At 42.1% G+C, this 144179-nt stretch overlaps 5 protein-coding genes, 1 non-coding gene and 4 pseudogenes across 9 annotated transcripts; 5 read left to right on the plus strand and 5 right to left on the minus strand.

Annotated features, from left to right (window-relative positions):
• Window positions 1-21622: 21622 nt before the first annotated feature.
• LOC123807120 lies at window positions 21623-22289 on the minus strand (annotated as a pseudogene).
• A 14568-nt stretch (window positions 22290-36857) lies between these two features.
• ZNF75A (zinc finger protein 75a) lies at window positions 36858-48809 on the minus strand. 3 transcript variants are annotated; one of them, XM_045820912.1, is made up of 9 exons: window positions 48671-48809; window positions 46809-47319; window positions 45346-45541; window positions 44641-44732; window positions 44223-44349; window positions 43072-43163; window positions 42657-42783; window positions 40398-40508; window positions 36858-39997 (listed from the first exon to the last, which is right to left on the minus strand). In XM_045820912.1, exons 2-9 carry the CDS (start codon window positions 47217-47219, stop codon window positions 39321-39323), a joined length of 1833 nt encoding a protein of 610 aa, XP_045676868.1. In that variant the 5' UTR covers window positions 47220-47319; window positions 48671-48809; the 3' UTR covers window positions 36858-39320. The 3 variants fall into 3 exon arrangements, 2 of the variants coding, with proteins under 2 accessions (XP_045676868.1, XP_045676869.1); XR_006783605.1 differs by lacking the exon at window positions 42657-42783 and having other exon boundaries at window positions 39866-39997; XM_045820913.1 differs by lacking the exons at window positions 42657-42783; window positions 43072-43163.
• Window positions 48810-59753: 10944 nt separating this feature from the next.
• On the minus strand, window positions 59754-67591 carry ZNF263 (zinc finger protein 263). Of its 2 annotated transcripts, XM_045820910.1 has the most exons (6): window positions 66314-67591; window positions 64939-65119; window positions 64412-64482; window positions 63999-64125; window positions 62329-62445; window positions 59754-61793 (listed from the first exon to the last, which is right to left on the minus strand). In XM_045820910.1, exons 1-6 carry the CDS (start codon window positions 66698-66700, stop codon window positions 60625-60627), a joined length of 2052 nt encoding a protein of 683 aa, XP_045676866.1. In that variant the 5' UTR covers window positions 66701-67591; the 3' UTR covers window positions 59754-60624. The 2 variants fall into 2 exon arrangements, with proteins under 2 accessions (XP_045676866.1, XP_045676867.1); XM_045820911.1 differs by lacking the exons at window positions 64412-64482; window positions 64939-65119.
• A 19678-nt stretch (window positions 67592-87269) lies between these two features.
• MEFV (MEFV innate immuity regulator, pyrin) lies at window positions 87270-100150 on the plus strand. The gene is given in 10 exon segments (XM_045820860.1): window positions 87270-87546; window positions 90619-91437; window positions 93114-93493; window positions 93872-93967; window positions 96305-96535; window positions 96934-96956; window positions 98722-98837; window positions 99014-99046; window positions 99405-99455; window positions 99597-100150. Coding segments are annotated over 10 exon segments (2580 nt in total).
• Window positions 89871-90061, minus strand: LOC123807275. The gene has a single exon (XR_006783616.1). It is a non-coding gene; the product is annotated as a U2 spliceosomal RNA (small nuclear RNA).
• A 7438-nt stretch (window positions 100151-107588) lies between the features above and the next one.
• ZNF200 (zinc finger protein 200) lies at window positions 107589-120353 on the plus strand. Its single transcript, XM_045820926.1, has 5 exons — window positions 107589-107727; window positions 108446-108770; window positions 109396-109487; window positions 109823-109946; window positions 119102-120353. Exons 2-5 carry the CDS (start codon window positions 108524-108526, stop codon window positions 119827-119829), a joined length of 1191 nt encoding a protein of 396 aa, XP_045676882.1. The 5' UTR covers window positions 107589-107727; window positions 108446-108523; the 3' UTR covers window positions 119830-120353.
• Window positions 116331-116994, plus strand: LOC123807107 (annotated as a pseudogene).
• A 9841-nt stretch (window positions 120354-130194) lies between the features above and the next one.
• On the minus strand, window positions 130195-131109 carry LOC123807258 (olfactory receptor 1F1). Its single transcript, XM_045820937.1, is given in 3 exon segments — window positions 130195-130862; window positions 130865-131049; window positions 131051-131109. Coding segments are annotated over 3 exon segments (912 nt in total).
• Window positions 131110-142330: 11221 nt separating this feature from the next.
• Window positions 142331-144179, plus strand: part of LOC123807203 — a 2763-nt pseudogene continuing 914 nt past the window's right edge.
• LOC123807108 lies at window positions 142962-143478 on the plus strand (annotated as a pseudogene).

The following is a 144179-nucleotide window of genomic DNA, read 5'->3' on the forward strand; positions in this document are numbered from 1 at the left end:
AGTGTGCTCAGTGTGGGAAAAGCTTCAATGACAGATCCATCTGGACTGGCCCCCAGAAAATCCACACTGGAGAAAAGCCATACAAGTGCCTTCAGCATGAGAGAAGCTTCACTAAGATTTCTGCCCTCACCTGCCGTTGGGGTACATATCAGGAAGGAAGAGACATGCTGAGTTAGTAGAAAACCAGACACACTGGATATTTCAAGCCAAGATGGAGAGTAGGTAGACACACTTGGCTTCCTCACACAACCAAAAGGACAGCAAAAATTAAAAAACAAAAAAACAACCAAAACTGCCAGGAAATCAAACTGTATGGAAGTCTGACAACCAAAGAGTTAAAGAAGAAATATTCATCCAGACAGTTAGGTGGGGCAGAGATGGATAACTGGGGTGGAGATGTCAAGCAGCAATGTGGCGGCTGGGTCACTGGGATTTTTACATTCGCATGCAGGTAAACTGGGAGGAACAACTGGGGTGTGAGATTGACTGCGCACCCCAGAGTACCAACTTGGGAAAAGAAAGCCTCAGAAACTCTGACTGTAAAACCTTTGGGGGTGACAGTGGGAGAAACTCCCAGCCTCACAGTAGAGTTTGTTGAAGAGACCCAAGGGGTTGTAGAACATACAAAACCCCACCCACCCAGGAATAAGCACCAAAAGGGCCCAATTTGCCTGTTTGTGGCAAAATCCCACAAATGAAAACCAGCCAACATCCAAACAAGTGCCATTGTTCCTTCTCAGACCCCTCCCCCACATACAGTGTCACCATGCATTGATGTGGGTCACCCTGCACTGGTGAATACCTAGGGCTCTGCCCCTTACTACGTACCAGGTACTCCCAAGACAAAAAAAAAATGCATGGCCCAAATGAAAGAACAGATCAAACTCCAGAAAAAATATAAGTAAGTGATGAAGAAATAGCCAACCTATCAGATGCACAGTTCAAAACACATGTAATCAGGATGCTCACAGAAATGGTTGAATATGGTCACAAAATAGAGGAAAAAGTGAAGGCTATGCAAAGTGAAATAAAGGCAAATGTACAGGGAACCAACAGTGAAGGGAAGGAAACCAGGACTCATATCAATTATTTGAAACAGAAGGAAGAAATAAATATTCAACCAGAACAGAATGAGAAAACAAGAATTCAAAACAATGAGGCTTAGGAACCTCTGAGACAACTTTCAGTGCTCCAACATCTAAATCACAGGGGTGCCAGAAGGAGAAGCGAAAGAGCAAAAAATTGAAAAATTATTTGAAAAACTAATGAAGGAGACCTTTTCCAATTTGGCAAAGGAAAAAGACTTCCAGGAAGTCCAAGAAGCTCAGAGTCCCCAAAAAGCTGGACCGAAGGCAGGCCATAATTACATCATCAAAGATTAAAGATAAAGAATCTTAAAAGCAGTAAGAGAAAGGAAACAGTTACCTACAAAGGAGTGCCCATCAGACTATCAGCTGATTTCTCAAAAGAAACCTTGCAGTCAAGAAGAGGCTAGAAAGAAGTATTCAAAGTGGCAAGGACCTACATCCAATATTACTCCATCCAGCAAAGCTATCATTTAGAATGGAAGGGCAGATAAAGTACTTCCAAGAAAGGTCAAGTTAAAGGAGTTCATCATCACCAAGCCCTTATTATATGAAATGTTAAAGGGACTTATCTAAGAATTTGAAGAAGATAAAAAACTATGAACAGTAAAATGACAACAAACTCACAACTATTAACAACTGAACCTAAAACAAAAACAAAAACTAAGCAAACAACTAGGACAGGAACACAATCACAGAAATGTAGATCACATGGAGGGTATCAGTGAGGTGGGGAAGGGAGAGAAAGGTGGGAAAAAGTACAGGGAATAAGTAGCGTAAATGATGGGTGGAAGATAGACAAGGGGAGGTTAAGAATAGTATAGGAAATGTAGAAGCCAAAGAACTTACATGTATGACCCATGGACATGAACTAAAGGGGGCAGAGGGAATGTGGGTGGGAGAGGGTGTGCAGGGCTGAGGGGAATAAAGGGGGGAAATGGGACAACTATAATAGCATAATCAATAAAATATATTTTTAAAAAAGAAGACATAAGGCATTGAAATGCTATTTCGAAGGACAAGGATTAAAAGTGATTTTTTCTAAAGATGGTTATTTCTGAATGGATGAGAAAGTTTGTGAAAGTTGCAGAAAGTCTTGAGAAGGTTGTGAAAGTATGTAGAAGTTTTAAATTTGTGAAGAAAGATTACTTAGAGGAAATCTCTTTTAACTGGAAGGAGGCTCTACCAATTTTCTTACTCTGGACTAGAGTAGCCCCCAAGGCTCAGCTAATATTCAGCCCCTTTGAGGACTTATAGGACCGACCCTTTTTATATTCAGAACCCCTACTAGTCAGAGACTTTCTCCCTAGAAGCCTTTGTGCAAATGATAAATCAGTTTCAAACTACCCTTCAGGAATTTGGTCTGTGGCAAAAACCTGGCCAGGACTCAGGTACCCCATTGTATTCTCTGGGAGCCCAGGTTTTCATCAAAGTTTGGAAAGATGATTCCCCCAGTTGTCAATTACAAACCTCATGGGAAGAAACCCTCTCTGTTTTTGTGTCTTCCCCAAGAGTCATCAAGGTACCTGGCATCTCCAGCTGGATACATCACTCTCAAGACAAACTGTGAAAGGAAGCAACTAAACCTTCAGGACTTCCAAAACAGCAGAACAATGCTACTTACTCCTCTGAGCCAGTGGAGGACCTCAAGCTCCTTTTTCAGAGGACTACTCTTGAGTAAACAGACACCTGTTATTCTCTTCTGCAATTCTGAAGTAGCTATACACTTTGGGTCCAGAAGAGGTTCTATCTACTGAATTCATAAACAATGTTCAATTTTACAACCCTGACATAGGCCCTCTAGTAGCAGCTCCTTTAGCAGTCCAAGGGATCCAGTGGTGGGGAACCAAAGAGACAAATACCTGACAGTTAGTGAATGGCAAATATATCAATGAGGGCCTGCCTGTCAAACTCGTTGATATCTCCCTGGCAGCAGAACTACCCCCTTTAACAGGGGCATACTGAATTTGTGGGTTTAAGGCATACTGGACCCTCCTTCCACAATGAAGAGGAATCTCTTCCCTCTGGTTTATTTTTCCTGATGTGTCCATAGCATGGGAAAATGCCACCCTCCTCTTCCCATTTTGAGTACAAGGACATCTTTTCAAAACAACCAATCCTTTCATTCTTCTAATATCACCTATGGTATTCTATTTGCTATAGGAACAGCACTAGAGGGTGCTTCTTTAGGAATTCACCACCACTTATCACAGGAAATGGCTGAATCATTAACTTAAATATGGGAAACATTTGTGCTACTCCAAGAGCAACTGGATTCATTAGCTGGGGTCACCCTCCAAAACCGAGGGCATTAGACCTTCTTAGCCTCAGAAGGAGGAACATGTCTACATCTTAAGGAACAGTGTTGCTTCTATGTTAACAAATAAGGACAAATCCAACAGAACATCCAGAGCATCCATGAATCTACATCTAGAATCAAAACTTCAACCTCTTTCTGGGATTCAAAATCATAGCTTCTGTCTTTACTTCTTCCCTTTATAGCTCCATTACCAGTCATACTAATGTTGTTACTATTTGGACTAATGATAATCAACTTACTAACTAGAATTATTCCTTCTAGAATACAGGCTATAAAGCTACAAATGACCATCATGAGTGACTATAGGCTCTTGGGACCCCAAGTTATGGACACCTATCATGGGCCAATGGATGGACACTTCCCTCCGCTTCCTCCCATAGTTAGTAAGCAAACAAAACCCAAAGAAGTCTCAACTTCCCTCTATAGCAGGAAGGAGCCAGAGTGGTTGTCACCCAAAGTTCCCAAAGATTTAGGTTCCTAATGAGGAGGGGGAAATGTTAGGCAGAAGTTAGAAAATATGTAAGGAGGAGGGTGGGAGTTTGCCCATTGTTCTTAAAGAAGAAAAAGCTCAAAATAACTTTGACTAACTGCTTCTGGTTCAGTGGTCGTTTCATAACAAATGACCAGATGTTGTCTGGAGCAGAAGATGAGGACCTTGGGAACAGACCCCTACCCATGCCTATGTTTAGGTGGTCATGTCCTTCATGGGAAAGCATACATGGTCAGTGCCACCATTGTTTGCCAGTCAACATGTAACTCCCATCTCCTAATATCATACCAGCTTTCACCCAACCCCTCATGATGCAGACACCGGCCCACAGTGTCTGTGGCATCATGGATGAGACATGAGACATTCACATGGACTACCGAGTCCTGTGTGGAGGTAAAAGGACACCCTAGCTACCCTCTCAAGGGGAGGGTGCCTCAGAGCAGCCTGGCCACTCTCTCAAAGAACAGTGCCCCAATCCTTCCCTTCACAGGGTTTTTATTGGGTTTCAATTTGCACAGGAATACAGGTAAAGTTCATGAATCATTGTCAGGCAGTAAGGATCAAACAATAGATAATGTTCAAAGAACTAAGAAGGGCTCCCACTGAGCTGGGGTCTTATTACCTAAAAAACTACAGAACTTGAGGAGCTAAATTCATTTCCTGCCTGGGAAGGCCAGTTCATAATCTAACTAAGAGCATCCTCAGCAAGCAGGTTTCATGGGGTTTTACATATTCCTTTTTCAGGTCTGATCATCCCGGGAAGTCCGCTGTCCCTAGTGTGGATTGCACCACCCCTTGTTATTGTTACAGGCTTGAGTCGGGCAGAGGAGACAAAGGCAGCCAGGAGATTTGGATTTCTCACAGCCAGAACAAGGACTCAGGCTTTCATCAAAGCCAAGTGGTGAGGTTCAATCACCCCCTTTTTCCACAGCCCCCCAAATCTTCTCTGGGGCCTCCACGTGATCATGCCTGTCTTAGGTGATTCCCCCCTTGGGGAATCTTACCTGCCACTGGCTAACTGATCAAGCATTAGGGGCCAGGCAAGGAGCAGAAGCAGCACTCCTGCCAGGAAGATAAGCTTGTCTCCTTAGTGTCTCCTGATCCGGAGGTCTCCCACTCAGCCTTACCCATGGGGGGTTACAGCTTCCTGAGACCAGGCAGGGTGGACCCCAACACCTGCATATTGTATTTAAGTCCACAGGACAAGGGACCTGACACCTGTGCCTCTCTTGCCATCCCAGCAAGGCCCATTCTCTTCCTTGAGACTTACTAATATATTCTGCTTGCATACTAATTAATTTGCTGATCTGTAAATCTTTACCACGTTGGCAAGAAATGAGCTTCTGACAGCACCTGCATAGTATCCTTGAGCATGGCCCTTATGACAAGCTATGCAGGCCAGTTCCCAGAGTCATTTACTTACCTCTGCTCTACAGAAAGGCAAAAATAAACATCTTTCAAAATGCTGGGCAAACACAAAGTTGGGCTTGAATGTGACCTGTTTGTGACAACCTGACTTCACTGGAGATTTATGGTTTGGAAGAAGGAGAGAGCTCAGTCTGGACTGATTACTGAAGACAAAGAAATTGGAACTGATGTTTTATTACAGTTCTCCCAGTTTTTCCCCATTGCTCTCCACTGCCCTGTCCACTGCCCACTCCCACAGTCAATCTTCATCATGTTGTTCATGTCCATGGGTCATCCGTACATGTTCCTTGACTAGACACTTCCCCTTATTTTCTCCCTTCTCCCCTCTGGTCAGTGTCAGTCTGTTCCTTATTTCCATGCCTCTGGTCCTATTTTGCTCATTTGTTTGTTTTGTTCATTAGGTCCCTGTTATAGGTGAGATCATATGGTATTTGCCTTTTGCCACCTGGCTTATTTCACTTAGCGTAATACTCTCCAGTTCCATTCATGCTATAATGAAATGCAGGAGCTTCTTCTTTCTTTCTGCTGTGTAGTATTCCATTGTGTAAATGTACCACAGTTTTTTGATCCACTCATTTACTGATGGGCACTCAGGCTGTTTCCAGCACTACTTTAAAAAAAAGAAATTGATTAATGAGGAGAGCCAGTCAAAGTCAAGCAAAATGCTAAGGAAGTGATGATACTGAAGTAGCAAGCTCCTTACATTCCTAGGTCTAGTGTGGCCTGCGAAACAGTGATGTAATTTTTAGGTTGTTACCACCCTCCAAATTGCTTTTTCCTTTAGTCTGCTGAGCAGAAAAAGGAACACAGAGTACTAGAGCTCCCAAAAAATAACTGACTCTCCTGTCAGCTACTCCAGATGGTCTGTAGACGACAGGTAAGAACAGCAGATACATTTATTTATCCATTCAAGGAGCATTCAATTGTCTATAATGGGTCAGGTACTGTAGTAAGAAGCAGATATAAATCAGTGAATGAAGAAGACATTGTATCTTCTAGAATCAATCTCATTGGATGCCTCAGATATATGAGCACTAGTCAGGTAGGACCACCTAGCCACTAACCTCCAAGATCTGAGTCCCAGATCTGCAGGGCCTCCCTTCTGAGCATCCAAGTTCTGATAAACCCAAACTTTTCCTTATGTTTTCTCAACGACACATATGGTAGTTGCTTCCTACAATTACCATCTCTGTTACATTAGTATCTACCCCCCTGTTGCCTAACACAGTCTTATACTGTACCACCCACTTTAGAATGAATTTGAAGTAGGTTGCACAAAAGGCAACACCCACAAACCTACAGTTTTCCTTAGATGTGTAACATTACCCTCTTGGTTTGGTTTAGCTTTTCAGATGTTCATTAAAAAAGCCAGGTTTCCCTCTGTACATTAACTACTAATTCCCTTCATATAGTTTCTATGCCTCCTTCCCTTACTGAAACATTTCAACTAATTAATACAATTTTTCTATTGACACTATTCCTTTTTTCCAAGGATTTCTAACCACTTTTCACAGACTGGATCAAATATCCTCAATACTACCCAGAGGAGTAGGCCAAAGCCTATGGACTGTCACCTTTTTCACACACTTATTGAGGTTCCTCATTCTAAGGTGGTAGACAGGTTGTCACAGCCAAAGCAAGAGCTAGCTATGCCCTTAAAACCTCCTTACTTCATTTTCCTTTCCCTGCCACCTCTTCTATATCAGCCAGTATGGGAACCCAGAACTTCTGGGATCCTGGGCTAGAGTGCCCATTTCATCTCTGACTTAATCACGGGTGAATGCTCACTTTTACCAACATCAGCTCCAGTTTCCTTGCAGTCCTGATCATTTTTGGCTTGACTTTTGTGTAGAGACAAAGAGAAGGACTGAACATTTTTTTGTGGAGAACATAAGACTCTAGCCAGTGACCTTACCACTCCCTGTCGTAAGGTAGTTAGCCTGAAGAATTTTGAACTTGGTGCCAACCTGCTCTGGCACTTGGATGTTGCTGTGTTCTGAAACTGTGTAAGCACTTCCCATACACTTGGCTATTTTAGTGGCACTAAATAGTTTTTCATAAATTTGGGATTATTGAGAATTACAAGTAAAGTCTAGATTTCCTTGTAGCTCCAGGGCATATCTACTATCATAGCGTGACTTACATAGTGACTAGAGTAAAAGAACTGGATTTTGAACATGGTGAAATCAATTTGAAAACTTTTGATTACCTCTATTTCATTCTTACTGGCTAACACTCTTTCTGGCTAACACTCTTTCTGGGTAACAGTTTCTCTGAAACTTCTGAACACAATCCCTATACTACATGTCAAGTACTGTCAAGTCCTTCAACATTATAAATACCAAAAGAGACTGATCTCTGGATCAGATGTTTCTAACACTGTCTCTGGTCCATTTCCACTACTATTGCTCTAGGGTAGGATTTCTTGACTTTGGCACTACTGACATTTTCAGCTGGACTGGTCTCGTACATGTGGGTGGGTGGGTGTCCTGTGCATTGTAGGACATTTATCTGCATCTCTGGACTCCACTCACTAGATGTCATTAACTCCCCCACACACCCCGAATGGTGACAACGTAATTGACTCCAGACATTGCCAAAGGTTTTTAGGGTGAAAAATTACCCCCTGTCTAGGGACATATTAAACCAAGTTGGTATAAGTCTTCCATCTGTTCACCTGGTCTTCCTGCAGAGCAGATATTGCCTTCTTGATTTTCCACAAACCTAATCCAGTGGTACAACTACTCTGCTCAGAAGTCTTAAGACTTCCTATTGCCACTAAAATAAGCAAAGATCTCAAGCCTGAAAGGCTTTCCCTGGCATTCAAGGCCCACCCTACCCCTCAGACTCATTGCCCACAATCCTAGATACATCCTACAATCCAACTCAAGTGAACTGGACCCAGGTCCTGGAACAGGTTTATTCAGCCTCTGGAACAGGTTCTTTCAGCCTCTGGAATGAATAAATCATTCAGCACTCAGGAGAGTGCTTTCCAGCCTCTCCAGTCTTAGTTCCTTTGCCCACTAAACTTTTCCTTCCTAGAATACTCTTTCTCCAAGACCGGTTCATTCTTTCTATTTACACTGAACACAAGGGGCTTCCAATCTGCATCCCTCCCAACCAGGAAAGGAAGGGCACCTGAGCTTAAGCATTAGAAATGTAGAAGCAAGGAAACTTTTAAAAAAAAATACACTTCATTGTTTATACTATAACACTTGTCCCATTTTTTTTCTCTCCTTTATTCCCTCCACCCTGCACGACCCCTCCCACCAGCATTCTGCCACCTTAGTTCATGTCCTTGGGTCATACATATAAGTTCTTTGGCTTCTCCAGTCCCTATACTATTCGGAACCTCCCCCTGTCTATTTTGTACCTACCATTTATGCTTCTTTTTCACTGTACCTTTTCCCTCATTCTCCCTTCTCCCCATCCCATTTGAAAAACCTCCATGTGATCTCTATTTCTATGAATCTGTTCCTCTTCTAGTTGTTTGCTTAGCTCGTTTTTGTTTTTTCAGGTTCAGTTGTTGATAGTTGTGAGTTTGTTATCATTTTACTGTTCATAGTTTTTTATCTTTTTCTTAGGTAAGCCCCTTTAACATTTCATATAATAAGGGCTTGGTGAGGATGAACTCCTTTAACTTGACCTTGTCTGGGAAGCACTTTTTCTGCCCTTCCATTCTAAATTATAGCTTTGCTGGACAGAGTAATCTTGGATGTAGGTCCTTGCCTTTTATGACTTCAAATACTTCTTTCCAGTCCCTTCTTGCCTGCAAGGTTTCTTTTGAGAAATCAGCTGATAGTCTGATGGGAACTCTTTTGTAGGTAACTCTACTTTTTTCTTGCTGCTTTTAAGATTCTTTATCTTTAATCTTGGGTAACTTAACAATGATGTGCCTTGCTGTGTTCTTCCTTGGGTCCAACTTTTTTTGGACTCTGAGCTTCCTGGACTGCCTAGAAATCTATTTCCTTTGCCATATTGAGGAAGTTCTCCTTCATTACTTTTTCAAGATTATATTTATTTATTTTTTAGAGAGGGGAAGCGAGTGAGAAACAGAGGAAGAGAAACATCAATGTATGGTTGCCTCTTGCACACCCCCTACTGGGGACCTGGCCTGCAACCCAGGCATGTGCCCTAGAGTGGAAGTTGAACCAGTGACCCTTTGATTTGCAGGCCAGCACTCAACCACTGAGCCACACCAGTCAGGGCTCCTTCAGTATTTTTTCATATACGTTTTCAATTTCTTGCTCTACCTCTTCTCCTTCGGGCACCCCTATGATTCAGCTGTTTGAAGGTTTAAAGTTGTCTCAAGGGTTCCTAAGCCTCTCCTTAATTTTTTGAATTCTTGTTTCTTCATTCTGTTCTGGTTGAATGTTTCTTTTTTCCTTCTGGTCCAAACTGTTGAATTGAGCCCTGGTTTCCTTCCCATCACTGTTGGTTCCCTGTACATTTTCCTTTATTTCACTTTTCACAGCCTTTACTTTTTCCTCTATTTTGCAACCATGCTCAACCATTTCTGTGAGCATCCCAATTACTAGTGTTTTGAACTGTGCATCTGATAGGTTGGCTATTTCTTCATCACTTACTTATATTTTTTCTGGAGCTTTGATCTGTTCTTTCATTTGGGCCATATATATTTTTTGTCTTGGAGTGCCTGTTATGTAGTAAGGGGCAGAGCCTTAGTATTCACCAGGACGGGGTGACCCACATCAATGCATGGTGGCACTGTGTATGGGTGAGGGGTCTGGGAGAGAATAATGCCACATGCTCAGCTCTCAGCCAGCTTTTAGTCACTTCCTCCCCTACCCACAAGCAAACTGGGCCCTTCTGGTGCTGATTCTCCATGGGTAGTTTTGTGTACATTTTAGAACCCTGTGTACCTCTCCAACAAACTCTCCTGTGAGGCTAGGAGTTTCTCCTCCCAGCTCAACCCCCACAGGATTTTACAGTCAGAGGTTTTGAGGCTTTATTTCCCTGTGCTGGAACCCTGGGTTGTGCAGTTAGTCTCACTTTCCAGTTGTTCTTCCCGGTTTATCTGCACACAAATGTGGGACTGCCTGGTACTCCAGCCACTGCCTTGCTAAGAGTCCTCCACCCTGGCTGCCAGTCTCTGCCCTTTCTACTGGTTTAGATGAACCAAAGTTTCTTCTTTAACTCCTTGATTGTTCGACTTCCATACAGTTTGGTTTTCTGGCAGTTCTGGTTGTTTTTTGTTTTTAAATTTGTTGTTGTCCTTCTTTTGGTTGTGCAAGGAGGTGAAGTGTCTCTACCTATGCCTCCATCTTGGCTGGAAGTCGCTAGAAACAAGGAAACTTTTATTTCCTCAGGGAGTGCACCATCACAGGCAAGAAACCCACAGGGTGAGGACTAGTACCACCACTACCACTTCTTGAAGCCTCCTAATGCTTTGAACTCCACGGCCCTGTGTGTAACTCTCTTTCATGGTGCCTCATCTTACTCCACCTAATACCAGAATGTGTCTTTGGTGGATTTATCTATTCCACCATCTGGGGAGCTGAGGGCAAGGGATGTTCCTGGATTGTCTTTGTGTTCCCACAGACCAGCACAAGAGAACACAAGGATGCAATAGTGCCTCAGTGAACAAGTGTTTTACTACTATACATCTCAAGGGCAAGAGGCTCTAGAAGAGACCATAGGTAGAAAATCTCAGATATTTCACAAAGCAATATTTTCACCAATAAAAAATCACAAAAGGACTTCTGGCCAAGATGGAGGCGTAGGTAGACACACTGTGCCTCCTCGCACAACCAAGATAAGGACAACAACAATTTAGAAATAAAATAACAACCAGAACTGACAGAAAATTGAACTGTATGAAAGTTGGACAACCAAGGAGTTAAAATAGACACGTTCATCCAGATCAGTAGAAGGGGAGGAGTTGGGCAGCTGGGTGGAGAGGGGAAGCTGGGCGGAGATGGGTAGCAGAACAAAGAGTGTTGGGACTGGCATAAGGCATCCTGGGCACGCAAGACTGCAATGGGCGGACCCTGGGTGCACAAGTGGTGGCTGGCAGACCCCGGCTGAGGGGTGGCAACTGGCAGACCCAGAGAAGCGGCGATTATGAAGCAAGGCACTGTGTGCATGGTGGCTGGCTGACCAGGCAGTCCCAGGGTCCCAGCACCAGGAAATAGAGCACTGGGGCACTGATTGAAAACACCTGTGGGAGTTGAGGTGCAGGGAGAGACTCCCAACCTCACAGGAGGGGTCATTGGAAAGACCCATGGGGTGCACAACCCCACCCACATGGGAATTAGCACCAGAAAGGCCCAGTTTGCTTGGGGGAAGCAGCGGAAGAGACTGAAGTCTGACGGAGAGTGGAGCAAGCGCCATTGTTCTCTCTCAGACCCTGCCCCCCCATATAGCGTCACAACCCAGCATTGTGAGTTGCCCCGCCCTGGTGAATACCTAAGGCTCTGCACCTCATACACAACAGGCACGACAAGACAAAAAAAAAAAAAAAAGATGGCTCAAACAGAAGAACAAATGAAACCTTCACAACCAATGCTTTTAAGTGACCGAGAGCTAGCCAACCTATCAGATGCACAGTTCAAAACACTGGTGATCAGGATGCTCACAGAATTGGTTGACTTTGGTTGCTTTGGTTGCAAATTAGATGAAAAAATGAAGGCTACAATAAGTGAAATGAAGAAAAATGCACAGGGAACCAATAATGAAGGAAAGAAAGCTGGGTCTCACATCAATGGAGTGGACCAGAAGGAAGAAAACAACATACAATCAGAAAAGAATGAAGAAATAAGAATTCAAAAAATGAGGACAGGCTTAGGAACCTCCAGGACATCTTTCAATGTTCCAACATCTGAATTATAGGGGTACCAGAAGGAGAAGAGGAAGAGCAACAAGTGGGAAAGTTATTTGAACAAATAATAAAGGAGAACTTCCCCCATCTGGAAAAGAAAATAGACTTCCAGGAAGCTCAGAGAGTCCCAAAGAAGTTGGAACCAAGGAGGAACACACCAAGGCACATCATAATTACATTAGCCAAGGTAAAAATGAAGGATAGAATCCTAGAAGCAGCAAGAGATAAGGAGACAGTAACCTACAAAGGAGTTCCCATGAGACTTTCAGCTGATTTCTCAAGAGAGACCTTACGGGCAAGAAGGGGTTGAAAAGAAGTATTCCAAGTCATGAAAGGCAAGGACCTATGTCCAAGATTGCTCTATTCAGCAAAGCTTTCATTTAGAATGGAAGGGCAGATAAAATGCTTCCCAGATAAGGTCAAGTTAAAGGAGTTCATCATCACCAAGCCCTTATTTTATGAAATGTTAAAGGGACTTATCTAAGAAAAAGAAGATAAGAAAAAGAAGATAAAAAACATGTATAGTAAAATGACAGCAAAGTCACAATTATTAACAACCACACCTAAAACAAAAACAAAAACAAACTAAGCAAACAACTAGAATAGAAACAGAACCACAGAAATGGAGAACACATGGAGGGTTAGCAACAGGGGAGTGGGAGGAGGAGAGATGGGGGAAAGGTATGGAGAATAAGTAACATAGATGGTAGGTAGAAAATAGGGAGAGGGCAAGAATAGTATGGGAAATGTAGAAGCTAAAGAACTAATGACACATAGACATGGACTAAAGGGGGAGAATGTGGGTGGGAGAGGGTGTGCAGGGTGGAGGGGAATGAAGAGAGTGTAATGGGACAACTGTAATAGCATAATCAATAAAATATATTTTAAAAAAATATATATTTTCACCAATATATCCCCTAGAGCAAAGGACATAAAGGAAAGAATAAACAAATGGGATCTCATCAAAATAGAAAGCTTCTGCATGACCGAAGAAAACAGCATTAAAATGAAAAGAGGACCAACCATAACAGAAAACATATTTGCCAATGATATTTTGGACAAGGGTTTGTTCTCCAAAATATATAAAGAACTCACATGACTCCATTCCAGGAAGACAAACAACCTGATTAAAAAATGGGCAAAAAACAGCAATCCAAAAGAACCTTTGCACCCCAATGTTCATAGCAGCACAATTTACAATAGCTAAGTGCTGGAAGCAACCTAGATGCCCATCAGTAAATGAATGGATCAAAAAACTATGGTACATTTTCACAATGGAATTCTATGCAGCAGAAAGAAAGGAGCTCCTACCCTTTGCAATAGCATGGATGGAACTGGAAAGCATTATGCTAAGCTAAATAAGCCAGGCAGTGAAAGACAAATACCATATGATCTCACCTTTAACAGGAACCTAAACAACAAAACAAAGAAACAAGCAAAATATAGTCAAAGACACTGAAATGGAGGACAGGCTGACAGTGACCAGAGGGGAGAGAAGAGGGAATTTCAGGGGAGAATGGGAAGGGTTTACAGGAACAAATATGAAGAACACATGGACAAAAACTAAGGGGGAGTGGTAATGGGGGGGAGGTGAGGAGGGATGGTGGGTGGGCTGGAATGGGAGTAAAAGGCAGAAAACTGTACTTGAACAATGATTAAAATTTTTGAAAAACTGGGCAAAGGACTTGAAGAGACACTTCTCCAAGAAGGACATACGAAGGGCCCAGAGACATGAAAAGATGCTCACCATCACTAGCCATCAGAGAGATGCAAATTAAAAACCACAGTGAGATACTTCACACCAGTAGAATGTACATCATAAACAAATCAACAAATCAACGAACAACAAGCATTGGAGAGGATGTGGAGGAATGGGAACCCTAGTGCACTGTTGTTGAGAATGCAGGTTGGTGCAGCCACTGTGGAAAACAGCATGGAATTTCCTCAGAAAACTAAAAATGGAACTGCCTTTCAACCTGGAGATTCCACTACTGGAATTATACCCTAACAATCCTGAAACACCAATTCAAAAGACCTATGCACCCCAATGTTCATAGCAGCACAATTTACAATAGCCAAGTGCTGGAAGCAACCTAAGTGCCCATCAGTTAAGGAATGGATCAAAAATCTATGGGACATTTACACGATGGAATACTATGCAACAGAAAGAAAGAAGAAGCTCCTACCCTTTGCAACAGCATGGATGGATCTGGAGAGCATTATGCTAAGTGAAATAAGCCAGGTGGTGAAAGACAAATACTACACGACCTCACCTATAAGTGGAACATAATCAACAAGACAAGCAAGCAAAATATAGCCAGAGACAGTGAAATTAAGAACAAGCTGACAGTAAGCAGAGGGGAAGTGGGAGAGGATAATGGGGGAGAGGGGGAGGGTTTTTCAGGAACATGTATAAAGGACACATGGACAAAACCAAAGGAGGTTATGATTGAGGGTGGGGATGGATGGGGTGGGGTGGAGTGGTGGGGGGAAATGGAGACAAGTGTAACTGAACAATAATAAATGACTATAAATAAAAATAAAGATAAAAAAGAGGCTCTGAGCCTTTCAAAGAAGTCGTCACCTGGAAACTGAACTGGTGGGAGCCCCCAAGGGTGCCAGGGCCCGCATGTCACATTATCCTAGTTCCCACGTCTCCCCAGACAGAAGGAGGAGGTCCAGGCTTAATGACACCAGGAGTGGTGAAAAAAAAAACAACAACGCTGCAACATAGAGGGCAGAGTCCAGGGCTTAGGTCCTGCCCCAACGGTCAAACCGTATCTCACTCTGGCTGCTCAGCTACTACATCCAACTTTCTCAACACACCAAACCAGAAGCAGTCCTGAGGCAAGCCGGGACTTCCGGAAGCCCAGACTCCTGAGCAAGGGGTAACGAAGAAGAGCTGTGGGGTGGGGCGGGGCGTTGGGAGGGGGGTGGTCACGCAAGTTCTACACTGTCAAGGACCGCCTTCTCTACCTGCTTTCCATCCTGTGCTAATCTACAGCAGTCTTTGCCAATCAGTGAGCAGGATCATTTCTCCCTCATATCTTGGGCCAATGAAGTTCTTTGAGAACTAGAGGCCCTGGATTTTGGGCATTTGCTAATACCCCCTATTAGTTTATTACTGTTCTGTTTGCAAAGTCCTTTTACTTCTGTTACAGGATGGGTCTTTGTACCATCCCTGGCTAGGTTCACATCCTATTTTACAGATGTCCAATGACAGTAAAGAAAGGTGTCTTTGGCCACGTGTACAGTTCATTAAAGAATAGTCCCTGATAGCCGAGATTGGCATTCCTAGTTAGAGCACATACAAGAATCACCCAACTAATGCATAAAGTGGGACCAAAAAATTGATGTTTCTTTCTCCCCCAACCACCTTCTTCTCTCTCTTAAAAAGAATTCTTAAAAAAAGAAAAAGAAAAAAACAACATTTGATGTGTGCTTGGCACAATTCTAAACACGTACCTACCAAACCATCTTCACACCAATCCTATGAAGTCAATATTATTACTGTTTTCATCCGACAGAGGAGGAAACTGAGAGATTTACTGACAAATACCAGAAGCAGAACCTCAAGTAGCTTCTTAACCAGTATTTTCCCACTCTGTTCTTTTTTTAAGTTTAGATTGTGGGAAGCATATGTTATCTTATTTCTTTCTTTTTAAGATTTTATTTATTTATTAGAAGAGGTGGAGTGAGGGAGAGAGATGTAAATGTGTGGTTGCTTCTCACTCGCCCCTACTGGGGACCTGGTCTGCAACCTGGGCATGTGCCCTAGACTGGGAATCGAACCTGTGACACTCTGATTCGCAGGCCAGCACTCAATCCACTGAACCACACAAGCCAGGGCACTGTTTTTATTTTTTAATAGTCTCTAAGCACCACAAACCATTCCCACTGATAAATGAAGCCTCTCCACCTTTTATCTCCCAAATTACTCTCCCTCTTCAGAGGAAATGACTGTAGTGTGGACTTCAATTTGTGATTTTGACCCTTTCCTACATTTCCAAGTTTTTCTGTTTTACTATACCAACCTCGTTTTTTAAATTTAAAAACTGCATTTATACGTGTACAATAATATATTCAATCTTCAATCATTTTCTTTTGATAGTCAGATACTTTCCTAATTTCCACGTGTGTGTGCCTGTCTTATTCTGGATTGGGATATTCTGTATATATTTTCAAGAGGGAAGTAATGGGTTGGGGTGTGCAATGTGAGGAAAAGACTAGAGGAGGTTTCTACATGGTCTCTTTGGCTTTAGTTTATTCCCCCTCTCCCCTTTTATCCATCCAACATTTATGAAGACTCTGGTTGCACAATGAAGGCATAATACTACATCAAGATATAAATGAGGGAGGTGAAATGTGAAATAGAATGATAAACCTCTTTATGGAAGGTATTCCATCTTTGATTATGTATAACACTGAGCAGTTTTCCCTATACCCTCCGACATGTATTATCTACTTTGATCCTTACAACATTCCTGCCAGCCAATATTCATTCCTGCCAATATTCATTTTACAGATGGTGAAACAGAGTGCTAGAGTAATCCACTGACTACCATAGATAATTAGTTGCAGAGTACAACAAAATGCTCAAGTGTCTTGGCTCCTAGTGTCATGAACTATCTAGGGTATCTTACTGTCTCCATTCAGAGGTCAGGGTAACTAGATGGATACATTGACAGGAAAGAGTGTGATTATGAAAAGGAGTAGAACAGTCCTTCTCACAATCATTAACCCTGGTTATGTATCTCCTTAGCCACCTAGAAACTTCTTCAGTGCACCCTTAACGCCTTAGTTCCTCAGCTTGTGTGGAGAGTCTGAGTGTGGGTGTAATTATAAGAATAGGATAAAGATAAGAACTTGATCTGGTCAAGAAAGTAGCTGTTTTAGGCTAGATTTAGTCAGAGGTGACTATCCTAAAGAGTAATTCACCACCACCAGGTGAGAATTTCAGGTTCCAAAGCCTTTGCTCCTTTTTGTCCTTGGCTGAGATCCTTGTCCACCTTGGTAATGTAGGTGACAAGGACGAAGCCCATGAGAGTAGTAGGAAGATTATTGTGGCCAATAAGACCTTAAAATAATAATAAAAAAGTGTATCTCCACACAGGAACTTTTTTTCAAATTGGTCATCTCATATAGAACATAGTCAACTTCTATGCTGCTCATAGAGGGACAGCTTTAGCATGACAGGTGTTTGAACTAGGAAGTTGTGAAAAGCGGTCTGCAAGGCCAGGGATGCCAACCATAGTCAGAGGCACCACTACTTAATGGTCATGGCTATCACTGGCAGCGTATGCTCTCAGTGGACTTGAGGGCCAGGACAAAAAAAGAGAAAGAAAAGAAAAATCACCTGTAATTTCATCACTTGTCCTCAACTTTTTAGCTTTCTGGGATGATTCTTTTACTCTCTACATAATAATAGAATTGAACTTCTTGCATGGCTGTAGGAAGTTTTTTGTTTTGCATTTTTTGAAACTCTTTTTTCACTGGTTGTTACATTTGTGACAAACAACAAAGTTGATACACATAGCTGCAGTTTATTTATTTTTATTGCTGTATAGTATGACTACCACAAACACTTTACTCTATAGTACTGTTGGTGGACATTTGAATTGTTTCTGTCTTTTGCTTATAATAAACAGTGCTTCTGTGAATCTTTTGTATGTGTTACCTGGTGTACTTGTGAAAGACTCTCTAGGGCATGCCATAGAGAAATAAGTCATAGGTATTCACACCTTTAACCACTAAATAATGCCAAAGTGATTATACCAGTTTCCACTTTACCCCCAGCAGTATATAAGAGTTCCTGTTACACCATAGCACTGTTAGCACTTGGTATTCTCAAACTTTTAAATTTCTGCCAATCAGGGAAAATAAAAAGATATTTCATTGTGGCTTTAATTTTAATTTCCCTGATTTCTCATGAGACTGGGTGTATTTTTGTATATGATTGACCAATTATGTTTCCTACTATAAGAAAGTGAGATTTTTGCCCTGGCTAGTGTGGCTTAGTAGATTGAGCGCTGGCCTGTGAACTGAAAGGTTGCTGGTTCGATTCCCAGTCAGGGCACATGCCTGGGTAGTGGGCCAGGTCCTCAGTTGGGGGCATGCCAGAGGCAACTGAGCAATGCCTTTCTCACACAAGTATTGCTGAGATTCCCTGAGGAATACTTTCACTTTCATGGCTGTCACTCATCATCTCATTGACTGCACCATTCAAAGTCTACTATTTGTATTTGGCCCTTCATTAACAGTTTCTCCATACTGTGTCCACTCTTTCTTGTTTCATCTTCCCTATATGTTAAGCTTGGGCACAGTACTCTTTATTTTTCAAAACACAGTTCATATAAGGCTTCACGGATGCTTCAGAATAATACAGTGTCACTACAATGCAAAAAAAAGTAAAAGCCAAACATCAGAGAATATGGAACTTCTGACTATTGTCCATGCCTTTTACAAGGTCATTTTGTAAATGATTATCTCTTTTTCTAGCTTTTGCCTGACGTCATGTTTATGGAGTCTGCATATATCCTTTAATAAAAATATCCCTTTTATTTTTATTTTTAAATTACTATTTACATTCAGTATTATTTTGTAGTAGTTACAGATATATAGCACAGTGGTTAGACATTTATATAACTTAAGAATTGATCCCCCCAATAAGTATAGTACCTACCTGTATATTACAATATTTATTTACTATATTCCCTATGCTGTACATTACATCTCAGTACTATTTTGTAACCACCAATGTGTAGTTCTTAATTCCTTTACATTTGTCACCTAGGCCCATAACCCCGTCTCCCCTCTGCCAACCATCAGTCTGTTCTCTGTATCTATGAGTCTGTTTCAATTTTGTTTATTTTGTTCTTTAGATTCCACATATAAGTAAAATCATATAGTATTTTTCTTTCTTTGACTGACTTATTTAATTTAGCATAATACCTTCTAGGTCCATTCGTGCTGTCTCATGTGGTAAGATTTCATTCTTTTTATGGCAGAGTAGTATTCCATTGTATATATGTACCACAACTTTTTTATCTATTTGTCTATTGATAGGCACTTAGGTTGCTTCCATATCTTAGCTATTGTAAATAACACTCAGTGAACACAGGGGTGTTTCTTTGAATATATAGCCAGAAGTGGAATTTCTGGGTCATAAGGTAGTTCCATTTTTAATTTTTTTGAAGAACCTCCATACTGTTTTCTATGTGGCTACATTAATCTGAATTCCCACCAAAAGTGCCAAAGGATTCTTTTTTCTCCACATCCTTACCAACACTTGTTGTTTGTTGATTTATTGATGATAGCCATTCTGACAGATGTGAGGTGACATCTCACTGTGGTTTTAATTTGCATTTTTCTGATGATTAGTGACATTTAACATCTTTTATTTCCTTCCTTCCTTCCTTCCTTCCTTCCTTCCTTCCTTCCTTCCTTCTCCCTCTCTCTCTCTCCCTCTCTCTCTCTCTCTCCCTCCCTCCCTCCCTCCCCCTCCCTCTCTTTCTCTCTCTGTCCCCCCCTCTTTCTTTTTCTAGGTGGTTCAGTTCTTGAAGGAAGACAGAGTGACAGGGAGAGAGACAGAGATAGCTAACATCTTTTCAAATGTAAGGGCATCCCTTGTAATGTAATGTCTTTGTGTTCCTTCTCTCTACTCCTTACTGATCCCAACCAAAAAATAAAGAAAAGAAAGTAAGCCAATATTATATTATGTTTGGATGCATCTTACCTTCCCCCAACACAAAAATTGATTGGAGATATATCTATATATCTGTATCTGTCTATATTTTTACTATTAGGACAGTTTTATTTTCTCAGTAAAGCCTGGGAGTTTTGGTTACATACGTCCTTTCTGAAATTAATTTCCAGGTTTTTATTTTATTTTTGTTTCTCTTGTAAGTAAGATCTTCATTCTAACTGGTTATTTCTAGTACAGGAAAACTTTTAAAAATGTATATTGATTGAATCCCTAATAGAATATAGCTCTAGGACAAGTACAATGGCAACAAACCTGTTGCACATGTATTGTGGAATGTCAGAAATATATATCGTATATATAACTGATATATATTTAAAACATATATTTATATAACTGTCAACACTTGGTATTGACAGACTTTCACATTTCAATAAATAAATAAATATCTGTTTCTATGCCTGTATTTATATTTGTATGTATCTATTTATTTATCTATCTATCTATCTATCTATCTATCTATCTATCTCTTTGTATTCTACCTGTGTCTAGAGAGATGAACTGGGAGCGGCTCACCCCAATAGTAATTAGGACACTCAGTGCCCAGAAATTGACTTCTAAATACCATTTTCCACCAAAATAACCATGTACCCTTGGAGAAACGGCTGGGCTGGGCAGGGTTAATAAAAGATAAGCATAGAATATCTTGTAGTACCGGAAAACAAAGAAATGGTCAAAAAAATAGGGACAAGTGAAAAAAACACAAAAGACAATTTGAATGAGCTCAAACTGATCAAAGAAGGGACAACGATATAATTATAGTAACAAGTGTTGAAGTTTATAAACCATTGAATAAAATAGGAAAACTTTATTCCATAAGATGTAGATAAATAAATGGATAAATTGAGTTGATTAATAACTAGATGTTTATGTAGTTTTAAAGAACTTTCTCACAAAATATTTTTTATGTTTTTAACTATATGTTTATTTGGTTTATTTTTACAATATAGAAATTCTAAAAATATATCAAGACTGTCCGATAATCACTCTGTACACCCTCCAGTTCTGCTACCATTCCTGTGACACTTCCTGATAACAATGAGATCACAGGAGTGGGGGTGGTATTCTGAAACAAGCTCAACAGGAAGGGACCACAGGGCAGTGAATCCAGTGACATTGAGAACTGAGTCACGGGACAATCTGTCTGCCACTGCTGTCTTCCCTCATATTTAAGTTATTTTTCATTCCTGCCCCCGAAGCCTTTCCTCCGTCTCTAGTTCCAGTGTAAGACCTCATCCTAAACTCAATTAACTTCTCCAGAAGAAAAATCAAAACATGATCAAAGATAAGTTTACCAAATTTAAATGTTAGCACTCTAAACACGTAAGTGATTTACTCATTGGTGGCCCAAAAGCATTCTTTGTTTCTCTCCCAAGATGATGATGATGATTCTTCACACATTTCTTCTTTCTGCATGAGCACCTTGGCTTTCCAAGTATTGATGGCAGAGCTCACGGCCTGGAGGGATGCAGCCCTGTGAGCTGAGGACACAGCAATGATGATGCTTCCAACATAGGTGCTAAGCCGAGTCAGTGGAACACTGCTGTGTTTGACTAGCCATTTCTGCCTGATGTCCCTATAGATCCTTCAGGCTTCATTTTCTGCCATCAGTATATAAGCTTCGTGTTTTAAGCTAATGACTTTTTTACCTTCAAAGTTACTTCTTGTGGTCCCTACAAACAGGGATATTGCACTACGGCATGGAAAAGTCACCAACAGCGAGGCTCCATCTACAGAAAGTTTTTCAGTGGTGAATTTTATTATATCTGTAGATGTCTCTTCAACTTCATTCATATCTTTCTCAGGGTGTTCCAGAACACTATCCTCCATTGTTGTGGGAAGGGGGGATGATGGCAACTTCATCTCCTGACTGAAGCAGGAGGAGCTGTTCCCCCAGCTCGACCAACATATTCTTGACTGTCAGCCAGGATCACCAGGTTTCTGACATCTGCCAACCCCGGATATTGAGCTTCTATTTCATTCCACAGTTACAATGCTTTTATTTCCTGTGACACAGAAATGGTCTCTGAACGAATTCCTGTTATTTCAGCATTCTTTGCAAAATACAACACTTCAAGCTGGCACTGCAGCACTATCCTGCTGAGCTCCCAGTCCAGGATCCTCACTGTGGAAGTGGAGACTCAGGTCCGCTGACCACACAGGCACACCTGAGGCTCTGCCCACCTGCATGAAGCATTCACAAAATACTTATTAATTACAAAGTGGAAAGTAATGGAAAAAGCTAACAGACACCACCTTCATTTAGTTATCCAAGTACCATCATGAGTAATGGGACAAATTGAAATATATACCACCTGTCTTAGCCTGTTCAAGCTACCACACCAAAATACCATAGACTGGGCCATTTCCTCAGCCACACCAGCCACTTCAAGGGATGTGGACCCACAGCCAGCACCGTGTCATGACTGCAGATGGCCATGGCCTTGATCATCGGAGTCTTTGCCCAGAATGCGGGCGCAGACAGCAATGCGCAGAGCTTGAGCTGGGGAAGATGAAGGTGCTCCTGGAGAAGGCACTTCCAGACTTCCTGCAGAGCAGAAGGGACATGGAGGTCGTGGACAAACTGCTCAATGACCTGGACGCTAGTGGAGATGCCACGGAGGACTTCAATGAGTTCATAGTGTTTGTGGTGCCATCACGTCTGCCTGTCACTTGTACTTCCAGCAGAAGGGACTCAACTGAGGTGCTGCAGACCCAGATTCCTGAAGGGGGCCTAGGAAGCAGGCCTCTGGCTCCCAAAAAGCTCTGGGCAGCAATTATTTCTCTGGGATGAGCAAGCTGAATAACAAAATGCTTGTGAAATGGGAAAAAATACCAAAGACTGGGTGACTTAAACACGAGAAAATACTTTTCTCAGTTATGGAGACTGGAAAGTCTGAGATCAAGGTTCTGGCAGGATTCAGTTTCTGATGAGGTCTCTTTCCTGCTTTGCACATAACCACTGTATCCACACTAGGCATTTTCTCTGAATGTATGTCAAGAAAGATATCTCTCTCCTTCTTCCTTGTCTTAAAAGGTCAAAAATCTTGTTGGATTAGGGGCCCACCCCTATGATGCCACTTAACTCTGATTACCTTCTAAAGGCCCTATTTCCAAATATGATCACATTGGGAGTCAGCCAAATGAAAATGATATAAATATTATACAAATTGTTTATCTGACCAATGTAATGCCTTAAAAATGCCCTCTTTGCCCTGGCTGGATGAGGCTCAGTTCATTGGAACATCGTCCTGTAGTTGAAGGGTTGAGGGTTTAATTTCAGTCAGAGAACATGCCTCGGTTGCAGGTTCGATCCCTAGCCTGGGTGGTTGTGATCCCCAGTCTGGGCACATATGGAAGGCAACCGATCAATGCTTCTCTCTTGCATCAATGTTTCTCTTTCTCCCTTCCTCTCTCTCTAAAAGCAATGAAAAAAAGATGCCTTTGCATGATGATAAATTTTTAATATATTTTATTGATTATGCTATTATAGTTGTCCCATTACACCCCCTTCATTCCCCTCCACCCTGCACACCCTCTCCCACCCACATTCCCCCTTTTAGTTCATGTCCATGTGTCATAAGTTCTTTAGCTTCTACATTTCCCATACTACTCTTGCCCTCTCCCTGTCTATTTTCTATCTACCATCTATGCTACTTATTCTCCATACCTTTCCCCCATCTCTCCTCCTCCCACTCCCCTGTTGCTAACCCTCCATGTGTTCTCCATTTCTGTGGTTCTGTTTCTGTTCTAGTTGATTGCTTAGTTTGTTTTTGTTTTTGTTTTTGTTTTAGGTGTGGTTGTTAATAATTGTGACTTTGCTGTCATTTTACTATACATGTTTTTTATCTTCTTTTTCTTATCTTCTTTTTCTTAGATAAGTCCCTTTAACATTTCATAAAATAAGAGCTTGGTGATGATGAACTCCTTTAACTTGACCTCATCTGAGAAGCAATTTATCTGCCCTTCCATTCTAAATGAAAGCTTTGCTAAATAGAGCAATCTTGGACATAGGTCCTTGCCTTTCATGACTTGGAATACTTTCCAACCCCTTCTTGCCTGTAAGGTCTCTTTTGAGAAATCAGCTGAAAGTCTCATGGGAACTCCTTTGTAGGTTACTGTCTCCTTATCTCTTGCTGTTCCTAGGATTCTTTCCTTCATTTTTTCCTTGGCTAATGTAATTATGATGTGCCTTGGTGTGTTCCTCCTTGGTTCCAACTTCTTTGGGACTCTCTGAGCTTCCTGGACTTCCTGGAACTCTATTTCCTTTGCCAGATTGGGGAAATTCTCCTTTATTATTTGTTCAAATAACTTTCCCACTTGTTGCTCTTCCTCTTCTCCTTCTGGTACCCCTATAATTCAGATGTTGGAACATTGAAAGATGTCCTGGAGGTTCCTAAGCCTGTCCTCAATTTTTTGAATTCTTATTTCTTCATTCTTTTCTGATTGTATGTTGTTTTCTTCCTTCTGGTCCACTCCATTGATGTGAGACCCAGCTTTCTTTCCTTCATTATTGGTTCCCTGTGCATTTTTCTTCATTTCACTTATTGTAGCCTTCATTTTTGCATCTAATTTGCAACCAAAGTCAACCAATTCTGTGAGCATCCTGATCATCAGTGTTTTGAACTGTGCATCTGATAGGTTGGCTAGCTCTCGGTCACTTAAAAGTATTGGTTGTGAGGCTTTCATTTGTTCTTCTGTTTGAGCCATCTTCCCTGCCCCCCTTTGGTCTGGTCACACCTGTTACATATTAGGGGCAGAGCCTTAGTTGTTCACTAGGGCAGGGCAACCCAGTTGTTGGCACTATATGTGGGGGTGGGGTCCGAGAGGGAACAAGGTGCTTGCTCCACTCTCCGTCGGACTTCAGTCCCTTCCACTGCTTCCTCCAAGCAAACTGGGCCTTTCTGGTGCTAATTCCCATGTGGGTGGGGTTGTGCACCCTGTGGGTCTTTCCAACCACCTCTCCTGTGAGGCTGGGAGTCTCTCCTTGCCCCTCAAGCTCCACAGGTGTTTTCAGTCAGTGCCCCGAGGTTCTATTTCCCAGTGCTGGGACCCTAGGACTGCCCGGTCAGCCAGCCACCTTGCACGCAGTGTCTTGCTTCACAATCGCTGCCTTGCTGGGTCTGCCAGTTGCCACCCCTAAGCTGGGGTCTGCCAGCCACCCCTTGTGCACCCAGGGTCTGCCTGCTGCGGTCTTGCACTCCCAGGATGCCTTACACTTTTCCCAATGCTCTTTGTTCCAAGACCCGTCTCTGTGCTCAGCTGCCCAACTCCGCCCCTCCTACTGGTCTGTATGAACAGGTTTATTTTAACTTCTTGGTTGTCTGACTTCCATACAGTTCAATTTTCTGTCAGTTCTGGTTGTTATTCTGTTTCTAAATTGTTGTTGTCCCTATCTTGGTTGTGCGTGGAGGCACAGTGTATCTACTTATGCCTACATCTTGGCCGGGAGTCAGGATAAAAAAATTTTTAAGCCCTCTTTATGTCAATCCAGAATTTTTAGAAGCAAAAAAGATAAAAACAAAATTGTTGTAAGCATAAAATTCCAGCACCTAAAACAATGCCTGTCATATAGAAGGTGATCAATAAACATTAATACAATGTTGAATGAACATATGCAGTGCATATCTATCCAAAAGTTTTAGGGAGCAAACATCCTCAAGCAGAGATAAGGATAGAACCAGTCTGTGGCAGCAGGTTAATTGAAATGTCAACCTGGGAATTGAAGGTGATAAACAGTAGCTTATAACACCAGGAATACTAGTTGCAAATAATATTTGTTTGGCTAAATTGGTTTTTATAAATAATAAGGTATAGCAAGTACTAATTAATCATAAACTGTGATAGGCAATTAGACAGACAAAGACAAAGAGCAGAGCAAGGACAATGGGCCAGGTACAGAAGGTCACCAGGGCAGAAAGCTCCAGGTGCCTCACAATGAGAAAAACTGGGAAATCAAGGATCTTGCCCCAGGGTGACCTTTCCTCCCCTAGCATATCACTGGTAATGTGGTTTAAACCCCCTGAACTTTCTTATTTCTGGTTGTTGGGACCCTCTACTTGACCTTTCACATCACTGGTATGTGGTTCAGACCCTCCCCTAACCTTTCTTCCCTAGCATATTGCTAATCATGTGGTTTTATAACCCTTTAGGGGAGGAACAAGGAGCTGGAGAATAGCCTAGAATCTCCTAGAAGATAACATAGGAAAAAACCTAGATGACCTTGGATTTGGTGATAACTTTTCAGATACAACATTAAAGACACAATCCATGAAAGAAACAATTAGATTTCACTAAAATGAGATTTTAATGAAGTTAATTAAAATGAAAAACTCCTGCTCTGCCAAAGCCACTGTCAAAAAAATAAGAAGACAAGCCACAGTTTGGGAGAAAATATTTACAAAAGATATCTGATAAAGAACTATTATACAAATTAGGCAAGGAACTCTTAAAACTCAACAGTAAATAAATGGACAATCTGATTTGAAAATAGGCAAAAGATCTGAACAGACACCTTGCCAAACAAGGTACATAGATGATAAATAAGCACATGAAAGGAGGCTCCACATCATGTTAATGGGGAATTGCAAATCAAAATGAAATACCACTTATACAACTATCAGAATGGTGAAAATCCAATAACACTTACAGCAAATACTGACAAGGATGTATAGCAACAGGAACTCTTATTCATTGCTGATTGGAATCCAACACTGAACAACTTTTTCCTATAACTCTCCCGCAAGTCCCAGACCCCTTTAATCCTGAGAATGATTACAGAATGGACTGTTTCTAGGTCCCAGACTGTGTACAGGGACTAGAAATGATTTTGGAGGGCATAGCACCCTGTTAACTCTAAGGAGTTATCTGGAGGATAAATGGGGTTACTTCTGAGAACAAGAGATCATTCCTAAGAAGGGATTTCTGGTCCTTGGGGAGAGAATTGAGAGATTAAGATTTAGTTCAGAGTGATGGTACTTCCTGAGATGTCTGCTCTGGTCTCTCCTCCTTCTGAGACGGCAAGGGTTAATCTGAGTGGTCAGAATGGTGGGGCAATGGAACCCTGGAAGTCTGTTGCCAAGACCTGAAGGGGAACAACGGGTAATGAATCAAATGGGAGCCCTGACTCCTACACCCTGTTCCACAACTGAATGGACAAAAATTTTCTTTCTTCCTGGAGCTCTCATATTCTAAACACCTTATTGTATCTGAACTAGGAAGCAGGAAACCTCAATTCTCTCCATCTTCTCCAATACATCTTGGTTTTGGGGTTGTTGGGTTTTTGGGTTTTTTTTTTCAGTTTTTTTTCCTGCATATTTTTTCTCCTTTTTATTGAATTTATTGTGATGACATTGGTTAACATTCAGGTTTCAGGTACACAATTCTACAACACATCATCTGTGCACTGTATTGTCCAATACATCTTAAGGCCATCACTTCCTACCCTTTGCCTGTGTACTCAATATCTGAAATGGGACTAATTATCTCTGTTCTTCACCACTCCTGGGGAGAAGGATAGATGAGATTCTGTAAAATGAGCTTTGAAGTAGAAAGTTATACAAGGTTGGCAGCTTTGTAAAAGTGAAATTCCAGTTTCCAAACCTATATGCAATGTACTCTTTGCCATGGCAAATATTGAAAGCTATTGAAACTGTTATTGCTAAAACACTTGGATCTTGTGCTAAGTATAGAAGATGCCAAACAATTGCTTGTATTGACCTTGAGAAGTAAATCCTCCTGCTGGGCCCTTGCAAAACAGAAGCCTCCAAGTCATCTCCTAGAAGGATGCACGAGTCCTAGTTCTACTCTGTCTGCAATATCTAGCCATGGAATCTGAAGCTTCAACTTTCTTTTTTTTTAAGTATTTTTTATTGATTATGCTGTGACAGTTTTCCGAATTTTCCCTCTTTATTCCCCTTACACCCTGCACCCTCCAGCCCTCCAGCATCCACCTGCCTTAGTTCATGTCCATGGGTTATACATATAAGTTCTTTGATATCTCTTTTTCCTATACAATTTTTGACCTCTCCCCATCTATTTTATGGCTACCAATGATGCTTCTTCTTCCCTGTACCTTCCCCCTTCATTCTTCCCCTTCCCCTCCCCCTTGCAAACCCTCCATATGATATCCGTTGCTCTAATTCTGTTCCTGTTCTAGTTTGCTTAGTTTTTGTTTTCATTGTTTTTCTTTCTTTTATTTTTTTAGGTTCATTTCTTGTAAGTTTGTTGTCATTTTACTGTTCATAGTTTTGATATTCCTTTTCTTAGATAAGTCCCTTTAACATTTCATATAATAAGGGCTTGGTGAGGATGAACTCCTTTAACTTGACCTTATCTGGGAAGCACTTTATCTGCCCTTCCATTCTAAATGGTAGCTTTGCTGGATAGAGTAATCTTGGATGTAGGTTCTTGCCTTTCATGACTTCAAACACTTCTTTCCAGTCTCTTCTTGCCTGTACGGTTTCTTTTGAGAAATCAGCTGACAGTCTCATGGGAACTCCTTTGTAGGTAACTCTTTCCTTCCCTCTTGTTGTTTTTAAGATTGTCTCTTTGTCTTTAATCTTGGGTAACTTAATGATGATGTGCCTTGGTGTGTTCCTCTTTGGGTCCAACTTCTTTGGGACTCTCTGGGCTTCCTGGACATCCTGGAAATCTATTTCCTTTGCCAGATTGGGGAAGTTTTCCTTCATCATTTGTTCAAGTAAGTTTTTAATTTCTTGCTCGTGTTCTTCTCCATCTGGCACCCCTATAATTCATATATTGACATGTTTCAGGTTGTCCCAGAGATTCCTCAGCCTCTCTTCATTTTTTTTTTATTCTTATTTCTTCATTCTGTTCCAGTTGGGTGTTTATTTCTTCCTTTTGTTCCAAATCATTGCTTTGAGTCCTGGTTTCCTTTCTGTCACTGTTGGTTCCCTGAATATTTTGCTTTATTTCCATTTTGGGTCTCTTTAATTTGTTCTTTCATTTTTCAACCAAGCTCAAACAGTTCTGTGAACTCTGTGATTACCAGGGCTTTAAATTCTCCATCGGATAGGTTGGCTATCTCCTCATCACTTAGCTCTCCTTCTGAGGTTTTGCTCTGTTCTTTTGCTCTGTTCTATTTCTTTGCTTGGGGTTTCTGATAAGTTGTAAGGAGGTAGGGCCTTTGGTATTCACCCAGGCAGGGAAAACCTCCTTGCTACATTGCAGCACTGCCTGTGGGGGAGGGGCCAGAGAGGGAATAACACAGCTTGTCTGCTCATCTCTAGTGCCCTTTTCACTGAACTCTCATGTGAGACTGGGAGTTTGTTTCTCCTACTGCAGCAACTGCCATAGTCCACAGCCACCTCTGAGTCTCAGTTTTCCCTTAAGTCATCTCCTCCCGAGCAGCCTGCCGCCACACCACAGCCAGCCCTGCCCCCATGGTCTACCACCTCACCACAGTTTCTCTCCATTCACTGCCTTACCATGCTGGTTGTTCTCTTTGACTGTTTCTTTAATTCCGTGGTTGTCAGAGTTCCATGCAGTTTGAATTTCTGGCACTTCTGGTTGTTTATTGATTTTAGATTGGTTGTTTTTCTCCTTTTGGTTGTGTGAGGAAGTGAAGGGTTTCTACCTACACCTCCATCTTGGCCGAAACTCCCAGAGCTAGATTTCTAAGGCCCCTTCCAGATTCTTCTTTACACCTCAGTGTCGAAAGAGTCAGCAGGAGAGATGCCAAGTGTTTGCAATACCTGTAGGACTGTACAGGCATTCAGACCCTTGCCACTAGCAAGTCCTGGAGAGCAGACATTGTGGGGTGAGTACCTGGAGAGGCTACCTGAATGAAGATGTTTTTCCTAGGGTGCACATTGAATCCTGTCTTCATATTCTGGGGTGAAGCTTCTTGAGCTCTGGGCTTAAACATTCATGCAGAGAGAATGATAGCTTCAGACATCCATATGTGTCACCAACATATAAATTATATGTGTGCTCTGTTAGAGAACCTATATGCTCTTCTCTTCCATCTCTCCTAATAAAGAACAAGAGCAGGACTCATGGCCATCACACATCTCAATACCTGAAGAAGGGAAATCAATGAGCCAGGGGATGACCTGAGTAACCACAGCTAATGTTCAGGTGGCTATGGCACGTTTTTCTATTTGATGTATTTTCATTCTTGTATTTATTACACATTATGACTTGTCAGTCTTGTGCTTGACACTGAAGATTCAAGGCTGCATCAGACAGACACAGACCCTGCCCTACAGTTGCTCACATTCTAATGGGGGAAGACAGATAAAAACAAGTGAACAAACCAAATAACTCTTAATTTGTGATACATGTTATGAAGGGAATCAACACAGTGCTCAGAGTGATAAGAGTATATATAACTGACTTGTACATACGTGAAGGTCAAGGAAAGAAAGAGCTGTTGGACAAGTTAGGATTTTAACATGTAGGAGCTTTGCAAAAACCAAAGAGGAGAATATTGTAGGAGTGCCTCTTCACTCAAAGAAGAAAAAGGTTGGAAATATGAGGTTCTCCTTTTAGAAGGATAAATAATTTTAATGCTGGGTAATGCTTACTCACCATAGTTGAAGAATGAAGAAACATTAAAAAAAAAACATTTTCTTAACTCCTCTGCATAAGAAACTATTATGCCTTAAGCTAACTTTTTTAACTTAAGATTTTTCTAAAGTTAAAAGTACTTAATTTTTCATTTCCCTTACTGAATGTTAAAGATTCTTCACTTTTTGGTTTTTTTGAATGCTGTGAAACTGTTCAGTTGTTAGTACAAATCATGGACAAATGCTTAGTGTGAAAACTATGATGTTGGTAATATACCCACTGATTTAAAAAAATTCAACTGTAAGCTTTCTTACTTTTTCCTTAAATGTGCAGTGTATCCAAATACTACAAAGCTTAATCTTTTCTGTTAGTGCTAAAAGTGGTGCAATATTCATCATCCTACTGTGGTAGAAATGAGAAGCAATTCTGACAATTTTCCTAAATCTGGAACTCAGTGCAAGGCAAGAGCTTGTTTGCTTAATTCTTCTCACAATAGGTAGATGGAAGAACTGTTGTAAGTACAGGCATTATCAAATACAGGTGCACGACCCAGGAAGAAAGCACTTCAGTGTGGCACAATATTATTGCCCATTGCAGAATTCACAAAGGAAGGAAACCCTATACATAAACCAAGGTCAGTAGATGCTTTAAACGGTCCTCAGAGCTTCTTCTCCACTGAAACCTCACAAGAAAGAAACTACAAAAGGGACAAATGTGGAAAAAATTCAGTAACAATATGCTTATGTACTTGTTTGGAAAGAACCTTAGTGTGGGTAAAGCTTCAAAATTTCCTCCTTAATCAAAATTACAACTAAGCTTGAGAACAACAGTCATTCTGAAGTGTCATAATTCGAGCTGAATGGAAGTCCTACAACTATGGAATTAAAGAAGAAATCAACCACAGAATTAAAGAAGAAACCACACTGAGACCAGTAGGAGAGGCAGAGACACGGAATGGGCTGGTCCCACACCCACCTGTGGTAGTTAAAAATCAGGAGGACAAAGGGTCGCCAGTTCAATTCCCTATTAGGGCATATGCCTGGGTTGTGGGCCAGGTCCCCAGTAGGGGCCGTGTGAGAGGCAACCACACATTGATATTTCCCTCTCTTTCTCCTTCCCTTCCCCTCTCTCTAAAAATAAGTTAATAAAATCTTTTTTAAAAAAATCAGGAGGAATATCCAGAGCGAAGAGTCTCAGCTCCACACCAGGACCACAGCCCAGGGCCTCCAGTATCAAAAAAAGAAGTTCCCATAATTTTCAGCTGTAAAAACCAGCAGGGATTGAGGTGGTGGATGACAGAAACTTCTGAGTCTCAGGCAGTTCCTCTTAAAGGGCCATGCACAGACTTACTTGGACTCATTCCCTCTGAGTTCCAGCATAGAAGCAGCAGATTAGAAGGCATCAGAGACATACAAGGAGGAACTGAATTGTCCAGCATCAGGGTCAGAGCTGGGGGAGACAGCTTTCTCACAAACAGAAGTGCTAGCATAGGCTATTTTTCCTTTTCTGCCCCTGCCCCACAGAGTTACAAATCCAGCAGGTGGGCAGCATATTTGAGATTCCATCAACCTGGCTCATACCAGCTGCCCCACCCTAGTGATTCTCTGAGGCCCTGACCCACCCAACTTTTGGGCACATCCAACCTGTTTCCAGTGGCTTTTCCATATGAATGACTTGTCTTGGCCCACGCTTCAGATTCTTCCAAATTCTCTCAAACAAGCAGCATCTAGCTTTAGCAAGCCCTGTACCTCTCACTAACTTGCCTCAGACCCAGCACTAGCAGCAGCCAGCCTTGTTTCACAGCGTGGCCTCCTGTGGGCACCTCCAAGCCCAGCACAAGTAGCAGCCATCTGCATATCACTTTGTAGCTTTGCTGTGTGACCCCAGGAAGAACACAGTCAGTATCTTACACTGGATGTGTCAATAGCAATCAAGGCTCAACTACAACAGGAGGGTGTAAACAGCCTCCATGGTGGGTGAACCTTGAGTGCCCTGCGGAGGCTGTGCCACTGGACCCTAGAGGACACCTACTACATTAGGCCACTCTACCAAGCCTGGAAGACATCGCAGTTCCACCTAATACATAGGAAAAAAAAAAAAAACACAGGGAAGCTGCCAAAATGAGGAGACAAAGAAATATGGCCCAAATGAAGAAAACAGATCAAAACTCCAGAAAAAGAACAAAACAAAATAAAGACAAGCAATCTATCTGATGCAGAGTTCAAAACACTGGTAATCAGGATGCTCACAGAACTGATTGAACTCAGTTGCAAAATGAAGGCTACCCAAAGTGAAATAAAGCAAAATATATAGGGAACCAACAGTGAAGAGAAGGAAACCAGGACTCAAATCAACAGTTTAGAGCAGAAGGAGGAAATAAACATTCAACCAGAACAGAATGAAGAAACAAGAATTCAAAAAAAAAAAATGAGGAGAGTCTTAGGAATATATGGGACAACTTTAAGCACTCTAACATCCAAATCACAGAAGTGCCAGAAGGAGAAGGAGAAGAAGAGCAAGAAATTGAAAACTTATTTGAAAAATAATGAAGAAAAACATCCCCAATCTGGCAAAGGAAATAGACTTCCAAGAAGCCCAAAGAATCCCAAAGAAATTGGACCCAAGGAGGAACACACCAAAGCACATCATCATCAAGTTACCCAAGGTTAAAGATAAGATGAGAATCTTAAAAGCAGCAAGAGAAAAGGAGACAGATACCTACAAAGGAGTGCCCATAGGCTATCAGCTGATTTCTCAAAAGAAACCTTAGAGGCAAGAAGGGACTGGAATGATCTGAAGTCATGAAAGGCAAGGACCTACATCCAAGATTACTCTATTCAGCAAAGCTATCGTTTAGAATGGAAGGGCAGATACAGTGCTTCCCAGATAGGGTCAAGTTAAAGGAGTTCATCCTCACCAAGCCTTTATTATATGAAATGTTAGAGGGACTTATCTAAGAAATAGAAGATGATCACAAACTATGAACAGTAAAATGACAACTCATAACTATCAGCAACTGAAACTAAAAAAAGACAAAAACAAAAACTAAGCAAAGACCTAGAACACGAAGAGAACCAGAGAAATGGAGATCACATGGAGGGTTTTTAGTGGGGAGGGGGAGAGGAAGGATGAGGAGGGAAAGGTACAAGGAATAAGAAACATAATTGGTAGGCATAAAATAGATGGGGAGAAATTAAGAACAGTGTAAGAAATGAAGCCAAAGAATGTATATGTACAACCCATGCACATGAACTAATGGGCGGAGAATGCTGGAGGATGGGGGGCGGGGTGCAGCGCAGAATGAGAATAAAGGGGAGAAAAAAATTGGGAAAACTATATCAGCATAATCAATAAAATATACTTAAAATATTTTTTAAAAGAACAATTTATAGGGAATCAACAGTAGAGTGGATGAAGATAAGAATCAAATCAGTGATTTGGACTACAAGGAAGTAAAAAAACAACCAATCAGAACAGCAAGAAAATAGAATCCCCAAAAATGAGGATAGTGTAAGGAGACTCTGGTACAACTTCAAGCAAGCCAACATTCACATCATGGGTGCATTGGAAAGAGAAAAAAGAGAGTAAGAAATTGAAATGTTATTTGGGGGGAAAAAAAGACAGAAAACTTCCCTAACTTGGTGAAAAAAATAAACATGCAAGTCCAGGAAGCACAGAAAGTCCCAAACAAGATGGTTGCAAAGAGGCCCACTCCAAGATACACCATAATTAGAATACCAAAAGTTAAAGATAAAGAGAGAATCTTAAAAGCAGAAAGAGAAAATAAGTTAATTGCCTACCAAGGAACTCCTATAAGACTGAGCTGATTTCTCAAAAGAAACTCTGCAGGCCAAAATGGATTGGCAAGAAATGTTCAAAGTGATAAAAAGCAAGTACCTACAACCACATTATTCTATCCAGCAAAACTATCATTTGGAATTGAAGGACAAATAAAGAGCTTCCCAAACAAGAAAAAGCTAAAGAAGCTCATCATCACTAACCAGTATTATATGAAATATCAGAGTCTTCAAGAAAATTGAAAATATGAACAATAAATTGGCAATAAATACATATCTCCCAACAATTGAATCTAAAAAACAAAATAAACAAATAAGCAGAACAGAAACAGGAGCATAGATACAGAGAACTGTTTTGATGGTTGCCAGAGGGGAGTAGGGGTGGGTGGGAAAAAGGTGACGGGATTAAGAAACACACATTGGTAGTTACAGAATAGTCATGGGGATGTAAACTACAGCATAGGGAATAGACAAAAAAGATATAAGCATGACCCATGGACATGGACAATGGCATGAGGACTGCCTGAGGGAGTGAGGGGGCTGGGTAGAGGGGAACAAAGGGGAAAAAACTGGGACAACTGTAATAGCATAAATAAAATATAACTTTAAAAACTTTCCTTTTTGAGGGCACTTCAGAGATTCTATATGAGAGAGAACCCACAGAAAGTAAGAACTTCAGCAAACAATTGACTCTAAGCTCTAAAGGGAAAGCCTGCAAGAGAAAAGTTAATAGATAGCCTTGATCCAATACACATGAGAGGGGAAACTGAAGGTGCTCAGTAAGCACTTGTTAGTGGAGTAACTCAAGTGAATGCTTAAAAAATTTCTTACGGCCCTGGCTGGCGTAGCTCAGTGGATTGAGCGTGGGCTGCAAACCAGGTATCATAGGTTTGATCCCCAGTCAGGGCACATGCCTAGGTGGCAAGCCACGATCCCCAGCAACTGCACATTGATGTCTCTCTCTCTCTCTCTCTCTCCCCTTCCCTCCCTATAAATAAATAAAATCTTTTAAAAATTAAAAAAAAATCTTTTATGGAGTTCAAATATTTTGTTACCCCAGCTGTCCAGGTAGATGGAAAAAGCTGCTTAACATCCTCCCTCTCAAGCTCTCTATGGGAATTAAACTGTTCTCAATGTTCCAAAAACTGATAAAAATTCCAGCAGTCTTAGTTTCAGTTTGATTCCATGTTCTCCTCCTGTCATTCCCCTCGTTAAAAAATAGCTGAGGTTCTTATGATCAATATGGGGTTCCAGAGTCCACTTAATAGTGGACAGAACTCTGAGTCTGGGATGTTCTCAGCACTTTTGCTACTTAGACCAGGGCAGAGAAGGGGTTGAAGTTTTGAGGGCTAGCGTGGGTCAATGATGCAGTGCTCAGAACCAACCTTGGAACCACTGTAAGACTGTTACCTAAATTAAAAAAGCACCCTCTGCCCTGGCTGGTGTGGCTCACTGGATTGAGTGCCAGCCTGAAAACCAAAAGGTCACCTGTTTCATTCTGTCAGGGTACAAGCCTAGGTTGTGGGCCAAGTCCCCAGTTGGTGGTAAAGAGGCAACCAACTGATGTTTCTCTCCCTCTCCTTCTCCCTCCCTTCTCTCTCTGAAAATAAATAAAATGTTTAAAAAATAAAAAGCAACTCCTAGTTTGTCCTAGAAATTATCTGGGTATGGAGGAGATATTTGTGAGAAATTTAATACTAATATTAGAGACTGAACCTATGGTTTTGTCTGATTTCATGTTTAAAACAAGCCCCAACAGATTTTGCTTTTAGGTTTGTTTTTTTGTTTTGTTTTGTTTTTTGTTTTGTTTTTTAAGTAATCTGCTCTTATCCTTATAATAAGGCTGTGTAAGTTCCTTTTTCCACCTCCGGTATATCCACCCCAAATTCCAAGCAAACAGTTGAGACATTGTGCAGCTGGCTATTGGCTAAACTAGGACATACCCACTGGAGGGTTCTTGCTCCCCAGCTGAGGTGTCCTACTCCTGCTTTCCTACCCGAGCTTCTTCTCAACTGTCATCCCTTAGCTTAGGAAGTGTAGCCAACTTCCTTTATACATCAATATGGGTGTAGAACTTGCTGTATGTCCCAGTTTTTGAGGCATAAACCACAGGTTTCACAGGATTAGTTACCAAACCATTCCTTGAAATCTATTGTACTCACATGAGGAATGAAAAGCAACTCCTACTCTCTGCCTAGCCCACGGATCAACTGAAACACATCTTGTGCACATGGGGCAGTGGTGCAAAAAACAAAGAACAAGAACAGAGTAATAAGGCCATGAAGTAAGGCTGCCTCGTCCACTTGAATAACTAATCTCCCCAGGATATGTTCTCTGACTAGCAATGAGTCTTTCCTTAATATCACTGACAGTCTTCTTTTTTATTTCCTTTATTTTGGTTTTCACCTACAGTCTTATAAGCTCCTAAGTGTTCCCATCAATGTTACTTCAATTCAGGGGAGCATCTAGAGGAAACTAGATCTCTCCTGAGGGCCAAAGGTCAAGTGGAATGAAAAAAAAGTTGCACAGCTCTAGTAGAAGAGCCACCTCTATTAAAACAGGCCAGATTATACTGCAGAAACACACAGCACACAATATCCCAGTGGTTAAACACAAAAGTTTATTTCTTGTTCCCATAAAGTCCAAAAGTCCCTTATAGGTCTAGGAGACTAATGAGAAGAACTGACCTGCCATGTGAAGAACTCAGCATTCTAAACTAGTTTCATCTCATGGTTCCTGTCTCTGTATGTGCTTCCATGATTTGGGCAAGAAAGGAGAGCACCAGTTTCAGCCCAGAAGTGAGAATTCTGCTCACAACCCAATGACCAAAATGGCTGAGGGCCCTGTCTAACTGCAAGAAGCAGAAAAGCATAACCTTTCTCCTTTTTATTGTTTACTAGAATATAAACTCCATGAGGGTATGAATTTTTTCTTTTGTGCATGCCTATATCCTTGGTCTATAACATTGCCTGGATGCATAAAAGGCCACCATTAACTTAAATAAATCAATGTACTGCCAACAAGAAATCCACATGTACCTTATTGGGAGGAAAGACAGAATCCCAGGGGTCTAAGGCTGAAGGTGTTGGGTAAGAGCTACTCAGACCAAAGCTTCAGTGTTGGCATGCATAAGAAATATTTGGTGTAGTTCGCCTTAGGGAAGAAAATTAACTATCACTGAAGGCGCCAGACCAAGGTTCAGGTGACTTACAACAAAAAATACTGACGCTACAAACCAAATCAGTGTAACCAGTGCTTAGCTCCTAAAAGGAGCTGTAAGAACCACAAATGCATCTGTTCCTTTAAAGTAGTCAGTCTGCCGAACGTATTTGGGGAGCAGGGGAAAGAGAAAGAAGCACACATTGAGCATCTACTGTTGGTAAGGCTGGTACGTGCTTCTCTTTCCTCAATCCCTGTAATCCCCAAATGACCCTGAGGTTAAGTGTTTTCACTATTTCATAGAGAAAATGGAGACTTAAGAGTGTTTTAGTAACCAATCAAGAAACAGAAATGTTTCGCAAGTTAGAAATAGATACAATACAATGTCATCTAGGCTGGCTCTGTAGAAATAAATTCCTAGTAATCCTGCCTTCAGGTCTCACTGATGAAGCTAAGTGACAGCTAAACAGAAGTTTGTGCTTTAATTTTCTCATTTATCAAATAGATTTGAAGAGATAATTTAATCCCTGAAAGCTCTAACAAGAATACATCTGAGTCAAAAGTAGAAATAAAGGGTGAGTTATAAGAATGTCCACAGTCTATAGGTTTTCAGCAGTGTGTCGAACATCACTCAAGACTACTAACTAAATGCTGCTCTGAAGAGAATACAGGCAGACCCTGCCTAATAGTTTACAGTGTAAGACAACCCATATGGATGTGAACTGATTCATTTTTGCCAACCACTCTGCATCAGTTCCCAAAACTGCCCTTTTGGAAATCTGGTTTCCTGCTGAATGGATTCCCTGGTCACCATACACAGCAAACCACAGAATGCTGTCTACAGCACACACTCTACTTCACAGATACATAAGTCTCTCCTGATTCTTAATAACAAAAACTAAATGAAAAAGCAAACAAACAAATTCCTGAGAAGTTAAACCTAGACTCCCATTAAATTTCTTTTAGGCCTCAGGAAAGTGCTAATTTTTATGGCTATTTTATCCTATTGATATTGTGAGGGAAGGAAAGTCATTTCTTTTATTGCAGAAAATTCTTCTTTACATCTAATATATTATTCCATGGCTAAAAATTCCAACATGTTTCCATATAATCTCATTAGAAATGTTTTCTTTTCCAAAAAAAAAAAAAAAAAAACCCACCAATGAAAGGAAAGATAGTGCATTATTAATTATCAGGCAAATTCTCTAGTGGTGAAGTAAACATGATTTCCTTAAAGTAAAATTTGTGCTACTATGACTTAAGAGCTCAAGTTGCTAAAAAGTTCAAGAAAAAACTTACACAATGGCAAGTGACAAGAAAGGGGGAAAATCCAATTTGGTTCTTAGCAAACTTTACATTAGAATTCATTTCTATCTCATGAGACTATTGAAACTGTTAATCTTGCTACCTTAGAGACAATGGTATACAATTAAATGAGCATATTATTGCTTTTTGTTTTGGAAGATGATGCTACAAATGTTTCTGTTGCTTGTGTTTAAGAGTGGCTGGGTAGATCAATGCAAAACCAACACTGTTTACCTCTGTAACCACAGAAGACTGATTCATAGCTTTATCTGCTACTTGAAGCTGAATTTGATATTTTGGCAGGTACAATCCCAAAACAGCTTTTTCCATTTTCAGAATGTTCCTAGAACACTAATCTTGCTAAGGAATTCTCTATAGGTTATAAGTAAAAACAGTAAGTAGTACAGTATGCATTAAGTAGTTTAATGCATCCCCTGCAGAGTCAAATTTGATTCCTTTCTGTGCAACATGGTGCTGATTGCCCCAAATATTCCACTGATAAAAAATTCATGCTTCATAATTTTGTATTTTTCCACAAACTTTAGCATCAAACTCCACTTGGTGAATTTGTTCAGACTGATGACATTGGACAAGTTTCCCCCTTCATTGGTGGAGTTTCTGGTGCCTAAGAAGGCTCGACCGTCTGCTGAAGTTTCTTCTGCATATGTTACAGGAGTAAGGCTGCTCACCTGTGTGGGTTCTCCGATGTTTAATAAGATGGGAGTTCTGACTGAATTTTTTTCCACATTCATGACACGTAAAGGGCTTCTCTCCAGTGTGAGTTCTTTGGTGTGTGTGGAGATTTGTATTTTGACTGAAGCTTTTCCCACACCATGAGCATTTATATGGTTTTATTCCTTGGTGTGTTGTTAAGTGCTTATTACGATCTGAACTCCATCTAAACCTCTTATCACACTGTGGGCATTTATACGGTTTCTCTTCAGTGTGAATTCTTTGGTGCTTAATAAGGTCAGAGCTAACTCTGAAGCTTTTCCCGCATTCCTGGCATTTAAAAGGCTTCTCTGCTGCACGTTCTTTCTTGTGACGATCCATAAGTTTCAGCAGCTCTTGTTTCCAGGTTGAAAGCTTCTTTTTTTTCTTTACTGTTAAATCTTGGTGCCATTTCCCCACTCTGTGCATTTCACCATGATTTTCTTTGACTGTTGTTTTCTGGGGAACTTTTACTCTGGTCTTTTTTGATATGTCTCTGGGTGCTTCTACTTCTAAGCCAGAAAGACAAATAGGCTGATGACTTTCAGTGTCATTTTTGAGCTTTAACCCTGTTGGAATTAATATGACAATGAGCCAACTGAGTAGCAGAATAAGAAAACCACAGCAATGGAGAGAGAAAATCAAAGATCACTGATTTTTTAAAAACAGGTAAGTAGAATCTTAAAAGAAGTTAAATCCTTGGCTCTGGCCAAGTAGCTCTGTGGGTCAGAGCATCATCCTGATACCCCAGGGTTGCAAGTTGGATCTCTGGTCAGGGCACATAAAGGAATCAACCAATGAATGCATAAATAGGTGGATCAACAAATATGTTTCTCTCTTACTCCCCCTACCTCTTCCCCTCTAAAGTCAATAAATAAAAATCTAAAAAAACATTTCTCTAAAAAAATGTTAAGTCCTTGCAAAGGTTCTTATTAAGGCATATTTCTTTTCTTCCCACAGTATATTTACCTATAGGCAGCTCTCCAGGACTTTCCATGAACTCCGTGGATCCTTGAACCCATGGCTCTTTCCCTTGTTCTAGACAGGAGATCACTTTAGGTTTGGGGAGCACAAATAAGGCTGTGAATGGAAAAACTGAGGTCAAAAACTGGTACCCTGCCCTGATTGTGGCTCAGACGGTTGAGTATCATCCAGCAAACCAAAAGTGCTAGTTCGATTCCCAGTCAAGGCACATGCCTGGGTAGAGGGTTCAGGCCCTAGAAGGAGCACATATGAGAGGCAACAGAACAATTTTTCTCTCATTGGTGTTTCTTTCCCTTTCTTTCTCCCTCCCGTAGCCTCTCTCTAAAAAATAAATAAAATCTTAAACAAGACAATCTGGGCCCTGGCTGGTGTGGCTCAGTGGATTAAGTGCCAGCCTACAAACCAAAGGGTTGCTGGTTTGATTCCCAGTCAGGGTATATGCCTGGGTTGCAGGCCAGGTCCCCAGTAGGGGGCATGTGTGGGGCAACCATACACTGATGTTTCTCTCCCTGTCTGTCTCCTTCCCTTCTAAAAAAATAATAAATCTTTAAAAAAAAAAGACAACCTGGTACCTTAACAATGATTCACTAATTCCAAACTATTTTAGTAAGAGTAAAGAACACTTATAATTTGTTATGCCTAAATGGTTAAATGATTAGACATTCATATCAGGTATCAGTTATACTACACTGCATTTTTGGGTGGATATGCAAAGTGGAAATTGACAAATAAACCTAGCGTGATCAATGGAAAGGACATACGTCATGGGAATCTTGTACATGTTCCTCCTCTTCTACCACCAATAAATAACCCCACGCTTGACCAAGTTGAAATAAAACTCCAGAGGTTGCAGGGAATACAGGCTGGTCTTATTAACTCTTTAGGACTCACCCTAAATAAGACCTGGTCTAGCAGAGTCAATGTGAAGGTCAGTGGGTTGGGGATCATATGCACAAGTGTCATAATTATATTTTGCATTTTGCTCTTAAGCACCAGAAACTGAAACAGGAAAAGTTTCTACCACTCCTATAGCTCAGTGGTTCATATGCAGTTGGACAAAACATATCAATATCATTTAGTGACAAATGTTTTAAAAGAAACTAAAGCAGGGTAAAAGAGCATCTAAGATTCTGCTTCTGTGAAGCTAATTTGAGATATGGCTATGTGGAAGGCCTCTTTGAGAAAATAATATTTGAGATCTAAAAGTGGAAGTTTCGCCATATAGCAGAAAAGTATGCTAGGTAGAGAAAAGGAGAAAGTAGGAACGAGCATGGCAAGTTTAAAAAAAACAAGCTCTGGCCGGATACTAGGTAGCTCAATTGCTTAGGGCATCATCCTGATATGCCAAGGCTGTGGGTTCGGTCTCCAGTCAAGGCATACAGTCAATGAATGAATGTACAAATAAGTGGAACAAGAAATTGATGTTTCTCTCTCCCCTCACCTGTGCTTCCTCTCTCTCTTTAAAAAATCAAATAAATAAATAAATAAAACCCAGCAAGAAGACCAGTGTAGCTAAAGAGAACTGAACAAAGGCACAGTGGTACAAGATGAAGACAGAAAGGGGAGGAGACTCCAGATCTTGAAATGTCTTGAGAACCTTGGTAAGGAAAAGTCTATATTTTATTCTCAATGTGGTGAGAAGTCATCATAAGGTTTTGAACCAGGAAAATGTCATAATTTGATCAGGTTTTAACAGACTGGCCGCTGCATAGAAAACAGATCCTATGGGAGGGCAAGAGTGTTGGGAGAAGGAGCCAGTTAAAAAGCTACTAAGGCAGACCTGGTTTGAGGTACCACTGGCCTAGACCAGAATGCTAACAAGGCAAGAAGACGAGACATAGCTGGACTCAGGCTACACTGTGAAGACAGAGCAAAGGTGGAGCCAAGAGAATAGTGATGCATTAGTAGTAGGGTATGACGACAAAATAACGGGAAAGAATAACTATGCTTCTTGGTCTGAGCAACTAAGTCAATAGAACTGTTCTTTACTGAGATGAGAAAGATATGAGAAGGGAAGGTTTGGAGAAAAGAAAGGAAAGAGACCTAGAATTCTACATAGGACAAGAAATGTGTACTTGGATAAAGCTCCCAGGTGACCTGGATACACCTTTCTTCTACAAACGCCATCAAGCTGGGAACCAACCAGCTACTGGAATAGATTCTTTCACAGGGGAGTATTCACATTAAGTCAAGAACATGATAGATTACTCAACTTCTATACAAAGGGAAGGGGAGAATCTTTACCTAGAGAGATGACAGTTTCATAGTTTTCATGCATTACATCATTGTATAAGGCCTTCTGACCAGGATCCAGTAACTCCCATTCTTCCCTTGAAAAATACACGGCCACTTCTTCAAGTGTCAATAAGGTCTAAAGAAAAGAATGCGCTTCAGCTCAGTACTTGCAACTCCAAAAGCAGCTGTAACATTTGGCCCATTAACTGAATAGTAGGCCAGGCACTGAGGAATTAACAGCACATGATGTTTTAAAAGTGAGAAGACAGAAAGGAAGGAGGCAAGGGATCAGTAAACAGCCTGGGAGGTGTTCAGTTCCCCAGGGAGAACATCTGGGCTAACACGCCTGTGAGCACCTGCTGGGCAATGTGGTTCATGGGCAGCAGGGAAATGTAGCCCTAAACAACTGGAAAGCACAGCTCACCTGGGACTCAGGCAAGAAGAGCTCAGACGCCACCGTCCAATCTTTGGTGTTTGTCTGCTCAGGAAAGGCTAGGGTCTGGTGAACAGGCACAGCTGTGGGTGGAAAAGAGCCATCGGAAATTTCTCTTGCATCTATGAACATTTTATGAACATTTCTAAAATATACAAGATCCTGTTTCTTTCAGTAGAGTACTCCTTTACAAGTGTTATATGGTACCTAGAAGTGGCTATCGGTTCTTACAACCAGTTTCCACATTGACTGTCCTCAGTTTTCATGACTGAAGTCAGTAAAAGGAAATCTCATTATTTTTCTTATTATTACATAAATTAATCTGAGGGGGGCAAAAATTAGAGGTATCTGAAAATGCAGTACTCAGAGAGTCCAGTATGCTAGGTAAAGAAAATGGGAAGGTAAAAATAAGCATGGAAAGTTCAAGAGACAGCAAGAAGACTAGTGTGGCTAAACAGGATGGAGTCAGGGCATGAATGGCAGGGAGATGAGTAGGAGTCAGATCTTGGAGGGGCCTACACACCTTGTATGGAGTTTAGATTTTATTCTGAATGTGTGAAAAGTTATTGTAAGGTTTTGAAGCAGAGAAATGTCATTATCTCAACAGATTTTTAAAAGACTCTAACTGCTTCATGGAAAACAGACTGTTGGAGGGCAAGAGTGGTAGCTGGGGCATCAATTGCAAAGCTGGTTAGAGAAGCCACTGGCTTAGCCCAGAATGCTAACACAGCAAGAGAATAAGACATGGTTGGACTCAGGCTATGATGTTAAGGTGGAGCCAAGAGGTCCAGTGATGCATTAGTAGTGGGATATGATGGCAAGATCAGAATAAAGGAAGACCCAGGTTTTTGGCCAGAAGTATTGGGTAAACAGTGATATCATTTATGGAATTGGAAAGATAATTATAAGAGAAGATTTGTAGGGGAGAGTGCAAGGAGAGATCAAGAAATTTAGGATAAGGAATGAACATATGAACTTCAAAAAAGCTCCAGGTAATCTGCATATATCTTCCCCTACCCACACCATCAAGTTGAGAACTAGCTAGCTACTGGAACAGACTTTCACACAGGGGTGCATTTCCAGTAAGCTAATAACATTACAGACTACTCAACTTGTAAGCATAGGGAAGGGAGAATCTTTACCTAAAGAGATGACAGTTTCATAGTTTTCCTTCATTACATCACTGTAGAGAGCCTTCTGACTAGGATCCAGTAACTCCCATTCTTCCCGTGAAAAATATACAGCCACTTCTTCAAATGTCAATAAGCTCTAGAAAAGAGAATGGGCTTCAATACCTGCAACACAGAAGCAGCCCTAGTATCAGGCCCATGAACTGCATTGTAGGCTACACAATGAGGAATTAACAGCACATAATTTTTTCAAAGTGAAAAGGCAGAAAAGGAAGGAGGCAAGAGAGAGATGAGCAAACAGCCTGGGAAGTATTCAGTTCCCCAGAGAGAACATCTAGGCTAACATGCCTGTGAGCACCTGCTGGGCAGTGTGCATGGGTCATAGGCAGCAAGGAAAGGTAGCCCTAAACAGCTTGAAAGCATAGCTCACCTGGGACTCAGGAAAGATGAGCTCAGGCGCCACTGTCCAATGTTTGTTCTTTAACTGCTCAGGAAAATCTAGGATTTGGTGAGCAGGTACAGCTGTGGGTGGAAAAGAGCCATCGAAAATTTCTCTTGCTTCTATGCATATCCTGAGCTCATCTCTAAAATACAGACCTTGATTTGTTCAGTAGATGGGAAACCTTTACAAGTGTGTGTGGGGTGCATAAATGGCCTTATCATTGTTAATAAGATCCAAGTATCTATCTCCTCCCAGAAAAGGTTTCCCAGTTTTCATGAGCAAAGTTAGTAACAATAGGAGATGTATTGTTTATCATTTATTTTTTTCCTAGTATACAACTGTGTTCACATACTACCACTGACAGCCCATTTGTGATCCCAATTCCTTGTGTTTTGAGGATGGGGTAGCCCAAATCCTTTCCACTGTTCTAAGGACCAGAGTTCACGGTGTAATTACCATGGTTCTATGGTTTGGATATTTCTGTACTTTAGGCCAACCCCCACCTTCACCCACAGCTGGTCTATTCTAGGGCCATTTGTATGGCAGGGAAGGGGAATGAAAGGAGGATTATAATTGCTAACATGGCTGTACTTGCATATCCACAGAGCTGAGCACCCAAAAAATGGTCATAATGTTCTGGCTGAACAAATTACTATCACAGGTCCCAGCAGAGATGATCATGAAGCTCCTTACCCCTCTCACACACAGGCTCAGTTTCTTTAAGAGTATTCCTGCTCAGCTGTTGTTGTAGATCCTCATATGCATTCCAAATTTCTTCATCCTGGGACCTGCCCACCGGCTGGGCCTCTGCTGGCTTCAGTTTGAAGCCTGAGGTCTCTGCTGTTTCTCCCAAGAGCACTGCCTCCTTTCCCAGCACATGGACTGCAACCTAGGAATAATTCCCAACCTTGTTACCAGAACTTACTTTAGGCTTGAGGGCTTGTGGCAGTGGAAGGAAAAATATAAGAGTCCATATTATGGGAAGTGGGAGACACTAAAAGAAATCACAAAGAGACTTAAAGAGGTAATAGGCCACCCATTTTCCACAAAGAACCATCCACAAAATCTGGGAAATTTAGGATAAAAGAAAAAAAAGATGTGGATACTGCTAGCCCTTTAACACAGCAGCCTCCACCCATCTGCTTACAGCTTGGCTGTAACCACTAGCAGGATGGTACAGGGCACCTGGTTTCATGTTGCCTTGACAGCCTTTCTTTCTTGCCTAAGACCCTACCTTAGTGGTTTCCTGTCTTCTAGTGTTCTCAAAAGATTGAGAAATTGAATTTAAAAAGTTACTCTGTTAACCAGATTTTTTCTATGGCCAGGAAAGATTTCCACAGAGAAGGGATGAAATGGAGAAGGGACAGGAAGATTCTAGCTCTAACCTCCCTCCACATGATTTTGACACCAAACATATGCCCTGTTCTGTATTCTTTATGGTAGGCCTGCAACCAATTGCCGTGCTGCCACCTGTCCAAGGGCATAACCTGGATACCCATTTACCACCAGAGCTAAGGAACAACCACTAAGGGAGGGCAGGTGAAGGCTCTTGTCTATGGTACAAAGGATACTACCCCTCAGTGTCTTTCTTCTTTCAGCCACTCTTGGGATTTCCAAATCTTCGTTTCCACCTTGTTTTGTTCTCCTTTCTTCCTCTGCAGTATTGCTTAGTTTTTTTGTTTCTCTTTCTCTTTACTATCCTCTCTCTTTTTGTCTCTACATGTTCTCCCTTTTTTGGGTCTGCCCCTTCCTCTCCAACTCCCTATTACTCTTTGTTTCTTTGAACTTAAGACCCATCTCCTAATAGAAAAACATATCTTTCTCAATTGCATTAAAATCATAAAAAACAATAACAACAAAAAACAACACACTCATTTCCCATGCCAAGTCAGACTAGGCTTATTACTCTCAACACATTCTGGCTTCAATGATGGAAAAATGCAACTCTCTAAGACCAGGGAAGTCTTTTTCAGAATCTCCAAAACTTGTGGAATGACTATTGCTGAGGGTCTGTGGTTTCAGGTCCTGCCTTAGATGGCCTAAAGCAACAACAGATCATTAATCCAATTCACCTTATTTCCCAATTAACAGCCCCAACCCCCATATATCCACTTTCATCCTATTTCATTGTATGTATCAGGAATCATTCTTCTCACCCCATTCCTTGTTTGAACAGATTCACTCTGCAAGTGGTCTACCAAGGTCACAGCTTCCTCAATGCTCTGTAGGTGGTGCTTCTTTATCCGGGTCTGGGTGTCCCTGGGCAGAATGGTCAGGAACTGCTCTAGCACCAGCAGATCCAAGATCTGTTCTTTTGAGTGTATGTCTGGCCTTAGCCACTGACGGCATAATTCCTGAAGCTGACCAACAGCCACACGGGGTCCAGCTGCTTCATGATAATGGAAACTCCGGAAGTGTTGGCGAGAGCTCTCAGGACTGAGACTGTCCATTTGTGTGGTATACTTCTTACTCTGAGTGGAGCCCACTGTTACAGGCCCCTTGGTCTCCCATAGAGCCCTGATCTGTGAGTTCAAATATTCAGTCACCTTCAGATCTACTGTCATCATTCTGCCCAGAACAGTTGTTCTTATGTTGGGCCCACCTTTGACAACTGAGGCTCAGTGTGGTCTGGAATAAAATCAATAAAAGGATCTTCTTCCTAAGGCACTGAGGGCAGGAAAAAAAGTGCAGGTCAATAAGAAAGTCACATGAACTTTACTACTTGCTACTCATTATGAGAAAATGAAGAAAAAACATACTGCCTTGCCTTGTCTTTAAAGTCAACTGTCAGGCCCTTTGCTTCTCTCCTTTTCTTTTTATTATTCAGTTGATCTATAGCACAGATCGTTGAAGACAAATGTCAATTAATGACTGCTTCTACGAATCAGGGAAGGTTGGTGGGTGAGAGAATTGGCACCCACTGGCTCCAAAGAGGGGGATTATCCAAAGAGTTCATTCATGTGCTTTCTATCGCATCTTCCCCATCTCAAAGAAGATTAGGAAAACGTTCTAAGTTTCTCTTACATTTTAAAATATCATCCTAGTATTCTGCTTTTAATAAGGGTACAACTTCTATGACTCTTAATCCTCTTGTGATGATGGAAGCCTTCAATTCATGGAACATTTGAAACTTTCCTTTTCTTGTATAAATACTGGAATGAGAGCTGGGACACTGAGAACAGGGTAGAAGGAAAGCAATTAGAGAAAAAAATAGCCTTTTTCTTCTCAGAAAACATCCCACAATTAAGTAACTAGATGCTCAAATTCTTCTTTGGTACTTCTTTGCAAGATGTATAAAGAGAACTACTTAGAATATTTATACCCGTATTTTTAAATTTCTGTTTACTTGACCTAGGAAAAATGACAGCCGACTTTTCTTTACAAAATGCTTGTCCAAATATCAAGTCATAAAAAGGGGGGAGAATGGCAGTTGGTGATGATTAGGGTGACCCTTCTGCTGCCTTTACGTTTCAAGGGTCTTTTAGACTTCTAAGGGAGGCTGAATAGAGACTTTTGAGTCTCACTCTCCTTGATGCAGCAGAACCGGCACTAAGATTCTGTCCAGGATGCCACGTTATTCACAAATGCCGGCTCCTTGCTGCCCACCCTGGCTCAGGAGGCCACGGGGCCTTTTGCATCTGACGCTGAACTGCGGTTCTCTGGAGGTTAACAACAGCCCCAGAAAAGAAAAAAAAAGAAAAAAAAAAACCAACACGCCAGCAGAGGCGGGAACGTGAACATTCCTGAAGGACAATCGGGCTTCATGAGCACTGTGCAAGCGGACAGTGTACGAGCGTGCCCCCGCCGCGGGCCCAGACCTATCTGCGCAAAAGGCGAAAAGACTGGCCTCCAGGGCCTGACGGCCGCCCTCGCCCAAGACAGTCTGCCGCAGGGTCCGGCCGCTCGGCCACGAGATATGACCATCTCGCCTCCAGCCACCTTGCAACGGCCCCTAGCGCGGCCGGCAGCTCTCCGGGCATCCGCAGCCTACGCCGAAGGGGAACTGATTCTTGGTTACCTCAGACAAGCGCTTCACCGACGCCGCTGCCTCTTCCGCTCAACCTCAAGTCGCCCCACTTCCGGCCGTCACTCAAAAGCCGCAGATCTCTGCCTCTCGACGTTCACAAGAGGCCCACAAAACAGAGACGCGCGTGCCCTACAGCGCAGGCCGCAAAGATCCACTGGACGCCTCGGCACCCTGGGGCCTTTTCTACGCTACGGTCTAAACCGCCCCGCCCCCGCGGTCCCACCGGAAGCGGAAGTGCAACACTTCCGGGATGGCTCTGCTCCCCAGCTGTGTTTGCGAGTGCTGCGGCTTCTAGCTCAGCGGAAGGAGCCAGCTTCCTGCCGGATTCTCTCTGGTGCCCAGAAGAGTTAACGCCGGTCTCCCTGCTGCAAATCCTAAAGGCTCTGCGTACGGCTCTGTCTGTGGGTCTCGCCGTCCCGCGGCCTGGTTCTGTGAGGCGTTACGCGTCTCGGTAGCTCCAGAGGCGCCTTCGGCCGGCCAGAGGCCGGCTAATGCGGAGTTCCGCCGCGTAAGGGTTGCCGCCATCTGCGCCCGCAGGAATTTTGGCCTACTGGCACAGCCAGCCGAGCCCGACCTGTAGTCGAGAGGCTCACTGCTGCCTCTCCGGAGGAGGCCTTTTTGTTCCGACAGAATCAAGGGCCCTGAGGGTTCTGTACCCTGTTTTGGGCTGTGCATCTCTAATAATTGTTTTTTCTTGTGAGGTATGTGAAATAGGTTACATTTATAGTTCTTAATGACAGAGAAATTAAGAGCTAAGAAGTGACTTGCCAGTGTCACAATACCATTGGAAGCCCCTAGCCTGGAATTTAGGTGCCCTGCTGTACTTTTTCACTACATGGTTCCTGTAGAAGAACTTTCTTCTCATCTTGTATTTCCTGCAGTGTCTGGCCGAATTACCTGAGTAAGATAGGCATTCCACATATATTTACTGAATCATATTTAAAGGAAAAGGGAGGTCATAAGCTGAACACTGCAGAAATTCCTAAGAATGGAAGTTGATTTTTGGTTGAGGAAAATCATAAAAGACATTGAGGGATTTGTATGCAGATGTAAGAGGGCAAGAGACTAATTAAGGCAGTGATTTTCAACCAGTGTGCTGCAAGAATTTTAAAACATGCGATACGTGAGTAGTCAGGGTCACTGACCTCTTTTCCCTTAGATTGTCAAATTTAAAAAATGAGGGCCAAAACAACAGCTTGTGAGAATGAATCAAAATTGTATCTTTTTGGTTTTGGTCAGATTGGCAAAAAATATCATACATTTCTTGGTGTGCTGCAGAATTTTCATAATTACTTTATGTGTGCCATGCTATGAAAAAGGTTGAAAGTCACTGGGGTAAGGTAAACGCATAGCTTTGAAAAGCTGGAAGGATTAAAGTGTGATATCTTTAGTATTTTTACTAAATGTAATTGGCCTACATTTAGGGAAAGAAAGTTAGAAAATAAATTTGTGTAGATTTATGTGCTTTGAATGGGAGTGAAGAAAATGCATTGTATATATCCAAACATCATTTGAAGGTTTTTGAGGGAGCTTCTTTCCAGGACAGTTCATCTAGAGGTATGTAGGTGGGAATGAAAATGAGAGAGTATATTAACTGGGCCTTTACACTGTTTTTGCTTCTAGGTGGAATCATGTTACAGTCCTCTGAGGGATAGATCTTGAGAGAAAAGGATTAAATAGAGGTGATAATTATAAACATCCGCCTGAGTTGTATGTTTCAAAGCAGGTTGATTTCCTTAGAATCTGTCAGGTTGAGGCTTCATTTCCTTAAAAGTCATTATTGTTTCCAGTATCTCAGAACCAGTGGATATTGATGCTCTTAGCATTCAGATCCTCATCAGCAGGCCCAAAGCTGGGCATATGATTAGATCTTATTGAATTAGTAAGTGAAGTTCTGCTAGCAGTGATTCTGGATATCATTGGCAGGCCTGATTCATAGTATGGGTAGGGAGTTGGTCAGGGAAGATGGGGAGAAGGAAGTGGGAGAAGAGACCCCGTGAAAGAGCGGAAACAAGGCACAAAATGGTTAACAGTGAATGAGAGCCACTGATGATTTTCATTGGTTGAAGTTTAATGCCATAGTTGCTTACTCTTGCTGTGGAGCCCATAAAAGTTCTCTTGAATCTTTTCTTTTGATTTCACCTTGTCCTGCCTGAGCATGGTTTCAGAAATGATAAATGCACAGGTGGGAAGCAATGAAAACAAATACATGGAATTTATTCTGAGATACCATACAACTGCCATAGTAGGTTGAATGTTTTTGCTGGAGTTAATGGTGATACTATTGGCTGACAAACTTTTTTCTCTGTTCCATTTGTAATAGTTGTTACTTGGTATTGCCTTAATTATAGCTGCCTCTTTTACAGGGTTGTTTGATCTTAACATGTCACTACCTCCCCACTGTATTAACTATGATATCCTTTCATGATCTTAGTTGGCACTTCTTGCAACAAATATTACAGGAAAACTAACAGTGTAGTTGGCACTTCTTGCAACACACCAGTTGGCACTTCTTGCAACACACCAGTTGGCACTTCTTGCAACAAATGTTACAGGAAAACTAACAGTGTAGACTCTTCTGGGCTCCTAGATAAGAGGCTTGTGAGAATCCTGTGTAGTTGAGGAATGACTGAAAGCCAGTCAGGATCTTCCCCAGAGGAGAGGGAAAATAACTGAAATACCAAGCATTTTTCTCATTTCTCTGACATACTTTTTTTTTCTTCATAGCACCTGGAATGGGAAAAAAGTGCCAGTTTTTATTACTTCCCATGAGTTTCTATATCTGGAATGAAAACCATGAAGTTAATCTAGAGTAAGACATTTGTAAGAAATAAATGGAATTTGGCGGCACCAGAACCTGAAAGGAATACTTGAGGGAGCTGAGCTCCAGAAGATGTAGCCAACAGAAGGACTGATGGGAAACAATTGACTAGAAATACTACACAGAAACTTTTTAAATTTCGTCAAGCAGTGGAAAAATTGAGCCTTGTTTCAAATTAAACAAAATCTACAATGAAGAGAAACCAAATATAAAAAGTGTGTTATTTAAAACCTTAATGTAAATTTAGGAAAACAAAAGGATTTTTTTTCAATTTTTAGAAACAATTATGGTAAAAATATTTGTAAAACTGTTAGACTCACTTCCAAGAATTGCCATGATTCTGAAACATGCTAATAACCCACATATGGACCAGTTTCAGTGAAAAATAATTCTTGAATACACCACATACACACCATGAAGACCTAAGAGTGGCACTAACAAATTATTTACCTACTTACAAATTACCTTTTTAAATATCAGTCTTTAAGAATGCTATATTGTATGTATTAAAAGTTGGACTTCATTTATATGGACAACAGAAGCTACCAACTTTCTTCACTTAAAGATACAGCTGTTACTGGGTTCTAGCTCTCCAGAAATCCCAATGCCAGGGTAAGTTTGGGGTCTTTATCCAGGTGGGTGGACTGCTGCCCAGTGAACACTACATACAGAGCAATAAGAGTACCATTTTCTTTTCTGGCAGTAAGGTAAAATCAGCTACTTTTGGAAGAGGAGAGGCCTTGGTGCATTTCTGCTACCCAAGATTACTGTCTTTGCCTTTGAGTCTTCCACATTCCCATCTTCTCAAGCACCACTTTTTATTGAGACTTAGCTCATCTGCACTTCATATAAGCACATCCTGCCTCCTCTTGTTCTTTTGTATCTTTTCCTGTGTTGACTTAAAGAGTATGTAGGTATTCCTGTTCTTCCTGACTGGTTCTGCTATATCTGTCAAGGGAGAGGAAGAGCAGGGCATTCTGAAAACTGATCATCTATGTCTTGCAAGAGCAACAACTAGAGAGGACTTTGGCGGTGGCAGCCTTCTGAATTCATAATACTTTCACCTCACTAGACTAACACTTCAATCATAAGCCCTTATCCCTTTTAGCCCATTAACCTTCGGTACAAATGCTTGTGCCTTATAGGGCATTGAGCTAGTTTGGGGGTTTTTTGCTGTGCTTTAAAATATTTTTTCCAGTTCATTAAAGCTTTTTCCTTTTATTCTCCTGTTGGTTGTTTAAAACCAAATTCAGTATGAATAAGAGAGGGAAATATACAATATTGAATTTGGAGGAGAAAATGAAGGTTCTAAGTAGGATTGAAGCTGGACAATCTCATAAAAATGTAATGGATGAAATTGGGATCAGTAAATCAACATTTTATGACATTAAAAATAAAAAATTGATTTTGGACTTTGTACTGAAACAAGACATACCATTCGTTGGGGCTGAGAAGAGAAAGAGGACAACAGGAGCCAAGTATGGTGATGTAGACAATGAAGTCTACATGTGGTATCAACAGAAATGCTCAGCTGGTATCCCTGTTAGAAGTGTGGAGCTTCAAGCTGCTGCAGAGAGATTTGCACAGTGTTTTGGGCGAACAAACTTCAAAGCTAGTACTGGTTGGCTTTTTCGATTTCGAAATAGGCATGCGATTGGGAACCGAAAAGTATGTGTGGAACAAGTCCTAAGTTCAGTTTCAGAAAATGTTGAGCCATTTCGAGAAAAACTGTACATGCTTATCAAAGATGAGAAACTGCTTCTAGCTCAACTATACAGTGGGGATGAGACTGACCTCTTTTGGAAATCAATGTCAAAAAACACTCAGGCAAGTAGAAAAGATCTACCTTCCTGAAAGGAAAATAAACAAAGAACAGTTATCTGCTCTTTTATGTGAAAATGCAGATGGAACTCATAAGTTAAAATCTATCATTATTGCAAAATCAAAGCTGCCCAAAAGTGTGAAAGAGGACACAAGTAGATTACCTGTTATATATAAACCTAGTAAAAATGGGAATTCACGGTTGGTTCACCAGGGAATTGTTTTCAGAATGGTTCTTTCAAAATTTTGTTCCTGAGGTGAGGCATTTTCAACTTAATGTTCTAAGATTCCATGAAGAGGATGTCAGAGCCTTGTTACTCCTAGACAATTCCCCTGTTCACCCTTCTGCTGAATCACTAACTAGTGAGGATGGTCGAATAAAATGCATGTTTTTTCCCCACAACACTTCAACCTTGATTCAACCAATGAATCAAAGTGTGATCTTAAGCTGCAAACAACTTTATATGTGGAAACAACTTGAAAAGAGTCTTGTAATTTTTGAAGAAAGTGATGATGAGCAAGATAAAGGAGGAAAAGGAGTTTCCCAGATTAAAGTCTACAACATAAAAAGTGCAGTTTTTAATTGGGCGAAGAGTTGGAATGAAGTGAAACAATCATAGTAAATGCGTGGGAAAATCTTTACAAAAAGGAACCTGAGTGTGATAGTCAAGGATTAGAAGATGGGGATTATAGACAAACTCTTAAGAAATGTGGGGAGTTGGAAACCAAGATGGATGATGATAGCGGGTGGTTAAATGGGGAGGATGAAGAGAAGGGTAGTCCCCCCAAATCAAAAGGTGGGATTACAAAAGTTGTTCAGAAAGGAAGAGGAGCTCAAGAGCAGATTGCTGAATTTAAGTTATCCACCGTAAGAATTTGGACTACCTTCTTGACTTTGTTGATGCTACACCTGAGTTTCAAAGATTCCATTTCACATTGAAAGAGTTGCAACAAGAAATAATCAAGAAACAGTTCCAGAGTAGAGTCTATTCTAGAACTGGTAGTTGTTTTTTAAAAAACTATGCCTCATGATATTAAGGATTCTTCCAGTATTCCTTCAACTTCTCACTCTAGTAATTAGATTTTTGTGTTTAGAGATTTCTGCAGTTATGTGATAATATATGACATAGACCTATTGTGAATTGTCAGTTTTTATCAACTGACCTCATTTTGCATACAGTGCCCATTTGTATATTGTTTATAAAATAATACAATTTTAAAATATTAAATGTTTAATATATATTCATTAATCTGTATCTTTTTTATTTTAGACAAGGATCTGAATAATGAGGAATTATTATTCCAGGTTATTTAAAATAGAATGAATGTGGGAAAAGCATTAAATGCTACCTTAAATGTGTTCAGAGCATACACCAAAGCTATATCCTGCCTAGTTTTAGTTATCTTTAAGAAGATAAGGATAGCCCTGGCTGGTGTGGCTCAGTGGATTGAGCGCAGCCCTGCAAACTGAAGGGTCCCCAAGCCAAAGGGTCTCCAGTTGGATTCTGGGTCAAGGCACATACCTAAGTTGTGGGCCAGGTTCCCGGTTGGGCGGTGTATGAGAGGCAACAAATCGATGTTTTTCACATCAATGTTTCTCTCCCTCCCCCTCTCTCTAAAAATAATTAAAAAGGGATAGATTCATGTTTCAATTTAATGGTATAATATGCTGTTTTTAAAATCTGTTGCCGCCTATTTAGTGTTTGTTTTCCTCTTGATGCAGAAGTAATATGATGGTAGAAGATATATTAAAAAGCACTCAACACTTTGGTGTGTTTCATGTATTTTTAAAATGGCAGATTACATTGTAAATACAATTTTATCTTATTGTCTTAACATTTTAGGTTTTGTTATTAATGAGAAGTTAGCATTTTTTGAGAACACCTTTCAAGCCTGGGGTAGAATGGGTTGTAGAATAGGTCATGGAAGATGCCGTGGGAATATCAGATGAGCATACTGGACAGCTGTCTAGTTCCTTTTGAGTCATTGCATCAAATACCCTTTTCCCCTCAATGGTAGTAATTCCAGAGTAAATGGCAGGTAGTCACACCCTTTTCAAAGGTATCTATTTATCCTGGAAACCTCACATTGACCTAGGCACTGTGCATGGCATTGGGCATTTAGACATGAATTACAAAGAGAACGAATACAAAACACTGTTGGATGTGTAAGAGCTAAGATGGGTATGGAGAAGGCTTTGAGAGTGCAGGGGAAATCTGAGAGGGTCAAGGGTGACTTTTGAGTTGGACTTTAAAATTTAGTAGGGGGGAGGGGAAGGGCAGTCTGGGCAAAAGGGGAGCTTGAGTGTGAGCTCGTTGGTGTGAGAGTGCATCTCCTTGCGAAGCTGCAAGGTCCCTGGATATTTGCTGTAGGAGCAGCTGACAGGAAAGACAGGTCAGGGCCAGAATTTCAGTACTCTTGGAGGTCATCCTAAAATTTTAGACTTTGATCTGGGTCCACGTAAAGTCCTGTTGGTTCTACCTCCTGAATATCTCATCTCTTGTCTTCACTTCTCCCATCTCACTGTTCAAGTCCAGATTCAGGCTGCCATCACACCCTGCCTTGGAGACTGCACTTGTCCCCTTAGTCTCTCTACCCTTTCTGGTCTTCTCCCAATCCTTTCCCGACCCTACAGCCTTGCCGAGAGCCTCTCCTGCTTAAGACCCTCCATGGACTTCCCATTACATTCAAATAACCACCTGCAGAGGGCAGCCTGCAGGCCTGCCCCGCCCACCCTTTGCTCTCCCGCCTGAGGCCCCTTTCGGACTGCCCCTTCTCACCCAGTTTGGCGCTGGCCTCCTGTGGGAAGGAGAGAGCCAGCCCAGCCTTGCTGTCGGCCTTGGGTTGGCACACAGGCACGAGCGACAGGACATTTAGGGGTGGTGCACAGAAATCTGAGCGACTGGACATTTAGGGGAACCGCCAATATCCCCTCCGGTGTAGAGAGGGAAGTCTTGGAGCATAGTGGACCCGCTCAGCCCTGGAAGTCGAAGTCTGCAGGGAGAGCATGGTTGACACAACCAGAGAATAGCCATAAAGTGCCTGTCGAGCCACAGTGGCTGGGGCTGCAGGGGAAAGCCCAAGCAGGCTCAGCCATAGGGCGCCCAGGCGCGGATATGGACGCGCTTGTATTCCCTGGCTTCGGTCCCCAATCCTGAAGGGCTGTGGTTGGAGGGCAGAGGTTAAAGGTTTGTGGGAATGCCACCAACGCCCTGTCAGCCCTTGCTCCTCCTGGGTCCGCTTGGGAAATGTCCTCGATGGGACATCCGGTGGGACAGGTGGGAGGTTCTAGGGAAGCAGCGCCCCGTCCTCCATGTCCATGGAAAGCTAAGCTGTGGGAACAACAAATTCATTTGCTTTGACCCAATCTAAAAAAGGGAAAGGACTGCATTCTGGTTCTGGAAACCATCCTGAAGACTAGACCTCCTCCAAGAAACCCAAGCACTTCCTGTTCCAATAGCAGCGGCAGGATTCCTGAATGTAAGCTGGACCCCTCCTAGGAGAGCGGTGAGCCCCCTCAATGGCAGCCACACCTTTGGAGTGGGGAACCACACCCAGGTTCTAGTGTTTTCCTGCCTCGAGGGGAAGTGGGGATGAAGGGGCAAACAGTTGCTCATTGTGTCTAAAACATAATTCTGCATCTCAGAAATAAACTATTTTCTTTCCCCACCCTTTCCTCATGGGGAAATCTTACTGTTTCTCTAGAGCAAGTTTGGATCCTGGTGAGTCATCAGTTTTGATTTGCCTAAAGCTTCTGAGACATTCAAGTTGTTTCAGTGATAAACTGGCATCATCAACTAGATCCGTCAGAATTTTACTTGTGGTCTGAGCCACTTTTTATCAACCATTTTGTCATTGAATTTACACAGACCATTCCCACTGCCTCCTAACTCAGGCAAGACTTAGATCCATTTAGTAAAATGTAATGAGAAATTGTATCAGTCTCCTTTTTTTTCTTTTTTTAAAGAGTTTATTTTTTTAATTTATTTTTAGAGAGAGGGGAAGGGAGGAAGAGAGGGATACATGCAAGTGTGGTTGCCTCTTATGCACCTCCTGGTGGGGACATGGCTGGCAACCCCAGGCATGTGCCCTGACTGGGAATGGAACCAGTGACCCTTTGGTTCGCAAGCCAGCACCCAATCCACTTGGGCCACATCACCCAGGGCCAATTCCCTTTCGAGAACAGAAATTTAAGTTTTAATCAGAAGTGCTTGCAAGCTAGATTGAAACCTTTAAAAAATGCTTCTAATAAATGCACTTTTGCTTTTAATTCATCTTGTTATTCTTGATCTACTGACACCTAACAAAGGAAGCCCCCTGGTGCTAATTTGCTAGCTGGTTTTCTGTAACTTACATTAAGACTTTTAACCTGACTTAGTTGTTTCAAATGCCTGTGAAACATTTACAAAAATTACAAGTCTTAAAGCAGTGGTGGCAATTTTGCCTATTCCAATATTATTAATTCAATAATTATCAATAGCAAATTTCAGATTATAATGTTGACAGCCATAAATTCTCTCATTCATACAGTAAAAATTCTTTAAATTTCTGACAGGATTTTCTGGGGAGAAAAAAGCAATTTAGTGCTTGTTTAACACTTCTAGTCTCTGACACTATAGGCTTTGTCCTCATTGCTGTCTGGCCTGGCTCTGCTAGGTGTTTGCACATTGCTTAAATGTATTACCAATTCTCCACCAAGAAGCCTTTCTGCTGGTCTCCTGTGCTACATTTGCTATGTGTGACTGTTAAGATCAGGCCATATCTCCCAGGTCTCCTGTGTACCCATTTCAACTGAGGGGGCAGGGGTCTCTACTGCATCATTCTCCCTTTGAATAAATGCCAGTTGGAATCTATTCTGCTTTCTTTTATAAGAGGACTAGCAAATGAAAGTATGTCAACAGTATGTGTGTCATATGAAAGTATGAATGTGAAAAAGCATACCCTTGGCCATCCCTTGCAGTGAAGGGCCTGCTCTTTCAGCCATTGGAGTTTGAAGAAAGTGTTGCAAGTATTATCTGCCCACAGAAGGCACAAATAGATACTTTCTATGTGCCAGGCACTGTGCTAAGTGTTTTACATGCAATAATTTGTGACATTATTTCATTAAAACAAGGCTGAGAACAGCTATGCATCTGAAATTTGCAAAAAAGGAGCTACACTGTTGGAAAGTACAGGCTCCTATTGGAAAGCCTTTTTAGTGCAAAAGCAAATATGCAGGGGTCCTTGTTGCTATAAGCCTGAAGTTGCAATGCTTCAAGTGGGAACGCAACCAGTTGGACACATCATAAAATCAACATGGGTGATATTATTGGGAGGGAGGAAGTGACAGGAGGGAGAGTGAAGGGGGAGGGGTATTTTCCAATCTTATAAGATTTACAATGCAGTTTGCCATCTTAGCCAAAGAGAACCTTTAGTACCTTCAACTTGACACCACCCACTCATTTCATGGCATCAGCAGCTATATCTGATCCCTGGCCCACTCCTACCACGGTGGATCCTACATCTCTCAAATCCTCAACCCTTCACCCTCTGTACCACCACTGCCTTCTTGTGGATAAGAGAAAGGCAGGGAAGTGAGAAACAGTAAGTTTTTAAAAATTGACTCAGAAAACCAAGGAAAACCCTCACTAAACTGAGGCAGGGCTGAGAGAAGACTGATGTCCTACTCCTAGAATACTTCTTGGTATTCTATCTCTTTCCCATAGACACATGCTCCTAAAATTATATTCCTAATTACCTATTCTAAAATATAATGCTTTTTGTCCTGGCTGGTGTGGCTCAGTGGATTGAGTGCTGGCTTGCAAACCAAAGGGTTCCCAGTTCGATTCCCAGTCAGGGTATATGGGTGGGTTGCAGGCCAGGTCCTCAGTAGGGGGTATACAAGAGGCAAACATACATTGATGTTTCTCTCCCTCTTTCCTTTCACCTCTAAAAATGAAACATTTAAAAATAAAATAAGATATAGTGCTTTCATCTAATAATCTGCCCTCCCCATATACCTTCTCTCCAATAGTGGGCAGTAACTGTTATATCAGAATCATCTTTTCCTGGGAATCATTTTTAAGACCAAAATAAAATACCCTGTCTCCGAAGAGCCCAACCCCAACCTTCCTTCAGTTAACTTCCCCCCAAAAAATTCTAAAAAATTCAGACACTGATGGACACCAAAGGAAAGAAAACCTTGAAGACCATTATGACATCACCCCAAGCAGCCACTGAGATTGACCCTTTGTTACTGAAGTGTAGCAGTCCCAGCTTGGAGTTGGTGAAGGCTACAATCCTTCATCCTGTCTGCTGCCATGTTTGTGGGACCCTTCACAACCAATCCAGCAAGACTATGAACAGCAAGTCCTCCAACCAAAGCAGATGGGAGACAGATCAACGCTGGAGGCCAGAACAAAAGCTCTCAATAAAGAGTCACACACTTTCATGTTTCCTGAAGATATTTATTACCATTGAAACATTTCCAACAAGAAAAGGCATGATTCCTAATTTTCCTATTATCCACATTTTCAAAGTCTTCTAGGGAACCCATCTTATATGGAGCCCCTTGAAGACTCTGGAGCTCTGTATATCTTTCTCTGACAAAGGTGGAGGAACTCTTGATCTCTGCAAAGGGTAGACTAATTTGGACTCCAGCACCCTTTGCCAATTCCTAGGCTGACCTGCAAATTACTTCTTACTATCTTCCTTAGGTTTCCAGGTCCATTTTTTCTGAGGTGACACTGATATGCATGGCCTGCCAATGGGCCCTCCTGTCAGGCCACTGAGGGGCACTATGGCTTGCTTACCCATCAGGGCCTTTGGGAAAGGTACAACTTACCATCAGTCTTTCCTTGCCCTCAAGCTGGTTTCTCATGAGACTCACCCCCTCTTCTTTGGTCTCAAGGGCCTCAGGAGCTCAAATGCTCCTACTGAATGTCCCAAGTGAGGAAGCAGTAACAAAGTCACATGGATTCCCAAAGTTGCTGGGAAGACACTGAACACAGACACAGTAAGGCATCCAAATCACAACTTGGCTAAATATATGAAGTGGGTAGGTACACTATGAGACAAAATGGACTTCACAGAGAATTCTGCCCTGAGCAGGTCACCTCAAAGACCTGTCACCCTCACTAGTCCAAACAGAATTCCTTTTTAGTTTTATGCAAATCCTTTGCTGTCTCTGCACCTCCCTCATATAGACCACCACACACACTCATCCCTGTTACTCTTTATGTCAGCAGGGAAAGAAATACCAACTCTTAACAGGATCCTCTGAATATGCCACCTTACCTGGGGCAAAATGAAACCCCATGGTTTTTTATCCAGTGTGAGTTCTCTGATGACTCATAAGGCGTGAACTCCGAGAAAAGCTTTCTCCACACTCAGAACATTTATAGGGTCTCTCTCCTGTATGGGTTCTTAGATGACGAATTCGATTGGAGCTGTGAGAGAAACTGTCTCCACATTCATGACAGGTATAGGGTTTCTCTCCCGTGTGAATTCTCTGGTGCCTGATTAAGTTGGATCTATGAGAAAAGTTTTCTCCACAAAGGGTACACTTATATGGTTTCTCTCCTGTGTGCGTTCTCTGATGTCTGGTGAGATGCATGCCCTGTCGGAAGCTTTTCCCACAAGTCAAACATTCAAAGAGTTTCTTCTCTGCCTTGTGAGTTCCATGATTTGTAAGAAAGGGGCTGCTGTCATTCACTGCTTCACCACACTCAGAGAAGGGGTAAAGCCTCTCTTTCTCATGAGTTCTTTCATGTATGACAAGGTGGGAACTGCGAGAAAAACTTTTTCCACACTCAGCACACTTATAGGGTCTCTCTCCCGTGTGAATTCTCTGGTGCCTAAGGAGATTGGAACTGTGAGCAAAGATCTCCCCACACTCAGGGCACTTATAGGGCTTTTCACCAGTGTGTGTTCTCTGGTGTCTGTGGAGGTTGGAGTTGCAAGAGAAGCTTTTTCCACATACATTACATTGATAGGGCTTCTCACCTGTGTGGGTGCGTTGATGGCGAGTCAGGTGGGTATTCTGACTGAAGCTTTTTCCACATTCAAGGCACTTATGGGCTTCCTCTCCCAAGTGTGCTCTGTGTAGTGATAAAAAGTGGGGGCTCCCACCAAAGATTTCACTGCACTCCACACCCATACACAGCCTTTCTGCTGCATGTATTCTCTGGTGCCTAATCAGGTTTGAGTTGTTAGAGAAATTTTTGCCACATAAGGGACATAAGTGGAGCTTCTTCCGCTGCAGTTCCTTTGGTTGTCCCACTTCTCTGCAACTTGTGGCCCCCACTAAGGACTGCTCCATCCGATCATCTGGGGGAGGCTCCCAATGCCCTTCTGCCCTGTCCCCAGGCCGTCCCTGCTCAGGACTCCAGGGCACCTCCCCTCTGACCTGGCCAGGCAGAAGCACCTGCAGATGGATGCTCTCAGGGGAAATAGACTGAGTACTTTCTTCCCGAATCTCAAATTTCTCTTCCCCTGGGGGAGAGAGGTGGGAGAAGGGGGAAGGGAGAGAGAGAGAGAGAAACCAAACCTCTACATTATTTCTACCCTAGAGAAAAAAATCCCATATGCCTGCTACTAACAGTAGATCAGAAGTCTAGAAAGGTTGCACCTCAGTTTGCCATCTTCCCCATACAGCAAAAGCACTCTGGAGAGGCATCTGGATAAAAGGTGGGGCCATTGCTCAGGCATCAGACCTCAGATCAGTCTTATTCCTTTGTAGGGGTCCCCATATTCATCTTTAACTGAGCCTCTGACTCTGCCCTTCTGAAATGGGAGGGATGGCGCAAAGCTACTGACTAAGATGTGCAAGTAAGCCCATGAGTGAATGCTTCCTTATGTTTTGAACTCTGGGTGCCTCACCTGCCTCACTGGGATGGAAGTAGGCAGTGAGGACACAGCACTCATTGTACCTCCCTGGCAGCCGTGACAGGCTAGCCCCACACCGAAACCCTCAAATCCCTCACTCCCATTGGAGAAACTAGCTAGGGAGGTTGCTCATCTTCCTTACCTGAAGTGGGGCTTCTGGGGTTCAGTCCCTCCTTGCATCTCTGGACACTGGGATCCCAAGGTTTTCTTCCTTGTTCCACCTGAGTGCTCAGGGCCTCCTGATTGGAAACCTGAGATTCTGTTCACAATGAAAGAAATAGATTTCTATGCCACCACTTTCCTCCACCAGGCAGAGCAAACAAAGATAGTCTTATTCCCTGTCCTCAGTGGGTAGATACAGAGGGTGCAGTAAGCCTGACAACAATTACTTGGAATATATACACTAACCTGTTCCCAGTGGCTACCTCTAGAGAAAGAAATTGGGTGAGACTACAGTTTTCTTTTCACACTTTTATAGTACTTGGAGTTTTCTTGCAATGAGAATGTACACTGGTAATTAAACAAACATGGTCAGAGTAGTCAGTTTCTTGAGCTTCAGTTTAACATTGTAAAAGAGGCTTAACTCTTATATATAGATAGAGAATAAAACTTACTTTGGGCAACTTCAGAAGGAGAAAATATAGTATGGATAACCAGAAAAGGACCAGGAGGTTCTGAAAGGACTCTGAGGTCAAAATTCAAAAGTGCCATTCCTGTGCTATGCTAAAAACAAAAACCTCACTCCAACTCCAGCAAACACGGACTTTAAACAGTTTAGTTCTAAGAACTTGTGATGCAAACTTCTCTTTCTATTTGGCACTCACTGAAAGAGCTGTGCTAAACCTAGGGCACCAAACCACAGCACAGTGATGGAAAACATGGAGGAGGTCCTAATGAAGGGAACCAAACAAACCTAGCCGTGACCACTTTGCAGAATTGGTGCAAGTAAACTGATAGCTGTGCTACTCTTTACAAAAACCTAATATATGAAAGCAAAGTCCAGTGTGACTCTTCTACTGTGTGTGTGTAGATGTAGTCATAACCGTAATGGACACATTCCTATCTTAGGTTGTTTTTTAAGACTTTCCCCAACTTTTATTATGAGAATTTTCATACACACATAAAAGTTGGTGGAATTAAACAATAACTGCATATCCTCCATGTAAATCCTATGAGTGTTGTGTACACTCTTCACCGAAAAAACTGTTTTTCTGTCGTATTTCATAGGCCTCATTTTAGATCACTGCATAACAAATCAACACACAGATGCATCTTAATTTATGTTTGATTTATCTAGCTCCACTTTTAGATATATTTATCATTTCCAAATTTCCATAAGGTCTTCCCCACTTCTTGAATTTTTAAGTGCTGGGAGAGCTGCTAAACTGGAATGTTGATGCCACTGACACTGTAATTTGTGTTTTTGGGGAAGGGCTTAGGAATACTAATGAAGCACAGAAAACACAAGTGACATCAGAATAATAATCACCTCAAAATTGCAAGACATTAAGAACTTACAATTTCACAGCATGTGGTCGGGGTGGGTGGGGGGCAGTCACCTGATTTGACTCGTTCTGCCTTGGGAAATCTATCAAGGCTCAGACTCCCTGGCTTCGGTTCTGGCAGCTGGGGCCCGTAAGTGTGCCAAATGTACCACCTGGAAGCGGTTTAATTGATCCTAGTTCTGGGGATTTTAAACAAAGGGAGGTCTTCTGCAAAAATTGGGAACTTATGTCTGGGAGATGAGTGGGTAAGACAGAGGAACCTGGTCAGAAATGGCTCAGTGTTCATTCCTGGAAAAGAAGTCCTTACCCAGTGAGTCCACATTCTCATAACTCTCCTGCACCGTGTCCCTGGAGACAGCCCTCTTACTAGGATCCTGATGCCCCCACTCCTCCTGGGAGATGTACATAGCCACGTCCTCTAAGCTCTCAGGCAACTGAAACAGCACAAGATCTTCTTTAGCCCCAGAGACACCAAGAACAATTCAAGCAGAGTCATGGGTTAAAGGGGCAAAACCCAGAGTGCTGAGGATACATTTCATGGAGAAGAAGGACACAAAGCCTAGGAGTGAGGTAAAGAGGACTCATATAAAGAAAGTGGGGGAGACAGTGGTGAGGGAGAAAGGATCCTCTCCAAGTGGCAAAAGGACCCCACCACCACAAGAGCAACACAGGGCATGGGGGGTGTGTGCTGGGGGAAGACATTGGGAACTTCCACATCACCTGGGGCCCAGTCATCTTGTCTTCCAAGTTTCCTTCGGGAGGAAAGAGAGAAAGCCAGGGAGCAGATAATGCTGAAGGTGATAGAAATCATGATGAGAATGGCATTCCTAATTCTTGGCAACCCAAGGATTATTACAACACAGTATCCATTCCCCAACACCCAGTCTCTGCTCTAAGGATTGAACACTGAACAAAAGAAGGCAAGCAAGGCGTAATGAAGTCATCTCCAAAATGATATCCTAAATGCAGGGTTAAGGGTAAGAATACCAGTATTCTGCAGCTTCAAGTCCTCAATCATTCACCTAGTTCTAATTGTCTCTGTTCTGCATATGAAAGAGCTACGAAATCTCTTTACCTCCTCCCACCTCCAAAAAAACCCAACTAACACTGCTAGGTATTTCACTCCACTCTGGGAACCCTGAGAGCAGAAACTCCCTCTTGCTGTCACAGGTGCTCCATCCTGCTGATGTCAAAGCCAAACCCACAGCCCCTCCTCCCTCCCACCTACCCAGATGACTGTTCCTCACCCCTCTCCTTTATAGCCTGTGGGTCCCTTTTAGGGCTGGGGCCTAGCAGCTCCTGCAGCCGGGGCCCAGGGCTTCGCTCAGTCTCCACTGGCTCCAGCTTGAAGCTCGGTGACTTTCGTTCTGTTTCCAAAGACAAAGGCTCCTCCGAAAGCACTTCTGTTCCCAGCCCATGGTTTGTGACCTGGGAACCAACCCACATTACTCATCATCACAACACGGCCCCACAGGAAAGAAATTAGTACAGAATTCTGAGGGCAAGCTTTCAACAGCGAACCACTGGTGATCCCTTTGGGCCCAGAAAGAGAGAAGGATGGTTTCCACTACAGGCTTTTCTGATCCCAAGTGCATGTGAAAATGGGGGTGCATGGTAGGGGTAGAAAAGTCCACTCCCAGAGAACACCTGCCCCACACAGCTCTTCTGGACACACCTCACTCCTTCCTGCTTTCCCTCACCTTTTCTAGATGCTTCCACCCCTCACTACTGGATAAATTCAAACTTGGGTGACCCTGGGGACACAAGTGCCCTCAGAGCCTCAGTGCCAAACTGGTTTTCTAATAACAAACTGGGAGTCTGCAGTAAACTCCCAACCAGCTCTGCACTGGAGACCAGACTGCTAACTCTAAAATAACAATAGCTAACAGCTATTTAGCACTAACTTTAAGCCAGTAGTGTAATCAAAACTATATGGCCCTGGCCAGGTGGCTCAGTTGGTTGGAGCATAATCTCAATACACCAAGGTGGCAGATTCAGTCCCCAGTCAGTCAGGGCACATACAAATATCAACCAGTGAGTGCATAAATAAGTGAAACAACAAATCGATGTTTCTCAAACTAATTTAAAAACAATGTCTGACTGTAACAACTTGCTTGAGTGCTTTTCACCAAGGAAAATAAAAAAATACTGCTAAAAGCGTGATTCAGAAAGTAACGTGACTGTTTAAAGCAGTGATTTTTAACAGGTGTGCTGCAAGAATTTAGGAAAAACAAAAACTACATGTTGCTCTCCCTCTAACGGTCAAAGCAACACTAGAAAGGAATTTCATCACTCTCATTTTACCAGTGGCGTATCTGAAGCTCAAAAAGATTCAGTAACTTTTCCAAAGTCACAACGCTATTAAGAAACAGAGTAACGGATTTGAGTCCGGGAGGGGCTCACACTAATGCAGGGACACTGACTCCAAATGGAAATAGGGCGCTCTTTACTACTCACTCATTCGGGTAAAATCTGGATGATGTATGTTCCGCACTAAACTACAAAAAGGCTTCTTGCCTATGTAAGGCCCACTCAGGGAAACCAAGTAAATTCGTATGCGGAGCTGGGCCGGCACGCTAATCCCAGTCGGGGCCAAACCCCAAACACAACTCTTTTTCTCACCTGTTGCCTCAATTTTCCAAGCTCTCTCTGCATATCTTCCACAAGGCTCACTGCTTCCTCACCGCTCTCCGGATGTAGCTCCTGCACTCTGCTCTGAATCTCCTGAGGCAGGATGATGAGAAACTGCTCCAGCACCAGCTGCTCTAGGATCTGCTCCTTGGTGCGCATCTCAGGCCGCAGCCACCCATGGCAAAGCTCCTGGAGACGACTGAGGGCTTCCCGGGGCCCAGCGGCCTCTTGGAAGCGAAAACGTCTAAAGCGCAGGTGGGAGGCCTCCGGGCTGGGCCTCGGATCCGGTGGCAGCAGTTCCTGGCTCCAGGCGCAGTCCTCCTCCAATTTCACTATCAGGAGCCCTTCCTGGTCCTGGGAGCCCAAGCCCGACGCCATCGCCCTGCACTCAAAGTGCCTTACCCCGGAAACCAGGTGGGCCCTCCTGCAAAGGAGCCCCCACTTCACACAGCGACGGCCAGCGTCCGCAGGAGCCAGAGGACCCTGGGCTTCAAGTCCCGGTAGCAGAGCCAGCTCCAGCCGGATTGCAGCCGCTTCCGAAGCCTTGGCCTCAGTAGATGCTCGGGACCGCCGCGCCAGCGCCCTGCCAAGGCCTCCCCAGGACCTCCCTAGGGAAAGACCTGAGCGCCACGCTTTTCACAGCGTCGCGGACTCACGCATAACTAAACGTTCGGCGCCCACGCCGGAAGTTTTACCGCGCAAGTTGAGCGTCCACAGCCAAAGGCGTCTGCTCGAGACCAATTTCCAGGTCTCGTTCTGAGAACAATAACGCCCATTGGGTAAGATTTCTCCAGATGCCCTGCTGACCAACCAGAAAGGAAGATTTATCTGCATGACGGGACGAGCGAGCAGCCAATTCGAGACGAGAGGCGGGGCCGCCCGGCGAGCCCCAAGACCCTAGGTTCCTTGGGGCTGGCCGTGGGCGGGATAGGTTTGCTAAATCGATTTGTAAAAAAAAACCTCAAAACTGCTGTGACCGGCAGGCCACCTGGGTCAGAATTCCCCGGAAAGCTTGCTAAGATACAAGTCCTGGAGCCAAGCGAGCTCCAGTGCGTCAGAGTTTCGGGGTGCGCTCGGAAATCCAAATTGTTAACATCCCGTCCCCACCCGAGAAATTCTTCACCCATAGCCTAGTTTGAGAGTCGTTGTCCCGGCCATAACAAATTTAAAGGTGGTCTCCATCCGCTCCAGTACGTTAGGGTCACAGGTGAAAGACCTATCTGCTCCAGCAGCCTGCGAAACTCAGGAGCAGTTGTCGTAGAGCCCGTACGGCTGCTAGGTCGAGGGCGGGAAATGAGCTGCCCCGCCCAGGTCAGCGGCTCTGCGGGGCCTGCTGGGAGATGCAGTCCGTGGTGCCTCAGGCGACTACGCTTGCGCCTGCGCTCCGGGGGTGCGGGAGAGATGTAAAGCGGTAGGGGAGCCTAGCTGCGGACCAGGCCCCCAGCAGAGGTGTGCGAGAGACAACCACACGTTGATGTTTCGCTCCCTCTCTTTCTCCGTTCCCCTCTCTCTAAAAATAAATACAGTCTTTAAAAAATATAAATAAATAAATAAATAAATAAATAAATAAATAAATAAATAAATAAAGAGAGAGAGAAAGAAAGAGGAAGGAAGGAAGGAAAAAAGAGAAATCGTGGATCCCGTGTGGTACTGAGGTCTTCGGGCTCTGTGCTGGTGGCAGACATCTGGCTGGCCAGGGTCCTTTTTATTGGGCATCTAGAGGTCCCCGAAGGGCGCTAGAGACTTGGCCCGGCACCTCCGGCTTCCGATTGATTGATTGATTGATCTATCTATATATTTGTTTGTTTTTGGCTCCGGATTTTAAACTTGCCTGGGACGTGTACTTCATTCTTCTAGCCCTGCGGCCCCGATCTGATTCATCTTCCTCCTAGCTCGGCCCTGAACCTGTGTCGTGAGAAGTAAATGCAAGCAAACCCAGAGGGCTGGTTTCCTGACTGCGCAATTGAGTGCTTTGTGCTGTTGAGGGGTGGGTGGCCCAGCTGTGATGTGGGTGTCCACGGCTAAAGAACGCCCAGTTTCTCCATTCCCTCCATCAAAGACCGGGCCCATCGGCTCACAATACAGAAAAGTCATAGGAGTGAATTGTGACTACCAGCACTGGTTATTGAGTGCCTGCTTACATGCAGCCAGAGCCTCACAACACAAAATTGTAGGAAGTATATGCTATTATCATGCCCATGTTACAGATAACGGTACAAAGTGTCAATAAAGTCACTTGCTCGGGGTCACACAGCTAGTCTGTCACTGAAGTTCAGACTACCATGATAGTAAAGGGTGTTAAGAGAAGACAGAAAAAAAGTTCTGAGTATTTTTTTTTCTTGTTCCACTCCAGGGAAAAAGTTAAGTCTGCAAGCTGTTGTGGCAAATGCAGATCCAGAGGCTTCATAGTGCACTGGCAGGTATAGGTCCATTTCAGAAAACTTTGTGACCTCCAAGTTCTCTAAAACCATTGTCATGTTTCACATATTTATATTTCAGGAGACTAGATACTAATCTTATAACCAGTTCTCTGGCATTTACTATGTCATCTCAGACAATTTATTAAATCTTGTTAAGCCCCAAACCTCAGTACCTTCATCTGTTTTAAAGGACTAATTCTATACCCACTTTATAATGTGGAATGATGATTAAATGAGCTAACATGTAGGATTCTTAGGACAGTACCTAGCACTTAGTGTGAACTCAATAAATATTAGCTGTTATTAATGCACAGCAAATTCCTGAAGCCTGACCCTGTCTCGTAGAAAAGCCTCTTGGATTATTATTGCAGGATGTGTATGGGAATGTTTGCAAAACTACATATACCTTGACATGGGAAGAATGAAGGATGAATCATTTACTATGTAAGTTCGTTTTGATTTTAGGTTATTAATGGGTACTTAGAGCTAGTATCCATTTGAGTAACTGTCACAGTTACTCAAAATTACTGTTAATATTCTACTGCCTTTGAGGCTCATCTATATTCAAACAGAAAATAGCTGGTATTTTGGGGTGGGGTTACAAGCCAGCAGATCTATAGGGGTTTATTTGGGGCAGAAGTTACCTAGCATTCATGAAATTCTAGAGTAGCACTGTCCAATGGAACATACGTAGTGTTGGCTATTGAGCACTTAAAATGAAGCTAGTGTTTCTACGTGTTATCTTGTGGCTACCATATTGGTTAATGAAGTTCTAGAGTCTTTTTATACTTTATGCAAAATTGCACATGTATGTGTGTTTTCTAGGATGCTTTCATCAAATTCTCAAAACTTCCAAAAATATTGCAAGCCGCTACTTCAGGGCTTTGGTGAAAAGTAAGTTAAAGGGATTTGAGTATGCTTTATAACCACTGTTGACCAACTTTCTTATACGTTTTTGTCCTCAGTTGTAGGTGGCTCCTTGACTGTTAACAAATTTGAATCTCAGAGAAAAAAGATTTGAATCTCAGATAAAGAATTCTTATTATTTCTGGTCTTAGTTCTCACAAGTATTAGATTCTGTCACTAGAACGGCTTTGAATCCTTAACCTAGGTCTTATATATTCCCTTGCACTCAGGGGTTTTCAGATTGACATTTGATGACATCTAGTGTTGAGACTTTGAAGTCTATTCTCTTTGGCATAGGAGCAGACAAATGAGCAGCTCCTGTCTTTCTGAAAAGTTGCTCACCTTAGGATATTCTGGCCTCTAGGTTTCTGCCAACCTAAGCCTTTGCTATTTGCTTCTTCTGTCAGTTTTGGTTTCTTCCCAGTTTGACTACAGCTTTCCTGTGATCTTTGGCTAAGGGTTTATTTGTAAGTCTACCACATTATTCTCTGATCCCACTCAGCTTTGAAGTCCAATCATAAACAAAATAGTGACTGTAAGTGGCATTTCATTTGAAATGAATTTTATTTTTATTAATCTGAAATTATTGCCTTTCCTCTATGAAAAAATAAAATAAGACATTTTGCTCTATTTCCTACATTTTGATGTTTTGGAATTTAAATTTTCCTTCACATTAACATTAACCAAACTAACTTGCTAATAGTGTCTGTCAATGTTGATATTTAAACATTTTTCTCTATTTGGATCTTAAATCACTATTTGCAAACCCACATGTTATTTCAGACCACTAAATTTGTCAGAGGAGAGGAGGGAGAAGAAGGGACACATAAAAAGGGTGCAACCTGCCCTGGCTGGTGTTGCTCCGTTGGTTGAAGCATCATCACCTAACCGAAGGGGGTCATGGGTTCAATCCCTGGTTGGAGCATTTACCCAGGTTCTGGGTCAGAGTTCAGTCCCTAGTCTGGGTACATAAGGGAGGGCAACCAATCAGTGTTCTCTCATGACAACAATCTCTCTCTCTCTCCCTCTGAAAAATAAAAAGTCCTCCGGTGAGGATAAAAAGAAAAGAGTGCAAACCATAACTGGTCTCAGTGAGGGAAAGAATAGTAGGACATGGAGGGAAATTCAGCTGGAGAAAATTTTACTAGTTGTTTTAGATTTTTAGAAACAGTGTTAGGTAGTTGTTTTGGTTAATTTCAAGATAATCTACTCCTAGACTTCAGCTAAAAGAAAACATAAAGATGGATTTTGCTGGTCACCAACAAACCCAGTTCAGATACCAATTTTTCTTTGAAAATCTCTTAACTGAAATTAATCCAGGCCATAGTTCCAAAACTCCAACTTTTACCTCTCTCTTCTCTTGGAACTCAATAACCTAACTTGGATAATTCTTTTATCAAAATATTTAAAAATGTGAAACTAATTTATTGCATTACTTTAACATGATTAATTTACTCCTTTTCTATAGGAGGACAAGAGCTTTGAATTGAGCACAAAAGGGACTTTCCCCTCATTTTAGTTTTGTTCTAATATTGAAAAATTACCTGACAGAGGCTCCAGGTGAAATAATCCTGAGAAGGAAATAGAGAGGTTGTCTGCCTCAGAAATCAGCCTGAATTCAGGAAAAACCAGTGGTGGCCCAAGTATCATGCTTCCAGTCTTTCTTATGACCAGGATATCCAGTATCACAGCCTGGCCTGACTTCCCTGTGAAGCATAGAGATAGGACAATGGGTGAAGGGACTGCAGGACTCAAACGAATGAAACAAATATTTGACTTCAAAATAGGTGAGTGTCCATTGAATATGAAGAAAGAAAGAAAACAAAAATTTACCCTTAATTGGAGGAAAATCTTTGGAATCTACATAGGTGTTTCTATCATCCCAGTACTGGTTTAATACAACTCTTTTTTTTTTTCTTCCTTGGAACAAGGTAACATGTTCAGTTTGTATTTCTTCTGTCAAGTTTTGAGATCAGGAGATAAAATAGAAGTAGAAAAAACTGGGAACTCTTCATCCACTCATTGTTCCTTTAGAAGCAACACTCTCCGTGGTTCTGTTTTACCCAAAACAAGCAAACACTAAAAATGTTTTGAAAATCAATGTGGAAATTCCCAGATTTAGCAAATCTAATAGATCATCATAACCACTTTATAGAAAGAGAACAGAGGAAACTCCAAGGACCTTTCAATGTTACACTTACTGAGCACCAGAGGGTTCATTCAGAAAAGGAAACTTTTAAGTGGCCTGGGAAAAGCTTCCTTTTCAGACCTTTAGAGACTTCAATGCCTCCATACAGGAGAGAGACCCTATGAATGCATTACGTTTTATGGAAAGCAATTTGACTGTGTTTAAAGAATCCTAAAATGTTTCTCCTCTTTGATCAAACAGTTCCACCTCTGAAAAACTATTCTAAGGGGAGAAATCAAAGCAAAACAAAATAGCAGCCAAAGATCCTCACACTGCAAGCCCTGAACTGTGGCAACAAGCACTGTGGTTGATTCCTCCCCCGAGCCAAGTCAGAATCACTTTTTTCTGGGCCTCCAGGTGCTTTGTTTAGACCTCATTTTTAGCACTTAACAGTTCACCTTAGCTAGGAGGATTGGTTGCAATCATATGATGACCTGTGGCCACCTCTGCCCTTACAATAGGCATACATCAACATCACACATGATGAGTTTTACAAAGTAGAGAACATTTATCATTGTAACAGGGTGCAGCCAAGAGGGGGGGCCCAAATAGGGATTTGTAATGGGGTCCAAAAGACCTTGGAGATAATTGGCTCCACACCACAGGGCCACACCCGCCCGGAATGCTGGCAGCTGTGGCCAATTGTGGGAGGAGCTTGAATGAAGCTGCAGGAGAAGATTGGTGCTGGGATTTAAATGGAGGGTCGGCAGCCATTTGCTCTCTCTATTTTTGGGACCACGCACCTGTTTAGGATTACACAGCTTTGGTGTCTGGTTGGGACCATGTGGCTTGGGTGAGAGTCAGGACCACCAGGCTTTGGAAGTGCTCCCTTTTGCCACATGGAGGGTTCCAGGAGGACTGTGTGCATTTGTGGAGAACTTTAGTTTGTATTATTTCAAATAAATAATAAATACCTTTCCTTTTCACTGATCTCTGGCATTAAGAGACATCATTCCTCAGGTGGCAGGCAAAATGAACCCAGTAGGTGGAGAGGAACTCCTGGAGAAAAGGGGGGTCTTTTATATCATTCAGCCCCCCATCTGCTCTGTAACATCATTAATATCTTCATTCTTCAAAGTGCCCTGTACATTTTAAGCATTAATAAGTGTTTGTAGCATTGAATCAAGAAATGTAAAATAGCCCTGGCTGGTGTGGCTCAGTGGATTGAGTGCTGGCCTATGAAGCAAGGGGTTACTGGTTCAATTCCCAGTCAAGGCACATACCTGGGCTGCAGGCCGGGTCCCCAGTGAGGGGGGGGGGGTTCCCAGGAGACAGCCATGCATTCATGTTTCTCTCCCTCTCGTACTCCCTCCCTTCCCCTCTATTAATACATAAATAAAATATTTTTTAAAAAGAAATGTAAACCAGCTCTTGGAAACTAAGGACATAAAACATTGCAAAGGATATGCCTAGTTAGACCGAGTATTTTGGAAAGATACTCAGTCTTTTACAAGCAAAAGAAAAAAAAGTGCTCCCTTCCTAAGTATTATAAAGATTAAGTGAAATATGTTTAAATACAGGTTCTATACAAAATAAACTTTCAATAAACATCAGTGTATTTTATTTCTAGTATTTCTTTTTAAATGATAAAAGCATTTGAGGCTATGAGATTTCCTGTAAGTACAGCTTTGATTATATTCCCTAATTTTTATATAGAATAGTTTTTAAGTATATTTTATTGATTATGCCATGACAGTTGTCCCATTATTTTCTCCCCTTTATTCCCCTCCATGCTGCACCTCCACTCCCAGCAGTTTCCCTTCCCATTAGTTCATGTCCATGGGTCATACATATAAGTTCTTTAAGTACTTTATATGTTTTGAAACATCCTTCATGCTTGTGTGAAAAGGAAGTAAAATAGAGGAGTTTGGTTTGCTTCCCATTCTGCCTCCCTGGGCTTTATCTTTACTTCCTCTTATCTGTTAAAAGTTTTAGAAAAACTATTCTATGGATTTTATAAAGCAGTTGTTAATACCTGCTTAGCTATTAATGCTGGCAGTAAAATAGTAGGTTAGAGGACCTAGGAGAGAACTGATCCCTTTCTCTAGCTTAGATAGTCCTCTCTAAGATGCCACAGTTTGTCTTCTTGAAAGCAGAGAAACCTGCAGGGGTCACATTAAGATTTCTGCAATTGTGATCTTAAGAATAGTATAGGAAGCAGAGAAGCCAAAGAGCTTGTATGTACAATTCATGGGCTTGTGTCCATGGATTGAACTAAGTGTGGGCAGGGGTATGCTGGAGAGTGGGGCTGGGGGTGCAGGGCAGAGGATGGATAAAGGGGAGGAAAAAATTGGGAAAACTGTAATAGCATAATCAATAAAATATACTTTAAAAATATTTTTGCAGTTGTGATCTTTCATAATCTCCATGGATTCGGGGGGTTTTTTATCCTCACTCAGGGACATTTTTTTTCATTGCTTTTTAGAGAAAGAGGAAGGGAGAGAGAGAAACTACGATGCAAGAGAGAAACATTGATTGGTTGCCTTTTCTATGCACCCAGATGGAGGATCAAACCCACAACCTAGGTATGTGCCCAGACCAGGAATCGAACCCAGAACTCTTTGGTGACAGGATGATGTTCCAACCAAATAAGCCACACTAGCCAGGGCTCCATGGATTCTTTAACAGCGTGGTGAGGATGTTGTCTAGACTGAAATCAGAGAACAGACTGGTGAATCTCATCCTAAGGGGCTCACAGTATGGTGGGGATTGAGAGACTTTATGCTTTTCCCTCCTGCACCTGCAGTAACCTTCACATTCTTGAAAAACCATCCTAAGCATTGTTCAGGAAATTTTATGATCTTTAATTATGAAAGGAGGGCCTGTCCTGAAATCCACTCTCATTTGTACCCTAGTGATCTGGGCTGAATAATCTCAAAAGTGATTAATGCTTGGTCTTAAGCTTCCTAGCCTGACTCCCTGCTTACTCTCTCAAGTTCCCCGTAAAGACGTGGAATGGGGTGGGAAGGAGAGCTTACCTCTTGGCATTTCCTTAGCACTTACAGTTAATTTATTGGCCCTAAAATCTGATTGTTTTAACAACTGAGATGGTTTTTTTTTCTCCCTATAAGGAAAACTATAGAGCTAGAGCAGTTTACTCAACAAACTAAACCATTGGTCCTCAGCCTTGTGCACACTGGAATCACCTCAGGAGCTTAAAAATATGCTGACACCTAGTATCTTAGTCTATTAGGGCTGCTATAACAAAACACCACAGCCTTAGTAGCTTAGAAACAACAAATATTTGTTTTTGCACAGTTCTGGTTATTAGAATTCCAAGATCAGAGTGCCAGTATGGTTAGAAAAGTGCCCTCTTACAGGAGGATGGAGACTGCCTATCTCTGTGTCCTTGCACAGTGGAAAGGTCTAGGGAGCTCTGTGGGGTCTCTTATAGGAGGATTAATATCACTAATGAGAGCTCCACCCTCATGACAAAGAAATTCTCAAAGTCTCCACCTCCTAATACCACCACTTCAGGAATCAATATTTCAACCTATGAATTTTGAGGGGATATAAACATCCAGACCACAGCACCTCGGTACCACCCTCCAGAGATTCTGATGCATTTGGTCTGGGCATCAGGATTTTCCAAAGCTCCTCAGATGTTTCTAATGTGCAACCAAAATTGAGAACCACTGATCTAGACATTAATCTGAGGAACAGAATAAGAAACTTGGAAGCAACAGGCCTGGTAGAGAATTTCAAAAAGGTTGTACATTTGTAACAACTGGTGAAAGCAATGAAAAGATGGTGTGCTTTGTTTCAGTGAAGGTTACTATAAAAAATAGGTCAGGCTGAATTTCCTTTTTAAAAATCTTTATGTTTAGTATCTGAGTGTGGCTTATATAATGTTGAAAATGGCTACAATGCCTTCATTACTTCTTTTATTGAGAGGGGGTGTCCGATCCTCTTCCCCTGGATGTAGGCTGGCCATTGACACCTGCTTAGGCACTAGAATGAACTGGAAGTAACTTTCTAGGACTTCATAGGAAGTCTAGAAGCTTCCACCTGGGCCTCTTGGAATGCTAGCTCTCGGAACACCAGCCACCACTTAAAAAGTATGATTACCTTGAGTCTGCTGTGCTGTGAGGAAGCCGAAACTATGCATGTAGAGAAACATGCTCAGTCATCTCCAGCTGTTCCAGCCATCCCAGCCCAGACACCAGACATACTCGTGGAGAAGCTGTTTTGGACATTCCAGTTCTAGCAGACCCAAAGGGAAGAAGAACCAAGGAATCACCAGCATACAGCCAGTACTGAGGCCCCAGACACACAACCCCAGTTGAATGTAGACATTCCAGTGATCTCCAGACACTTGAGCCATCCCCAGCTGAATCTCCACTCATGGGGAAAACATAAGTTGTCCCTGTTGTAAATTGCTCAAAATCCTGAGCATACTAAATAGATTGTTTTTACATGACTGAATTTTGGGGCGTTTGTTATGCACCAATAGATAACCAGAACAATAGTAATACATGAATAAATAGTCATTGCACAAGATTCGAAGAATATAGAGGCACACAAAGAAAAGGAGGAAACTTTTCCATCACTCCCTCACTGAATTCACTTCTACTCTTTTTTATGGGTAAGAGTTGGCTGTCCATCCTACCAGTGTCCTTCTGATATATGTTTACACACATATATATATATTCATTATATGTATACATCATGCTATGTATATACATCATTTCCCAGGGTTTTTAATGTTTAATTTTTTATTGCTTTTAGAGAGAGAAGAAGCAAGAGAGATAAACACTGATGTAAGAGAGAAACATCAACTGATCACCTCTTGTTCGCACCTGGACCAGGGATCGTATGCACACAGACTAAACTCACAACCCAGGCATGTGCTTCTGACCAGGAATTGAACCTGCAACCTTTCAGCTATGTTATGATGCTCCAACCAACTGAGCCACAGAGACCAGGGCCTTTTTTTTAAATAACTAAACAGTGCGCTATTGAAACCTATCTGAATCAAGATCATTGGTGTTTCTTTCTCCTAACAGCTGCACACTATGCCATAGTATGCGTGTACCAGAACAGTACTTACTATCTCTTCTGTTGATGACATCAAGGCTGTTTCCAACTCTTGCTTTAACAATTCTGCAGTGAACATCTAATGCAATTTTATGTATAATCAATAATTTCTTTAAACTAGAGTCCTAGAAATAGAATAAATGAAGCAAAATGACATGAATTTTTAAAGTTTTTGATAGATAGTAAAATCTGCACAAAATTTACCATTTTAGTGCATTCACATCACCACCATTCACTCCAGAATTTTTTTAGAGAGGGTGAAGGGAGGGAGAAAAAGAGGGAGAGAAACATTGATGTGAGAGAAACATCAATCGGTTGTCTCTCACACATGCCCCAACCAGAGACCAAACCTGCAACCTAGACATGTGCTCTGACTGAGAATTGAACTGGTGACCCTTTGCTTTCTGGGACAATGCTCAACCAACTAAGCCACACTGGTCAGAGCATACCTTTTTCTTTATTTCTTTTCTTTTTAATTTTATTTGATTTTTAGAGAGAAAGGAAGGGAAAAAGAAAAACATCAGTTTGTTATTCCAGTTATTTATGTATTCATTGGTTGATTCTTGTATGTGCCTTGACTGGGGATCGAACTCACATTCTTGTTGTATCAGGACAATACTCTAACCACCTGAACTACCTGGCCAGGGCTCCAGAACTTCTTCATCATCCCAAACTGAAACTCTACCCATTAGATAATAACTCACCATTACCCTCTCCTACCAGCCACTAATAATAACTATTTCACTTTCTGTCTCTATCAATTTGACTATTTGGGGTATCTCATAAGTGGGATCATACAACATTTGTCCTTTTGTGCCTGGCTTATTTCACTTAGCATAATGTTTTCAGGATTTATCTATTTACTTGTGTTGTAGCATGTATTAGAATTTTCTTCTTTTTGAAGGCCAAATAAGTGGGTCAGTACATCACATGCTAGTGTCATACAGCTGGTCAACTATAGGGACAGTATTCTCACACAGGCAGTCTGACCCAAGAGCCTGTGCTAGGAAGGCATATAATGGCACATTATTCACATGATACTTGGTAAATATATTCAATATTTGTTAGCTTCAGTGAGAATTGCCATTGCCATCCATTCTAGTTTCAAAGCTGTGACTTTTGGTATTTTGATACCTCAACTAATACATCAGCCTTGGAAATTTTTTTCTGTGGTCTTTTATGTCCAATTGCAGCTTTGACTAATATAATCTCTTTTTCCTACTTTCTGCAGCAGTTAAGAATGGTTTTCCACCCTGGCCATGTGGCTCAGTTGGTTGGAACTTCCTCTGGTACACCAAAAGTCTGCCACTTTGATTCCAGGGCAGGGCATATGCCTAAATTGTGGGGTCAGTCCCTGGTTGTGGTGCATATGAAGGCAACAGTCGATGTCTCTCTCCCACATCAATGCTTCTCTCTCCCGTCCTCTCTTTCTAAAAATCAATGGGAATGTGTCTTCAGGTGAGGATTTTTAAAAAATTGTTCCCACCAGCTCACTTCTGCAGAGTATCATCCTTGGGGCTGGGGATGGATGTGGGGGTGTTCATTGTGCTTCCAGCTGCAGCCTTAGAGACCAAGTGCAAGGGCACCCTCTACAGGATACCAGGAGAAATGCAACACCCGAGTTTGGCTCAGATGCAAGGATTGGTAAAGTACTGTGGATGAAGATACTGTCCAAAAAACAAGGCTTTCCTAGGCAAATAGCCTTTCCGTCATTTCAGCTTATCTCACTCATATTTTTAATTTTTTAGCTTCCATTTTGTAGCTCCAAGGTATTCAAAGCGTGAGACCTTATGCTCTTGTTAGAGTCTATGTATACATTAATTTGATGCCTGCAGTGTTGGAGGTGGGAGTGGGTGTGTCTGTGTATCTATGTTTGTGTTTACTTTGGGAGTACGTCTGTGCTGTGCTTCCTTCAGTATTGGCAAAACCTCACATATTGTTAGGAAACCTGACATATTTGTTTCTCTATGAGTACAATCTGCTTTTCAAAAGCTATTTTCCTAATCCTCTGCACACCAGTAAAAACATATTCTACTCAATGAGGTTTTATTTATGTTTTTTATAAAAATAGTGAGCAAAACATTAAAGTCTTCCTCTAACATTTAGCTTGCTATATTTTCTGTTTTGCCTTATTACTTTACTCTGAGAACATATTCATGGACTATGTTTCATGTGCCATAAAATATTTAAATACTCATTGAAAAATAAAAATATAGAGAGGACATAGAGTGTAAAGCACAACCCCTACCCCCAAGTCCACTCTCTATTTCTTGAGTCTCCCTTCAGATACTCAATTTTTTAAATATATTTCTATTATTTACAAACATGAGATTATACTATTGTACTGTAAACATGTCTTCATTTAATGTGCTTTAACAGTCTTTGCACATTAGCAAATGGAAAACCATCACATTGTTTTCAACAGATGTAGTGCAATCCGTGGGACAGATTCACCAAAATGTACTAAGAGAGTATCCTGTTGATAGCCATTTGTTTACAGTTGCTGACTAATGGACAAGTGTGGCAGGCAAGGGAATGCTCCAGATGGAACACAAAGATTTAAGGAAGAAGGTGGCACACACATTACCATGCAGGTGAATACAGTCTAGTTATGTTGATCTGAGATTAGAAAGTAGTCTTGATGGTGATGCCAGGCAGTACCAGGGGAGGCCAAGGGAGGCCTCAACCCAATCCAGGTTCACCCCATCCAGGTTCTTGTCATGGAATGAGAAAGGACTCAAGAGCTTGACAATAGGATTTAGCAAAGCATAGTAAATTTATTAAAGTGATAGTGTACACTCGAGAAGTGAGAGCGGGCCACCTCAGAGAACGAGACATGCAGATGGGGTCTGGGTGGAAGGTTTTTATTAAATGTGGGCAAGGGGAGGGGGACAGGGTGGTCTTCTGCTTCCGACACTGGTGGGGTGACTGACTTGGTTTGTTCTGGTCTCTCTTCTCCAGATAGCAATTTCCTTTGGTCCTCTCAATTACAGGAAATTGGAGAGGGGAAACAGGTGATCAGTGAAGGTCACAGCTGTGATGTTCCAGCCAAGACAGTAAAGGGGAGGGGTGGAGCTTGAGGCCTTTGTTCCCTATTCTAATTTTCCTGCTTCAATGGGAAGCACTAAAACAGAATGTTGTAACTGGAAATACAGACAGACCATCTAGCCCGGTGGTCCACCACCCTTGCCCCACACCCAGTACACTTCAATCAAAGAAAACCTTACTTGAAGATGAGATACACAAAACAGTGAAAAAGTAGGGGCTGCTCTGGCTGATGTGGGGGTCTATTCCTAGAGTTCCCCCTGCTAGGTTCCCCCAGGTGGACTTTAGGACTTCCATGAATATCCTTAAATGATAAACAAAACTGTAAGTGCATATACTCTTTTCCACCATTATCCTTATGGAACATAGCATTTTACTAGATTTTCCTAAAGGAATCACGATTCAGAAAAGTTTAAGAATCTGTACTCTAGGGTTCCTAGGGGCAGTGTTTGAAAACTGAGAAGATGGCAGAGCTGGTGTTGGTATGAAGCAGGGGTGCCCAGCCCCTGGGGCCACAGACTAGTATCAGTCCGTGGCCTGTTAGGAACCCAGTCACATAGCCAGAGGTGAACAACCTGCACAACCCGCAAGCGAGCGAAGCCTCATCTGTAGAGATAGCCGCTCCCCATCACTGGCATTACTGCCTGAGCTCCACCTTCTGTCGAATCAGCGGCAGCATTAGGTTCTCGTAGGAACACAAACCCTACTGTGAACTGCACATGTGAGGGATGTACCGTTGCTGCTCCTAATGAGGACCTAATGCCTGATGATGGAGCTGAGGCGGTGATGCTAGCACTGGGGAACAACTGCAAATACAGATTACCATTTAGCAGAGAGATGTGACTGCACAGAGACCGTAATAAATCAATTGCTTGCAGACTCATGTCAAAACCCTATCAGTGAGTACCAAGTGACAAGCCATATCTATCTGGTGCCAGGCTTTAAGTCAGAATCTGACACTTAGTTTAGTCTGAGATGGCTCACCGATTATTTTATTTACCACTTCGGTGGGCGCCTCTTTCCCGCCCACTTGTCTCAGTCACAGTTTTGGTAAGCCCAGTGCTAAGCCTAGCATGTTATGGGTTGTGTAATTATTTCATTATACATTACAACATAATAATAATAGAAATAAAATGCACAATAAATGTAATGCACTTGACTCATCCCGAAACCATAGCCTTCCCCCACCCCGAAAAATTGTCTTCCACGAAACCAGTCCCTGGTGCCAAAAAATGTTAGGACTGCTGGAATAAAGGACCCATTTCTTTCACAGCTCTTATCATGACTTGAAATTATCATCATTTACTCCCCTCTCTCCTGAGATGAGCCCCTTGGGGCAGTAATCTTACTTGAAGTGACCACCCTCACCCCTAGCACAGTGGTAAGCGGTTACATGCTATGCCCTCAGTAAAGGAGCCTACAGGTTCATAAAGGTCGGATGGATCTGCGGATCACCGCCTCAGCGCAGGTCTGAGCACCAAGGACCAGCCGGATCCACTCCCCGGGGTTGTTCTGGATACCAGCTGCAATGACCACCCCTCCTTCGCGCCCAGAGCGAGGCCCCTCCGACGACGAGAAACCGAGCTAAATTGTTGCGACTGCCAAACCCATCCACAAGGAGGCGGCCCAGCGCCCTCTAGGCCCTCTAGGAGACGCAGGCCAGAGTGAGCCCACCCTCCGGCCCTCCGCTTTGTTCCGTGTACCCCCTGGGCCCCTTGGGAGTCGCTGGAGCATCTGTATTCGCCTTGTGGAGGACCGAAACAGAGGCAAGGCGCAGCTGACCTCCGGAAGGGGGGGAGGGGTCCCGCCTAGCACCCTACCTCGAGCCGACGCCGCAGGGCCAAGTAGAGGAAGTGCGCCGGGCGAGCCTCGGCTCCAGTGCCTGCCTGCCTCTTGGGGCTCTATGCTGACACTTCCCCTTTTATCTTCGGGCCGCTCTTCCCGTAAGCAACGCCCCTCTTACCTCACCACTTCCCCTCCGAGCTGTGGCCCTAGGAAGGTGCTGCTGAGCTTGACAACCGCCTAAATGGCGACCTCCTGTCCCCACGCCGCAAACCGGTTGTGCAGAGGGCGTCCTGGAGGTGACAGTGTACTGGGGCGGGGATCTCCTGTCCACCTTCACGGACACAGCCCACGATGTGCCAGGCACTGGAACACCAAAGAATGAAGCTGACACTTACCCCACGGTGCCAGGCACTTTTGCACACATTATCTCATTAAATTCCTGACACAACTCATTTGACAGGAAACGAACTCAGGGAAGTCCAGTAACTTGCCAGGTCACACAGGTCCTAGATCTTGGAGTCCTGTATTTCCCCACTACTTCGTGAAGCTTCCAAACTCATTAACAGTTTCAATATAAGGTGGTGAGCGGGAATGACAGAAGCACCAGGCAAGAGGGATCAGCTCTGCCCGCTGTGACAGGATGGCTAGGTGAGTGGGGACAGATTATGTAAACCGTGTGGCAAAGGGTGCGGCAAACGGAGACCTTCTGGGTGACTGTGTTGTCCTCCTTCACTGACCTGTAAGCTTTTTTCATTCAAGGACTGGATGCCCAAAGCCAGACTCCTAGCAGGGTCCTTATAGTGGTAGAGAAATTTTTTTTCAATTTTTAAAATAATAAATTGTTTTCTAGGTACATAGAAAAATTTAAAGACTTAAATGAACACCCATTGACCATCTAGATTTAACAATCAGAATAAGTAATGTGTGTAACACATCATAGTTTATAAAGCCTCTTGCTTAAGTTACCAAATTGCAAATGAAGCTCTCATTGGTGAGCTGGTAGAAGACCTATTCAGATCCCATTACTGCACCACCTCGACAGGTCACGGTCACCCACTGAACCCCACTTTGGGAAGCTGGCCTCCTCTCCCTTGGTTTCCGTCCTGCTCAGGAGTTTGTAGGTTGCCCCAGAAATCAGTTTACCCTCAAGCACTGTTACAAGTATGTTTCTCAGTGGTAGATTCTTTGCCTGAAATTCACTTGGAACTTGAATGCTTAGCCCCTCAAAGTCTCAGATATCTTCCTTAAAATTCAATATACTGGGGGCAACGGAGAGTTCATGTCACAATGGGATCCATTATTCTCAACTCCAGATTAACACAGGAACTATCCCATGATCTTCCCAGCGGTTGTTTCCATTTCCTCAATAGCAGATATGTATCATATTTAAATACTTCACAAACATCCTTTATCATGATGGTTGGGGGAATAGGATTGATAGTACCTTAGAGGCCAAGGTAATTATAAAATACTTTTTTAAATTATATTTTTCTTTTTATAAAAAATACATATTGATTTAAGAATCACAAAATTATGCAAAAAAATGAATGTAGTAGTCTTAGTGGACAGGGTGTGGGCCAGCAGAAGGTCTACCTTGGACTGCCAGTAGTGTATGGGTTCTTCACTTTGTGTAGGAAAGATTTCACGACACGAATCCAGGTGGTTTTGAAGGTATGTTTATTAAAGCCAGGGACAATGAAACAAAGGAAGAGCTTAAGGTAGAAGCAGCAGCAGGACAGCCTAGACAGGGCTGCTTTGGCTCACTGAGAAGTAAAAGTCATAGTGACAGAAGTGAGCCCCCTGGGAAGTCAGAGACAAAGAGTGCCTTGCAGACAGGTTCAATGGGGTAAGCTCAGGACGAGCTGCTGCTGCCTGCTGCTCCTCTGATTGCAAGTCTCGTGGGGGCCCTTAGAGTTTAGGAGGAAAACAGCAGAGATACAAGGCATGGGTGAGAGAGCAGGCACACCGTGTGTCTTTTGTCTTGAGATTTACCTTCTTTGGCTGGCTGGAATCCTAGGGTCTTAACAGAATATTCATTAGGTTTTCAGGTGTATCCTTCAATATATTAATTCATCAAAATGTGCATATAGAGGGGTCAGGGGTAATTTTCCAGTTAGTTTCATTTTTAAAGAACATTATCAAGAACAACACTGAAGAGGGACTTGGGACCTAGGCTATTCTGTCCCAGAAAAGTCTGGAATGTGTAAAATATTTGCTCCTAAGTGTCCTTGGTTAGGGAACTTACAATCTTGTGATTCATTAGCTGGCTGTAAATTGCTCAAATCCTCTGGACTTGTTTAATTATTTTGTCTGTTTTCCTTATTCCATTTGTCAAGAAATTTCCCTGGCTTCTCACTATCCTGCCCCAGTAGAAAGCGAAACTACTGATGACCAGGAATGGAGTAAGGCTAGGATATCTCAGCTGTGCATTACTTAGGAATAAGAGCAGAGTTTGCACCCTTTGCAGCAGCTGCATTGGATGTAGATTTGTCATGTTGCCCCTAAAAAGGGCACACACAAGTCCCAGAGGTACAAGAAATAAGAGTTCAACACTCCATTCTAATTGGTAAATCAAAGATTTAAAATGCACCCCAAGAACTATAATCCTATTTTCACATTTCTTCGTTGTAAAAACTCACTGGAGCCTAAAAAAATGAAAGCTTCATGAGCCTCTCTTTACCTTTCTCTTACCAGTCTCTCTTTACATTTCTAAATGCCTGTGACATCAGAACATCACTTTTCAATAAGTCCCTTCCTCAGAATTGCCCATTGCAGAAGATGTCATTGCAATTGCAAAAGAGGCTGGAAAGCCCAGCTTCCTATCGGATATCCAGTCTGTCATAGGTGATTTAGTCTCAGTTTAGAAGAGCTTCCTGGCCAGTCAAGACCCAAGAAACACAAAGGATTCTGCAATCATCACATAATTTCATCATTCTGCGTCAGCAGTGGGAGGTTGCTGTTTTCCAAAATCTTGTACTGGTCCTGGTCCCAGAAATACCCCAGTCAACACCCTGCTGACCAACCTGACAATTTCACAATCTGACATTTGCATCACAAATGTGCATTTTAGGGAAAATGTTGGGTTGGTGGTTATTTTTTCAGCAGGATCCAGAGAAAAGAATGTTGTCAGCTGTCAAACCAAAAGCACTGGTTACTCTGTAAAATACAAAGCATGTAAGCCAATTGAACAGTAAGATAAATTCAATCAACCAGAACTCATTGAAGCCTTGATCTCAGGCTGGTCACACACAGGGTTGTTTATTCAGCCAGGCATCAGAATGTTGTCACTGGGAATGGTCAATAAGGCCCATTTTGCGCTTCAGTGGTCAGCTAAAAAAGGTGACATTTAAAGATGCATAGTAAAATTATCATACAGGCAGACAGTGTTGCAAAGTGACTAATAGAGTGGGTTTGAATCCCGGCTGAAGGCAAGTTACTAAGCCACTAATTCTGTCTGTAAATGGGGTGATGAATCCTGCCATGAAGAGGAGCTACAGAAATTCTGGGAGAGAATGGATATAAAACAAGCTGTGCTTTATAGAGTGAGCACTGTTAGAAAGTACCTACATTACCAATGAAACATCTGTAAACCAAAAATGTCATAAGAAAGACAAAGGTTAAACCAAAATATGGATTGTAAGTCATAATCTAAGTGGTAGAAATATCACCATTTTGCAACCACCACTTTAGCAAATGATTTAGGAAAGGATCATCAATGAATACTAAAACTATGGGATGAAAAATGGTGGGAGAACCAGACATTTCTGCACAGATTACTACTTAATTACAAAGAAAAATGTCCCTTTACAATGGAGAGATCTCAAGGATGCCCGAATGGACCCTGACTCTAATAATGAGGAAACAATTACACAAATCTAAACTGAGAAACATTCTGCTTCAGATAGAACTTTTTAAAAACATTAATGTTTTGAAAGAATCAAAAAGAATAGGGCCCTGGCTGGTGTGGCTCAGTGGAGTGAGTGCCAGCCTGCAAACAAAATGGTTGCCGGTTTGATTCCCAGTCAGGGCACATGCCTGGGTTGTGGGCCAGGTCCCCAGTAGGGGGAGTGACAGTCAACCATACACTGATGTTTCCTTCTCTTTCCCTCTCTGTGGAAATAAATAGATAAAAACTTAAAAAAAAGGAGCAGGCAAGTGTGAAAGTGTTCTAGATGAAAGGAGACCACAGGGACATGACGATTGAAAGCAGTGCATGATGTCCGACTGGGCCCTAGGCTGAAGGAAAAAGTCATCAAGGACATTATCAAGACAACTGGGGGAATTTGATTTAACAATGTTATATTTCCTGAGTGTAATGACTGTATTCTGATTATTTGAAATAATAGACTTGCATCCCTGTTCATAGTATTTAGGATATCTGGAGTACTTGGAGTGATATCTGATAATGTTTTTAATTTATTATCAAATGGTTCAAAAAAAAGAAGTGGTGCATGAATATGAGAGAGAGAGAGAAAGAGAGAGAAAAGAGAGCATCACCAAATACTATAAAACGTTAACAGTTTGTGAATCCAAGTAAAGAATTTGTGTGAGTTCATTGTACTTATGCTCTCAACTTTTCTGTAGGTTTGAAAATTTTCAAAACAAAAAGCTGGGGATAAAAATCACATTATGCAGAAAGACAGAAGCAGTTAACTAAGGAAGAGGTCAGTTCACCCCTCATACAGCTGCCATGAGCCTCCCTGGGGCAATGGGCTGTGAGTTCCAAAGGACACCTATGCCTTTTTTCACCTTGTTTCTCCGGCATCCTGACATGGTGTTCAGAATATGCATTCTGTGAATATGCATAGATGGGTGTTCTCTCTCATGGGTATGCTCCCAGGAAGCCAGAGCAGAGTCAGCCCTGGGAACAAACAAATGAAGACGGCGGTCTCAAGCATGGCACTATGAGGACCTCATGTTGCTGGTGGTACCAAACAATTGGAATTACATTAACAGGGGTGACACCAGGGCTTGCCTCCTGGCAGTGCCCTCTGGCCTTGCCTGCCTTCTTGGGCAGAGAACCAAAAAGCTTGCAGGATTGTATGTACTGCTCCCTATTCCCCCAACTATTGGCTCTGGACGGTCAATAAAACCGGAGTCTAGAGGAGAATAGTTGGCCAGAAGGGCTGACCCTCATCATGGTTGTTTTCAGCATGGGACCAGGGACTCTGTTCCCACCCCCGAATCCTGAAAGTAGGAAAGAGGGAAGCATCTGAGTGCCTGCCCCAAGATCAAGAGGCTGGAATCCAATTCCAGACCCTCCCTCACAGACTTTCCCACAGCCCGACAGTCTAGCCCTTGGAGATGAGAGCTGGGGCACTGGAAGACCACATGTTGGGCAGGCATCAAGTCCTCCCAGCTGGAAAAATGTCTGAATATGGGAGAAAGAGAACACAAGCCACCACGGACCTCTTACAGTCTCAGTTCCCACCAAAGCACAAAGCATTTCCTGTGCCTTTCCGTTATTTCACAAGTTCTTCTCACTTACACCCTGGACTGCAGGACAGAGGACCTTTTCTCCTCCAAGAAGCCAGACAGCTGGCTCTAAACTCTCCTGGTCAACACCATGGCCAAGACCCCTAGTGACCATCTGTTGTACTCCCTGGAGGAGCTGGTGCCCTATGACTTTGAAAAGTTCAAGTTCAAGCTGAAAAACACCAGCCTGGAGAAGGAGCATCCTCGGATACCCCGAGGCCAGCTCCAGACAGCTAGGCCAGTGAGGCTGGCCACTCTGATGCTCACCCACTATGGGGAGAAGTGTGCTGTGCGGCTGACACTGCAGGTCCTGAGGGCCATCAACCAGCACCTCCTGGCAGAGGAGCTCCACAGGGCGATTGGTCCAGGTAAGCAGACCCCATGTCCCCTCCTCTATTAGCTCTTCTTGAGGTGGGGTGGAAGATGCAAGAACTAGCACTCTAACTTAGGGGCTAGGAGTCCCAGGTCCACCATGATGCTAGTGACTGCCAAGAAAGGCCCTTTCTCTGCTCTAGTCTTTGGAGCTGGATTAGTAAAACTAAGGCTCCTAATGGCTTAAAAAGGGCAGGGGTGGGGAGTGGGCAGCTAGAGATTCTGACTCAGGGAAGGATCAGGAGAGGCAGGAGCTAGACACCAGATCTCAAAGAATTCCTCATGTCGTTCGTGATCATCTGTGCACAACTATCTGGGTGAACAAAAATGGCTTGCTAACTGATCATATTAATAAGGTTTATAGGTGATCTTTCCATTGTTAACCATCTAATTTCAGTTTTGAGATCTTCTTTCACATGTTTTACAAAGGCCATTTTAAAATTGTCAAAAGGACTTTCTCCTTTTCCTTTTCTTTCTTCCTTGTTTCTTCCTTCCATCCCTGCCTTCCTTTCTCTTTTTTCTCCTCTCTCTCTTCTCTTCCTTCTCCTTCCTCTGCTACCCTTTTGCTGTACTTTCTGATTCTGTTATATTGTAATCAAATAATGTGGTCTATTTGATTTCTGCTTTCAAAGACATTTTAAAGATTTGGGGGAGGCTAACACATGGTCAGTTTTTAAGAATATTCTTTGGTGTTTTAATTTTTCTTCAATTTCTACACTTTAAGAATACATTAGAAATGCTTTTAATGTGTTTCTTTGTGGTAGAACAGTTTAAGTAACTTAAAAATTCTCTGCTCTTTGAACTAATGACAGAACTAAACCGACTGTAATCTGAATCTGGATTAATTTGATGAACAGAATTTTTAAATTACCTTTTCATGTTTTAAAATCTGGTTATTAGCAAGTTCAGGGTTTCTCACCAGTTCTTAAGCCAGCTTTGGTAACTTATGTTTTCCTACACAACAGCAAAGTGTTTTAAACAATTGTAAAATAACTTTAATAAGAGTTTCCTCAAACTAAACACTAAGGTGCTAATTACAGGTTATCTTCCTTACTTTGTTAGAGTAGTAGTTTTCAAGTTATATCCCAGGATGGAAATTCAGGGATTATTTAGAATATTAGCAAATACTTGATTCAAACTTTCTTAATTTTTAACCTAAAAAAAACTAACAAATTCATATTAAAATGTATCAGTAACCAAATTTTCAAATGCCGAAGGCTACCAGTGTGATAGCTGATACTATAACTTGAACTCCTCTTTGAGTAAATCTTGGAACTAAGCCTTTCCCATTATTTCTTTTTTATTAAACAGTATCCTGATATTTCAAGGCAAGGTGGGTTTTTTTCTAATTGCCATTTACACTCACTTATCTGTGGGAGTTAGAATTTTCTTCACCTCATGAAACCAGAGGGAAAAACAGATATAAATTACTTTCTCAAGTTTTAACTGTCTTTCATAACCTCATTTCAAATTTTTATGCCAAACACCTTAATAATTCTTTTTATCAAGTTTTATTGAGGAAAAATGGACATATATACTGTTTAAGGCATACATACAGCATGATGGTCTGATTTACATATGTTGTGAAATGATTACCACATAGTTTCAGCTAACACCCATCTTCTCATATAGGAAATGAGAACTTTTAGGATTTACTCTCTTAACAACTTTCCAATATATCATTCAGCAGTGTGGAAATTCTGCTCATGCTAATTGTCTAGCAGCAATGCCACCTAGCACCCTTTTCAAATGAAATTACTCTCTTGAGGTTTTTCGGACTACATGAACAATGTGAACTGGAGCAGAGGCCTAAAAGAGAGCACTTGTGTTTACAAATTTTCAGGAGAGATTTTCTTTCTCTACTGTATCTAATGTCAAGATCTATAGGTACACATTCATGCTGCCCTCTTCTGTGTGGAAGGTTTTCTTTTTTTCCTTTAAAACTTTTAAATATAGATTTTCAAACATACTCAGGGGTAGAGGGTACTATGATGAAGCATCTTTTTACCTATCACCCACTTCAATGATTACCACTATTTGGCCATTCTGAATACAGCTGTTCTTCCCTTGCTTACTATTGTAATTGAGTTTTGTTTTTCTGAGAATTTATTTATTTATTTATTTATAACTAGTAGCATTGGTTGATAATATTATATGTTTCAAGTGTGCATTATAATTCAATATCTGTATGCACTACAGCAATGCTCACCACCAAAAGTCTAGTTTACACCTGTTAATTCTTTTTTTTACATTTCCAGAAAACTTATTTGTATGTCCACCTAGATCAACCTTACTTTGAAAGACTGAAAATTTCCCCCAGAGAGGGTGCACCATTCCTAGAAGTATTGCAATACCAGGCAGATGCATGGAGTAGAGGGAGCAAGCCCCTATCCAACCTCCTAATTCCAAAAATCCATTTAATATATTGTCCTTGGGTAGAAAATGTATCAGATATTAAACTGAAAGGAACAGATGCTACACTTGATCTTAGCCAAAAGGCCAAGAAGCAATATACCTATTGATTCATTGATTTTATAAGTGAATTCTTTATTTGTTGATTTTATAATCACATACAAATTCATACCAATAACTAGGTTTTATTTATGTATGAAGAATTCTGTTTTTGGAATTCTCATATTGGAAATAAATTCTCCTGCCTAAAAAGTTTCCAATAATATGTATATTTGAAAAATATATAGCAAATAGTATGTTTTCATTTAATGGTAACTGACTATTGTCTAGAATATTCAGAACTTTTCTTTTTTTTAAGATTTTATTTATTTTTAGACAGAGGGAAAGAGTGGAAGAGAGGGAGAGAAACATTAATGTGTGGTTGCCTCTTGCACACCGCCTACCGGGGACGTGGCCCGCAAACCAGGCATGTGCCCTGACTGGTAATCGAACCAGCGACCCTTTGGTTTGCAGGCTGGCACTCAATCCACTGAGCCACACCAGCCAGGGCCAGAACTTTTCCAATTTCTGTGTGGATTCTTTCTTCTCTCTCTTCCCCCAGCCCTTAGCCTGAGCACTCAACATTTTCATGTCTTTGCATCACCTTGTCTTTTCAGAATATCCAATACAAGAAAGTGGCACTGACTGTTTGGCAATGTCTTGTTTATCTGGGGAGAATAAGCCTAAAAGCCTAAGGATACCAGATGGCCTGGAAGGTGACAGGCAGCAGCAAAGTGGTGATGGGGCAACCAGCCAGCCTGAGGCCGGAAAGGGGCCCCAGAAGAAACCTCCGGGTAAACGGAGAGATCAGAAGGGCTCAGAGGGCCTGGATGTTCAGGGCAAGCCAGGCCCCAGGAGTGTGACTCAGTCATCCAAAAAAAGTCCATTCCCAGGCAAGCCACAAGGGGAGAAGGGGAGCAATTCGAGTGTCAGGCTACGCCGGAATGCCAGCTCTGCAGGAAGACTCCAAGGACTTTCCAGTGGGTCATTTGCTGGGTCCCCGGGCAGGAAAGAATGCAAGATATGTGAAACATGTGTACCTTCAAAAAAGAATCGACCCAAAAGTCTTGAATTTACCATTTCTTCAGGAGAGAGAGAACTGCCCAATCTAGGAACTCTTCTGCCTCAAGAGAAAATCAGACGTGAGAATCCCGACTCAGCAGCTATCCTCCGCAAAGTGGCCACTCTGGATGTAGGGGCTACCATAGCTCTGGAGAAATGCTCCAGAAATCCAGAACATTTTGTGACAATGGATGGGGAAGCATTCAGGAATATGCTTTCCAATATGTCATTGGCTGGAGAGGAGAAGACCTGGGAGCATCCAGAATCCACAACACCTTCGGAGAAAAATAAAAATGAGGAACCAGAGACCCCTGGGACCTCAGGGGAGGCAATAGGCAGTGAGCTTTTAAATCCAGGAGTCCCTCCATCTTCAGGTAAGAAAGGACCCCAAAATCCAGGTAACCTGGTATCCTTAGGGATGGTGACGTGTGCAGATATTCCTCCACAAACCTTCTTTTATCCCCATTGTATGAATGTTACTGGATCCCTGGGTGCCCCCTTGAGGTCCACAACCCTTTGAGAATCTGTTGGAGGCTGTGAATCCTGAAAAGAAAACTGTAAATGCACATCTTCACAAAACGATGCCTTAAATTTCAGTTAGTTATTTCTTACACACTCTGAAGTCCTGCTTTAGAATTCCAAGGACTTCATGGATTCCAGGTTGAACACCTGGGAAAGACTGGGTAAAAATATCCCCTTTTCTCAATAGCCCTATGGCCATATGGCATGGAACCAAGAATCCACCATTTGCCTCTCAGAGAGGAGAGCTGTTGGCCAAAACCCCAGGTCTCTTTTATACTAATGAGGCAGAAATTAGGATTATGCTGGGTTTTGAATGACAGAAACACCATAATAACAGTAACTGAAGCAAGACAGGTTTGTTCCTCCTTCACACAAATGGCACACAGGTGGTCCAGGGCAGATGTGGTACTCCATGGGCCAGGAATCCTAGCTCACGCTGCTCTGCTGCTCATCAAATTTGCTTTCAAGCTCATGGTCTCCAATGAGCTTGGTCTCCAATGAGCTCATCCTCATTCCAGGGAGCAAGATAGAGACAAAGGAGAATAGTAGCGCTTAGGGAAAGTTTCCAGAAGTTTCTAGAAGCTGGTCATGACACTTACATTTACATCCCTTTAGCCACAATTGGTCAAATGGCCACAACTAACTGCAAAGGAAACTGAGAAATGTAGATCTATTTGGGGTGGGGTTGAGTCAGGAGAGCAGCCATATGGACAGCAGTCAATTTTACCACAAGGGAAGGAGGGGAGAATGGTTATTATGTGGCCTCTTGCAGTCTCACAGACATTTTATAAATTTAATGTTTTATAAATGTCTGGGACCCTGTGAGAGGAGGAGGTGGGAGGGCATTAATGTGTTGTGTTTCTATTTCTTCTTGGAGCTCCTGTCATTTCTGCTTCGTGAAGTTGTGCTATGGTCTCAGGGCAGAACTAATCACAGCTGTATGTCATCATGGCGGGTTACACCCTCTAGCCTTATAGAGTCCCCTTCTTTACTTTCATTTAATACTTCCTGAACCTGGGTGTGAAAGGTGGTCCATTTGTTTCTTCATTCAACACACACTTCCCAAAGGCTGACCATGTCCCAGGGACACTGCCAGGAGGTGGAGGTCTGACTATGAGCCAGTCAGTGTCCCCCAGGCGTACCCACTCAAGTCATGAGTAGCTGGGTGGTTTTAAGTGGTAAAGCAAACACTTGTCAAAATATCTTGCTGTCTTTATATTACCTGTTAGATCAGTATACGTGTGGGAAGAAGGCATAGAATTTACAGCAAAAGGCCTTTCTTTAGGATAAGTACCCAAGAATTCCAGGTCTCAGGACTGTCATGAGATCTAGCCCTGAGCTCTCAGTACCACGGACTTGTCTGTTGCCTTGCTGGAGGGAAATCGGAGGAGGACAAGCTAGGAAGTAGCCACAGTCTAACAGAGCTCGTGTGTCTTAGGCGTGGGCTCCTTCTTTCCTATGCTTTTGCATTACCACTTTGTAACATCTTGGGTTTGTTACTCAGATTTTTCCACTGCTGTGTCCCTAGGGAGGCCGCAGGATGAAGCTGTGTGTCCCCTTTGCCGTGCCCAGGAAGGAGACCCAGTTGGTGGCACTCGTGTGCACAATTCTTGCAGCTGCTCCATTGCTTCTAGGGATCCCAAGACCTCGGGGGGTTGCTTGCCCAGCTGCCCCAGGTACCAGGCCTCGCTTCCAACGGAGAGCTCTGGAGGCTTTGAGCGGCAGGAGGGCCTGCTGATGACCTGCCTGAGCCCTAAGCCCCTGCCGCAATGTGAGCGTCACAGGAAGCAGGCCCAGTTGCTCTTCTGCGAGGACCATGGGGAACCTATCTGCCTCGTCTGCAGCCTGAGTCAGGAGCACCGAGGCCACTGGGTACGCCCCATCGAGGAAGCTGCCCTGGAATACAAGGTAGGACTTCCTGCCTGGGGGCCCTTCTCTGCTGAGCACTTGGTGAGCATGTCACCATTCTTGAGCTGTAAATGGCAAAAACACAATACAAACCAGGAGAGCAAAGAGAGAATTTACCACTTCATGTAGCTCAGAGGTCCAAGGGCCTCACTTCAGGTATGGCTGAATCCAGGTGCTCACAAGGTCATTGGGAATTTCTTTTTCTTCTTTCTGCTTTCCTTGGTGTGATGGATTCATTTTTTTCTGGGCACCCCTCCACTTACTCTTGGCTGCACACTCTCAGCTTTATTCCCCAAAGCAGATTTTCCCCTCTAGAGTTAGTACCAACTAAACATAGCAAGAGACAAGTTTAAGCTTTAACAAGTGCTCTTTGTCCAGGAGCAAATTCAGAAGCAGCTGGAGCATCTGAAGGAGCTGAGAAAATCTGGAGAGGAGCAGAGATCTCAGGGGGATAAGAACATAGTGAACTACCTGGTAAGGCCAAGGGTGTTTCTATGGCCAGTCTTCACCTGGGTTCACCCGTGCAGAAGGAGGGAGGGGACAGAGCATAAATAGGGGTCCCCGAGGTTCTGTTCTGGTTCATAGGGAAGCAGAGCTGATCACATGTTTAGAATTACCTGCGGGACAGCGGGCAGGAAGGTAACGGGTGTCCAAGGATGAGCTCATTGCTGCAGCGGGGGACCAACCACCACAGGGAAGGGCATCTCCAAGGACGCTGTTACACTTTCTCATACTCATCACGAAATGTTTCAGAGAAACTAATACCAACGGCTGTGGCTGAAGGATGGGACTAACAAAAAGGAAGAACTTTTCAACCTGAATACTCTTCTTTATTGCTTTTATCATGGTTGTCTTCTATTTTAATTTTTTACAAAAACAATGTTGATTTTTAAAACTCAAATGGTTAAAGTACACATTTTCTTTAAAACCATGGTTTTGCAATGCCACAAACTATTGGCCTTCCTCTGTGGTGCTGACGTGCAGCCTTTTGGATATGCAAATTGCTTCCATTTTACCTGCAAGGCACCTATCCACAGAGCCTTGATCTGTCCACCTCATTTCTGTTGGCTGGATCCCATCTCCTCCTCTGGGTTCCAAACTTCTGTTGGGACCCATCACATCTCAATGGGAAACAGGCAAAGAGGTCACAGTGACATGGGCCACTGTGGAAACAAGATGCTTCTTTCAGAACTTTTTTCAATAATCAAAAAAATTTTTTACTCATAAGAAAGAGGAAGGGAAAGCTCTTCTTTATAGCATCATGCCAGCTAAAACAAGTATAGGAGAATAACTGAATTAGAAATTTTCATTATACAACCACCAATATAAAAATTGACACCAACAGGAATCCTCAATGAATGCTGAAATTTTTAGATCATTAAACTACAGGATATTTACATACTCTCAAAGTATATTCCCCAAATTACTTAATAACTATAAAGGAAATAATGTCTATTACAGTGGAGAGATAGACACTTCCTTAATCAAGTGACTAATCCTAGTATTGCAATAATGGTAACAGACAAACTAAAAAGTCTTTGCCTCCCCATGAGATGTGTTAGGAAGACCACAGCATTAAATATGTGGTACTTTGGCCCACAGTGCTTAACCTGAATGTAATCATAAGCAAAATTATCAGACAATTTTAGGATATAGGCCACTAAACAAGACAACTGACCTGTCCTTTAAAAAAAGGTCAATGTTACTGCCAACAACAACATCAAAAAGTGAGGAGGTGTTTGGGGTTCAAAAGAACTGGAGTTAGTCCTGTCCTCTTGAGCCAATAATGAGGAGACTTCTTAAGTACGGTCTTAGTGGATCTGAAGGGCCCTTGCCCTTCTTGGGAGAAGGAAAAGGTGCTCTAGAGCCACTTCACCTCTCCACAGAAGCTTCCTACTGATGATGAGAAACAAGGCAATAGAGCTACTGGTTGATCAGTGTGCAATGGTAGTGGAAGTCAAGTTCACATACATTCAAATAAATGGACTGAAAACCCCATTCAGAGCCATAATGAGAACCTTCTACATGCCATCACTTGGGGTAGGGGACAGGGAGTGAAGTTTCCCTTCTGGAGAGCTTGGTGGTAATAATCTTGTCCATTTATGACCCCAAGTATATGCCATCCTCACACTAGCTTTTCAGGAAGGAAGAAGGTGACATCAGGTATCTGTGTTCTGTGGCTGCTGTAACAAAATACCACCAACTGGGTGGCTTAAACCACAGAAATTTATTCTCTGGCAGTTCTGGAGGCAAAAGTCTGAAATGAAGATCTTGGCAGGGCTGGTTCCTTCTCAGGGCCCTGAGGGAAGGACATATTCCAGGCCTCTCTCCTCAACTTGTAGATGTCTGTCTTTTCCCTGTGTCTCTTCACATGGTGTTCTCCGTGTGTGTGTGTGTGTGTGTGTGTGTGTGTGTGTGCTGTGTGTGTGTGTCCAAATTTCCCCATTCCAGTGGACTACCCCACTCTAGTGTGCCCTCATCTTAACTAATTACATCTGCAAAAACCTTGCTTCCAAATAAGATTATATTCTCAGGTACTAGGAGTTAGAAATTTAATATATGAATTTTAGAGAAAACCTAATTTAACCTATAATAGGTTTTAGGGCATTTTCCAAGAGCCAGTCCCTTTCACTCTCAGTCTGTTGTGAAAGGTTCTGGTCCATTTTGCCTCCTGCTCTGGAATGCAAGCCTCTAAGAGGCTGAGGGAGTCTGCCTCTTATCCACCTCCAGGAGGTGGGCTTCTGGGGATTCCCTGGGCACACATCCATCCTACAGCACAGACACCTACACCTCCCTGTTTCCTGTTCCCAGAAACAAACTGAAATCCAGAAGCAGAAAGTTAGGTACCAGTTGGAGAAGTTGCACCGCTTTCTGGAGCAGCAAGAGCAGCTCTTTGTGGCCTGGCTAGAGGAACTGGGCCAGACCATTGGCCAGGTCAGGGAGACATATGACACCCAAGTATCCAGGGATATTGCCCCTCTCAGCAAGATGATCGAGGAGCTGGAAGCCAAGCAGTGCCAACCAGAATGGGAGCTTATGCAAGTGAGTATGACTGGACCTGGCCTTGACCTGTACACTGTGCCCAGTAGGATGACATGGACACCCAGCACTGACATCAGCTCTGTCCAGGTCCTTGGGGCCAATGGTGGGACTTGGTCTTGGTGACCTGCAACGCCTCTTATGCCCAGACCCATTTCACAAGCTCTCAGGATCCCAGAGTAGCCCAGAATCCAGGGTTCTCCTGGCACCTCCCAGAGGAGATCAGCAGAGCTTGGGTGCAGTTATGTTGTAGGCCACAGCTAGGCTGCCATCTTGGGGAATTAGAAGTAGAATTGGGAGAGGTACCCCAGTTTTGATGATGTCCTGGGGCCAGAGAGGCTAGCAGTCAGTGCATCCCATAGGAGTGTGGTAATGGAGAGCTTCCCTCTTTTCTCTCCTAGGACATCGGAGTCACCCTGAACAGGTATCAAGAGGTCCCCTGGTGATTTGCTGGGTGTCCTGCAGGAAGCATCTGGTGAGGCAGTCCTAGAATGGAGATGTTCCCAACCCTGTGTTTGGGACTCCTCCCCAGGCTCCTCGCATTTCCTGCAGCTACCTAAGGCCTTTCTGGATTTGTGTAGGGAAAACAAGAGTGTGATCAGGAGGGAGAACATGAGCTCAAAGACTGGAAAAAATGATCACAGCTTGCCACACTAATGGTGGCTACCTAAGAAACTTTCCTAATAGATTGTGTCCTATGCAATTCACTTCATAAAAACTGTTCCTGCAAAGTGCCTGTGGCCTCAGAGAGGGAACCTTTCCAGGAGTAGAGCTGCCAAGCCCAGCAGGCAGGGGAGGAGATCAGAGGGAGGAGGCTGGACATTACAATCACCCCAGAAGTCTTACAAAATCCTGACATCCAGGCCCTGGCAGATGAGTTAAAGCTGAATCTCCAGGAGTGCAACCCAGGAATCCATTTTTTAATCTTTTTTGTTTAGTGGTAAAATATACATAACATAAAATTCACCATCTTAACCATTTTTAAATGTATGCTCAGTGGCATTAAATACATTCACATTATTATACAACCAACACCACCATCCATCTCCAGAACATTTTCATCTTCCCAAATGGAAATTCCACACCATTAACCCCTCCCACCCTGAACCCCCAGCAACCCCACTCTACTTTCTATCTTTGTGAATTTGACTACTCTAATGACCTCATATAAGTAGAATCATAAAATATTTGTACTTTCATATTTGGCTTATTTCATTTAGCATAACGTTTTCAAGGTTAATCCATGCTGTAGCATGTGTCAGAATTTCATTCCTTTTTAAAACTAATAACCTACTGTATGTATATACCAAATTTTGTTTAACCACCCTTCCATCAAGGGACAATTAGATTGTTTCCACCTTTTGGCTATTGTGAATAATGCTGCTATGGATACTGGTACAGATATATGTGTTTGAGTCTCTGCTTTCAATTCTTTTGAGTATATACCCAGAAGTGGAATTTTTCTATCATGTGCTAATTATATGTTTAGTTCTTTTTTTTTTAGGAAGCATCATAATATTTCCCACAGTATCTGTACCATTTTACAGTCCACAGCAATGCATAAGGGTTCAAATCTCTCTACATTCTTGCTAACACTCATTTTTTTTAAATTTTTATTTGATTGATTTTAGAGAAAGAGGAAGGAAAGAGAGAAAGAAAGGGAAACATTGATTTGTTGTTCCACTTATTTATGCATTCACTGATTGACTCTTGTACGCACCCTGACTGGGGATCGAACCCACAACCTTGCGGTATTGGGATGATGAGCTACATGACCAGGTCTATTTTTTTCTTAACAATAGCCATCCCAATGGGTGTGGAGTAGTATATCATTGTGTTCTTTCCTCATCAATTATCATTTTATTTCAATAGAAAGAAAAAGACTAGGGAAGTATAATTTGACATAAATAATTCTGGGCTGAGTATTTCAGATCAGAAGCATTTTAAGGTCATTCTTAAAAATTACTGTGAAGTTAATATCAGTGGTTTTTAAAACTCCCCAGGTGATGCAAATCCATGGCCAAAGTTGAGGACCATCTTTTAGAACTTGAAGTCCAGGGAGGACTTTCTTTGCAAAGCCTGGGCTGGGTTGGGTATAGCCTGTAGAGGTTGCACCTCCCCTCCATTTTATGAGAGCTTGGGCCACTCCCATGCTCCAGCCCTCTCTGGACAACAGTTTTTGTTTCTAGAGCCAAGACACTGACTGTCCCTGAGCCATGGACCACTCCTCTAGAGGTAAAAGAAAAGATCCACCTCCTTCACCAGAAATCAGAGTTTATGGAGAAGAGCATAAAGCATTTCTTGGGTAGGTGGGCTTGTGGGAAAATAGGAGGTACCTGCTCACTTCCTCCCTGAGATCCATGTATCCAAGGGCCCCTGGGTATCCCTTTTCTACCTCTCACAGCCTTCTGACTCTGCCTTCAGCCTCCCCCAATCTGTCCCTAGTTGGCAAACTTAATTCTGGCTCCCTTTCTCCTTTAGAAACCCTACGTTCAGGAATGGAACCCTTCAGTGGTAAGTATGGTGGTGGTAATATATGCTGAGCAAGAGTAATTGTGATATTCCCTTATACTGTTTATTTCTGGGCATTATTTAGAAGAGAGAAAAGCACCTGTAACAAAGGCAAGAGAAGGGTCACAACAGGCTCTGTGTAAGATTCCTTTAGAGGGGGGTCAACTCATCAGACCACAAAAGTCTCTGAGGCAGGCCCAGGAGCCTAGAAGGAATGGGGTTATATCCAAGCAGAGGAACCAGGTTCCTGAACATCGGGGTCCTTGTCTTTCCTTGTTGTGAGAACCAAGGTAGATTTAACCCTCAGAATGGGAATACTCAGGATTTCCCCACACCCCCCTCATCTCCTTTTTCTCTGTAGTTCCGGAACTGATTGGTGCTCAGGCACATGCTGGAAAGTGCCCAGATCAAGGTGAGTGGCCTTGGCCTGATGGGTCCCTGTGCTACCCCTGTGTTCCAGAAGAGCAGCCCTGCCATGTTTCCTGGAGGTGGGGAGAACCTGTGGGGATGTTGCCCATGGACCCCTAGCTAAGTATTCTAATTATCTCTGCAGTTAATGTACTTCTGGATGCAGAAACTGCCCACCCAAACCTCATCATCTCTGATGACCTGAAGAGTGTTAGACTTGGAAACAAGTAGAACCGCATGCCTGACAATCCAGAAAGATTTGATAGCTGCGTTATCGCCCTGGGCTCTCCGAGCTTCTTCTCTGGCCACCATCACTGGGAAGTGGAGGTGGGAGACAAGACAGCGTGGGTCCTAGGCATCTGCAAGACATCCATAAGCAGAAAGGGGAGCATGACTCTGTCACCGGAGAATGGCTACTAGGTGGTGATGATGATGAAGCAAAATGAGTACAAGGTGTCCACCCTTCCCCCAATCTGCCTGCAGATGAGGAAGCCCCCCAGGCATGTGGCCATCCTCCTGGACTACTTGGCTCGAGACATTTCCTTTTACAATGTGACAGCCAAATCTCACATCTACACATTCACCAGCTTCTCTTCCTCTGGGCCCCTTCAACTTATCCTCAGCCCTAGGACACATGATGGAGGGAAGAATATGGGTCCTCTCACCATGTGTCCAGTGGATGGCCAGGTGCCTCACTGAATGCCCTATACTTTTCGTCTTTCTTCCAACTCCCAACCTTGTCTCTTGAATTCATACACTCAACAGTTATTATTGTACATATACCGAATTTTGGGTGCTTTGGGAAATACAATAAATCAGAAAATAGTCTGTGGGCCCCAGGAGCTTATGGAGTAGTAGTCGAAGTAAGCTAGGTACTTAAATAGTGGTAAACCAAGGGTGAAAAAAGAAAACACACGCAATGATGACATGCCAAGTTTTCTTCAGAATAGGAAATACATGGCTATTGCTCGATAAATCCTTGTATGTATTAACACCCTAAGAGGTTCCTGAGACAGAGATCCCACTCTCATTTCCCTCAGGACGCCATGGCAAAGGCATGTCCCCTCAGTTTATTCTCCCCTGTTTTGAGGACTTGGAAAGTCTAGATTAAAAAAAAACACAAAACAAGCAGAGTGTCTTGCTATAATTTGTTTTTTTGTACCTGGAATAGTAAAGTATGATTCTTAAACAGCACTGGCTAGGCCTGATAAACTGATTAGAAAATTTTATCATAATTCCATTTGTTGTCACTCAATTGGTCACTGTGAGATTCCACTTCCCTACTGAACACCATGAAAGAGATGGGGCTACTGTGGTGGGAAAACATTTGACATACATTCCAAGTGTCCAGTTATTCTGTCCTGATCTATATCTGGAAATCTGTGAGCCTGTGGAATATTAGGTGCTCTAGTTCACAGATGTCCCCTCTATCATCCCCCATTAGATGTAAAGAGAAAGGATGTAAGAAAAAAATAATCGATGAAGATTAAACTCCAAACTCCTCCTACACCAACTCCTCTTTCTGTATCTTCACACTAGAGTCTAGTTTGGACTCCAATTCTCCATGGTTGTAACCACAGCACAAAACACGTTTTGCTGTCTTCATGGTGCTTTGTTCTATGTGAATGATCCACATGCTGACACAGTTCATGTGCCCTATTTGCTCAGCTGTTCCCTATGGTTGGTCATTTGTTACTTCCAATTATTCCTGCACGTTTCACAATCAGCTTCATGTTTATTTTCCACTACCTCACTATACACTTATTTTTTTCTCCTCTTATTCTTAAAACAGTTCTAGAATGTGAACTGTTTGATAACACTTGCTACAGTGGACATATAATCCTCCAGAAAGATTTAAAATATTTCATGCCCAAAGCAATGTTTGACATTATTTTTTGCTGGTTTAACAGACATATAATGAGGTTTTACCTATGTTTTGTTTCATTACCATTTATGAGGCAGTGAATTTTTCCAAGTGAATTTCTACTTTTTACTTCATTCTGTAGAAATGGTACAGGTCCTTTGACTATTTACTTGTAGAATCTAAATATTCAACTTTTTCGTTGGTAGTATGTTCTTCATAAATATTTTAGATACTAAACATTTGTATCTGTAAGATGAAATCTTCCTGTCTGGTGTTTTTTAATTGTGATATATTTCACATACCATAAGATTCACCCTTTGAAGGTGTATAGGACTTCCAGTCAAGATTGGCAGAGTAGGTGAAGCTGCGCTTGCCTTCTCTCACAATTACATCAAAACTACAACTAAATTACAGAACCACCACCCTTGAGAACCATCTGAAAACTAGCTGAATGAAATTCCTAAACTAAGTATACAAAAAAGAAGCCACACCAAGATTGGTAGGAGGGGCAAAGATGCAAAATGGGCTGTGGAGGTGCCTGCCGAGGAGCCAGGAAATCCAGCCCTATACCGAGCTCCCCAGCCCAGACCACCAGTGCCAGGAAAAAAAATTCTCCAAAACATCTGGCTGTGGAAATGAATGGGGATTCTGTCTGGGTGACATGCAGGGCTGCTGTTGTCTCAGGTGTTCCTCTTCAAAGGCTTGTGCACAGACTTATTCACTGACATACTCAATTTGCTCTGACTCCAGCTCAGGGGCAACAGCTCAAAAAGTGCCAGGGCGAAACAGGGCAAAACTGAATTGTCTGGCTTCAGGGTGAGGACGGGAAGAGCAGCTCTCTCTGGGACCATACTGCTGGCAAGTTTGTTCCTTTGTTGAGCCCTCTCCCCACATAACCAGAAGGAGCAGACTGGTACCAAATCTGTCTCCATCAATATCATCCCACTCTGGTGATTCCCTAAAACCCATCCTACCTAACTCAAACACTAACCCAAACCTCTTTCAGTGGCTATTCCTAACCAGATGTCAATCTTGGCTCATACTGGGAACTTTCCTAAAATCTTTAAGAGGTCCACAAACCCAGACAAGCAGCAGCTGGCCTCAGCATGCCCTCTACCTCTTGCTAAATGGCCCCAGGACTAGTGGCAGTAGGCTTTGGTTTGCACAATAGCCTCTCTCAGGTGCCTCCAAGTCCAGCACAGGCAGCTATCAAATACAGATCAGTTTGTCGCTCCTTACCACTTGTCCGCAGACCAGGCACAGGTAGTAGCTGACCTGGGCCTACACAGAAGCCCCCCACCCAAAAGGTCCTGGAACCAACACATCTGGTGGCTGGCTTCAGATTACACCAGAGCACTACCCAATTAGTTCCACAAGTAACATACCCAAACTGTTGACTTGGCAGGCACCACAATCCCAGTACAGTGAATAACACTCCATGGGGTGAACCTCTGCACTATAGCTCATCCACTATAGTCACATCCAGTTCCCCCAGCCAGTCAGCATGAGGGTCAATCCTACCCACCGACATGCCAGCAACAATAAAGGCTCAACTGCAATAGAATACAAAGAACTGACACCAGGGACACCCTAGGAAACCCACCTCAAATGAGCAGGAAGTCTGTACCACTGGGCCCCATGGGACACCTAATAGATAAGGCTACCCTGCCAAGACTGGGAGATATAGCAGCTCTACCTAATACATAGAAACAAATACAAGGAGGCGGCCAAAATGAGAAGACAAAGAAACATGTCCCAAAGGAAAGGACGGGACAAAACTCCAGAAAAAGAACTAAGTAAAATGAAGGCAATCAATCTACCAAGTATAGAGTTCCAAACACTGGTTATAAGGACACTCAGTGAACTGAGGGGAAAAGTAGATGAACACCGTGAAAATGTACACAAAGAGATAGAAACCATTAAAAGGAACTAGTCATAAATGAAGAATACAATAACTGAAATGAAGAATATATTAGATGAAATCAGCAACAAGTAAGATGAAGCAGAGAATCAGATCAGCAGTTTGGAAGACAAGGTAACAAAAAATACCCAATCAGAACAGCAAAAAGAAAAAAGAATTTTAAAAAATGTGGATAGTTTAAAGGACCTCTAGGACAACTTCAAGCACAACATTGACATCATGTGGTACCTCAAGGAGGAGAGAGAGAGCAGGAGATTGAAAGCCTATCTGAAATAGACCTACAGGTTCAGAAAGCATAGAGAGTCCCAAACAAGATGAACCCCAAAGAAGCTCACGAAAAGACATCATAATTAAAATGCCAAAGGTTAAAGACAGAAAATTAAAAGCAGCAAGAGAAAAGTCATGAATAACCTATAAGGAGCTCCCATAAAACTGTCAGCTGACTTCTCAACAGAAACTTTGCAGGTCTGAAGGGACTGCCATGAAATATTCAAAGTAATGAAAAGCAAGGACTTACAACCAAGATTATTCTATCCAGCAACACTGTCATTTAGAATTGAAGGACATATAAACAGCTTCCCAGACAAGAAAACCCTTAAGGGACTTATCACCACTAAACCACTATTACAAGTAATGTTAAAGGGATTACTTTAAGAAGAACTTTAAAAGATAAAAATATGAATAATAAAATGATAGTAAGTACATACCTATCAATAACTACTTTAAGTGTAAGTGAATTAAATGTTTTAATAAAAAACATAGGTGCCTGATTGGAGAAGTAAACAAGACTTATTCATATGCTGCCTTGAGACCCACTTCAGGTCAAAAGAGATACACAGACTAAAAGTAAAGGGATGGAAAAAGACGTTTCAAGAGAAAGGAAATGAAAATATCTAGAATAGCAATAGTTATATCAGACAAAATAGACTTTAAAACAAAGGCTATAACAAGAGACACAGAACATTTCATATATGGTAGCCATCAACAGATGACTGAATAAAGATGTGGTACATAAATACAATGGAATATTACTTAGCCATAAAAGAGAATGAAATCTTACCATTTGCAAGAATACAGATGGACCTAGAGGGTTTTATGCTAAGTGTCAGAGAAGGACAAACATATGATTTCACTTATATGTAGAATCTAAAGAACAAAATAAATGAACAAAACAGAAACAGACTTGTAGATACAGAGAACAAACTGATGGTTGCCAGATGAAAAGGGGGTTTGGGGACTGGGCAAAAAAGATGAAGGGATATAAACTGGAAATTTATAAAATAGTCACAAGGATGTGAAGTACAACATAGAGAATATAGTCAATAATATTGTAATAAATATGTGTGGTGCCAAGTGGGTATTAGACTTATTGAGGGGATCACTTTGTAAATTATATAAATGTCTCACCACTATACTGTACACTTGAAACTAATATAATATTTAATGTCAACTGTAATTGAAAAAATTTAAATTTAAAATAATGTATACAATTAAGTGGTTTTTAGTACAATTCACAATGTATACAAAAATTACCACTAATTCCAGCACATTTTCATCACCCCCCAAATCAACCCTGCACCCATTATTGGTAACTTGCCATTTGGTCAATCCATGTAGCAGCATGTGTCAGTAATTTATTCCTTTTTATTGCTCAATAATAATCCATTATATAAATAATACTACATCTTGTTTATCCATTTATCAGTCATCAGTTGATAGATATCTGGATAGATATCTGGGATAGATATCTGGGTTGTTTCTACTTTTCAGCCATTATAAATAATGCTGCTATTCATTTACAAGTTATCGTGTGAACACGTTTTCATTTCTCTTGGGTTTATCCTAGGAACAAAATTTCAGGGTCATATGGTAAAATGTGAGTGACTGCCAAACTGTTTCCCAAGTGGCTAAGCAACTTTTCAATCATTAAAGCCAATTAGATTTTTTCCCTCTGTGCAAGGACTTCACAGCCTTTGCCGTCATCTGTTGTCAATTGGTAGGTGTCCTTTGTATGTTGGGAATGTCTGATTCTTTATCTGGCTTTTTACAGTGGTTTTCCAGTCTGTTTCTTGTTTTACTTTATTTTTTTCTGTTTTGATCAGAAAACTTTGTTTTTTCTAAACTTGTCTCCATATTTTTATCATAAAGTAAATCATTTTATCTCGTGTTGAACTTTCAAATTTTACAATAGGATTTACACTGTCAGCTGCTCTATTTTGCAAAATGAACTATGTATTTTGCTGCATGTAATGTGCACTTTTCCCCCCAAATTTTTGAGGAAAAAATAAAGATGTGCAACTAATTTGTTACCGGTAAATAAAATTTTCTTGTACCTGTTCTTGTGTTTTTATAATTATTTGTTACATAAAATTTCTTGTACTGTATGTGCAAAAATAAATGCTAAAATTCTTTTACAAAACAAAAACAAATATCTAAATATAAATAAATAAATAAATTTTAAAAATTAAAACAAAAGATTTTTTCTCCCTGAAAGTTTGGGCCAAAAACATGGGCACATATTATACATGACAAGATGTAGTAAATTCTTTGTTGTTTTTATTGAATTTATTGAAGTGACATTAATTAATAAAATTATATGCTTCAGGTACACAATTCTACAATACATCATCTGTATAGTGCATTGTGTGTTTACCACCCCAAGTCAAGTCTCCTTCCATCACCATTTATCCCTCCTTTACCCTTTTCTACCACCCTCCTAAACACTTCTTTGATTCCGACAACTGGATGAAAATTTTTGAGTGATTTTCATTAATACTGTTTTTAAAGGTCACACTGGTGTATATTTTAAGACATCTCAGTTTCCCATTTTGCTTCAACATTAAACTTAATGTTCTCTTAAGTGTTCTTTCATTTGTTATGAAATTCCATTTTTTGTATGTAGTATAAGGACAGCAGTTTTACTCCCCCCCAAAAAAACAGTTTTTGCTAACACCATCTATTTCACACTAGGTTGAAATGCTGCCCTTTCATATAGGCCCTCATATATTCAGATCAATTTGAGCACTTCCCATTCTTCTCTACTTTTCTATTTACTTACTCTTAGTTCAAACTGTATTGCTTTTTTAAAAAGACTTTATTTATTTTTAAAGAGAGGGGAAGGGAGGGAGAAAGAAGGGGAAAAATCCATGTGCGAGAGATACATCCATTGGTAGCCTCTCACATTCCACCAATTGCGGACCTGGCCAGCAACCTAGGAATGTTGACCTGACTGGGAATCCAACCAGTGACCTTTCAGTTTGCAGACCGGCTCACACCGGGTGTGAGCCACACCAGCCAGGGCTCAAACTATACTGCTTTGATTAAAGGGGCGGGTGGTTGCTGTTGTTTTTTGTTTTGTTTTGTTAGTAATTCTGATGTCTAGAAAGGTATTCTTTATTTAAAAAAAAAAATTTTTTTGGTACCACACAGTTTTGACACTAGTCTCTCTATAATTTATTTTAAACCATGGTTAAGTGAGTCACTTACAGTTAGCGTTAAGAAAAGGCATTCATTTATACTCTGACTTTCATCATCCTGCTGGTAGCTGATGTTACATACAGAAATAAGGCAGTATTTCGGGCTATCCCAATGCAGATCAGTGTATGGGAACCGCCTATGGGTACTATGCAAAGAGAAAAGACGCTGTTAGGCGTCCGTAGGCTGCAATGGAGGATGGAAACAGCAACGGTTCGAGAACGACTGTGATTTCTTAGAAAGTAAGATGGCCACAACAGTGTTGAAGATGGCAGGCGGGAAAAAGGCGGGCCGCCTGGCTCAGACTTACTGGCCGCACCTAACTGAAGTGACAACTGTAACAAGAGCCAGGGCCCGGGGCCCTAAAACACTACCCACTCCCAGGCTCCGTAACTCTTTGACCCGCCCCGGATGCTGGAACAGCACCTGCGGCAGCCTGCGCAGACCTTCCGGTCCCAGAAATAACCCGCTTCCGGTCGAGCGTTTGCTCTACCCAGCCCTAACCGCGGTGCCTAGCGCCCTCCCATTGGCTGTTTGGAGCTGAACTACATTTCCCAGCAGGACCTGGAGTCAGCCCGTACCTGGATAGGTGCCAGCCGGTCGTGGCTGACTGGAGCCAGCCCTCTGCTTCCTGTCTTCCAGGTAGAGCCACAGAGAGAACGGTTGCCTCCAGTCTGGCCTCTCTTTGGTCCTGACAGTTCCGCCGGTCGGTCTCAAGCCTTGCTTCAACTACACACTGCCCGCTCCTAACAGGGAGACCCTGTTATCGCACCGGAAACGAGTCACCGGGTGTGACGTCACAGGCGTCGAGGTGCCGGGCCTCCCAGAAGACACCGCGTCCCTGCCGTCATCCCTAACTGACGGCTAGGCCTACCAATAGTGTCCGGCGGCCTGTGAGGACACTCCCAAGGGCGAGGGGAGGGTTCGGCCTCTCGCGCCTAGTTTCCCGGTCTCTCCCGGAGCCTGGGTCTCTGGGTCGTTCTCCGTGAGCGCCCTGAGTGGCAGAGCCTGAGAAAGGTAAGGTCCTCCGTAAAGGCGGGAACCAGGCATGAGGCGGTCTCTGGGGCCTCTCTGGGGAGAGGAGCGTGGTCCTGTTGTTCGAGGAGCCTGGCCGGATAGGGAGCTGGGAGCAAGCCCCAGGCAACGCCCAGTTTGAGCTCTTCGCTGAAGGTGGCCCTTGACCGGTGGGAGAGGTTCTGAGTGCCAGGACCTGTAGGCCCTACTGGGCTGTCCCCTGCCGCTTTCGCCACAGTTTTCTCAGTGTAAAAGAGTGAGCGGGCCGTGTGTGGACACTTAATACGATCTTGAGTTTGCTCCTTGAGCCATCAACTGTCCCCCGAGGGGACAGATTCAGTGGCTAAGCTGACTAATGCCGTTGGTATTGGTCCCCAAATTTTCTGTCTTTTAGCTCATTGCTCTACCAGCATGAGTTAAACAGGTCTTCCCAGTGGAGTTTGCACTTTGTATTTCCTAGGAGAATGGCCCTTGATCTTTTGCCGGTTGCCTTTGCTCCCTTCCATTTGGTCCTTGCGGTTTGGACAACCTTTGGCTCTCATTCTCAGGATCTTCTTTCAGGCCTTGCTAAGATTATTCATTTCAGTTATGAGTTCCCTACCCCAGCTTATGTTTGCTTTCTGACTTGGAACTCATGTAGTCTAACTAACCAAGCTACATTTTGGTGTGTAGGCATGTCCTGCTTGATTTTGTGGGTAACGCATTATTCTCTTCTCTGCAGCTTTCTGACAGATTTCCTTCAGCAAGAGGTGGCTTTTGAAACTGCAGAAACGAGTGTGGTGTGTGATTTAAAGGCACAATGGCTGCGAAAGTGTTTCCTATGCCCCCAAGGCCAAAGCAGTCTTTTATACTGAGAGTTCCTCCAAACTCCAAGCTAGGCCAAGACCTACTTCGAGATGCTAGTAGTGGGCCCAAGACCATCCACCAGCTGGTTCTGGAGCACTTCCTCACCTTTTTGCCCAAGCCAGGACTAGCCCAGCCCAGTCAGAAAGTCAAAGAGACCTTGGTTATTATGAAGGATGTGAGCTCAGACTTTCAGAACCGAGGTAAGAACACTTTCCAGTTTCATTAGAAGAAGCTGGTACTCGGGGCTGAGATAGGCTTCTGTGCTAGTAACAAATTCCAGTTAGGATGATGGGTATTGGGAAAAGGAGTTGATTCTAGTAAGTAAACATGTTGGGGAGAGAGTACTTTTTTTTTCTCAAGCTGGAGCTTGAGCGGTTTGCTGGGTGTGAGTAAGGCCTTAAAATAAAGAGTGTGTGTCTTTTCTTTAGTGTCAATTTTCCACAGACATTCTGGGGGTAGGGGATATTATTTTAGGATGAATATATGTGGGTGAATTATTGAATTGATCTCAGCTTTTGTGGCATTTTGGAAATGCTGTGCTTGCCGTGGGGATCATCATACTTTTACCTCCCCCCTACCTCCCCTTTAATAATTATGAGAATTTTCAAAGGTACTTAGGGAAACATTCTTTTCGTAGTGAGGAGACCTTATATAGATTCAAGACATTTTGGTTTATGGCTTGATCTCTAACTGGGCTCATAGGAGCAGAAAAAGCCACAAGGTGCCTGCTGAAGGAGTGAGGGCAACCTGGCTTCAGGGTATGGGTAGAGTCTCCATATTAGAGTCACTGATTTTTCCAGTAACTACAGCTTCCTCTTTCCCCAGTGCAACCTCTTCCCTTAGTGAAGCTTCTGACCAGAGAAGGAGTCCGGCAGAAACAGGAGACAGTATCTCTGTGTTTGAAAGCTGAGCCTAAGGTGGGGTTTGGTTTTCCCATTCACTGTTTGAGTGTATCACCTTCTGTGTGCTTGTTGTCCCTCCCTGTTTAGCCAATCTTTGCATAAAATCATACTCTTGGGAATCGGGAAAGAGAGTGGGGCTTGTGCTTCACTGCCTTATTAGATGTTTTTCTTCTGCTTTTCCTCTGAGCTTGGCTTCTATATCATCCTGGCTTTCCTGTCTGGCTGCGTCTGTGTGGGACTTATAGATTCCTTTTACCATTCCTTCCTTCATCTTTGAGTCTCAGTCTTATCAGCAGGGCTGTCAAAGAAATTTTGTTACTAAGAGGAAGAGGGGCCTGTTAATCTTTCAGGAGCTGGTGGTCTTTGAGGATTTGAATATATTTTACTCCCAAGAAGAATGTGTGAGCCTGGATCCTACTCAACAGCCCACTTCAGAGAAGGAAGAAGACAGTGTTGGGGAGATGATGTTAATGGGTAAGGAATTAAGTCTCTTGTGTGTTCAGATTGAAAGTTATGGGAAAAGCATGTTTTACTACTTCATCTCAGACTCTTTTGAGACAACCATTCACAGCTAAGCACATGTTTACACGTTTAATTTTTGTTTTATCCTATATAGCAGAGCCTTCTCCATCTGTGGGTGACCATTTTCCCTGTATCTTGGGGCAGCAAGGGTGGAGGGAATTTCTCTTGGTATGCAAGAACTACGGCCTAATATCAAGCATTCAAACAGATAGAAAATACAGGCAGACTATATCTGAATCCATTTTCTGGATCCAGTACTATTCTCCCAATAGGTATATTTTAAATTAGTGTTTTTATTGGACACATGACAAATTGTCTTTTTTTTCCCTTGATGTTCAATAGCTGTGAAGCCTGCTAGTATAAATGAAAATATATCCAACTATTGATGGACATAACATCTAGCACTTATTAAGCACTTGTATACCATTGTGTGCCAAACACTAAGTCTAAGTACTTTGCATGCATTTATAATCTCATAATTCTCACAATTGTACTTTGGGGTATAGGAGTTGTTACTATTTTATGGATGATGAAACTATAGCAGAGAAAAATTAAGGTATTTGCTAAAGAGCAGGGATTAGGACTCTGGGAATCTAACATCACATCTTATAGTCTTGGCTTAGATTTGTCCTGCCTCCTTGCTGAATTTGTCATAATTTTGTCAGTGAATTTTCTATATGGTTGATGAAGGGAGGAGCCTTCATTTGTACTTATTTCCCAGTATGGTTAACAAGTATCCTCAGTGCTGCGTATGAACTCATCTGGCAGCAGCTTAATCTCAGAGATGCTTCAGCTTTTCTCCAGAAGTACACTGTTACTGTAGAGTTGGGAGCCTTCAGAAATTGTTTTGATGAGTGTCTAATACTTTTTACCTTGGTTGCAAGGCTGTTTGCTTCTGTGGCAGGCTTTGAGGAGAAAGTGGGCTTTGTGAATTGCCTGGGGTGACAAAAATCTATGACTGTTGAACTCTGTAGTTTTCTCACACAGTATGGTGGTCAGGATAGTGCTACTTAATGGGCCAGGTTAATTTCCCACAGTTGTCCTTTATATTTTCTTTATTTTAAAGAAAAGGGTAAAGAGATAAGATTTATTGCACAAGTTTTGCCTGAGTATTGGGCAAAGCTAGATTTATTTTGGGTGACTGGTTAGTGGGTATGTTGCCAGCACCACAAACACTTTGACCATGAATCTTGAGACCTGGAGACCTAAAGCTCACTCTCCCTTTCCTCACTCATACCCTGAAACTGATGAGTTAGAGTCAAACAAGAAATAGCAAAGATATGCGCATGATTTTTAAAAGCACTAAGAGTCATTCACCAATACTTAGTAAAACCACCTCTTTTTCTTATGCAAGGTTGGGTTCTGGTGTTGATTAAAAAGATACATATTGCTCTATTCCTGCCCTCTAGGTGTTTATGGTTTGTTTTGTAAGATAAGTCATTCACATAAAAAGATTAGCAGTGTGAAACTGTTATGAAGATATATGATAAGGTTGAGGCAGGATTTGGACCAAGAATACAAAGTTTGGAAGAAATTGGGTTTTATTTCCATAGCAGGAAGTAAAATGAGATTATCCTCTGGGCACTTGGACATTGAGGATTGGAAGTCAGGTATAAGGACATAGAGATTTGAGAGTCATCAGTATACAGCTGATGCTGAAATAGTAATGCTTGGTCAGTTTGCAAAGGGAAAAATGTAAGTGAATGAACCTCGTGGGGACAGAAATCAAAAAAGAGCTCTTGTTAGAGGACAGAATATGTGTCTCTGTTCAAGAGATGTAGAAATGTAGAACACTTAAATTCTCAATGAGATGGTTCTTATGGTTTTATCTACCTCTGCTGTGGTGAGACAATATATCTTTACAAGATTGATGCACATCAATCATATGCCTTACAACAAAGAAAGACTCAGTGGATTCCAAAGAATAGAAATAATAGAATAGATAGATTTATCTAGTACAGCTAAAAGTTAATAATAAAATGGGGGGGGGGGGCGGGGAGTCCTAACTGGAAAATTTAAAAACAAGTAAGTTTGAGTCAAAGGGGAAATACAAATTAAAATTACACAATTTTTCCAAAAACACTATGTATCACAATCTATGTTATAACCTAAAGTGATACTCAAAGACAGTTTATGGCTGTAAAACATGTATGTTAACATAGAAAAATGAAATTAAGCTTCTAACTCCAAGTTAGGAAAACGAGATAAAGGAAAAGAAAGTATTAATATTAAATTAGAAAAATTAATAAGTTAAAAGAGGAACTAATAAATAGATTTAAAAACAAACCAATTTCTACTGATCAAATTGAAATATTCAAAAACTAGCTCCCCATTCAAGAAAAAGGATCAACCTCAGCTTCACAGAAAATTCTTGTAAATCCTTAAAAACTAGACAATTCAAATGCTGTGAAAAATTTCAGAGTACAAAAATAAAGAACTTCCAAATTGTTTAATGAAATTAGTGTTACAAAGATGCACAACCTGATAAAAATGTGACCAAAGAAGATTTATTCCAGAAATTAAAAATTGATCTAATATTAGAAAATCTGTTAATAAAATCTATTGTATAATAAAAATCAATATCTAAGATCACTTTCATAGTTGCTGAAAAGATATTTGACAAAATACAAACCCCTTCTTCATAAGAACACTGAACAAAACAGTAATTAGAGAATACTTCCTTAATGGGGTACTTATATTTTCAGTCAGCATCATCTTTTTTTTTTCTTTTATCAATTCCAGAGAGAGGGGAAAGGAGGGAGGAGGAGGAAGAAAAACATCAATGTGAGAGAGAAACATCAATTGGTTGCCTCTTGCATGCGCCCTGACTGGGAATTGAACACACAACCTTTCAGTTTGCAGGACGACACCCAACCAGCTGAGGCAAACCAGCCATGGCTGTCACCAGCATCATCAGGGGAAATACTGTGAGGCATTCCCACTAAAATTAGAAGTATAACGATAAAGCCCACTATCATAACTTCAATGTTTAATATTGTATTTTGGGTATTAGCCAGTACAGTTAAATGAAAAATAAATTAGATGTATAAGAATTTAAGAGAAAGGAAAAACTACATCTACTTACATATGACGTAATTGTATAGCTGGAAAAACAAAGAATATCTGGAAACTTACTACAAATAATAAGCATTTAGTATGGCAGTGGGATGTAAAATACTACAGTATATGAGTACTCTGGTTTCTTTTCAGATCATATAAATCTTTCACCTTTTACAGTATACGGAAATAATTAGCTTTCATATATGCAAACAATCATTTAGAATATATAGGAACAAAAAAGATTAAACACCTAGAAATAAACTTAAGAAATGTGCAGAAATTATGAGGAAAACCTTAAAATACTTCTGAAGAACACAGAAGTAGACTTGAATGAATGAAAAGAAACACCATGTTCTTGGCTAGGGAGATTTAAAATAACAAGGTCAGGCCCTGGTTGGTGTAGCTCAGTAGACTGAGCATGGACTGGGAACCAAAGGGTTTCCAGTTTGATTCCCCGTCAGGGCACATGCCTGGGTTGCAGGGCAGGTCCCCAGTAGGGGACATGTGAGAGGCAACCACACATTGATGTTTCTTTTCCTCCATTTCCCTCTCTCTTAAATAAATAAAATGTTTTTTGTTTTTTTTTTTTTAAGTTGGTTCTCACCCTGGCTGGCATAGCTCAGTGGATTGAGCACAGGCTGCAAACCAAAGTGTCACAGGTTCGATTCCCAGTCAAGGTACATGCCTGGGTTGCAGGCCATGACCCCCCAGCAATCACACATTGTTGTTTCTCTCTCTCTCTCTACCTCCCTTCCCTCTCAAAAATAAATAAATAAAATCTTTTTTAAAAATCCTAACCTGAGGACATGTTTAAAAAAAAAAAGTCAGTTCTCCCCAAGTTGATTCATGAATTCAATGTAATCTCTTCAATAATACCAATAGTATTTCCCCCTCCCCCCCCCGAATCAGACAATCTGATACTAAATTTAAATGGAAAAAATAAATACAAGTAACCAGGAAAGTTGAAAAGAAGAGCAGTGAGTTGGGAAGGGTTCTAGCCCTGTCAGGTGTTAAAGCAGCCTCTAAACTTAAACCCTGTGTAATAAAAATAGTATAGTATTGACATTTGACTAGAGAGATGAGTGGAGTGGAATAAAGGGTTCAGAAATATCCTCAAATACACTGGGGATATAGTTTGTGATAAAGGCAGAATCTTCAGACAGCAAGGTAAAGAGGGACTTTTTGATAAAAGGTCGTGGCACAACTTAGTGGTTTGGTGAAGCATACATTACTTTGCACACCAAGAAAAAGTCCAAATAGATAGCAGATACTAAGTGTTTAAAAGAAAACCTTAAAAGCATAATTAGAGAACATGGATGAATTCCTTAAAGATTAATAAATTAAATACATAAATAAATATGTTAAAACAATAAATTGGGGGGTATTTATAACTTACAATAGACAAAAGCCTACTCTTCCTAATGCATAAAGAACTTTTAGAAGAATAGAAAGCCCAAAAGATTTACTTAGAAATACAAATTACTCTTAACAGCATGAAAATATGTCTAGCCCTAATCATAATTAGAAATTCAAATTAAACCTCTACTGAATTACCATTTTTTTTAAAGATTTTATTTATTTATTTTTAGGGAGGGAGAAGGAGAGGGAGAGAAACAGTAATGTGTGGTTGCCTCTCACATGTCCCCTACTGGGGACCTGGCCTGCAACCCAGGCATATGCGCCCTCACTGGGAATCAAACTAGGGACCCTTTGGTTTGCAGGCCAGTACTCAGTCCACTAAGCCACACCAGCCAGGGCTAAGTTACCATTTTTTAAAATCATATATGCATAAATCAGTACAGTAACAACAACTTGGTAGTGAAGTTACTGGGAGATGCCTATATTGCTAGTAGGCATGCAGAATAGTACAGTCCCCATGTATGGGAATCTGTAATTACTCATATTACAGATTCATTAGCCCTTTGATCCAGAAATCCTACTTTTGGGAATCTGACCTACAGGCAATAGGAACAGCACAAACTCAAAATAATGTACAAACAGTTACTCATTGTAGGACTGCTTATGAAAACACAGAATTGAAAACAATTCAGGTGTCTCTGTAGGTTTGAATATGGTATGTCCATACATCATGCCAGGATAATCTCTATGCACTGGCATATAGTGATTGAAATAAAACAAGCAGAAATATATATAGTATATTACCTTTCATATAAGAAAGGCAGAGAAAAAGAAAATGTATTGCCTAAAGAAACAATGGAATACTAAAAAGAAACTAATAAAAATTGGTGCCTGTCTTGGGGATGAATAGAATGGATAGGCACAGTGATTGGATTAGTACTTCTCATTGCATACTTTTTCATATGTTTTGATTTTTGAGCATTGAAATGTATTAGCTATTAAAATTTTTATTTTTAAAAGTTAATACATTAAAGAAAAATCATACAAATTTCAGTAAATTGCCCTTAAAACAGATATTTAGCCCTTTAATATAACTGAACACTTATGATCATTCATAAAGCACTGATGGTAATACGTTAAAACTGAGAGCAAAATAAAGATACTTGCTATCACTATTAATACCATTTTCTAGGTTTTCTAAAACAAGAAGATAAGAAAAAGGAATTGAGAAGAAAAAATATTGTAGCCTTGACCAGTGTGGCTCAGTTAGTTGGGTGTCACACTGCAAAATGAAAGGTCACCAGTTTGGTCCCTGATTGGGGTGTGTACGAGAAGCAACCAATGGACGTTTCTCTCTCCCATACATGTTTCTCTCCCTTTCTTTCTCCCTTCCTTCTCCTTTCTCTAAAAGTAAGTAAAACCTTTTTAAAAAGAAGAAAAAAATATTGGAAAGGGAGGGAACCCTTTTTATACTTAGTACAAACCTTGATTTGCACTTAGAAAATCTGAAAGGATCAGCTAAAAATTACATTTGATAGTTTCCAAGTAAGTAGATAGTAGATGAACATATGGCTATCGATAACATTCTTAAATAAAACAATGAAAGCTATCTATTCAGAGTGTGTATAAAATAGAAATAAACTAGAGATGTTTATTGGTAAATGTAAGATTGTTAAATATTGGAGAGACATGGGTCTAAATGGGAAAACCAAAATCATGTAAAGATAACTGCCCTCCAAATTTGTCTATACTGTATTTAGAGTCAGAGTCAAAGTTTTTAAAAAGGTAGAAGAGGATGTTCTTGCTGCTTTTACCAATATTAGACATGTTACAAACAAAAGTGTGATATTAAATTCCAAATGGGGGTATTTGTGGTGGATCTGTGGAGTCACAGATCCTGCCAGAAGTGCCAAGGCAATGGGGACTGGGAACAAGTATGACTACCAATTCGAAATAATGCTTATCTGGGACTCAGGTGTGGAAAAGAGTGACCTACTGTCCTTCTTAACCCACAAGAAGCTCAGCCTGGAGAGCATAAACACCATTGGCATGGAGTTCACCACCCACAGCATTTAGGTGGATGACAAGATGGTCAAAGGGCAGATCTGGAACACTGCCAGCCAGGAGCATAACTGTGCCATCACCTCTGCTTACTACCATGGCCCATTGGGTGTGCTGCTGGTATATGACATCACCAAGCACATGACAGGAGAGTGTGGAGCATTGGCTAAAGGAGCTGTGGGACCATGCTGACAGCAACAATGCTGTCTTGTTGGTGGGCAACAAGAGCAACCTGCACCACCTGTGGCCTGTGCCTACTGACGAGGCTTGTGCCTTCACAGAGAATAACTTGTTCTTTATGGAGACCTCAGTCTTGGACCCCATTAACATAGAGAAGGCTTTCAGGAACATCCTCACAGAGATCTACCACACCATGTCATAGAAACAGATTGCAGACTGTAGTGCCCACTACCAACAGACAGAAACCAAACAGTCTGCAGTACTGCCTGAACCTATAACTATCCGTACCTCGTCCAGGTGTGTGTGCACATCTTCATTGTTTTCTTACCCCTCACCATGATATCCTCCATGACCCAACCTTCTCTGTCCCTCTGACTGGTTCCCACCCTTCCGTTGAGTTCTGCACAGACAGCTGAGGCTTAGGAAGAACAGAAGTAAAGCAGTATCACCTGTACTCCCCTTACCAGGAAAGTTCAAAGCCCTGCTGCTACACTGCCCTTGGGTTCCAGTGGGCCTCTGGCCAGGGGACAGGGAGGGTGGCAGGATGGGCAGGGACAGCCAGAGGCAAAAGGATGGGCACATCTAGCAAGCCTCTTCAGTTTTCCACAGCAGACTACAAGGAGCGATTACCTCCCTCCCTCTCTGGCAAGTTGTCCCAGCTGGCCCTGGTCCCTACCTAGAACTCCCACCTGGGCTCAAGCCTAAAAAGCAGGTAACACGGGGCAGGGCAGACAAAGGCTCCTAGCACCCTACTCCTCATGCACAGCCAGCATTGTCACACTTGGCTTCTCCTAAGCATGCATGAGTCCGGCTCCTGCCTGTAGATTTATTCTGGAGAAAACAACCCCCTTCCTTTCTGTATTCAGTATACTCCACACCTCTTCCTATGCTTTTTTCTCTGGTCAAGAACATGTTTGCAAGTGAAACAATATCTCGGTGTTTTCTATTATGTGATCTTGTAGTGTTTGTTTTTTTGTCATTGTAGAGAAACAAATTCTTCATACATTGATTAAAAAAAAACCTCCAAATGTGTGAATTAACTATAAAAAGAAGTCATTTAAAATGGCCAGAAAACACAATAGAAATTGATCAGATTTCAAAAAAGTGGTATTTTTTCTCATTTTAAGTTGTGGAGTTTAATTATAAAAGACTTTGATTAAAAAATATTTCATCAGTAATGATTGACAAAGATTTAGAATTTGTAATATATAAATTTTTTTAATTTATAAAGTTTCAGTCCAATAGTTTGCGATAAAGTGCAAAATAGAGCTACAATGAAAAATCATTTTATACCTATTAAATATTTTTAAATGATTTTTAATGCTGGCAAGATTTGCTAAAATCATTACCCCATGTAGATGGTTTTATTGAAATTGGTATAGCTTCTTTGGAAAGCATTATGGCAGTTCATATTAAGAGTTATGATGAAAATTGGCATAAGCTTTGACCCAGCATTTTCATTATTCTAAGGGAATAATTTTAAAAATAAATAGAAAACGTCTATTAGTGTGAAACTACTAAATTCAGCAGAGATTCACATTCCAGCTTCAGGATGAGCCACATTCCTAAGTGGCTGATACAACCCTTTATTTTTAGTAAGTTGCCCAAAGTTTAGGTGTCCTGCCTGTTTACAGCATGCTTTTTTCCCCACGTTGTTACCTAGTCTTTATCATCTTATTTTATACATTTTGGGATGATGTATAATATAAATACAGAAAAATGTACAAATTTTAAGTGTAAAACTCAGATTTTCACAAAATGTACACATTTGTGAAACTACCACCCAAAATTAACTATTCCTAGCACCACAGAAATTCCTCTTGTGGCCCCTGCCCAGTTACTATTTCCCTTCCTACCCTCAAAAGACCACTACTGACTTCTACCATAGTTTTGTTGTATTGGTTGTAGTGATTACTTCAATGCTCAAATAATAATGTGTGTGAATAAGTTACATCTTTACTATTTTAGGGCTTTTTAATTGTTTGTAGTTTTTCACTGTATATAGGATAATATTGTGTAATACTATAATATTGCAATATTTAATGTAGTGAGAGCCTAAAAGTAACTCATCATTCACTAACTAGTCTAAAGATTATGAGTATTACCCTTTTGTATTTATGTCCTTCATGCCCTGGTACTTAGCTCAGTGCTCCACACAGAATATAAGCTCAATGTGAACTTAATGAATAAACAAACATATGAAGTCTTTCAATATGGCCTCAGACATTTCTTTTTTTTTTTTTCATGTGCTTGCATTGTGGGGTATGGAAAGATTTATTAGTGATGTATCCCCCAGTAAGAGTAGAAAAGGAATGGTGGTGGTGATGATCTGCCAGTTTTCAGATTTATGATTTCCAAGGTTATTTCATGAGAAATCAGACTCATTTTTTACCCTCCTGGTGTCATATCTCTCAAAAGTTATTAAATTCTTTTTTTTTTTCCAACAGTTGATGATGACAATAATCCTGAAAATGAAGATCATAGAGAAAAGTCTTCAGATTGTGATGAAATTGATTATTCCATGGTCTCTGAGCAACCTCCAGATTGCCATAAAGAAAAAAGACTAAATACATCCATTCCAAATGAAAGGAAAATGAGAAATCTTTTAGTTACCATTGAAAACGATACTCCACTAGAGGAACTCTCAAAATTTGTGGATATCAGTATTATTGAACTTACCCGAAATCGGAGAACAAGAAGATGGTACACTTGTCCACTGTGTGGGAAACAGTTTAATGAGAGTTCTTACCTCATTTCCCACCAGAGGACTCACACTGGAGAAAAACCTTATGACTGTAGTCACTGTGGGAAAAGCTTCAATCATAAAACCAACCTTAATAAACATGAGCGTATCCATACAGGAGAGAAACCTTATTCATGTTCAAAGTGTGGGAAAAATTTTCGTCAAAATTCTCATCGTAGTCGCCATGAAGGAATCCATATAAGGAAGAATCTATTTAAGTGTCCAGAATGTGGGAAAACCTTCCCAGAGAACAAAGAATTTGTGCTTCATCTGCAGAGTCATGTGGCTGAGAGGCCATATGATTGCAAAAAATGTGGGAGAAGATTTGGTCGGCTGTCAAACTGCACTCGCCATGAAAAAACCCACTCAGCATGTAAGACCCGAAAGCAGAAGTGGGATCGGGAAAGGTCATATGGTCCTGTCTCAACTTGAAATAGTTCATAAGGAATTCTGAGTTTTCAGGCTGTCTGAAAAGAAACATATGTGAAAACTTCATAGTAGCCCAAACTGGATAAATATGCATCTTGCCTGAAGCCTCAGATTTTTAGGAAATTCGCAGGGAAAAAAATATCCTCAAAGTCTATACCTCAGTTAGCATCCAGGCTTTTTGGACTAAGGAGCTTGCCTTTGTGAATTTATACAACAATGTACATACAGGTCACAGATCCCTTTCCCAAGAAAGGCTTCAACTATGAGTCTGCAAAGTGAACAGAGTAACTTGTGTACTGAAAGTATATCCATTTTCCTGCCACATAGGGATTCACACTTAAGAAAAGATAAATAATGCAAAGTCTTTTTCTGGACTGGTATGCTCCTGAAAGACCCAAACTACTGATTTGTTAAACCAACAGCTTCTATTAATGTGTTAACCCTCTAAGAACACTCTGTTAAAACTTGAGTATTGAAAGGGATTGTTTGCTTTGGAATATAGGAAAATATAGTAATTGAATATCAAAGGCTTACTCTGTTATTTGTAATCTAAACTATCAATTTCAATAACATTTGCAACTTGTGAAAAGTGACTTAACAAAAATCCTTTGCACAACATAATTTTAAAATGTCTACATTCTTACTATTTCTTGTTCAGCTAGTAATTGCTTAAACAGTTCTCTGATGCCTTTCCCTTGCCACGAAAGAAGCTTAGATTGCTCAGGTCCAGCCACCCATCCCCGCTACTGAAAAAGCTCTCAGAATTGTGTCCCTCTGCTGAGCCAAGAAGACTTACTAGGAAGAAAACCCCCAAGAGCCAGAAAAGGAGGAGGAGCACATTGGCTTGGAACTATGGTTGCTCAGTATCTTCACCATAAGCTTAATTCCTCTCTAAGCAGTTGTTAGACCTTTGGCAATGGGTGGTCGCTACCTCACAAGCAAAGTGTTTTATTTTTAGAAATTGTTTTCAGTGACTAGCTCACGCTGCCCCTCAAGAAACAGGATCCCAATGTCTTCATTGTAGTAGATATTTGTTCTTTGGCCTCCTGATAACTAGACTTTCCTGACCTGTCTTCCCAGAGGCAAGGTCAGTGGTATCTTCCTGGGACCAATCCTACGGTATGTGAGTTTAAGGATTGTTGATCAGTTTTATACTTCCTAGGTTTCCCAAGTTTTTACATTGGTATTTTGATTGGAATAAGTTGGCCCTCTAAACTATTTGAAAAAAACTTGTTAACTTTACAAATTTTGTCTCCCGTTCAGAACCATGCCTTTTCATTTATTAATTCCTGAGTAAAGTTTTCTCATTTTTAATTGTAAATAGTTTTTATTATATTTTTATAGTTATTGCTCATATAGGAAAGTTATTTTAATTATGTATTTGTGAAACTAGCCACCTCACTGAATGTTAATTTTCAATAATTTCAGTTTATTGTAATTTGTGGTTGAAAATTATACTGTCTAAAAAATTATACCTTCTTCAAATAATAGTTTTGTTACTTTTTGCCTATTTTTTATTTTAAAGACAGGTTACTCTAAGCTTTGTTTTGGTACAAAACATTTTCTGATACAGTACAGTCCTGACTTCTAATTTAAAAACAATAACAAAAACCAATACTTAAAGATACAGAAAAATTGTCCTTTATCAACTTTGTATTTCAAGCCTACAGTGCCCTTTAAAACCAGGGACAAAACTGGCTGCCAACATTATTCTTATTCCTCCAGAAGTCTTGTCAGGGTCCACCAGTTATTGCACAGAAGACTAGCCCTCACACCTAGAGTACTTAAAGGCTGTGTGCTGTGGGGCAGTGACTGGATAAGGTGGGGTCCCTGGTGTGAGGTGGTCCTGGCCCCTGCCCAAGGGTCAGGCCACTTGGTCCTCAAGGCCTGTGGGTGGGTGATGTTCCCATGACCTAAAGAACCTCTGCATCTGGGAGGTTCCCTCTTTGCTGGGCCTCAGTATGCACAAGGGCCAGTGCAGTCAAGGTCATGGATGCCTACTGTTCTGGAGGGCAGTGCCTGGGCCAGGCTGCCTTTTCCCATGCCTTCACCCTCTCCTAGGAGCACAGGGCCAGGATGCTGCCAAATGCAGAAAGCACCAGAAAGCACTTAGATGTGTCCCCCTGATGTAAGTTCCTGAACCAGAGCCACAGGTGGGTAAGAGAAGAAAAGCAAAGTCCGAGTGGCGCCTGAGTCCCCCTTCTGCAACAGGACTCTTGCCTGACAGGAACTTGGGAGCAGGAGGCTGATGGAATCACAGGGCTTTCTTGCCACTGCGGAGCCATAACAATTTATTTTCCCCACCATTGTTTTGAGATTGTTAGCTATGAAAGAGCAAAGGTTTTTGTCACATTCTGTTATTTTTGGTGGCACTGAGCTCAGTGTTTCAGCATGAGAGATAGAAGATATGAATGTATTATCAAAGAGGTTAGAAGAAAACACTTTAGTCCTAAATTTGAATTGGAAATATCAGTATGAACTCATGGTATATTTCTATTTTAAGAAAATGTTTCCTAACCACTGGAAGAGGCAGGGAAACATGATTAGCTCATTAGTAATGAGCGTCATTTCCTGCTAAAAGGAAGAGGAAACAGAGAATTGGCCAATTCTAGGGAAGCAGAAAAACAAAAACCCACAATGAGTCTAGAACACCTTTTCTTACCAGATAACAAGGATGCTGTCAAAAGACTACCCAAATTCTGTCAAAAGAAATCAGAAGCAACTTAGGTTCCTGCTGGCCATAGAAGATAATCTGAGAATCAATAAGCATAATAAATGCAATTATTGAAAAATACCAAATATGCTTACATCTTTGAGCTTATATTTAAATATAAGTATTATATTTAAAAATGAAAAATAGACCTGTCATACAGTCCAGCAATTCCACTTCTGAGTATTTGAAGAAAACAAAAACACTAATTCAAAAAAGATATGCACACCTATGTTCATTATAGCATTACTATTAATAGCTAAGATATGGAAGCAACCCAGATGCCCATCAATAGATGAATGGATAAAGCAGGTGTATATATGTGCAATGGAATATTATTCACCAACAAAAAGAATGAAATCTTGCCATTTGTGATGAGTGTATTATAAACCTAGAATGTATTGTGTTAAGTGAAATAAGTCAAAGAAAAAAACATACAATTTCACTCATATGTGGGATCTAAAAAATTAAATGAAACAAAATAGAAACAAACCCATAAATATAGAGAACAAGCTAATGGTTGTCAAAGGAGGGATGGGTGGGGTATAGAAATTTAAAACAAACTACTTGGTCATCAATGGAGTGTTAATATCGAACCAGCTCATTTTTTTTTAAGATTTTATTTACTTTTAGAGAAGAGAAGGGAGGAAGAAAGGGAGAGAAACATCAATGTGTGGTTTCCTCTCATGCGCCCCCTACTGGAGTCCTGGCCCACAACCCAGGCATGTGCCCTGACTGGGAATCAAACCAGCAACCCTTTCTTCACAGGCTGGCATTCAATCCACTGAGCCACACCAGCCAGAGCCAGCTCATTCTTTGGAACACTTATAAACAAAGGAAATAGTCTAGCATTTATACTTTCATTTTTATAGAAATGTTTGGGGAACAAAATAGCAAGTGAGAGGAAGTTTCTCTTTATAAAAATATTCTAGTGAATGAAAAAAATAATAATACAATGAAAAATATTCACAATTTTACAACCTGTAATGACTTCATGGATCTTAACATTGAGTACCAATGCCTGCCTGTTAACATCAGAAGAAAAAAAAAAAAAGACAACCAGACATGCCATTTTATTGAAGAACACACCACCACTATTATGTAGTCTTGCTAAAAAGTTGAACTTGAATCTGACCAAGCCTCTAGATCCAGATACCATTTTTTTTATTTTTTACTTTTTTATTTTAATAGTTGTTCAAGTACAGTTTTCTACCCTTTACCCCCATCCCAGCCTACCCTCCCAGCCCTTCCCACCTCCCTCCCATCTCCAACCCGCTTCTTATTGTCCATGTGTCCTTTATACTAGTTCCTTCAAACCCTTCCCCCCTTTTCCTGAAATTCCCTCCCCTGTCCTCTCTGGTCACTGTCAGCCTGTTCTAAATTCCAGTGTCTTTGGCTATAGTTTGCTTGTTTGTTTGATTTGTTGACTAGATTCCTGTCGTAATGGAATTCTATGCAGCAGAAAGAAAGAAGGAGCTCCTATCCTTTGTGACAGCATGGATGGAACTGGAGAGCATTATGCTAAGTGAAATAAGCCAGGCAGTCAAAGACAAATACCATATGATCACACCTTTAACAGGAACCTAATCAACAAAACAAACAAGCAAAATATAACCAAAGAACTGAAATAGAGAACAGGTTGACAGTGACCAGGGGGACAAGGGAGGGAATTTCAGGGGAAAGGGGGAAGGGTTTGCAGGAACAAGTATAAAGGACACATGGACAAAAACAAGGGGAGGGTGGAAATGGAAGAGAGGTGGGGAGGGCTGGGGGGTGGGCTGGGATGGGAGTAAAAGGCAGAAGACTGTATTGAACAATTAAAACTAATTAATTAATTAAATAAAATAATTTTACAAAAGAAGCAAGAAATAAACATTCAACCAGAACAGAATGAAAAAACAAGAATTCAAAAAAAAATGAGGAGAGGCTTAGGACCCTCTGGGACAACTTGGACCATTCCAACATCCAAATCATAGGGCTGCCAGAAGGAGAAGAGGAAGAGCAAGAAATTGAAAACGTATTTGAAAACATAATGAAGGAGAACTTCCCCAATATGGCAAAGGAAATAGACTTCCAGGAAGTCCAGGAAGCTCAGAGAATCCCAAAGAAGTTGGACCCAAGGAAGCACACACCAAGGCACATCATAATTATACTACCCAAGATTAAAGATTAGGAGAGAATCTTAAAAGCAGCAAGAGAAAAGGAGACAGTAACCTACAAAGGAGTTCCCAAAGACTATCAGTTGATTTCTCAAAAGAAACCTCACAGGCAAGAAGGGGCTGGAGAGAAGTATTCAAAGTGTTGAAAGGCAAGGACCTACATCCAAGATGACTCTTTTGAGCAAAGGTATCATTTAGAATGGAAAGGCAGATAAAGTGCTTCCCAAGCTAAGGGAGTCAAGTTAAAGGAGTTCATCCTCACCAAGCCCTTATTATATGAAATGTTAAAGGGACTTATCCAAGAAAAAGAAGATAAAAAATATGAACAGTAAAATGACAACAAACTCACAACTATCAACAACTGAACCTAAAAAACAAAAAAACAAATACAAACTAAGCAAACAACTAGAACAGGAACCGAACCACATAAATGGATATCCCATGGAAGGTTATCAGTGGGGAGGTGGAATGGGAATGGGGGGAAAAGTACAGAGAATAAGTAGCATAAATGGTAGGTACAAAATAGACAGGGGGAAGTTAAGAATATATGGGAAATGTAGAACCTCAACATCTCCTTTAGGTTTACAGTATAGGCTACCGTCTGCAGAAACAAATACACATACCAACATTACCTTCTAGACCAGAAAACGTGGGAAACTTAAAGCAGCAATTCTCAAACATTAACGTGCACAGAAATTGCCTGAGGATGTTGTTAAAGTGAAGATTCTGATCCAGGAAGTCTGGGATGGAGCTTGAGATAATGCATTTCCAACAATCACCAAGGCAGTGCCTGGTCCTCAAGTCACACTGAGCAGCAAGGGCTTAGCTCTTACCCTGAGAAGGATCAGAGCCACCTACATACATGTATGCACTCCTGCCTCCCCACCCAACCTCACCTTTTGAAAGGATATCAGATTGGAAGTCACACTTGGCCTCCAACAGTCCCAGCCTGTGGTAACAGGACATGGAAATCCTTAACACCTCCCTAACCAGGACGGGCAGACAGCTGGGACAGACACCTAAAGGACCGGGACTAGATGGAGTGTGAAAAGCTCATGGGACACTCCAGTTTTCTACGTTTGTGAGCACCAACCTCAGAGTGCCCCTTTATAGCACTTTAGGGTAAGAGTCACATTCACTTAACTGCAGAGCAGAACCTCTGCTATATGTTGGAGTTCCCAACACATAAAACTTCAGCTGAGAGTCACTGTAAAAATAAAATAAATAAATAAATAAATAGTTGCCACGGGCTTCCCCAATGAGACTGCGCAGGATTGAGTCCCTGCCCCTCCTATCTAATTGGGCAGGAGATCTTGGGGAGAAGGGGGTGATAGTCTGCTATCGGCTATTATTGGATAATTAAAGAAAGATCTGAAAGGGGCAAGGAGAGAGCTTCCGGAAGAGATGCTGCGGTGTCTGTCCCTTCAGTTCTGTGTCGCAGCATAGCAAACCTGTCTAAGAAGGTCCTCTTGTGTGCATTAGATTCATGTAGACAAAGCAGGGTGGAGGGTGGAGAACAGGTGGTGGAGGCTGAAGTGCAAAACTTAAGGGGACCCCCCAAAACGTAGTCATCGACATTAAATATTTTGGACTTCCGGCCAAGATGGAGGCATAGGTAGACACACTGTGCCTCCTTGCACAACCAAGATAGGGACAGCAATAATTTAGAAACAGAATAACAACCAGAACTGATAGAAAATTGAACTGTATGGAGGTCAGACAACCAAGAAGTTAAAATAGACACGTTCATCCAGACCAGTAGGAGGGTCAGAGTTGGGCAGCTGAGCATGGGTCACAGTGCAGAGAGCAGAGAGCGTTGGGACCTGGCACATAAGGCATCCAGGGCACACAAGACTGCAGCGGGTGGACACTGAGCGTGCAAGTGGCAGCTTGCAGACCCTGGCCAAGGGGTGGCAACCGGCAGACCCAGCGAGGCGACAATTGTGAAGCAAGGCACTGCACACAACCCAGGATCAGAGCGCTGGGACATAGACCCTCGGGGCACTGATTGAAAACACCTGTGGGGGATTGAGGCACAGGGAGAGACTCACAGCCTCACAGGAGAGGTCGTTGGAAAGTCCCACGGGGTACACAAGCCCACTCACAAGGGAATTGGCACCAGAGGGGCCCAGTTTGCCCGGGGGAAGCAGCAGAAGGGACTGAAGCCCGATGGAGAGTGGAGCAAGTGCCATTGTTCCCTCTCGGACTCCGCCCCCACATAAACGTCACAACCCAGCGACTGGGGTGCCCCACCCTGGTGAACACCTAAGGCTCCGCCCCTCATACGTAACAGGCATGACCAGACCAAAGGGGGAAGAAAAATCACTCAAACAGAAGAACAAATGAAAGCCTCACAACCAATACTTTTAAGCGACCGAGAGATAGCCAACCTATCAGATGCACAGTTCAAAGCAGTGGTGATCAGTATGCTCACAGAATTGCTTGACTTTGGTTGCAAATTAGATGAAAAAATGAAGGCTAAAATAAGTGAAATGAAGAAAAATGCACAGGGAACCAATAGTGATGGAATGAAAGCTGAGTCACATCAATGGAGTGGACCAGAAGGAAGAAAGAAACATACAATCAGAAAAGAATGAAGAAATAAGAATTCCAAAAAATGAGGAGAGGCTTAGAATCTCCAGGACATCTTTCAATGTTCCAGCGTCTGAATTATAGGGGTACCAGAAGGGGAAGAGGAAGAGCAACAAGTGAAAAACTTATTTGAACAAATAATAAAGGTGAACTTCCCCATTCTGGCAAAGGAAATAGAGTTCCAGGAAGTCCAAGAAGCTCAGAGAGTCCCAAAGAAGTTGGACCCAAGGAGGAACACACCAAGGCACATCATAATTACATTAGCCAAGGTAAAAATGAAGGAGAGAATCCTAGAAGCAGCAAGAGATAAGGAGACAGTAACCTACAAAAGAGTTCCCATCAGACTGTCAGCTGATTTCTCAAAAGAGACTTTACCGACAAGAAGGGGCTGGAAAGAAGTATTCCAAGTCATGAAAAGCAAGGATCTACATCCAAGAATGGCAGCAAAGAATTAAGCAAAGCTTTCATTTAGAATGGAAGGGCAGATAAAGTGCTTCTCAGATAAGGTCAAGTTAAAGGAGTTCATCCTCACCAAGCCCTTATTATATGAAATGTTAAAGGGACTTATCCAAGAAAAAAGGAAGATAAAAAATATGAACAGTAAAATGACAGCAAACTCACAATTATTAACAACCACACCTAAAACAAATAAAAAAAAACTAATCAAACAACTAGAACAGGAACAGAACCACAGAATTGGAGATCACATGGAGGGTTAGCAACAGGGGAATGGGAGGAGGAGAGAGGGGGAATAGGTACAAAAAATAAGCAGCATAGATGGTAGGTATAAAATAGACAGGGAGAGGGCAAGAATAGTATGGGAAATGTAGAAGCTAAAGAACTTATGACACATGGACATGAACTAAAGGGGGGGATGTGGGTGGGAGAGGGTGTTCAGGGTGGAGGGGAATGAAGGGGGGTAATGGGACAACTGTAATAGCATAATCAATAAAATACATTTAAAAAACAAATATTTCAATACACTGAGTTATAAAAATCAAATTAATGCAAAAGTCTTTGAACATAATATCAAAATTTTAAAGACAAGATAAGTACAATTGAAGTTAATTTAATATTGTTAAAGACTTTCACTTGGTTGAGAGAAATTGTCAAATATGGCAGTTCTCTGAGTTGAAACCGAGATAGACCAAGAAGTAGATTTTGATGAATTTATTTCTATTTGGTTAGCCAAAAAGTTCATTTGGTATTTCCCTTATGATGGCTCTAGTTGTCTTTAACTTCATTCAAAACAATTTTGTTAGATTGTATTGTGACAGCTATCATATCAGTGTGCATTTTTTACAAAAATCAAAATGGTAAATTTTTGTACAGCCATTTAATATTGAAGATGGAAGAAAATATGCAACATTTGGCATACTATGTGTTATTTCAAGAATGGTAAAAATGAAACTGAAATGCAAAAAAGAAAGATTTGTACAGTGTATGAAGATGCTGTGACTGATCAAACGTGTCAAATATGGATTCAGAAGTCACCAGCACTATAGGTTTGGTTAAAGACAAGAAAGTGGGTATAATTGCCTAGGGGAGAGTATAGAGTGAAAATAAATCCAAGAATAAAACCCAAGAGGAAAACAAACATATTGGGAATGATAAAAGAAGAGCAGCTGACAAAATAAATGGAGCAAAGAGACAGGAAGCAAGCAGAGAATGGTGTTTAATGAAGTTGTGAGTTTAAAAAGAAATTAATAAAAAACAATGCCAAGTGCACTGGGAAATCACCAAAACTACTGGATACCAATATTGTGTTTTGCAAAAGTATGTTTTCAAATGAAATACTAACTGTTGTTTTTAAAGAATAGTTGGTAACATGGCAAATGGACTAGACCTTAGTACTTAACCTTTGGTTAGGCAACATGGTTTATCTATTCTTTGCTGTTGTTGTTTCCATGCTGTTATTGCTACTGTTAAAACGTGTCTCAGGTTGGGTTCTCCACATCCACATGCCTTTCATTCACTTATTCAGTATTAGTGAGTTGTATTTGTAATTTTTCAGGAATCAAGCTTTTAACAGGGCATTCGAAGTCAACAGTGTATGTGTGTGCATAATGAGCATCTCACAGTCTGTAGAGGGCCTTGAGGGAAGAGGAAGGGGGAGAAGAAGCAGCTATAAGCAGATTAACAGTATCACATGGACAATAACTCAAAGAGGAGTTTACTGTGGGAACTTGGGACAGGCAATGAGAGTCTCAGCCTAAATGAATCAGCAAAGGCTTCATAGAGGAGAGATTGACTCAGATCTTGAAGACTCAGAGGTTTTCTTCTCAAGAAAAAGGATCAGACATCCTGGACAGACTGACTATAAAAGTTGACTTTTCTCCAAAATCAAAAGTACCTTTATTCTAAATATGCCCCTGTAAGGTAAGACAGTCAAATTGGATAATGACACTGTTATAGACTGTTTTTGTCCCATCCTCAAATTCATATGTTAGAATCCTAACCCTTAGATGGTGGTATTTGAAGACAGGACCTTTGGGAGGTAATTAAGTCAGGAAGAGGGAGCCCTTATGAATCGGTCATATCCCCATAAAAGAGACCCCAGAGAGCTCTCTCTCCCCTTCCACTATATGAGGATACAATGAGAAGATGCCATCTATGAACTAGGAAGCAGGTTCTCACCAGAAACTGAATCTGTCAGCAATTTGACCTTGGACTGCGAGCCTTCTGAATTGTGAAAAATAATGTTTGTTGTTTAAGCAACCCAGTCTGTGGTACTTTTTGTTATAGCAACTTGAATGGACTAGGACAGGCACTAAAAATATTGAAGTGTTCTTTGAATTCTATGTGAGGCCCAGTTCCTTGCAGACACTTTGACAAACAGATTGCTACATTTCAGTGAAATTGGCAAAGATTGATATTCATGGGAATGATAAACCCATGGTACTTTCATCAGTAAGAGCATGCCTTGCTGCCAGTTATTTTTTGCAGGGCCCCTTTCACGTCCCTGTTCCTCAGGCTATAGATGAAAGGGTTCATCATGAGGATCACCAATATGTACATCACAGTAGCTGTGGTGTCCTCAGATGAGTGCAAGGATGAAGGGTTGAAATACACAGCAATGATGGTACTAGAGAAAAGGAAAACCACAGCCAGGTGGGAGACACAGATGGAGACTTTCCACCTTTCCTTTTTGGATGGGACTCTCAGGACAACACAGGTGATATGGATATACAAAGGCAGGATGCAAACAAATGGGGTAATCATCATCAGTGCACACTCAGTCAAAGCCATCATCTTACTGAAGTGTGTGTCAGAGCAGGAGTGTTCCAAGAAGGGAGTCACATCATAGAAGAAATAGAGGATGACATTGTCTGCACAGAATGGGAGTCAAACCATGAGCAAAGTATGCAACAGAGCATTCAGGCTGGCAATGACCCATAACCCAGTGACCAGCAGAGCACAGGGCTGCTGGATCATCTTTGCTGAGTAGTATAGGGAGTGGCATGTGGTGACAAATCAGTCATAGGCCATCACAGCCAGAAGGGAATGGCCCATCTTGGCAAGCTCAAAGAGAAGATACATCTGTGTGAGACACCCAGAGAAGATGGGCCAACTCTGAGTATGTGGTTGGCCAGCTTCTTGGGGATGGTGTTGGAGGAGAAGCAGATGTCCACTAAGGACAGATTTCTGAGGAAGAAGTACATGGAAGTGTGCAGGCAGTAGTCCATTCTTATGGCCAGGAGGATAAGCAGACTTCCCAGGACGATAGCCAGGTACATACTTGGGAAGAAGACAAAGTGGCTACTGGCTGGAGAGCCCCTGGAGAAGTAACTCAGAGACGTTTGACTGGTTTCCTCCTCTCATGAGGTTGGGAGCCTGAGTGCAGAGACAGACAAAGCAGAAAAAAAAATGTTAAATCCTAGAATATGATGGTTAAGATGGGGAAGCTAAGAAGGTTGCAAGGATCCCTCCTTAATTTCAAATGCATAGAAGAAGCTGCAAAACTATTATTCTTGGGAACATTTTAGATCTTGCTCCCCAGCATATGTCACCAAAGAAACTCATACAATTTTTTAAAAAAAAAATTACAAGGAGAAAGAACACGTGACATAGGTGAGGTATTAGAACTTTGCTCCCTGTGTGTTTTGGCTACTGATAGCCCTCTTTATGCCTCCATCACTTTGTTAGCAAAATGAGGGTGTTGTGCTAATGCAAGCGCGGACACAGATTTATGTTTTATTGGTAAATCATTCATGTGTTTGAACTATCTACCATACCATGTATTTTTTAAAGTGTCACAAAACACTGTAGATATAAGAAAATTAATAGAGACTGATAGCTATGATGAGTACCATAGAGACTGACATGCAGTAAGCATATACCCTAATATAGAGTATGGATGTTATCAATACTGTAGGTGATATTGCCTTAGAGAATACTTTTTAGTTTCATTATCTCTAATCTGGACATGTTATACATTCTTTTTCTTTTTAATCCTTACTCAAGGATATGTTTATTGATTTGTTAGAGAGAGAAGAAGTGGGGGTGGGGAGAAAGAGAGAAATATCAATGTGAGAAAGAAATACAGATCAACTGCCCCCTTACATGCCCCCTGACCGGGGATCAAACCCTCAACCTAGGTATGTGCCCTGACCAAGGATCAAACCTGCAACCTTTTGAGGTACGGAATGATGCTCCAACCAACTGAGCCACCTGGCCAGGGCTGGACATGTTACACATTCTTTACATGTTTGCTCTGACGATGTTATCAGTGATCAGTCAGTAACTGCTCCTTGAGAGGTAATGGTAATATTGCTGCTGCTGCTTTCTTGGTTCACATTTTTGGAGCACTTTCTAGAGCTCCAAGCCAGCCCTTCCTGGTTATGTCCACTGAGTCTTTAAGTCTAACTTGTAAAATTAAAATGCAAATGATCAAGAAGTATGAGCAGAAACTTAGCCAATTTGTGTTCATCACAGTTCAGGGTCTCATAAACAGAAAAGACAAATACTGGTCATGACTAGGTGATCACAAGGAACTGCTTGATAATCTCAGAACTGCTTCTGTGGCTGCACTTAAAAGTGTATAGTGAAGGGTGCCCCCAAATGGCTTTACACCTTAACAAGCCATTACTGATGAAGTCCTACTAATCTAACCCTTACCTAAGAACAACAGCAATCTTCATGGTCACTAGAAATTCTAGGTTTGCTTCATTTTTCCAGAGCTGGTACCCGTACCATTTGCTAATCAGAAGACCTGGGTCAGATGCTACTTGGCTGTCTTGTACTTCTGCCAGCAGTCCATGACACTCCCACCTTCCTCTCACTGTCATACAAACTGATGTGTACACACTCTTCTCTGAGCATAAATCAGAATATCACAAGTCCAACTAGCTAAACTGGTACAGCACGAGATTCTTAATCTCAAGGTTGGGTGTGTACTTCCTTTTCTCTTGTACCCTAGACTACAGAGAAGGTTCAGAAAACCAGGACTCTCCTTAAATACATGCCCAGATATCTTTGAATGAAAGTTTTTTAAGTTAGCAAGACTTAGAAAGATATCCATAGTACTATATTGATGTGGACCCTGGCTCATGGGGTCTACCACATTGTGGATGAGATACGAGACATTCACACAGACTATTGAGTACTGTGAGGAAAAGGGAAAGCATGGCTTTTCTCTCAAGGGGAGCAAAAGCCACGGCCCTTTGCCGTGACTGGCCTTTATTGGGTTTCTTGACACATTACATGATGGTCCTCATTTACTATGCACAGGTTGGCTTTAGGTGGTTACCTTTTACAGAAAACAAAGGAGATGATGCTGCTAATCACATCACAGAAGAGGGATATTTGCAAATGCAAAGGGAAAAGTGGTTGAACCAGTTACACTCATCCTTGGAAGGTTTAGCATGAATTTTAGGAAGTTGCTTTGCAATAATGTTTGCTGCCTCAATTCAGGGTGAGGGCGTTTTAGCAAAAGCAAGTCTCAAAGCAGCCTAGGTACATTGCAGGCCTGATTCCCCATGGGAGAACCTATCTGTGGGTGTGGGTCCTGTGCATATCTGAGTGGGAGCTGGGCCCATGCCACGCAGAACAATCTCCTACATTTCCCCCCTTGTTTTTAGTTAGGATTGATATAGATCCCACAAAGCTTGCTATTTGCTGGTTTCTCACATGACTCTGGGAAAATAATTCGCAAATGCATCGAAGTACACAGAGCATTATTATAATCAGTAAGCAACCAGTGGTTCCAAAGACCCACATTCTCAGATTAAGCCCATCAATCATTGTCAGGCAGTAATGATCAAATAGATAATATTCAAAGAATTCTGAGGGCCTATTTTGAGTCAGGGTCAAATAGCTAAAGTGCCACAAAACTTTAGGGAAACAAACTCATTTCAGGCTGGACCCTTATCATTTAAATTGAAGGTATTAGCAAAGCAGGTTTCACAGGATTTTATGCACTATCTTAGGCCTGATTGCCCCGGGGAAGGAAACCTACCCTTTCCAGCACAGAGCCACACCCACCTCTGGCATTGTTTCAGGCTTAGGTTGAGCAGGGGAAGTAAGGCAGCCAAGAGATTAGGAGACATCTCGCAGACAGAATGAGGACTCAGGTTATGTCAAAGCTGAGGGGAGAGGGTCCATCACCCCCTTTTTATATAGCCCCCCAAGTCCTTCCCTGAGGGCTTTCCCATGATCATGCCTGTCTTAGGTCAATCCTCCCTTGAGGAATCTTACCCATCATTAGCTAACTGATCAAGCATTGGGGGCCAGGCAGGGTGAAGTAAAAGGAGTAAAGGCAGCACCCCTGCCAGGGAGATAAGCTTTGTCTCCTCAGTGGCTTGCTGACGCTATCACCGAACTGGCAGTGACCGAGGAAAGCTGTGGATGGCTCATCAACACGCGAGAAAAACATACACAGAGACAACCAGGTCCTGTGGGTAAGTAGGAATGGAAAAGATTTACTTCCCTGGAAAATTCAAATGCATTCTACGACCTATCCTAAAAGAGAAATGGGGCTGTCGGCCCTTCTCTGCTGCCTGGCGAAGGCACTTTCTCATCTTCCTTACACGTAAATCCACCTAAGTTAATGCATTTGTCCACAGCGGCGGCTCGTGGCCTCTGGGACCAAGTGGTCTTGATCCTTTCGGGTCCCCATGTCTGGGCGCCAGCTGTCGCGTGCCCACCTGCCTGCAGTGAGCATGGAATGCTGTGGATGGCTCGTCAAAATGCGAGAAAGACATACACAGAGACAACCAAGTCCTGTGGGGAAGTAGGAACAAAATGGCCACTCTCTCTGGTGGGGAGAGCGCGCCGTTCCCCCTCCGGAGAGGCTTTTTATTGGTTTTGTTTGCATAAGAATTCAAGTAAAGCTCATTACTCATTGCTAGGAAGTAAGGATCAAACAATAGATAACAAGGAAGTCTGAGGGCCTATTTTGAGTCAGGGTCAAAGAGCTGTAAAACTTTAAGGAACAAACTTACTTCTTCCTTGGACCCTTATCATTCAACTGAGAGCATTCTAAACAAAGCAGGTTTCACAGGATTTTACATATTCTTTCTTAGGCCTGATCACCTGGGGAACCCGCCCTTTTCAGCACAGAGCTGCACCACCCTGTCATTGTTTTTTCAGGCTTAGGTGAAGCAAGGGAACTAAGGCAACCAAGAAATAAAGAGATTTTCTCCCAGATGATGAAGACTCAGGCTATATCAAAGCTGAGGAGTGAGGGTCCATCACCCCCTTTTGCTGTAGCCCCCAAAGTCATTTCTTGGGGGCCTCCCACGTGATCGTGCCTGTCTTAGATCGTTCCCCCCTTGGGGAATCTTACCCGTCATTGGCTAACCAACCAAGCATTGGGGTTCAGTTATGAATAAAGCAGCAGAAGCAGTGCTCCTGCCAGGGAGATAAGCTTTTGTCTCCTTGCTGGCTTACGGTCCAAGGCCACTCCCTCAGCCTTAGCCTTGGCGGGGGTTACAGCTTCTGATGCCAGGCAGGGCGATCCCCAACAGCTTATGGTCCCAAGGTCTCTCACTCAGCCTTAGCCATGGGGGGGTTACAACTTCTGAAACCAGGCAGGGTGGTTCCCAACATCTGATCTCCCTGCTTTTTCCTTTGTAAATGCTATTGTAGCTGTTAAGCCTGTGAAACCTACTATTTGCTGTTCCCCAATGCAATCTTAAGAAAACCTCTATATGAAAGGTTTCCTTAGGTTTCACTGAGGAACAAATGCTAATCAGCCACAAAATTAGGCAGTATAGAGTTTTATTGGGGTTTGCGCACCCAGGCAAGATTTCTCAATACACATGGTGGGGCTGAGAAAGCCTCGAGCAAACGGGGAATATGGCGGGAGTTTTATTTTGGTTGGCCCTCTTCATGGGGGCTGGGGATTGGCCCCCTCCAAACAAAGCGACAACATATCATTGGTGGTTCTCCTCGCTCCCTGGTTTGACATCAGCCGTCTCTTCCGGGTTGTAGTTCAGGCGCCATGTTTGTTTCTGCCTCCATGTTTGTAGTTCAGCCACCATGTTTGTCCTACCCCACCCATTCTGACACTATATATCTCATAAAGCACAAATAAGGATTAAGACAAGGAGGCATCCAAGGGCTACCATGACCCAAACCCATAAACTCAGTCCATTGAACCAGTTTTTAGGGTTCAACCATTGAACATTATGGGGCACTGAGGGGTTGTTGTCCTCTGCAGGAGGTGCTTGAGCCTCAGCCTCTGTTATTGGGGCAGGCCCCATCCTCCTCCACTGGCAGACCCAGGCCTGTGAGTGATGGTGTGGGTGTACGTTTTCCTTTTGGTTGTTCAGGGTCAGCTGGGCCATCTGGTCTGTCAGTCAATTGGTTCTTGGCTCCAGGTAGCAGAGCTTGGTGTCTGTCCTGCTCATGATAAGGCTTTACTCTTTTGGGTGGTAGCCAGACAGGACTGTAGGGATGGAAACACACACATACCCTCTTCCCCAAGTTAAGAGATCTATAGGACCCTGCCAAGACCCAACTCCCAGCAAATCTCTATATAAAACCTAAGGATAAGATGACTTTGGCTCTTTCTTCTGAAAATGTTTCTCAATTGGAGTACAAAGTGATTCATCACAATTTAGAAAATTATATGTAAACATGGCTAACATAATCAAATTTTGGGGGGAAGGATTCATGACTCCTCCTTTTTCTGTTTTTTTAAGAAGATTTTTAAAAGTATGATGAGCCTGTTCTACAATTGCCTGACCTGTTGGATTGTAAGGTATTCCTGTTTTATGTTGAATATTCCAATGCTGAAGAAAAACCTGAGTAGAATGGGTAAGGTATCTAGGGCCATTATCAGTTTTAATTTGCTGAGGCCATCCTAAATGACTAAAGGTCTCAAGCCAGTGAGCTTGTATATTTTTAGAAGATTCTCCTGTTAAGGCAGATGCATGTAGGGCACCAGAGTAAGTATCAATAGAAATATGAATATATTTGAATTTTCCAAAGGGAGCATAATAAGTGACATCTGTTTGCCAAATTATTTGCGAACCTAGTCCTGGAGGATTAACTTCTGTAGATGATGGTGCCTTGCTAAGGGCTTGGCAATCAGAACAGTCTTTAACAATTTGCTTAGCTTGGAAAGACAGGCCCCCTGCTGTTTCTGCCAGCTGCAATGAGTTTAGCAGCAAGTTAATTGCCCTGTTGTTCTCAGGACCTGGTAGCTCCTAGGTTCAGAGTTTTCAAGGAAAGTAGGAAAGATGGGGGGGGGATTTTCTGAAAAATTACATTTTAGACAAAAATGGTGATGTGCCAAGGGCCTTTTGTGACTCGATTGACTTACCGTTCCCTCTGGGAGAACAACCAGTTCTTCCCCAAGGAAACGATCAGTGTTTACAGGTACTGAGTTAAAAAAATGGTACTTTGTCTTCCGTGGAGAAGGGCTAGTTCTCCCCAGGAGACAGTACGCGTATATTTTATTTTTACAATAAAGGGTCACGGCTCCAGCATAAACAAGGAGGATCCTTAATATTTCTTTAACACGTCACCCCCCCATCCCACTTACAGCATGCTTTAGATTGACAAATTTATGAACACATTCTTAACTTTCAGAAACAGTTTTTTCTCTACTGGCAAATACATTTACTTTTTGTTGTTAATTCTTATTGATTACTGTGTTCCTTGAGTGTGCTCAGAAGTGAGCTGTCTCATTATCTAGTGCCCTTAGCAACTTTAGGGAGGCTGGAGAAGAGGGAGGGAGGATACTAATCTTGGTACAGCTTTTTCTGAGGCCCGGAGGAGTCCCTGGGCCTTCAGAAGGAAGATTCAGAGTGGTTAAAAGACACATTTTCTCGTTATTTTTCTTCCTGCACTTTTTACTGTCTGAGAGAAATGAGATCTTAGTCCTTTCTTCAAACAATCAATTTAAATTCTTTCTGAGTAGAATCCTTATGATGTAACAACATTAGAGACCTTATTCTATTTACCAGAGGTTTAGCAAAATATTTTGAGACTAAGCCATTCCTTTCAAAACAAAAACAAAAACAAAAACAAAATCCAAGCAAACCAGTATCTTCAAATTAAATCCTCTAAAGGAGGGAGTGAGACACTGACCTAGAGTCTTATCTCACATCACCTTGTGTTATTTCAACTTCTGCCCAACTTTTCCCTAAATAACTAAATCTAAAGACCCCTTATCAGGGAGACATTCAGCAGCCCCATAAATGCTGAACTAGCTTCAAACATTGCTCTTGTTCACCAGAGAGCCTGTTCCCCATGGTTGAGGATTCGCAGAAACCTTTAAAGAAATTTTTTAACAAATAAAAGAACCTTTTCTGAAATTCCTCCCGCCACAAGCACAGCAATTACAAAACCGGTCTCAATTTTGCCTTCTCTCCACCTACGCCTTTAAATCCTTACGCAGGCAGATGGAGGGAAAAGGCCAAACTGAAGGGACCACAAGAGGCAGCTTAAAAGAAAGAATTTGCTGAGATGCTTGTAAATTGTCCTGTAACTAGTTGATGTTTTTAAAGCTGATTAAAGGGAAAATCTTTGCTCTTCCTCCCAAGCCTAGACCTAGTTGGGGGTTGTGCCACAGGGATCGGCTTTTGGGTATTTTTAGTGTTTCGGCCAGCACCCTTGTGGCTCTTAACTGCTCTACCCATGCCCACGAGTTTGCAGCAAAAGCTTGGGAGAGAGGGCAAGGCTCCTGCTTACTAAAGAAGGTACAGTTGCAAAGCAGTCACAAGAGAGGGCGACGTAGGAAGAAAACCCTTTTCCTCTGAAACCCAGTACACCCTACGACCTTCCTGAAAAGCACTCGGGGTCGTTGGCCCTTACCTGGGCTGATGCCCGTGTACTCCAACCAAGTTGGTATGTTGTCCATAATGGCAGCTCATAGTCCTGGGTCCCTGTTCATGGACACCAGATGATGCGGACCCTGGCTCATGGGGTCCGCCACATTGTGGATGAGATACGAGACATTCACACAGGCTACTGAGTCCTGTGGAGGAAAAGGGCAAGCATGGCTTTTCTCTCAAGGGGAGCAAAAGCTGCAGCCCTTGCCATGACCGGCCTTTATTGGGTTTCTTGACACATTACATGATGGTCTTCATTTACTATGCACAGGTTGGCTTTAGGTGGTTACCTTTTACAGAAAAGAAAGGAGATGGGGACTTCCAGACAAGATGGAGGCATAGGTAGACACACTGTGCCTCCTCACACAACCAAAATAAGGTCAGCAAAAATTTAGAAACAAGATAACAACCAGATATGACAGAAAATTGAACTGTATGGAAGCCGGACAACCAAGGAGTTAAAATATACACATTTATCCAGACTGGTAGGAGGGGCAGAGTTGGGCAGCCAGGCGGAGAGGGGTCGTGGCACACAAAGCGGTGGCACCAGACACATAACACATCCTGGGCGTGTAAGGCATCCTGAGCACAAAACTGCAGTGGGCGGATTCTGGGCACACAGGTGGCTGGCAGACCCAGCGAGGTGGCAACGATGAAGCGAGGCACTGCTCGCAAGGTGCCTGGCTGTCTGGGCCACATTCGCGCGCAGATAAACCAGGCGAAATTGGGGAGTGAGACAGACCGCACAACCCAGGGTCCCAGCACTGGGAAATAGAACCTTGGGACACTGATTGAAAACACCTGTGGGGGTTGAGGCGCAGGAAGAGACTCCCAGCCTCACAGGAGAGTGCATTAGAGAGATCCAGGGGTCCTAGAACATACACAAGCCAACCCACACAGGCATTTGCCGTGGTCCAGTGGCAGCTAGGTTCAGGGTTTCCTGAAAGGTGGGTAAGACATCGGCGATGGGAGACAGACGACAACACTCCTCAGAGGACAGTGATGCTCTGTTCCGTTTATTGCAAATACAAGCAGGTTTTTATACTTTCATTTTTAGCAGTGATTGACATTTGCGATTAGGTAAAGCAGAAAAAAAATAATACAAAGGTAACCAGGAAAAGTACAAAAATTCCCATAGATTCAGTTATATTAAACAAAGATTATTTTAACCAGGAGAGCCATAAATCAATTAGAAATAGCTGTACGTACAGAGTTTGAATGTCTTATTGTTTATTAAAGTTCTCAGAATTTGTCATGGGGCAAAAGGATACACTAAATTGAATAGAGGTTATAGGAAATTTATTATAAGGCCTTTGTGATGTCTAACTTACCTATTTACCTTTTCTGTCTAAAATATTTCTCTATGTACCATGGACTCTGACTCCCTGGTAACTGTTTCTACGTGCTTAATTTATAATAGTTAACCAGCTTTTCTTATTTCTTTGCCTGTCTAATTCTATTTGATATATACTCCTATTCAAGATAAAGGTGGGGCTATTACTCCAACAACTTTTAGACATTCAGGGGCTATTTCATTAGAGGGGATTTTATTTTCTGGTCAAGAAATTATTTTATACAACTTCATTGGAATTATGCAAATCAATAAACCTGAGATACAGATATCTAACAATCCCACCACCTTTTAATCTCCAAAACAAACATGTAAGGAGAGGTAAACAGGAAATTCAGCTACAAGAAACCCTTTTTGTTCCTCAGTTAATAAACACCAGGGAGGTCTGCTTCGAGCTAGCCTTTCCATGAAATTTAGACTATTATAAGGCACTTGAACTTCATCCTTATTGACCATTCTAATGCCACCCTCATTATATGCTCCTGTATAAGGCAATGGGAGATCTGGAAGCCTCTGGAGACCATTAGCTCCTTTTGGGGGATACCATAATTTGCCAATAATCTAATATGCTACCCAGGGCTATCCCTGGGCTGTGGGTAAGGGTCTATATAATTTATTTCTTGTTTTCTAGAAAGACTCTTTGTATCTATGGGTAAGGAACAGGCATGGGAAAGTCCGCCAATAATTCAACCTATTGTAACTGATTTATGAATTCTTTTATGGGAACAATTGGGGATAATTTCTTACTCAGGTTTATAAACACCTTATGTAAAACAATCTGGGCATGATTCAATAGTCTAGGGAGAACTAGTTGTCCCTTCAGAATTTCCCTCAAAATCAATCATTGACTCTTTTCGAGCCTCTTTCTTCTCATGGCCTATTCTTATGGGAATCAGGGTACAAAGTAAGACCATGATTAATATTAGCAAGGAAATTATTAAAAGCAATCCCCCCAAAAATTACTGCCCCCCCCTTTGTATGCCATGCTCTCTTCCAGGAGGATGGATTCCTTGAATGCCCTCTTTCCATGTTCAGACCTTGTCAAAAAACATGGTTGGAAGAGGGCATGGCAGGCATTAGCACTAGAAAGGTCCAGTTAGCTTGGGGGAAGTGGCAGAAGGGACTGAAATCTGATGGAGAGCGGAGCAAGCGCCATTGTTTCCTCTCAGACCCCACCCCCACATACAACATCACAACCCAGCGACTGGGTTGCCCCGCCCTGGAGAACACCTAAGGCTCTGCCCCTCACTACGTAACAGGCATGACCAGACCCCCCTCCCCAGCAAAAAAAAAAAAAAATGGCTCAAACGGAAGTACAAATCAAAACCGCAGAGCCAATACTTTTAAGCGACAAAGAGATAGCCAACCTATCAGGTGCACAGTTCAAAGCACTGGTGATCAGGATGCTCACAGAATTGGTTGAATTTGGTTGCAAATTAGATGCTATGATAAGAGAAATGAAGGAAAATGCACAGGGAATCAACAGTGTCGGGAAGGAAGCTGGGACTCAAAACAATAGAGTGGACCAGAAGGAAGAAAGAAACAATCAAACAGAAAAGAATGGAGAAATAAGAATTCAAAAAAATGAGGAGAAGCTTAGGAACCTCCAGGACATCTTGAAATGTTCCAACATCCTAATTATAGGAGTACCAGAAGGGGAAGAGGAAGAGGAAGATGCTGTAGTCAGGCCCTGGCTGGTATGGCTCAGTGGATTGAGCACTGGCTGGCAAACCATATGGTCCCAGTTTGATTCCCAGTCAGGACACATGCCTGGGTTGTGGGCCAGGTCCCCAGTAGGGGGCATTCGAGAGGCAACCACACATGATGTTTCTCTCCCTCTCTTTCTCCCCCCCTTCCTCTTTCTAAAAATAAATAAATAAATAAAATCTTTTTTAAAAAGATGCTGTTGTCAGGCAAGGAAATTATTATTTATGAATTAACCCAAAGTGAAAGATTAGTTAGAGGAATGTTCTGGTTCCCAGAGGATGGAAATTACAATTCAGTTGCCACATCTGGCTCAGCTGTATGGTTTTTATTAACTCTTAAATGTTAACAACTCAGAAAACTAAATATTACAATGCATAATATCAAAAGCAGTTTGGACACCTTAAAGCCAAATTCTGTCTTCAGAACACCTAGAGAATTACACACATTAGATTCACAAATTTTCTGTTCCTCATGGGCATCTATGTTCTATCAGTTTATAAATGGACTCAGCAATGGTTCCTATGTTTAACCCATTTACCTCCAAATTATAATATTGAATAAAAGACTTGCCCTCTCTCCTTCCCTCCTTCATGGCTCCTCCACACTTGCTCTGACCAATCACTTCCTCTCTAACGTATCTAGATTAACAGCAGCAGATTGCAGATGTGCAGAGGCCTGAAGGTGCCCTGCAGACACAGCCCCGATGACTGAACTACACCAAGATGTGGAACACACATAGCCTGCCAGAGTGCTCGGGAAGAGAGAGAGCAAAGTGGGCACAGCCCACTCAGAGGCTGAGAATGGTGCGGAGGAGAAAAAGAAAGACTGCAGGTCACCAACAGCCCAGTCTCCCACCCCATCCAGCAAGGCCCAGTCCCCAGACCAGAAGAGAATCATCTGCCTGAGGTCAAAATCCAGTTGTGATGGTATAAGAACAACTTTAAAACAGTAAGCAAAAATGACTCTAAGACTGAAAAGAAAAAATGTTCATCTTCCAGCCAGTACAAGGCAAATAGCACTTTCACAAGTTGTTTCTTGATGTCCCAACTGAGGAATAACTGAGGCAAAGTTTTACCTGTGCTCTGCAGAAAGAATATAATAATTCTATGAAGGAAAGCTCTTTGCATCAGAACACTGGATTTGTTTTTGTTTCAAGGTCTTTGGAAAAGATACTAAGATCTCTATTCCAGCTTTCTCTACAACCCTAATAAAGAAAATCAGGCTCAGCCCAGCCTCAACCAGACACCGCACAGGGTTCTGCATCCAGCTCCACACCAAGTCCACACACGAAGAGAGTGCCTTCTCCACCCCAGAGAAGCCCACCCACCTGAAGCCAAGATGTTAGTAAGCGGGCTAAGGCCAAGACTACCAAAAAGTGGCCACAGTGAGCAACATTCAAGGTCTTTGTGATGTTTGACCAGCCTCAGATCCAGGAGTTTAAGGAGGTCTTCAACATGATGGACCAGAACTGAGACAGCTTCATTGACAAGGAAGACTTGCATGACATGCTGGCCTTGCTGGGGAAGAACCCCACGGAGTACTTGGAGGTCACGATGAGCGAGGCCCCTGAGCCCATCAGCTTCACCATGATCCTGACCATGTTTAGGGGGAAGCTGAATGGCAAAGACCCCGAAGATGTGATCCCCAATGCCTTCACTCGCTTAGACAAGGAGGCCTCAGGTTTTATCCACAAGGACCACCTTCCAGAGCTGCTCACCACCATGGGTGACCGCTTCACAGACGAGGTAGTGGAAGAGATGTATGTCGAAGCACCCATTGACAAGAAGGGCAATGTCAAATGTGGAGTTCACCAGCATCCTCAAACATGGTGCCAAGGTCAAAGATAACTAGGCTCCCCAGCCCCATGCCCAGGCCCCTATCCCAGTCACCTGCTCCCCCCACATGCAGTCTGCACCTGCTCCATGCCCATGGGACTCCCTCAGGGGAGCCTCCTTCTGAGGGGTTAGGGGCTTGGCTCCCAGTGGAGGAAAGGGGCCAAAAGAGAGCAGTCCCAGGCATGTGTCACATAGCCAATGTGAAGCAGGTGTGCCCATTATGATCTTCCAAGAAAGGATCATCTAGGGAACTGGGCCAGAGGGCTAGGCCTGTGGGTCGAAGGAAAGGCCCCGTAGAAGAGCCCAGGCCTCAGCTGTTGCCTGCCTGGAATGGGCTGTCCCCACTGGAAGGGCCCCGTGTACTGCCCTGGGACACCACTTCATACGAACCCCGTGCAGGGGATGAAAGCCCTTTCCCAGTCATTGCCACAAACACACAAACTTCACCACAGTCCCTTCTCAGAGGACAGGATGACAGACCCCTCCCCTCGGCCCTGCCCCCACACCACTGGGAGTGTGCTCCAAAAGGTGCTGGAGGGTGGAGCTTGTCTCAGGGGAGGCAGAGTCTCTAATAGAAGGCTGAGCACTGGAAAGAAAAGAAAACGAAAGACAAGACAGGAAAGGGAGGGGAGGGGAGGGGAGGGGAGGGGAGGGGAGGGGATCAGTCCTGGCCAGTGGTTCAGCTGGTTGAAGCATCTATGTACACCAAAAGGTTCT

Source organism: Phyllostomus hastatus, unplaced genomic scaffold (genome assembly GCF_019186645.2).
Source record: "Phyllostomus hastatus isolate PE091 unplaced genomic scaffold, TTU_PhHast_1.1 phas_scaffold_442, whole genome shotgun sequence".
NCBI classification, from domain to species: Eukaryota; Metazoa; Chordata; class Mammalia; order Chiroptera; family Phyllostomidae; genus Phyllostomus; species Phyllostomus hastatus.

What these genes read in the sequence shown, in the direction of transcription:
- ZNF75A (XM_045820912.1), bottom strand. Translation starts at nt 47,219, where the DNA reads ATGATGACAGTAGATCTGAAGGTGACTGAATATTTGAACTCACAGATC. An exon ending in TCATCTTTCCTGAGTCCCAG is followed by an intron (nt 44,350 to 44,640) that starts GTGAGCTATGCT and finishes TCTCTTTTCTAG; the next exon opens with AGCTTATTGACATTTGAAGA. An exon ending in TCTTCTTGCCTGAGTCCCAG is followed by an intron (nt 42,784 to 43,071) that starts GTGAGCTGTGCT and finishes TCTTTTCTTTAG; the next exon opens with ACCTTATTGACACTTGAAGA.
- ZNF263 (XM_045820910.1), bottom strand. Translation starts at nt 66,700, where the DNA reads ATGGCGTCGGGCTTGGGCTCCCAGGACCAGGAAGGGCTCCTGATAGTG. An exon ending in ACAGGCTATAAAGGAGAGGG is followed by an intron (nt 64,483 to 64,938) that starts GTGAGGAACAGT and finishes TATCACCTTCAG; the next exon opens with CATTATCTGCTCCCTGGCTT. An exon ending in TGAGAATGTGGACTCACTGG is followed by an intron (nt 62,446 to 63,998) that starts GTAAGGACTTCT and finishes CATTGTGAACAG; the next exon opens with AATCTCAGGTTTCCAATCAG.
- ZNF200 (XM_045820926.1), top strand. Translation starts at nt 108,524, where the DNA reads ATGGCTGCGAAAGTGTTTCCTATGCCCCCAAGGCCAAAGCAGTCTTTT. An exon ending in CTCAGACTTTCAGAACCGAG is followed by an intron (nt 108,771 to 109,395) that starts GTAAGAACACTT and finishes CTCTTTCCCCAG; the next exon opens with TGCAACCTCTTCCCTTAGTG. An exon ending in TGGGGAGATGATGTTAATGG is followed by an intron (nt 109,947 to 119,101) that starts GTAAGGAATTAA and finishes TTTTTCCAACAG; the next exon opens with TTGATGATGACAATAATCCT.